The following is a 129,543-nucleotide window of genomic DNA, read 5'->3' on the forward strand; positions in this document are numbered from 1 at the left end:
TAAAAAGCAGCTAGCTACCAAGACACACCACAATGTGGATGAACCCCAAGTGTGTTATGCCAAGAGAAAGAAGCAGAACGCAAAAGACTTATACTCTATGGTTCCATTTATATGACATTCTCGGACAGGCAGAAATTTAGGGACAGATAACGCATCAGTTCTTGCCAGGGGTTGGGGTAGGGGAAGCAGTGACTACGAAGAGCAGGGGGAATTTTTTGCAGTGATGGAAATACTCAGTATCTTTTTTTTTTTCTTTAATGAGATGACGTCTTGCTCTCTTGCCCAGGCTGGAGTGCAGTGGCGTGATCTAAGCTCACTGCAATCTCTGCCTCCCAGGTTCAAGAAATTCTCCAGCCTCAGCCTCCCGAGTAGCTGGAATTACAAGCACGTGCCACCATGCCCAGCTAATTTTTGTATTTTTAGTAGAGACGGGGTTTCGCCATGTTGGCCAGACTGGTATCGAGCTTCTGACCTTAGGTGATCTGCCTACCTCAGCCTCCTAAAGTGCTGGGATTCCAAGCATGGGCCACCATGTCCTGCCATATTCTGTATCTCGATCATGATGGTGGTTCCATGACTATACGTGTTTCTCAAAATTCAGAGAGTTATACAGTAATGAAGGTATTTTTTTTCTTTTCTTTTTTTTTTTTTTTTTTTTTTTTTTTTTTTTTTTTTTGAGTCACTCTTCACCCAGGCTGGAATGCAGTGGCGCCATCTCGGCTCACTGCAAGCTCCACCTCCCAGGTTCACACCATTCTCCTGCCTCAGCCTCCCGAGTAGCTGGGACTACAGGTGCCCACCACCACACCCCGCTAATTTTTTGTGATTTTAGTGGAGACAGGGTTTCACCATGTTAGCCAGGATGGTCTTAATCTCCTGACCTCGTGATCTGCCCTCCTCGGCCTCCCAAAGTGCTGGGATTACAGGCGTGAACCACCGCACCCGGCCTAACAAGGGTACATTTTATTGTCAATAAGTTATACTTTGATTTTTTAAGTTTCTGCAATATCCTAACCAAACCATCAGAGGTCCCATGGTTTTTATGCATGTCGGAAATCCTGAGCAATGGAATGGCGATTCTGAAGTAGGAAACTCGAGGGGGCAAAGGCATTTGCAGCTGTGGCTCTCTGGGAATGGAGCAGTGTTTTTGCCGGATGCTGCAGATGGAATCACTGAGGAAGACCCTGCAGAGATGCCGCTCCCATGGAAAGCAACTGTAAGGCCCTGTGTGGGGGCTCACGCCTGTAATCCCAGCACTTTGGGAGGCTGCTGTGGGCGGATCACTTGAGGTCAGGAGTTCAAGACCAGCCTGGCCAACATGGTGAAACCCTGTCTCAACTAAAAATACAAAAATTAGCCAGGCATGGTGGCATGTGTCTGTAATCCCAGCTACTCAGGAGGCTGAGGCAGGAGAATCGCTTGAACCCAGGAGGCGGAGGCTTTAGTGAGCCTAGATCGTGCCACTGCACTCCAGCCTGGACAACAAAGTGAGACTCTGTCTCAAAAAAAAAAAAAAAAAAAAAAAACTGTAAAGGACCTGTGGATGGGGGAGTGGGGTCTAGGGTGACCGGCAGGACACCCTGGCCTGTTCCAGCTGCCACTCTCTGACCTTGCCCGCCAGCAGAGGCCAGCGCTGCAGGGGCTCCTTGGCCTGCCTTCGCTGAGCTGATTTTAGGCAGAATGGATTGATTGATGTTGACAGGGAGCTATTTACCCGTCTAATTAATTATGCCAACTAATTTCAACTTAATTGCACTTCTCGGGTCATTGGGTAAGGAGACTGTATGATTTTCATGCTGCTGCAGGCCCTGATGAGGAAGTGGCAGGAGAGGGTGGCAGCTGCCCCTGGAGGTCAAACAGGCACCCTGTTCCTCCAGGTCACTGTGCCCTGGCCTGACTCCTGCCCCGTGAACAAGCGCTGGAGTCCTATTTGTGTGCATTCTATCCGCGTGAGCTGGCCTGTGATTCAGGAGCTCTTCGCCGTCTGTTCATCTAACAGGTGCTCATTCGGTGCCTTGGACGTGCCAGCTCCAAACTGGGATAGGCACTTGGAGTTCCAAGAAGCTAAGTCATGTCTGGCCCCACCCCCACCCCAAATTATTCACAGCCTAAAGGAGGAGATTCCCGCTTAAATCAGCAGTTACAGCCAAGCCCAATCCAGGCTCTGTCATGGGGCCCTTAAGGAATTTACTTAACCTCCCTGTGCCTCAGTTTCCTCATCTGGAGAAACATTACTGGTCTGCACCAGAATGCAGAGTGTATGCAACAGGACTATCCGTCCCTGCTGCTGCCCTCTCTACCCACCCTGCCTGTTGTCTGTCGTCTTGTAGATTGTCCCATGTTCTGGATTTTTCTGATTGTTTCCTTTTCGTGGGAGGACCTAAAAAACTTTTTTTTTTGAGACGGAGTCTCGCTCTGTCTCCCAGGCTGGAGTGCGGCGGCGCCATCACGGCTCACTTCAAGCTCTGCCTCCAGGTTCACGCCATTCTCCTGCCCCAGCCTCCTGAGTAGCTGGGACTACAGGCGCCCGCCACCATGCCTGGCTAATTTTTTGTATTTTTAGTAGAGACGGGGTTTCGCCATGTTAGCCAGGATGGTCTCGATCTCCTGACCTCGTGATCTGCCCATCTCAGCCTCCTAAAGTGCTGGGATTACAGGCGTGAGCCACCGCACCCGGCCTAAAAAACTTTTTTAAATCAAAAGCTTATTGAAGCAGTGCAAAACCAGTACAAAGTATTTCCTTTCTCCTCCTCCTCCTCCTCCTCCTCCTCCTCCTCCTCCTCCTCCTCCCGTTACTTCTTTTTCTTCTTCTTCTTCTTTTTGAGACAGGGTCTTGCTTCTTTTTTTTTTTTTTTTGAGATAGGGTCTCACTCTGCAACCCAGGCTGGAGGGTGGTGGTGTGATCATGGCTCTCTGCAGCCTCACCCTCCACAACCCAAGCAATCCTCCCACTTTAGCCTCCCAAGTTGCTGGGACTACAGGTGCATGCACCACCACACCTGGTTAATTAAAAAAAAAAAAATTGTAGATATTGGGGTCTCACTGTATTACTGGGCTGGTCTTGAACTCCTGGCTCAAGCCTCCCAAAGTGTTGGGATTACACGTATGAGCCACTGCGCTCAGCCATTTCCTTTCTTTTGAACTATTGAGAGAATTGCCGACAGAATGCGCCATCATCCCTATTATTTTTTGTGTGTTTCCTACAAGCTAGGATTCTCTCCTACAAACTACAATTGAACCATCAAAATTGGGAAATCAACAGTGATAAATTGCTGCCATTTAATCCTCAGGTCCCCTGCAAGTTCTGCCAACTGTCCCAATATGTCTTTCACAGCAGAAGAATCCAGTGCAGAATCATGTGTTGCATTTAGTTATCGGAACTCTTTAGTCTCCTTCAATATGGAGCAGTTCCCCAGACCTCCCTAAGATACTGCCTTTGATAGTTCTGAGATGAGAGGGCGGTTACTTTGTAGGATGTCCTCGCATTTGGCTTTGTCTGATATTTCCTCCTAATTCGATTCTGATCATGTATCTTTGCCAGGAACATCACAGAAGTGATTCTGTCATCTTATCGCATCCTCTCAGGCGGCTCAAGATTTCAGTTTGTCCCTTTATTGATGAGGGTCACTTTGATCCCTTGATTAGGGTGGTGTATGATAAGTGTCTGTGTTGTAAAGTTTCTTGTTCCCCTTTGTAATTATCAAGTATTTTATGGGGAGTTTATTTTTATTTTATTGTTTTGAGACAGGTGCTCATTCTGTCGCCCAGGCTGGAGTGCCTTGCACGAACATGGCTCACTGCAACCTGGACCTCCTGGGCTCAAGAGATCCTTCTGCCCCAGCTGCCCAAGTAGCTGGGACTACAGGCATGCACCACCACACTAATTTTTTTTTGGTAGAGTCGAGGTCTTGCCCTGTTGCTCAGGCTGGTCTCAAACTCCTGAGCTCAAGCAATCCACGCACCTTGGCCTCCCCAAATTCTGGGATTACAGGTATGAGCCACCACGCCCTGTCGGGAGTTTATTTGAAATTTTATCTCATTCCTTCTCAAACTTTCAAAATATGTGTTTATTTGTATTAGTCTGGTCTTGTGGTTTCCTACGTTATTTCATGCTATATCCTTTATGGCCATGATTTTCATGCTCAGATTGTCCCAGGTAAGCCAGTGGGAACCCCTCCAAGTTGACTTCCACGTCTTTTTGACATGGCCTTATCACTCTTTGAGCTCCTTCCTGCTTTCTGGCGTGAGATGCTCCATGATCACTTTGTATTTCGTCTGCTCTGGACTTGAAATCGGCCATTTCTCCAAGAAGCCCTGGGCACACATTGCAGTCTGAACGTCACTGTCAGCAGACAGAACAGGAGAATATATAATACATATTATAAATGAATAGAATATAAATACAGAAAACAAATTCTAGAAATATTTTATATATTTTTTAATCTATCTAAGTTTATCTATCTCTATTGAAAGCTGGGAGTTCAAATCGGTGCCTCCAATTCGTATCTAACAAGTCCGTTTCAGTTTCCCCCTTTTCTCTGTGTGTGCTCCCTGCTCTGACGGTAAGAAACCTGGTTTCTCTTACCTTTAATCTATTTGTTTATTTGATCAATGCTCCTGTATGTAACCAATCTCCCATCTTCCCCCACCTCCTCCAGCTAGAGCTCTGACACCCCTTTTAGGCAGCTCCCCTGCCCACATGGACACCCTCTTTGACCTGTTTGGGCTCCAACTGGCCCCTGTGAGGACACACCCTCACACCCTATGCAGACATTCCCTCACCCCTCAGTCCCCTGCACCTCCTCACTTGGCCTGGGCTCCAACACATGCTCTGAGCCACCAAGCCCATTCCCACCGCTGACACCCACCTTGCTTTGACCCACCCAATGGCTTTAGGACTGACTTCTTCCAGAAGAAAAGAGAAGGGAAGTGTGGAGCAGGGAAGTGTGCACACTTTTAATGACATGGAAAAGACACTTCTGAGTAATGCTAAGCAAAAAAGGAGGCAAGATATATAAAATTGTATGGAGAGTATAATATCAATGATGTAGAAAACTCAGAAAGAAACATTGGCACTCTCTCCGGCTAAAGAGCCAAGCAGAAACTGGACAAGGTTTGTTCACTGACCACCCAGTGCAGCGCCCTTAGATCTCACACCCTTTAAGGTTACTGCTGTGCCTTATTTCCTTCATGCATGAAACGGAATGGTAATAGCATTTACTCACAGGGTTGTCATGAGGCTGAAGTGAGTTAGCACATGAAAAGGACATAGGACACCACCTCACACACACAGGACGTGCCCCACAAATGTTAGCTGTCACTATAGGGATGAGAAGAGTGAAGTTCAGTGAGGTCCTCTATGATACCTTCCTGAGGTCCCCTATCATAGGCACAGTCTGGACACAGTTGTGCCCAACTCAGAGTTCATGTAAGCCTTTTGCCATTGCACTGCTCAAGGAATTAGAAGCAGTGAGAGATGGGGCAATACACCCATGACCATTTAGACTGCCTGAGACATATCCTACAAACGCCTTGTGGACCAGAGGAGGAGCAGTTACAGCTGCTTCGTAATTCACCAGTGGGGCTTCTTAGCATAGGTCAGATTCAGGATAGACCTTGAATGCTGGGAAAGATTTGAATAAGTTATGATGGTGGAGGGAAGGACTGGGGGAACAGACTGAACAATGGCAGGAGACTGGGATCCCCACATCGGTCACCTGTAAGGGTGTTCCTCAGCACTGCAGGTGTTCTGGGTCAGGCAGCTCTGTACTGTGGGGGACTTTCCAGTGTGTTGTTGGATGTAGCAGACCCCCTGGCTTATTCTCACTAATGCCAGTTAGCAACCCACGCCCCCAGAATGACAACCGAAAATGGCTACCGACGTTACCTGATGTCCCCTGGATGGGGGGTCCAAAATCGCCTCCAGCTGAGTGCCACTGTCCTAGATAAATGGAACTTTCAGGAAGACCCAATATGCCACTCATTTATTAACAAGAGTGTGGCTTCTCATCCTTTCTCTTATTGTTGGATGACCTCATGAAAAGGAGACAACCACACTTCAGATGGCCACAGGAAGGAAGAAGGGAAGTGGAGTCCTCCATAATCCACAGTGCCTGTCACTGAGGGCTCCTTGATAAGGATTTTTCAAGGTATGAACGTGCAGTTCAACAGCTGGCCAGACTTCCTGGTTCGGAAGTGCAATCCTAGGTGGGGAAGTTTGTTATTACAGCGGGCAAGAATGAGGACACTTCACAGGGCTGGGCTGCAGAGGAGAGATGAGAGACTAAGCTGATGAGAATCACCAACCAGTTTGATGACTTTGAGAACAGTCACTTCCTCTTTCTGGGCTACAGTTTTCTCATCAGTAACTGAAGAGCTTGCAGTGCCTTCAGCATTCCTTCAGGTAAGGACTTCTCTGTGGTTCCTGCTATGGTTTGAATGTGCCTCTAAAGTTCATGTGTTGGAGGCTTAATCCCCAGTGCAAAAGTGTTGGGAGGTGGGGCCTAATGAGAAGTAATTAGACCGTGAGTATTCTGCCCTCATGAATATATTAATGTCATTATCTTAGGAGTGGGTTTGTTAAAATGAGATCGGCCCCTTCTTTCTCTCTCTTTTGCCCTGCACTATGGGATGTACAGTGCAGAAGGTCTCACCACATGCTGGCACCATGCTTTTGGACTTCTCAGCCTCCAGAACCATGAGCCAAATAAATTTCTGTTCATTATAAATCACCTAGTCTGTGGCATCCTGTTATAGCAGCATAAAATGGACTAAGATAATCCCTACAAAGAGTGGCAAAAGAACAGTTCCCAGCTCACTGGCAGAATCCTATGATCAACTAGTAATGTCTGCCAGGGATGGAGGATGAGTGATACCAACATGTATTCATCTTGATTCAACTGGAATCTCTGGGTCTGTGTGAGGACCAAGAGCTGGGGACAGAAACAGGACTCTAGAGGGGAAGTTTCATTCAGATTCGGGTTTTTGTTTTGTTTTAAAGAGCTGCTCTTTGAGAGGACGAGGAGAAAATGGTCCCTATAGGTCACAGATACCTCTGTCTCAGGGAGATACTCAAGCATTTATTCAACCAAGAAAGAGAATTAGGTCCAGGTGAAAGGAGAACCCCAGAATACCCACCTACTTTTAAAGTTCTCCCCATGCATATTCAGGAACCAATAAGAGGATTTGTAATGTGCTGTGAACAGAAAGGGAAGGGGAATGGGAAAGAAAAAAGTGAAGCTTGGAATGGTGGAAAGTACATGGGCTCTGCCATTTACCAGCTGTGTGATCTTGGGCAAGTACTCAACCTTTCTGAGCTTTGGTTTCCTCTTTGGTGAAATGAGGACTAATAATCCATTTCTCCCTCAGCACAGAGAGCCAGCAAGCAGTGAGCACTCAGCAATGGGCAAGTACGGGAGAAGCCAGGCTCAAATGAACATACATTCATTTTGTGCAGGGTCTCAGGTAGGCTCAAGACTTGGCACTTAGGCCGGGCGCGGGGGCTCAAGTCTGTAATCCCAGCACTTTGGGAGGCCGAGACGGGCGGATCACGAGGTCAGGAGATCGAGACCATCCTGGCTAACACGGTGAAACCCCGTCTCTACTAAAAAATACAGAAAACTAGCCGGGCGAGGTGGCGGGCGCCTGTAGTCCCAGCTACTCGGGAGGCTGAGGCAGGAGAATGGCGTGAACCCGGGAGGCGGAGCTTGCAGTGAGCTGAGATCCGGCCACTGCACTCCAGCCTGGGCGACAGAGCGAGACTCCGTATCAAAAAAAAAAAAAAAAAAAAAAAAAAAAAAAAAAAAGACTTGGCACTTAGTTTAATAGGCAACAGGGAGCAATTGACAACTTTAAAAAAAATTAACATAAATGGGAACCACTCAGACTGTGTCCTCTTCCTCTTTCAGAGGAAGGTAAGAACCATCTTCAATGGCACATGGCAGTTGCCAAATTGCCATGAAGCAATACCTAAGCAATACCCACCTCATGCTCAGGAGAAAACGCTCACCTCCCCCTCCTGGTTCCCCCAGCTCTACACGTTCAGAGAAACTTCTCTAGTAATGAATTCGGGAGCTGGTCACTGAGAGTATAGTCTATGGACAGCTTCGGAGCCATGGAGTGAAGCTGAGCAAATCCATGGACCGCTGCCCTGCCCTGGGGTCTATCTCGCTAGACTGGGGACAGGACTTGGGTGATGCAGGAACAGAGAATGGCCTGAGGAGGACACAGACCAGACCAGAGAGGAGGGAAGATGGGAAGAGGATGTGGGAAAAGGGCTTGCATCAATCTACAGAAGCAAGAGTTAGCAAAAGGCGGAAGAGAAAGGGCATAGATTCAAAAGGCAATGGGAGACAGTGTTTATTGTGTTTGTCCTCTGTGACCGCCAGAGATTGTAGGGAGTAGATAAAATAGAATAAAGAGAGGATTGCTCAAGATTGTGAATTGGATTCCTTCGATGTTCCAAAAAGAGAGAGAGAGAAGAGATTCCTTTTATTTTATTTTATTTTTTGAGACAGAGTTTTGCTCTGTTGCCCAGGCTGGAGTGCAATGGTGTGATCTTGGCTCATTGCAGCCTCTGCCTCCCGGGTTGAAGCGATTCTCCTGCCTAATCCTCCCGAGTAGCTGGGACTACAGGCCCAAGCCACCAGGCCCGCTAATTTTTGTATTTTTAGTAGAGACAGTGTTTCACCACGTTGGCCAGGCTGGTCTCAAACTCCTGACCTCAAGTGATCCACCTGCCTCGGCCTCCCAAAGTGCTGGGATTACAGGCATGAGCCACTGTGCCCGGCCGCACCGCACTTTAAAAAACACTGTGGTACTGCTGGGCTGAGGCACAAGGACCACAGCTACAGTAGGGTTACAGGTGCTCACGGCTGTTTTTCTCCAAAGAATGGCTATGCCACTGAGAGACATCAAGTTCTTACCATATCCCGGCTCTCTGAAGACCACACAATCCTGATTTCTTGGTGTCGTCCCTGAGCAGATAGCGTCAGGGCCTTGCTTTAATTTCTTCACTCCTCACCACTCCCACAGCACTCTCTGCCTGTAGCACCTGACACTGCCTGAAGACTTTCTCTGGGTTCAGGGCTGTGCTTGGTGAACTGACTCCGGGAGCAGCCCTCAGCCAGTGATAACTAGGACTCCTTAGATAAACTCTGCTGCTTTCTCACCCTTTGGGCAGGAAAACCTTAAGGTGTATTTGCCACCATCACCCAGAGGTTCCCACAGGCTGGAAAGCCCTGATGTCCCCACAGATGTCCATGAACCCAGATGTCCACAACAGTGGCCTGCTCATCACCTTCACATGGCTTGGCTTCCTTCCCTTCTCTCTTCCCCACTCCTCTGTGTGCTTCTCGGAATGACCTTCTGATTAACCACCTGTACTCAAATCCTAGTCTCAGGCCTGTTTCCAGCAAAGCCCAATCAAAGAGAGTCAGGGTTTTAGGCAGTTCATCCCATTGTCAGGCCACGACCTGATCTAGAAAGAACACGTGGTCACTCCCCTCAGAGTTCATAGATTTCAAACCCACGTGCTGCTCCTCCTGCTCCAGCACCAAGACTGACTGGTCCTTTGGGCTCGTGGGCTGCGGGCAGCCTCGGCTCGTTCTCCAGACAGTGTTCCAAGCAGCCTCTTCCAGCAAGGCAGCGTTGGCCTGAGAACTGGAAACTCTTTGCGGGCTCTGCAAACAGGACAATGACAATGACAATGACACTTGAGAAGGCATGGGAGAGAGGAGCTCCTTCATAGGGCAGGGAGGGGTGGGCACTTGGGTGTGACCAAGGAGAGGAGACACACCTGGTCTACAGCTCTCCCTGGCCCGTGTCCAGCTCCCTCCTCACACAGGGCGGGGGGAGGCATCTCAGGGATGGCACCTTTCCCCCCACAGGGAAATTCTCATCTTTGAAACAGCGTGGGAATCGCGGCACCCAGGAGGGGAGCAGAGGCAGGCAGGCCTCCTTCAGGCCCATCCTCCAGCTGGGCTGGTGGTGCTGGGGAGGCTCCCTGCTTGGTAACAAAGGCCTGAGGGAGAGTTGTGAAACCCAGCAGGAAAGCCGGCTCACCTTCACCTCCCCCTGCGGCTGGGAGGAGAGGAAATATCCCATGACTGACTGTGCCAAGGTGGTGTCTGAGCCAGCCCTCCCGGCCCGAGGGCAGGGCAGGTGGCCCTGAGAGATAAAACAATCCCTCGGCTGCAGGTGAGGAGTTCTGAGAAGCATTGCTCAGGACAGCGGTAAATCACTTCTTGGAGGTGCTCTGCACGCCGGTACTGGGATCAGGCTGCCTCCCGGGGGTGTGGGAGCCCCACTCCTCCGTGGTGTGTTCCATTTGCTTCCCACATCTGGAGGAGCTGACGTGCCAGCCTCTCCCAGCACCACCCAGGGACAGGCGGCATGAGCCGGTCAAGGCACCTGGGCAAAATCCGGAAGCGTCTGGAAGATGTCAAGAGCCAGTGGGTCCGGCCAGCTAGGGCTGACTTTAGTGACAACGAGAGTGCCCGGCTGGCCACAGACGCCCTCTTGGATGGGGGTCCTGAAGCCTACTGGCGGGTGCTCAGCCGGGAAGGCGAGGTGGACTTCCTGTCCTCGGTGGAGGCCCAGTACATCCAGGCCCAGGCCTGGGAGCGCCCCTGTCCCCCTGACACCCTGGGAGGGGCAGAGACAGGCCCTAAGGGACTAGACTCCAGCTCCCTACAGTCCGGCACCTACTTCCCCGTGGCCTCAGAGGGCAGCGAGCCGGCCCTACTGCACAGCTGGGCCTCAGCTGAGAAGCCCTACCTGAAGGAAAAATCCAGCGCCACCGTGTACTTCCAGACCGACAAGCACAACAACATCAGAGACCTTGTCCGCCGCTGCATCACCCGGACCAGCCAGGTACCAATGGCAAAACCCTGTCTCCGTGGCTAAGTAGCAGGGAGGATGGGGGGCTGATGGAGCAGGGAGGGGCATGCATTTTGCTCCCAGGGTCAGAGTCCAGATGATTGGGGCTTCAGATGGAGGGGCATTGCTGTCCGCCTTGCCCTGGACCACTGACCTCCTGATCCCACCTGTCACAACCCGGGTCTAGGCCACCACCACTTACCACCGGAACTTCTGCAATCACTTCCTGCCTGGCCCCCTCTTCCATTTTGATCCCCATCCTTGCAGTCTCCATACTGCAGTAGAGTGGCTTTTCCTCTGTTTTTTTCCTTTTTTTTGAGACAGATCTTGCTCTGTCGCCCAAGCTGGAGTGCAGTGGCACTGTCCTGGGTCACTGCAACCTCCACCTCCCAAATTCAAGTGATTCTCCTGCCTCAGCCTCCCGAGTTGCTGGGATTACAGGCGCATGCCACCACGCCCGGCTGGTTTTTGTATTTTTAGTAGAGATGAGGTTTCACCAGGTTGGCCAGGCTGATTTGGAACTCCTGACCTCAGGTGATCTGTCCACCTCGGCCTCTGAAAGTGTTGGGATAATAGGCGTGAGCCACGGTGCCCCGCTAGAGCGAGCTTTTCTATACTACAAATCCAATTTGGTCTTTTCCCTGCTTAGAGCTTTCAGTAGCTCCCAGTTGCCCGCAATGGGAAGAGCAAAGTCCTTAGCATGGCTCCCACCTCCTCCTGCTCCATACCAAGTGCCCTGTAGAGCTTGTCTTTGGGCCTTTGTGTGCTGTTCCCTCTGCCTGGCCCTGCTTGCCTTCCCTGCTTTTCCTTTGATGCACACCTATTTCTGCTTCAGGACCCAGCATGAAAGCCTCTTCCCCAGTAAGCCTTTCCTGAATTCCCCAGGCTGCGTTGGGGTACCCACCTCTGGGCTTCCAAACGTAAGGGGACCACTCCGCTGGGCTCACCTTTGCCCCTTCTCCTCTCAGACTCTGCTAAGACCTCTCTGCCCACAAATGACCTTGTGGCTCTTGAATCCAGCCAGTGGCCAGGCAGAAGATGGGGTAGGCAGCAGAGGGGGTTTCTCTCTCCCCAGAATATTCACACCTTGATAAGTGTCTTTAGAAGAGAAAAAGCCCTTCAAGCCCAGAGCTGGGCTGGTAGGATTTCAGGCACTGTCAGAGCTGGATCAGGAGTTCTCCCAATGCCCTGGAATCTCCAGCCTCAAGTGACATCCTGCTGGCAGCTGGCAATGAGTGGAGGGACTCGAGCCCTGGGGTCCTGTTCTACCCCAGGTGCACAAAATGACTCCAGCACCAGGCTGTGGGTGCCCACCCCTCGCTCCTGATGCTGCAGAGGAGTAGGGGAGAATGACCCCCAAGGAAAAACATTCATCGTCTGTAAAATCCTCTCTGTCTCACTCTCTGCCTCTCTCTCATTAAAATTATTTATTTTGTTACCCTTAGAAGAACTCATAAAAGACCGTGCTGATGTTTAGGTTGGTTTTTTGCTAGGTCCCAGTCTTATAACTGAATTCCCTCCCAAGTTCAATATCGTGTGAAATCTTAAGGTTCCAGAAAAAGCCACCTAGGATGAAGAGGCCGTGCGTGGAGGAGGAGGGAGGGAGCGGAGTTCTGGAAAATTTCGTGGAAGGTAGTAACAGGTGGGGCGTTGGCTTTCAGTGCGGCTGGGCTGCTTGGAGCAGTGCTTGATGTTTCCGTGGCAGGGCGGCATTTGAGGATGCGTCCAGGCAGGCGGCCAGGAGTGCCCACGCTGCCTTGTGGCCCGGCGCTGGCTGCACCCCCTCAGGCAAGTCCCTGGACTCCTCAGGGTTCAGCTTCTATGCTGGACTAAGGTCCCTCCAGGCTCCAAAGGCCTGTTCCTGAGTGTGCCAGTTCTGGTCTTTCTGCATGAAGTACAGTGCTCTCCCGAGGGGTGGGGATCAACACTGTTGGGGGAAATTGTCAATCGCAGCTGCTCGAAGGGCGAGGGAGGATCCCTGGAAGGAAGCCTGGTTAGGGCTTGTGAAACACAGTCCCCTGGCTGAGTCCCTCTCCTCCCCTCTCCACACCCAGTGAGGCTTCTGCATCCACCTCTAGGACCCTGAGACCACTGATGTCCTTTGGACCAGCACAGTGTGTTACGAACTTAGGACAACACTTAAAAATCTGAAGGTTTTACCTGAAAGTAAGAACTTGCAGCTCCTCTTAGCAGGTGGGCTCTGCTGGCATGGGGTTGTGGCTGCTTCGTTGGGTGGGTCCTCTTTGCCACAGTCCCTACCATTCCCTGTTGTCCTGGGACCCTCAGGGGTTCACCCGTTTGGATGTCTGCCAGGCACCCAATAATAATTAATTGGTTATAATTGTTGGTTAACAGGCACTCTATTAATAATAATGAACTATTTCAAACAATTCACAGTTTTAGTTTCTTTTCTTTTTCTTTTCTTTTCTTTTTTTTTTTTTTTTCTGTCCCCCAGGCTGGAGTACAGTGGCTCAATCTTGGCTCACTGCAACCTCCACCCCCTGGGTTCAAACAATTCTCCTGCCTCAGCCTCCTGAGTAGCTGGGATTACAGGCAGCTGCCACTGCGTCAGGCTAATTTTTGTATTTTTAGTAGACACGGGGTTTCGCCATGCTAGCCAGGCTAGTCTTGAACTCCTGACCTCATGATCCACCCACCTCGGCCTCCCAAGTGCTGGGATTACAGGCGTGAGCCACCGTCCCCGGCCAGTTATAGTTTCTAATATGGCAAACATCAGTAGCTATAATCCACATGAACAAAAGCTCTTTGAGATCAATCATTTTTAAAAGTGGAAGGCAGAGTTTGTGATGTCCCTGTCACACACACAGGCACATATGCACACACATACACACGAATGCACACAAATGCACATACACACACCCCCATGTGCAGGGACTCAGGGACAGCCAGTTCCCACAGACACAGCTGGGGAGCTGGAGCCTCAGCCTACGCTGTCCTTGGAAGTAGGTGGTGAGAAGAATAGGAGAGAGTGAGGAAATAGATTTGAATTCTCCCTCTCCTAAGTCTCAGCCCCTGAGTGGAGCCGGAAGGGAACAAACTGAGAGACCCAGCCTGAGAGGTGTTTCCTGCAGCAGTTTCCACCCTAGAAGAAGGAGGAATTCTCCTTCCTTCCCTTCATCCCCAAATTCCTTTATTCCAGGCTGGGCGCGGTGGCTCTCATCTGTAATCTCAACACTTTGGGAGGCCGAGGCAGGCGGATCGTCTGAGGTCAGGAGTTCAAGACCAGCCTGGCCAAGAAGGTGAAACCCCATCCCTACTAAAAACACAAAAATTAGCTCAGTGTGGTGGCGGATGTCTGTAATCCCAGCTACTCGGGAGACTGAATCAGGAGAATCGCTTGAACATGGGAGGCGGAGGCTGCAGTGAGCCAAGATGGTGCCACTGCACTCCAGCCTGGGTAACAGAGCAAGACTACGCTGTCTCAAAAAAACACTTCCTTTATTCCACAAAGCCTAACGTGCCCCGGCACCCAGGATGGCAGAGCGGACCAAGAGGGATCCCTCCCTCTGGGGAGCTCCCTGCCAACCACCTGCTCCTTAGGAGAGAGGAGAAAGAATTAGACGATGGCAGTCCCAGGCTCGGGCAACCCTTGGTGCCTGGAAGTGGACAGAGGAATTAGGGCAGGCTTCACGAAAGAGTTGGTTTCAGAGTTGAGTCTCAAAGGATGCGTAAGCGTTTGCTGCGCAGAGAAGGAAGGGAAAGGAATTCCAGACCTAAGGAGGGCCACAGGTGAAAGCCAGGAGGTGTGAGAGGGCCCATGTGTCTTGGAGGTGATGGGACCAGAGCTTGGGGATGTGATAAAGGGGGAGGACAGGAATAGAGGCTGTCAGGGTCAGAGCCAAAGACTGAGAGCAGTGGTTCCCAAAGCATGGTGTGGGGGATCCCTGAGGTCCCTGGGGCCCTTTCAGCGGCTGTAAGACCCTGCCCTTTTGAACCACTTATCCCATGTAGAGCTGGATTGTTCCCACCCACTTCCTCCCAGACAGCCCTTCGCAGCAGATTCACGCAGAAGCGGCTCTGATGAGGTGAAGGTGCAGACATCAGAGGTTTGCAAAAATGCAAAACAGTGCCGCTCTGCTCACCACGTTTTTGTTATTGTTTTGGAAAATACATTTCTTTTTCATTAAAATTGTCATTTTATGTTAACATACAATGGGTTTATTATTGATATTTTAAAATCACTATTAATAATTAAGAACTATTTCAAAAACTATTCAGTTTTAGTTTCTAATATGGCAAACACCAATAGCTATAACCCACATGAACAAAAGCTCTTTGAGATCAGCAATAATTTTTCAGAGTGGAAGGGGGTCCTGACACCAAATGGACAGGGAGTTTTTCAGGCAAGCCGGGGCCAGTGGAGAAAGTGAAGTGGGGACAAAGTGGGATGATGTTCCTGGCAGGGAAACTCTGGGGGCTGGAATTATTGCTTTTTTATTTTATTGTTATTTTTTATTTATTTATATATTTTTTTCTGAGACTGAGTCGCACTCTGTTGCCCAGGCTGGAGTGCAATGGCACCATCTCAGCTCACTGCAACCTCCGCCTCCCAGGTTCAAGCAATTCTTGTGCCTCAGCCACCAAAGCAGCTGGAATTACAGGCACGTGCCACCATGCCCAGCTAACTTTTTTTTTTTTTTTAAGTAGAGATGGAGTTTCACCATGTTGGCCAGGCTGGTCTCGAACTCCTGACCTCAAGTGATCCGCCCACCTTGGCCTCCCAAAGTCCTGGGATTACAGGCGTGAGCCACTGCACTAGGCCTATTGCTCTTTTTCTAGAATGTCCTCCTTTCTCCCTCCCTCCCTCAGGCTGTATCTGATGAAAACAGACAAATAGGCAGACAGATGGACATCAGTCCTTCTCTTAGTCCTGAAGCAGAAGGTCCGAGGCGTGGACTCTGGTGGGGGTCCGGGCCACCTCTGCATTCTAGCCCAGGGGTGTCGGAAAGTGATCTGCACCTCTGCGCCTCATCTGGAAACCACACCATGGTGTCGTGAAAGGCATCTGAGGGGGACACAGGGCTAATAGAAGGTGCTCAACAGAAAGTTGTTGTTGTTATTACTCATCCCTCAAAAGCAGGCTCAGAAAAATCACCAAAACATAGGAGAGAAAAAGAAAGAGGAAAATAGAATGGAAGTGGGGTGCTGAGTGCCCCAACAACTGTGCCCAACATGGATGGCGGCCCCAACAGGACCCAAATCTCATTTCTCCTGAGGATTTCCAGCCCCTGAGAAACTCACATCCGCCTGGCAAGGAGCAAGGAGTTCTCAGCCAGGATGCGAAGTCCCCACAGATGGCCCTAAGAGTGCTGTGTTCCAGCAGACAGCATTGTCTGGCTGGGCACCTCCCTCTCACTGGAGCTCGGGACTCCTGGGCGTGCCGGGTTCTACTTCTAGACTCTCTTTCTTCAGCCAGGTGTCATGGAAAGTGTATCCTCTGCCTCTCGGCAACCCCTCCCTGCTGTGCTGGTCTCTCTGAGTGGCCTTACAAGACACAGCCTTCTATATCCTGTTTCTTTGGCTTATACCCATAGAGGAGTGGCACTAGGTTTTTTGTTTTTTTTTTTAGATGCTGGGTCTCACTATGTTGCCCAGACTACACTCGAACTCCTGGGCTCAAGCAATTCTCCTGCCTCAGCCTCTTGAGACTACAGACACGTGCCACCACACCCAGCCTGGGCACTAATTTTAACCCTCTTCCATAACCTGGCTTAGAACAACACCCTTGTAGTCTGTTATTCTAACATTACCCACACTTTCTCATGAACAACGCACATAAAACTGAGAGTCATATTTTAAACTCTATATATATACTAACGTACTAAATCTATATATATACTAACTAAACGTGATATACTAACGTAATCACCTTTATTTTATAGTGCTGTAATTCACATTATCTGGGTTTACGGTTAGACCCATCTTTTCTCATAGCTAACGTGCTATTACTGTGTCATATTTTAGAGGTAAAGAAGCTGAGTTCTGGAGAGGTGTTGACTTATTTGAAGGCTAGTTCCCAGCAGCATCAGGATGAGTATCAGAGTTCCCTAACTCCAGACAGATCGCTTTTCCTCTGGGTTATGTTTTACCCTTTGTGTTAGCTTTCTAGGGCTGCCATAACAAATTGCCACACATTTTGTGGCTTAAAACTACAGAAATTTATTCCCTCACAGTTCTGGTGGCCAAAAGTCAGAAATCCAGGCGTCACTGGGCTGAGCCCACTACGAAGGCCTGAGGAGAGCATTCTTCTTTGCCTGTCCCAGCTTCTTGTAGCTCCAGGCACTCCTGGTTCATGGCCGCGTCGCTCCAGTCTCTGCTTTGGGCTTCACACGGCTTTCTCCTCTTCTCCCGGTGCTTCTCTTCTGATATCTCTCATAAGGACACGTATCATCGGATTTAGAGTCCACCAGATAACCCAGGATAATCATCTTGAGATCCTTTACTCAATTACATCTGCAAAGAAGCTTTTCCCAAATGAGGGCATATGTACATTTCTAATGATGAGGGTTGGATGTATCTTTTGAGGAGACACCGTTCAACGCACTACACCTTCTTTTCCTTTCTTTGTTTCTTTTTTTTTTTTTTGAAATAGGGTCTCTTTCTGTCACACAGACTGGAGTGCAGTGGTGTGATGTTGGCTCACTGCAACCTCTGCCTCCCAGGTTCAAGTGATTCTCCTGCCCCAGCCTCCCGAATAGCCGGGATTACAGGCGTGCGCCACCACGCTGAGTTGATTTTGTATTTTTAGTAGAGATGGGGTTTCGCCATGTTGCCCAGGTTGATTTCAAACTCCTGGCCTCAAGCAATGCACCAGCCTCAGCCTCCCAATATGCTAGGATTGCAGGCATAAGCCACCGTGCCTAGCCTTCAACCCACTATACCTTCTAAGGAAGAACAGTGGTCCAAACCAGTTACTGGCTTCAAATTAATCCAGCTGGAAGACAATCCCAACAGGAAGCAAACAAGATAACCCTAGACAGGGTGAGCCTGTATTTCCAAGCATCCTTTAATTCAAGATGCTGGGTTATTTCCAAACCTGCCCCCGTCTCTGTTCAATCACCAGCTCACCCAGCCCTGTCTCAGGAAAATGGTGATTCATTGGCACAGAACTGGAAGTACTTACCTACCTATCAGGGAGGGAGGCAATGGTCTCTTTCGTCAATACCTTGGAAGAGGAGGCATTTATCTTTCAGCAAACAGGGAAAGCCTAAGCTGCTTTCGGTGCCATAAGACTAAATGTGTGCAAGACAATTCATTGTGTGATTACAGGGCCATGGTTCTAATGATCACAGCCTCATTATTAGAACATCTTTTCCGATTTCCTGCCCAGGGTGAGCAATTTCTGAGGAGTTCCCTCCCCTGTCTGGCTATCCGTCCACATCACAGAAGGTTGATTCGAAGTGGATACCAGCTATCAGTTTGGCCTGCCAGCGAGACACCTCTCCTTCCTTTGCCACTTCCCAGATGGCAGTGGTTTAAAAAATATATTGCAATTATTACAAAGAGAGTGGGACATTATTATTGTAGGTAATCTTGAAAAAAGTGAATGGCCATATTCCCTGTGAAAGGAAATTATCTTGGGCCCCCAAAATCACTAAGGGAAACTCAAGCTGGAAACTGCTTAGGGCAAACCTGCCTTCCATTCTATTCAAAGTCACCCCTCTGCTCACTGAGATAGATGCATATCTGATGCCTCCTTTGGAAAGGCTAATCAGAAACTCAAAAGGATGCAACAGTTTGTGTCTCACCTATCGGTGACCTGGAAGCTCCCTCCCGGCTTGAGTCTTCCTGCCTTTGCTTCAAGTTGTCCCGCCTTTCCAGACCGAACCGAAGTACTTCTCACATATATTGATCAATGTCTCAGGTCTCCCTAAAATGTATAAAATCAAGCTGTGCCCCAACCACCATGGGCACATGTCATCAGGACTTCCTCGGGCATGTCCTCAACCTTGGCAAAGTAAACTTTTTAAATGAACTGAGACCTGTCTCATTTTCTGGGTTCACATCCCCCATCCTAAACTGACTGCTAGTTTTTGCTTTGGGCTTATCTACAATCATGCACGGAATAATGACATTTTGGTCAGTAACAGACCACATCTATGACAGTGCTCCCATAAGATTATAATGGACCAGGTGGAGTGGCTCACTCCTGTAATCCCAGCACTTTGGGAGGCTGAGGTTTAAGGATTACTTAAGCCCAAGAGTTTGAGACCAGCCTGGGTAACATAGTGAAACCTCATGTCTACAGAAAAAATAAAAAAAAAAAAGAGAGGTGGCCGGGCGCGGTGGCTCAAGCCTGTAATCCCAGCACTTTGGGAGGCCGAGACGGGCGGATCACGAGGTCAGGAGATCGAGACCATCCTGGCTAACACGGTGAAACCCCATCTCTACTAAAAATACAAAAAACTAGACGGGCGAGGTGGCGGCGCCTGTAGTCCCAGCTACTAGGGAGGCTGAGGCAGGAGAATGGCGTGAACCTGGGAGGTGGAGCTTGCAGTGAGCTGAGATTTGGCCACTGCACTCCAGCCTGGGTGACAGAGCGAGACTCTGTCTCAAAAAAAAAAAAAAAAAAAAGAGGAAAAAAGAGAAGAAAGAAAAGAATGAAAGAAGAAAGAGAGAAAGAAAAGAAAAGAGAAGAAAGAAAGAAAGAAAAAGAAAGAAAGAAGAAAGAAAAAGAAAAGAGAAGAAAGAAAGAAAGAGAAGAAAGAAAAGAAAAGAAAAGAAAGGAAGGAAAGAAGGAAAAGATTATAATGAAGTATACACAGAAACCGGATATGCACTTGACATTGACATTGCAGATGAAATAGGAGAAATGATTAATATTCAGTAATGGTGCTGGGACATTTGGTTTTCCATGTGAAAAAATATATATATATGAACATATATACCATCGAGGTTTGTGTGAATATGCTCTATGATGTTCACACAATGAAGAAGTCACCTAATGACGGATTACTCTGTGTCCATGCCATTGAGTGCCATTGACTGTATCTGCATTCACTCACTGGCAGTCATCATGGACACACTTCTACTTTATGTTGTTTTCTTTCTTCACTTAATTCATTGTTAACACACATTTGTTGAGATTATACAGCAGGTTTAACTTCAGGCTATAAACATTTCACCTTGTCTTATAGCTTCTGCATAACTATTGTAATTAACATTTTTAATTTTTATTTATTATTTACTTATTTTGAGACAGAGTCTCTTTCTGTCACCCAGGCTGGAATGCAGTGGTGTGATCTCCGCTCACTGCAACCTCCACCTCCTGGGTTCAAGCGATTCTCCTGCCTCAGCCTCCCCAGTAGCTGGGACTATAGGCGTGGGCTACCAGCTCAAAAAAAAAATTTTTTTTTTTTTGTATTTTTAGTAGAGACGGGGCTTCACCATGTTGGTCAGGCTGGTCTCGAACTCCAGACCTCAAATGATCCGCCCGCCTCGGCCTCCCAAAGTGTTGGGATTACAGACGTGAGCCACAGTGCCCGGCAGTAATTAACATTTTTAATGACTGCCTAATAAGCTGCTTGTCAATATATCACAAGGTATTAGAAAGGACTCATGATTGGGTGACAGAGAGTAAACCCAAACAAGCTTAGGAAGAAGAGAAACATTCATTGACATCCACAGTGGAAAAGACAAGGGTGGCACTGGTCTCAGGCATGGCTGGAACCAGGTGTCCAAATGACACTGCTGGTACTCTGTTTCTACCTCCTGGATGCTTTCTCCAGGGCTGGCTTCATTGTCAGGCAGGCTCTCTCCAAGAGGTAGCAAAATGGTTGCTAGCAGTCATTGCTTATAAAGCGCCAGCAAAGCAACCTTGTAGAAAGAACACCCCCTTTCCTAGGAGTCCCAGCTAAAGTCCTGGGCTGACTCTCATTAGAATAACTTAGACCATGTGACCTATTCGTGTGACCACCTCTGGACCAATCTCCGTGGCCAACAGGAGATGCAATTCTCCCATTGGTCTAGCCCTGGTCATGTGGTCTCCCCATATCCAGTCAAGGGATGGCAATAGACCCATCCAAACCACATTGATTGTGGAGGAGAGGCAATTCCTTAAATCAGGCTGGGATGCTGTTGGCAGAAGAAGGGGGAATGAATGCTTGGCAGGAGGAACCCAGATGTTTCTCCTGCTCGCTGGATGTCTAGGACTCCCCTCCCCAGTTTCTACTGTGACAGATGATACAGTAGCTGTGGGTAGAGCGTCACTCCCTTCTCCATCTCCCGGGGAGCAGCTTGCTCTAGGCGTTTATATACGACGCCTCTACATGGGATTTTATTTGAGGTGAGGATTCCACCGCTTTATAGCATTTGAAAATCAGTGGCCATAGTGTGCCCTCCAGCTCCAAGTGGCTGAGAATCCATGACCTTAACTTTATTCCTCTCCTGAAACCCGCTGAGATGCTGCTTCTTGTTCTTCTCTGCACTCCTTCTCCGTCTAGCCTTTTCCCTTCCTCCTCAGCACTCCCCACTCCCACAGCGGGCATAGGGGCCCACAGATAGGTGGTGGGGCTGGAGAGGTGGTATCAGTACAGGGGCAGGGGCCTCCACTCCAGCTCTTCCTTTTCCTTCCATTAAATCTGCCCTGTCAGACCCACTCTACCCCTATCCTCTCCCCTCTGGCCCAATGGGAACAGCTCTCCCAGGCCCACTGGGACTCAGGCAGTTTGGGTGAAACCAGTTAGCACCTGGCCCTGACTTTTCTGGTAACTGAGCCCTCTGCTCTGGCCCAGGTCCTGGTCATCCTGATGGATGTGTTCACGGATGTGGAGATCTTCTGTGACATTCTAGAGGCAGCCAACAAGCGTGGGGTGTTCGTTTGTGTGCTCCTGGACCAGGGAGGTGTGATGCTCTTCCAGGAGATGTGTGACAAAGTCCAGATCTCTGACAGTCACCTCAAGGTAGGGGCCCCAATGAGAGTCCTAAGGGTACTCATATTAGTCCAGACAGGATAGTCTATGCAGTAGTAACAAATGTCCCCATCTTGTGCTAACAGCTTAATAAAGGTTCATTTCTTGCTCAAACAGACTCCTATGTAGGTCAGATGGCCCTCCTCCATCTTGTAGCTACATCCTGAGAAATACATAGCCTGTAAGATAGCCATAACAGGGAAAGAGCCATGACAGGGAAAGGCTGGAGGACTCTGCAGGATGTTTCCAGGACCTGACCTGGAAGAGATTTTCATCGCTTTCTCTTATAACCCATTGACCTTACCCAGATGCACGGATGCTAGGAAATGTAAAGGGTCATGGGTATCTAGTGAGCAGCATCTCTGCCATGTACTCCTGTTCTCCTCTCAGCTGGGGAAGCCCAGGGGCTGCATCTCACAGGGCAGGCAACCTCCAGGGTCTGTGGGATATGTTCAGAACTCCCTGGCCCCAACAAGACATTGATCCTCTTGGACTTAACTGAACCCTGTACTTCCCTCTCCTGGCAAAGAGAAAAGAAACCTAGAGATAAGGGTTCAATTCATCACACAAATTTGAGGACAACTAATTCAAATGTGAACACCACCCATAGCTTTCATGAGTAGGCCCGGCTGAGTAGCTGATGGGTGGCCCTCAGAGTTCCTTTGATCAGTCTCCTCTAACTCAGGCAAGAGAGGTTCTGTCCTCTGGGAGAACCTCCCAGATAAGAATGAAGCCTCCTCCCTCCCTCCCTTCTCCTATACATGGATGCAGCTGAGTTCAGTGCTGCCTCCTGCTGCCATAGGCCTTGGGACCTCTGACTTGGGGTCTGTTTGGCTTGACGTGGATCACATCTCCTTGGCACCAGGCCATTGAAACAGGTCAGGAGCGTCAGAACTAGCCTTGCTTTCATGGCCTATGCTGGCCACACCTGACAGTACTCTGCTCACCATAGGACAATGGTGTCACTCCTCTCAAGATCTCACAGAGCTGTGGAGAAGCCCGGGGAAGTGGCTAGAGGCAGGACTGCCCTTCCCAGAGCCTGGCGAGCTACCAGCAGTCTTTTGAGGAATGCAGACAGTACTCCACCTCCCTTAGGCTTAACCTTGAGACTCCCACACTTTACCTGCCTTCCATTTCTCCAGCCTTCCAGCCCTAGGCCGGGAGCAGCAGGTGCTACAGGGAAGACAAGGGATAAACAGAGCCATGGTAGGATTGCAGACTCACCTTTGCTTAAGACAATACAGGGTCTATTGCTACCTCCACAAAACCACCTCCTCTGGCTGCACCCAGCCTTCCCTCTGAACAGCTTGCAGTCAGGGACTCAGGTCAAGCCAGTTACAAGGCAGGGGTAGGCTTGCCTCCAAGTAACTGCCAGGCCACCTGTGGCTCATGGGGCCCTAGACTCAGGGCTCCATAGGCATCAGGCCGTTGCTTTTCTTTTATTTGCTGCCTTATTTGAATTCTACCCCCTTCCTTTTTTTTTGTTTTTGTTTTTGTTTTGTTTTGTTTTTGCCAGCTAATGCCAGGACAATGAAGACAATTTAGACAATTCAGCCCAAGGAAAATACTAACATGGTCCAGAATCCCACCAACCAGAGATAACACATTTTCATCTTGATGAACATTCTACCAGACATTTTCCTACACAAATTGTCTTAGTCCATCACAGCTGCTATAACAGAATTCCATAGACTGGTGGCTTATAACAACAGAAATGTATTCCTATGGTTCTAGAGGCTGGGAACTCCAAGATCAATGTTCTGGCAGATTCGGCATCTGGTGAAGGCCACTTCCTGGCCTATACATGGCTGTCTTCTTGCTGTGTCCTCACGTGGCAGAAGGAGTGAGGGAGCTCTCTAGGCTTCCTTTATAAGGCACTCATCCCATTCATGAGAGCTCCACCTTCAGGATCTAATCTCCTCCCAAAGGCCCCACCTTCTAGTACCATCACCCTGGGGATTAGGTTTCAACATAGAATGGGGGTAAGGGGAACACAAACATCCAGCCTAAAGCCCAAATATATCTCTAGAAACAGAATTAGGAAGTGACACCTTGGCATTCCCTCCAACAGAACATTTCCATCCGGAGTGTAGAAGGAGAGGTGTATTGTGCCAAGTCAGGCAAGAAATTCGCTGGCCAAATCCGGGAGAAGTTCATCATCTCAGACTGGAGATTCGTCCTCTCTGGATCTTACAGGTGAGCCCTGGATTTGTCTCCTGTCAAGGGTCCGTGGAAGACAAGGGCTGGGCGAGGTAGAGCCCAGCTCCCATCGCTCAGACACACACACCCCCAGCAGCTCCCAGAAGGTATCCCTCTGCCTGGAGCTGGAGCTGCATCACCTAGATGCGGGGGGAGAGGCAGGAAATGTGGGCCCTTTCTGGCAAGAATTCCAGGTAGAGAGGCACTTCCAGGTGCCTCAGTTTCCCTTGATATTGCAATAGGACATAGAATCCTCTTCTTTTTCCTCCTCGGATATCTTAGATGTGATTATGAAGTGATGCAATTTGTTTAGTTGTGTGTGTGCACACACCATTACTTTTTTCTTTTTTTTTGAGATGGAGTCTCGCCCTGTCACCTAGGCTGGAGTGCAATGGTGCAATCACAGCTCACTGCAACCTCCACTTCCAGGATTCAAGCGATTCTCCTCCCTCAGCCCCCCACGTAGCTGGGATTGCAGGCACCCGCTACCACACCCGGCGAATTTTTGTATATTTAGTAGAGATGGGGTTTCATCATGTTGGCCAGGCTGGTATCAAACTCCTGACCTCAGGTGATCCACCCATGTGGCCTCCCAAAGTGCTGAGATTACAGGCATGAGCCACTGCACCCCGCCCCATTTTATTTTTTAAATTTTTATTATTTGCTCAAGCAATCCACCAGCCTCAGCCTCCCAAAGTGTTGGGATTATAGACATGAGCCCCTGCGCCCGGCCTCAGTTTGTGTTTAGACCCTCACACATAAGACTCCTACATCCAAATGACTGACCACCCATTTATTCTAACAATGCTACCTTGCCTGGATCTGTCTTTGAAACTTGATTTCAGAGCTTAAAATATATTCTTTGAAATGTTCTTAGTGGCGGCACTAGGGAAGTGGATTTGATGGTGGGTTTTGTGGGAGGGACGAAATGAGAGGGCAATTGAGGAAGGAAGGAATAGCTGAAGGTCATTTGGGAACATTTTGTTTAGGAAGGTGATGAGTGTGACAGAGAGTGCAGAGGGGGCAACTGGTTGCATCTTATCTTACTTCCTCTGCTGCAAACACATAGCAGTGACCAAAGAAATATGAGCACGAACATTGGGAAAAGCTGCGAGTGGAAGGCAGGCTTCCCGGGGCGTTAAGGATGCCGTCTTTCCCCAGGGAGCAGGAGCCCGCAATGCTGTTCCAAAGCCAGGTGAAGCCAACTGCCAAATCTCTAACCAGAGACAAATAAGCATAAAGGGAAAGAGAGAAAGGGAAAAGAAATAAATAAATAAACCTTAAATGTGCTTGAAATAAAGCACATTTAAAATGTGCTATCTTTCTTTAGCCTTATTAGTGCCGTTTAGCTGAAATTCCACTTTTAATGATATTAACATTGCTACCTCCAGTCTTCCTTGGGCTTATACTTGTACAGTGTCTTAGTCCATTTGGGCTGCTATAATAACATCCCATAGACTGGATAGCTTATAAACAACGGAAACCCATTACTCACAGTCCTGAAGGCTGGGAAGTCCTAGGTCGAGGTGTTGGCAGATTCAGTGTCTGGGGAAGGCCCACCTTCGGTCTCATAGACTGCTGTCTTTTCACTGTGTCACAAAGCGGAAGTGTATCTTTATCCCTTCATGGTAAAAAGGTGAGGGAGCTCACTGGGGCCTCTTCTGCAAGGGCACTAACCCCATTCCTGAAGGTTCTACCTTCATGACCTAATCATGACTAATCGCCACATTGGGGATTAGGATTTCAAATATGAATCTGGAGGAGACACAGACATTCAGTCTAGAGCACAGAGCGTAACTTTCTCTCCATCCCATTATTTTCAAACTTGCTGATAGATTTTAAGTGTGTCTTTTGTGAACAACATATCATTAATTTTTGTTTTTCTGAAACGGAGTCTTCCTCTGTCACCCAGGCTGGAGTGCAGTGGTGCGATCCCAGCTCACTGCAACCTCCACCTCCTGGGTTCAAGTGATTCTCCTGCCTCAGCCTCCCGAGTAGCTGGGATTACAGGTGCGTGCCACCACACTTGGCTAATTTTTGTATTTTTAGTAGAGATGGGGTTTCGCTATGATGGCCAAGCTGGTCACGAACTCCTGACCTCAGATGATCCACCCACCTCAGCCAGCCTCCCAAAGTGCAGGCGTGAGCCACTGCTTCCAGCCTCAGTAAAGTTTTTAAAAGTATAATTTTATCATCTGTCTTATAATAGGTATAATCCACTTAGTTACTGTGATTGCTCATCTATTTGGATTAATTTCTAATATTTCTATTTTGACTTCGCTTTGCTTTTCCCCTTTTGTGTTTGCAGTTGAATGGACAGGTTTTCATATTACTTCTCTTTTAGATAGCTCCTTTTTTTTCTCTGCTTGCTACGAAGCTTAAAAATTTATATTTACTCTTTTCTCGTAATGGGACTCCTTCAGTTTTTAAAATATTTACACGTTTTCCAAACAAAGTCCAAAATTGTGTAGTAATTCTCCTCTCCTCCCAAATACAACAAGGACCTTCGTGCACTGTTTTTCGACATTTTGGTTCCTATTAAGTTCGTCAAGGCTGTTTCACTGTAAGGCACAGAAAATCTACTTAAACTGGCTAAGTAAAGGTGGAATGCAGGGGTGTTGTAAGGCTGTGGCAGTTAATCTCAGGCACAGCCAAGGGCAGGACCAGGGGCTGCCAGGCCTCCCTGAGTCTGGGAAAAGCTAGGGTAAAAGCTGCTCACTCTGGCTTTCATGGGTCCACAGGCCTGTTGTTTAGCTTCTTTTTCTGGTTCTCTCTCCTGCCTCATGGATTGTATAAGTTAAATCTGACCTCCTCATCCCTAAGCTTTGGGGCCTCCCAGCCCAGCCCCCACCACCATCACCCCTGGTCCAGCCATTCTGTCAGCCCAGATCACCAACCAGTGGATGAGCTGTCTCTGAGGCTGGTGTCCACCCCTGAGCCAGTAACCTGTGGTTGGGGCAGGGGTGGCAGAAGGGAACTTGGCACGTGGTGAAAACATGGCTGCCCTTCACCCAGGCCTATGGTGGGGCAAGTTTTCAGAGAAGAATCTCTAAAATATGTCATTCTGTCCTCAAACTTTTTAGAACTTGAAGGTAGGAGAACAAGGCTATGGAAAAAAAGAGAATGTGGCTTAGGAGGCACTTCAAGTGCAGTTCACACCTTCCTGCCCAGCTTGCCTTGAGGTCTGGAATGTCCTTCCTAGCACTGAGGGTCCCCATGTAAGTGCCTGTTCTGGGTGTTCCATGTAAATGGAATAATCATTCAATATGCGGCATTTTGTGGCTGGCTTCTTTCACTTAACATTTTCCAGGCTCATCCGAGCTGTAGCGTGTGTCAGTGCTGCCTCCCTTTTCGTGGCTGAGCAATATTTCATGGACCAGACGGACCACAGTTGGTTTATCTGGTCATCAATCCATAGACATTGGGTGGTTTCCCCCTTTCGACGATTGTGAATATGAGCTGAGGAATTCTTGCAGCGCTCTTGACACTCTATTTCAAGGCACACATTCTCCCCTGGGGAATTCAAATTTTGTATCACTAAAGGGAAGAAGGAATTTGAGCTGAGGGCTAGAATAGCTGAGGATTCCCTGAACATGGGGAAGAAATCAAAGAACAGGTGCAGTTTGAAATCAAAGAACAGGTGCAGTTGAGCTGTCTCCTCAGTAGCCCCAAAATATGATACACTTTAAAGTGATCTGGGCCGGGCGTGGTGGCTCACACCTGTAATGCCAGCATTTTGAGAGGCCAAGGCGGGTGGATCACCTGAGGTCAGTAGTTTGAGACCAGCCTGGCCAACATGGTGAAACCCCGTCTCTACTCAAAGTACACAAATTAGTTGGGCGCGGTGACACACACCTGTAATCCCAGCTGCTGGGGAGGCTGAGGCACGAGAATCACTTTGAACCCGGGAGGCAGAGGCTGCAGTGAGCAGAGATCGCACCACTGCACTCCAGCCTGGGTGACAGAGTGAGACTCGCCTTCAAAAAAAATAAAAATAAATAAATAAATAAAGTGATCTGAACTTCAATAGATCAAAGTTTGGATGTTTAAAAAAAAAAAAAAAAAATCTTCTTACCCAGAAGCTGTTATCTATAACATCTGCCCCAAAGTTCAAGATTAGACAATTATTTTTGAGAAATGTTGCACCCTCCCAGGACCCACTAGCTGCATTGCACACAAGCATGGGGCGGTTATCTCTGTGGAAAAAAGGAGAAGGCCTGGGAACACAGTCATTTGGAAACAGAGATGTAAAGATAAAAGGCTGAGAAACAAGTTCTTATTATCTGTGTGTATGACGAAAACTGATGAAGGAGCTTAAACGACTGGGAGGGATTTCGAACATTTCAGGGAGATCAGAACTGTGCTAGGAGTGGGGGCTTCCTCCCTCTACCAAATGGTGTCAAATGCCGGGCAGATTAAGCTGAGACACATTCCCAAGATAAATTTCCCTGTAACACCTTCAGGAAAACAGAGTGTCTATCTTCAGCTTCTCAAAATATGAATTGTTCCACCCTCAAATCCTCCAATCCATATCATTTCACTTTTAAACCAAACAATATCTCATATATTATGCTTTTCCCTAGAAGAACAAGAATTTGAAGGTGTTAGGTCGTACCCCACTCTTTTGTTTCAAGATGCTCTGTTGCCTAGCGTGGTGGTGGCGTGATCTCAGCTCACTGCAGCCTCAGCCTCCTGGTTCAAGCGATACTCCCACCTCAGCCTCCCAGTAGCTGGAATTACAGGTGTGCGCTCCCACACCTGGCTAATTGTCTTGTATATTTAGTAGAGACGGGGGTTTCACCATGTCTCTACTAAATAGAGACATGTTTCACATGTTGGCCAGGCTGGTCTCGAACTCCTGACCTCAAGTGATTCGCCCTCCTCGGCCTCCCAAATTGCTGGGATTACAGGCGTGAACCACTGCTCCCAGCTTCTATACCCAAGTCTTAATAGCTATGTACCTGTCATCTCTCTGGGCCTGTTTCCTCATCAGAACAAAATGGAAAATAATAACACATTCTCTTTGTATTAGAATTGTTGTAGAATTAAGTAAAACCGCAAGTGTAAATACTTAGCTGCTGGACATCTGAGATACACTAAAAAAAAGGTCACTTAAGAGTGTATTGTTGTTTAAAACATTGGTATCACTTAATACTTTCAAATTTATTTTGATATTAATAATTATAGTTCCAAGCAGGGTCTGTTTGAAGAGGATTACTGCGTTTTACCAGGCAGGCCGTGATTATTACTGTTACCAGCATTTTTATGCTTAACTAACATTGGTCTGTTGTATATAGTGGTTTGATTTCACTTTCCAGTGGGTTTCTGTGAATTAGAAAAGAGCTGTCATTGGCCTGGTGCGGTGGCTCATGCCTGTAATCCTAGCACTTTGGGAGGCCAAGGCGGATCACCTGAGGTCGGGAGTTCGAGATCAGCCAGACCAACATGGAGAAACCCCATCTCTACTAAAAATACAAAATTAGCCAGGTGTGGTGGCGGGCGCCTGTAACCCCAGCTACTCAGGAGATTGCGGCAGGAGACCAGCTTGAACCCGGGAGGCAGAGGTTGCGGTGAGCTGAGATGACACTATTGCATGCCAGCCTGGGCAAGAAGAGCAAAATTCTCTCTCAAAAAAAAAAAAAAGAAAGAAAGAAAGAAAAGGACTATTATTATGAAAGTATACTCATTTTTTTATTTATGAAGGTAAGGGGTAATCCTTCTGCAGGGTTTGTTAGAGGGAAAGTGTTGGAGAAACGTGCCTTCCCCCAGCCCCCAACCCCTAACCCCTCTCCGCCCTGCTGCCCAGCCCACTCTCCCAGTAAAGAAGCCAGCAGAGAAGTCTGAAACCATTTCCACAGAAGGCAGACGGGAGTGGAGTTCACCTCTCCCTGTCTTATGGGAGCTACCAAGAAATTAAAATGAAAAACAAAATCTCCTTTCAGAAAACTTCCCTACGAAAGTAGAAGTAAAGGAAAACAATTGTGTTATCAAGTAAGCATTAGACCAGAATATGTGCACATGATGGGCAACTCACTACAGAGACAGCAGGCAGAAAGAAACGTCACTCTTTTATTTCGCGAAGTGGATCCAACCCATGACAGTACGGAGGTTCTGCTTGTGGAGTCGGAGGACAGCTGCAGTCAGGCCCATCTTCTTCCGGAACACTGGAGGATGCAGTGTGATTTGCACACAGCTAAAATTTTTGAAGTAGAAAATGAAGAAGGGGAAGGTCTCTTCCCTTATTTTCAGTGGGAAGAACTAAGCATCTCATTTTTAATTTATACTTGCCCTTCCAGAGTCCATCACACAGCCGAGGGACCCTTGCCCTAGTCAGGGGCAGGAGGAAGCAGAACATTGCTGAAGGATGTCAGGGCGTGGGCCAGGTGTGATCAGAACTTTAATAAGGGCCGGGGTGCGGTGGCTCACGCCTGTAATCCCAACACTTTGGGAGGCTGAGCGGGGTGGGTCACTTGAGGTCAGGAGTTTGAGACCAGCCAAGCCAACATGGTGAAACCCTATCTCTACTAAAAATACAAAAAATTAGGCCGGGCGCTGTGGCTCACGCCTGTAACCCCAGCACTTTGGGAGGCTGAGGCGGGTGGATCACCTGAGGTCAGGAGTTCAAGGCCAGACTGGCCAACAAGGCGAAACTTGTCTTTACTAAAACTACAAAAAATTAGCCAGGCATGTCAGCAGGTGCCTGTAATTCCAGCTACTTGGGAGGCTGAGGCAGGAGAATTGCTTGAACCTGGGAGGCAGAGGTTGCAATGATCCGAGATCCACTCCAGCCTAGGCGACAGAGTGAAACTCTGTCTCAAAAAAAAAATATATATATATATATACACACACACACACAATTAGCTGGTGTGGTGACACACGCCTGTAATCTCAGCTACTAGGGAGGCTGAGGCAGGAGAATTACTTGAACCTGGGAGGTGCAGGTTGCAGTCAGCTGAGATACACTCCAGCCTGGGCGACAGAGCAAGACTGTCTCAACAAAACAAAACAAAACAAAAACGGACTTTAATAAGGATTTAATCCTTATGACAACACTTTGAAGAAGGCATCATCCCATCCTCCTACTCATTGACAGAGGTGGGGCGGGGGATTTAGGCACAGAAAGGGGAGGCAATTGACCCAGGGTCACCAGCTTCCTTGACTAAGGTCACTGGCTCTCCAATCCCTGTGAAGCTGGGGGCTGGGCTGGTTAGCCAGATGTGCAGCCCAGGAGGAAGGTGGCTGTAGCCTGAATACATTGCAGGGCCATTTGTGTTTACTGTCATTCCTGAGGGTTGTGGAGGAGCCAGCTCCTGGAGGGAGCACAGGACACCAACAGTGATTTTGCCCTTGACATTCAAAGGTGATCTGCTTACTAGCCTTTCAGGGGATCATCTTCCCCAGGACCTGTCTCCCCTTAGAGTTGTTTCCAGTAAAAACAAACAAACAAACAAAAAACGGAAGAGGCAGGCCCTTTATCCCTTTCTTTTAGCCCAGCTACCTGGGGCTTCAGATATTTTGGCCCCTCCTTCTGGTTGTATATGGTTCTCCCAAACTGAAGAGCCCTGCTTCCTCCGCTGAGGCTAGAGGGCTGACGTTGTGCATTTCAACACTGAAGGGCTGGTTGAGGGTCTGACCCCAGCATAGGTGCCATGCCAGTGCCATCAAGAAAAATTGCCGAGTGGCCAGAGGGGATTTGTGTGTGTGCTCTGAGATCAGCAGGAGCTAAGGAAGTGCTCTGGGGTCAGCTGAGAGGGAGCCACCACTTCTGCCTGGCAGGTCCAGGAGGTCGGTGCCATTGGCTGCAGTTGGGTCTTGAAGGATGAGAATGATTTCAGGAGGTGGGGAGGAGGCAGGCAAAACTGGGCATTGGGAACGGCACAGAGAACAACAACAGCAGGGCATCATCCTGGCTTCTATCTGGCCTCCTGCCCTGCCCCCACTGCCACCCATGGGTTCTCTCTCCCAGGAACAGAAACACAAACCAGATGAAACCACTTTAAAATCCTTCAATACTCGCCACTCCTCCTAGGAAGAAGAAAACAAAAAAAAAACTACATCCTTACCAGGGCCTCTATCTCAGTAGGATGCCCCCACCCCCCATGGGGTTGGAGCCACACTGGCCGCCTCCTGGGTCTTTCGTGCTCTTTCAAGTCTCAGGGCCTTTGCACTTGCTGTTCATGCCCTCCGTCGGAGAGCTCATTCCTGCTGTCTCTATCTTACTAACTCCTCATCTTGCAGGTGGCAGCTTCCAGATCATTGCCTCAGAGACCTCTGATCACCCCCTCCCGAGCCCTCTTATCCTCCATGGCTTCACTCCCCTCATTATTTGGAATTATTTATTTGTGAACTTGATTAGCCAAGATTATAAACAACATGAGGTCAGGGACTGGACTGGGTATGTTTTCTTCTCTGTTGCTTTCCTGGCATGAAGTATAGTAAATACGGCATCTGATGCATTATACATGGCCACAAATATTTGTTGAATGAATGAATAAAAGCACCTTGGGTTCTGAGCATTCAGTGTCCTGAAAGAATACAGGTTTTCAAATTGTGCCTCACCATCCATTAGTGGGGTGTGAAATCAATTTAGTAGATGATGTCTAGCATTTTTTTTAAATGACACAGAATAGAATAAAAATAATCAGAGCACACTGAGGTAAAGGATGTTCTGGAAATTATTGTGTGGTTATGTACTTGTAGGTCATGATGTAAAATGTGCTTTTCCAAGAATAGCCAAGATAAATCCAAAGAAGAAAAACAAGCAGGGAGAACTTGCCCTACCAGAGTTCAGGACTTGTCATGAAACTGTGGTAATCAAGACAATGTGGCATTGGAAGAGGGACAAATTGACACACAGAACAGAAAGCTCAGGCACAGACTCACACATGACAGAGCATGTCAGAGCAGTGGGGAAAGGAGGAAGTGGAAAAAATAACCCCCCCCATATGTAAAACGGGATTACTACCTACCTCGCATGCATTTGTTTGCAAATCAACTTGCAATTGATGAAAAGAATTTGAATGTTGAAAATAAACTTTAAAACTCTTAGTAGATTTCTTAAAAAAAAAACATAGACACATTAAAAAAAAAAAAAGCATTGACCACAAAAGTTTGTTTAATCTGACTATATTACAATTAAGAATGTTGGTTCATTGACATCTTGGCTGGGCGCAGTGGTTCACCTCTGTAATCCCAGCACTTTGGGAGGCTGAGGCAGGCGGATCACCTGAGGTCAAGAGTTCAAGACCAGCCTAGCCAACATGCTGAAACTCCGTCTCTACTAAAAACACGAAAATTAGCCGGGTGTGGGGGCAGGCGCCTGTAGTCCCAGCTACTCAGGAGGCCAAGGCAGGAGAATCACTTGAACCCGGGAGGCAGAGGATGCAGTGAGCCGAGATTGAGCCACTGCACTCCAGCCTGGGGGACAGAACGAGAAAAGGAAGGAAGGAAGGAGGGAGGGAGGGAGGAGAGGAGGGAGGGAAGGAAAGAAGGAGGGAGGGAGGGAGGAGAGGAGGGAGGGAAGGAAGGAAGGAAGGAAGGAAGGAAGGAAGGAAGGAAGGACGGACATCTTAAAGAAAGTGAAAAGTCAGTTACGAACTGGAAGCAGCTATTGAAGACGCACACGCCTGACAGAGATTAGTGCTGAGACTCACAAGGGCACAAGAGCACAGCAGAAAAGTGGGTGGGAGACGTAAGCAGGCATTTCACCAAGGAGACAACACATGGTTAAAAAACAAAAATAAAAACAAAAACAAAACAAAACAAAACAAAAACGTGTGGAAAGATGTGCAGCATCATGAGAGATCCGGAAAATGTGAGTCGAAGCTAGAATGAGTCCTCATTTCACACCTCTCCAACCAGCACAGAAATGAAAAAGACTGACCATACCAAATGGTGGATTTCAGGGATCTTTCACACACTGTTGATGGGATTGCAAACTGGGACAATGACTGTGGAAAGATCTTGGCCTTTTCTCCAAAAGCTGAATACTCACCTAGTTTAAAACCCACCAACTGTATTCCTAGGTATATTTCCACAAGAAGCTGGTCCACATGTATGGTAGAAGACATATAAGAATGTTCATGGCAGCGCTGTTCACAACAGAACCCAAATGCTTAGCAGGGGGAGGTGATGAATGCACCACAAGACAGCCATCAGTGCCATATTACACAACGATCAAAAATGAAGTACTGCAGGCCAGGCACAGTGGCTCACACCTGTAATCCCAGCGTTTTGGGAGGCCAAGGTGGGTGGATCACTTGAGGTCAGGAGTTCGAGACCAGCCTGGCCAACATGGCGAAACCCCGTCTCTACTAAAAATACAAAAATTAGCCATGGTGGCAGGTGCCTGTAATCCCAGTTACTTGGGAGGCTGAGGCATAAGAAGCGCTTGAACCCAGGAGGCAGAAGTTGCAGTGAGCCAAGATCGTGCCACTGCACTCCAGCCTGGGCAACAAGAGTGAAACTCCATCTCAAAAAAAAAAAAATTTAAAAAACCAAAAGACAAAAAAAATTCTTTAATTATGGAAAAATGAAAGCAAGGGTGCTATAATCACAGGATTCATGACATGCTGAGTTCTAGTTCAGGGGTCCTGGGAAAGGGATGCAAGGACGGACGCTATGGCTAGATGTGGACTATCCTCAAGATGCTACCTTGGCCAGGTGTGGTGGCTCATGCCTGTAATCCCAGCACTTTGGGAGGCCAAGCAGGGAGGATCACTTGAAGCCGGGAGTTCAAGACCAGTCTGGGCAACATAGCAAGACCCCCATCTCTGCCAAAAAAAAATTTTTAAGAGAAAAAAAGTTTTTAAAAAGATGTGACCTTTTCTTTTAGGTAGTGGGTTCATAAGTGCTTACTATATTACTTAAAATCACCAATTAAATAGCTAAATAAGTGAAAATGGGTGATGAATAGACCAATGAGTAGAGTTTGGTCATGAGCCAAAGATGATTAAATGAATGCTATGTACTTATGGGCCAAATAACAATAGAAATAAAATGTATTTCTGCTCATGGGCTGTGATCAAAAGTATAAAAGCTAAAGCATGGCCAGGCACAGTGGCTCACACCTGTAATCCCAGCACTTTGGCAGGCTGAGGCAAGTGGATCATGAGGTCAGGAGTTCAAGGCCAGGCTGGCCAAGATGGTGAAACCCTGTCTCTACTAAAAATACAAAAATTAGCCAGGCATGGTGGTGGGCATCTGTAATCCCAGCTACTCTAGAGGTTGAGGCAGAGAATTGCTTGAACCCGGGAGGCAGAGGTTACAGTGAGCTGAGATCATGCCACTGCACTCCAGCCTGGGCGACAGAGGGAGATTCTGTCTCAAAAACAAAAAAAAAGCAAAAAAAAAAAGCTAAAGTACGAGATGCCCGGGTGTGTAGGTGTGAGGGGGCTCTGGCACCGGACACAGTGCAATCGGGGACACAGGTGCTGGAGACCTGAGGAGTTGCCAGGACGTCTTTGGACTTGTTCTTTGGACTTGTTCTGTTGAGCAAAGCAGCAGCTATGTTGCCCCATGTAGCCTGATTTAGACAACACAAGGCGACTGGCTTCTGAGTGTAGCGCTGCCCTTTGTCCCTGCGCTTGCCTTCTGTCCTGTGGCGGCGCTGGCCCTTGGCTCGGCATCAGCCGCTCACCTCTCTGGGGGTGTGGGTGGTTCCCTGCGTGAGGTGAGATTTAAACAAAGCCTCATTGCTGTTCCCAGGATTATCCGAGCCTTGTGCGGCCCCGCCCTGCCTCACAGAGCAGGCAACTCCCAACCCCAGGCTGAGGCCAGGCCTTTGGGTGGCAAGACAGGTGGGCTAGGGGCTGGGGGCTGCGACCCCATCCTTGGTGGGCCCGTTTCTGCTCAGCTCTGGCGCTGTCCTGGCTCGGCGACCATCGACCATTCCCCCGACCATGCCTCTCCCCTTGCTTCAAGTTCACCTGTGCAGGAGCCCAGGATCCTCTAGCCTGGTGCTCTTGGGAGATCTATGCTGTTACCAGAGTTTCAAGCATTGCGTGGGGTGGGGGTGGGGGGGGACGAAAGGAGTTTTCCATCGGAAACAGAAAAGATTTTGGGTTAAATCTGGGAATCAGGCTGGGCGCGGTGGCTCACGTCTGTAATTTCAGCACTTCGGGAGGCCGAGGCGGGCGGATCACGAGGTCAGGAGTTCGAGACCAACCTAGGCAACATGGTGAACCCCTGCTTCTACCAAAAATACAAAAATTAGCTGGGCGTGGTGGCGGGCACCTGTAATCCCAGCTATTCGGGTGGTTTAGGCGGGATAATCGTTTGAACCCGGGACGCGGAGGTTGCGGTGGGACGAGATCGTGCCATTGCACTCCAGCCTGGGTGACAGAGCGAGACTATCTCAAAAAAAAAAAAAAAAAAAAAACAAATCTGGTATACAAAGTATATACAGAGTAATAACTGCCTTAGGCATTTGGTTTTTCCCTAAAACCTGTAAGTGGTGGCCCCAGGCCTCTCCTTGAGGGTGTCTCCCCACCCCCCCCATCCCCTCCACCCCGTGTCTCCGGGGGACGCACGCGCTCCTCCTCTGCTCATCCCAGCTGGGTCCCTGTGCCGGAAAATGGAGCCGAATCCTCTTTCAGGAATGCTTTAGATTTTCATGAAAACACAGCCCGGCTTCCCAAGAACAGCTGCCCTTTGCAGGGGCTTTCCCGACCCCTGTGTGGTTAAAGGAGCTGGCGCTCCACATTCCACAGGTGGAGACGAGAAGGCCCCGGCTGCTGGGTGACTCCCCTGAGCGCAGAGTCCGGGAGCCTGGGACTCAGCCCCCTTCTGCCTCCTCAGGAAGCCTCTAAGGGGCTGCAATGTGAGCACCAGGAGGGAGCCTTGAGGCCAGGGATTCGCTCTGGCATCTTAATTATTCACCTGCAAACACATTCTGGCCCCTGAGCCTCAGTTTGTCGTCTGTAAGCGTTGCAATGTCTCCCTCCCAGGGTTTCTGCCTGGATGAAACAAGCCTGCCAGGAGGGGAGGGTGGGCATGGGGGTTGGTCCCCTTCCGTCCCTGCCCCGGGGGTCTACTAAACTCCCAGACTGGTCACCCAGGAGGGTCTTGGGGCCTGGGCCTGCGAAGCCTCCTATCTGTCCTCCTCTTCCTCCCCTCCTCTCCTCCTCTTCCTCCTCTTCTCTCTTCACCCCTTCCCCTTCCCCCTCCCCTCCTCCTCCTCCTCTTCCCCTCCCACATCCCTCTCCCTCCTTCTCTTTCCTCCACCTCCTCCCTCCCTTCCCCTCCTCCTCCGTTTCCCCTCCCCTCCTCCCCCTCCTCCTCCCTCACTGTCTCCTCTTCCCCTCCAGCTTCACCTGGCTCTGCGGACACGTGCACCGGAACATCCTCTCCAAGTTCACAGGCCAGGCGGTGGAGCCGTTTGACGAGGAGTTCCGCCACCTCTACGCCTCCTCCAAGCCCGTGATGGGCCTGAAGTCCCCGCGGCTGGTCGCCCCCGTCCCAACCGCAGCAGCCCCCGCCAATGGTCGCCTCAGCAGCAGCAGCGGCTCCGCCAGTGACCGCACGTCCTCCAACCCCTTCAGCGGCCTCTCGGCTGGCAGCCACCCCCGCACCCGAAGTGTGTCAGCGTCTTCGGGGCCCGGCAGCCCCGCGGCCCCACACCCGCCTCCACCGCCCCGGTTCCAGCCCCACCACGGCCCTTGGGGAGCCCCGAGTCCCCAGGCCCACTTCTCCCCGCGGCCCCACGACGGCCTGCCCGCCGCCGTCTACAGCAACCTGGGGGCCTACAGGCCCACTCGGCTGCAGCTGGAGCAGCTGGGCCTGGTGCCGAGGCTGACTCCCACCTGGAGGCCCTTCCTGCAGGCCTCCCCTCACTTCTGAAGGTCCCTTCCCCTGCTGCCCTCCGCAGGCCCAGGGCTGGGCACTCCCTGGGGCCCAAAGACACACCACAAGGCGAGTGGCGTTGAGCCACTTCCCTTTGAAAAGACACTCACAGTCATTGCCATGGTTCAGTGTTCCCAGGCCCCAGGCCATCCACTTGCTGGCCCCCACCAGTCCTTGAGTTCCCTGCTTTAGTTTGACCTGTGCAGCACATTCCAGAAGGTTCCAGGGAGGTTGTGGGGCAGCTAGAGGACAAAATCATGAAAACGGAGCCCCTGTCTTTCAGAGATCATCCAGGGCTTTAATATTAATGGCCCTCTAAACTCTGTAAGAAGCGTGAAATGCAGCCCAAGTTTTACACATGGGTAATCGGAGGCACTGAGAGGTAGATGGTAGGTTGGTACTTCTGGTTCCCAGTGCCTAGGAATGGTCCACTCCCAAGAGATTCAGGAAAGAAAGACTGAGGAGAAGGTGTGGGAACGTTCTGGATGTTTTGGGAAAGTTAGGCGAACTCCTCCTCCTAGGAAAGGCTAATACTAGGGTATCCCTGGGCCTGATGAGTTAGGAGTGAGGCCCCGGAACCCCTGTCTGTGAGCTGTATGGGGGACCATGTGAAGCTGTAGCCACCAGGGATGGAGCTAGTTGAGGAGTCTGGGGGGTCCAGTGGGACAAGACAGTTTAGTAGACTCAGATTCTTGCTTCAAAGAGCCTTGGGCTGGCTTGGAGGTCCCTGGAGTCTAGGCTGGACCTAGGAGCTTGAGTTGTCAGGGGCCAGGACTGGCCCCACCGCAGTGCCCAGGCCAGTCTTGAGCAGCGGGGAGGGCTCAGCTGTCCCCAGATCCAGGTGCCTCTGACCAGCCTGGTCACCTCCTGAGGAATAAATGCTGAACCTCACAAACCCCATCATCCATTCCTTCTCAATTCACAGTGCCCATCTTTGTTCCTGTGGTGGTACTAGGTCCTAAGGGCACAGCCTAGCTGAGTGCAAATAAATATAGGATGCTTAGAAAGCATAAAGGAGGGGCCAGGCCTGGTGGCTCATGCCTGTAATCCCAGAACTTTGGGAGACCAAGATGGATGGATTACCTGAGGTCAGGTGGATTACCTGGTCTCGAGACCAGCCTGAACCAATATAGTGATACCCCATCTCTACTAAAAATACAAAAATTAGCTGGGCATAGTGGCATGCGCCTGTAGTCCCCCCTACTCAGGAGGCTGAGACAGAAGAATTGCTTGAACCCAGGAAGTGGAGGTTGCAATGAGCTGAGATTGTGCCACTGCACTCCAGCCTGGGCAACAAAGCACGACTCCATCACAGGGGGAAAAAAAAAAGAGAGAGCATAGAGGAGGGGTGGCCAGCCCTGTGGTGGGTGGGACATCAGGGACACTTCCCAGAGAAAGTAACAGTTAACCCTGCACCTTAGGTGTGATAGTGGGGTCAGTGGTATGTGATCCAGGCTGGGCAGCCAGAGGGAAGCAGGTGCCAACTCCACATACTTCTCCTGTTTCTAGGCCCTCTCCTTTGTTAGTTTTCGGCTGGGAAGCTCGGCCTTTGCTGTGGAGGGCCGAGAGCGCAGCACTCTTCCCCCTGGTGGCCTCTGACCCCTGATGGCTTGTGGCATCCTCCCCAGTCCCCTCTGCCCATCCATCCCTCTGTTCCAATTCTCCACTGCTCCCAGCACGGTCAGGGGCATCTTGGCTTCCAGTTTCTTTTATTATTATTATTATTATTAATTATTGTATTCCTGTCCTTCACTTTTCTTCTCCTTAGTTCCTGAAAGTAAACAAAACAAAACAAAAACAAAGCAACAGCGCTTTGGTTCCTGGTGGCTTTCTGAACTCCAGCTCTGACCCTGTGGTTTCACAGCTGACGGCTGAGATGACGTTAGAATGGCCGGGCCCAGCTGAGCATTCCAAATTGGATTTCACCATCTGCTGAGAAAGTTTCAGGAAGGCAAAGCTTGCCAGGTCATAGAAGCTCCCAAGCCCAGCTTTCCAAAGGCCTCAGCCTGTGCCTGTGTGGAGCTCAGTCCTGGGAGATAGGGGAGAACCTGCAGGCAGGAACAACCCCCCTACTCCTGACCACCCTCCATCAGCAGTCTCCCCTCCGTGGTTGTCTTTGTTGACAAAGATGCAGTTTCTCCTCTCCTGGGCACCTGTAACGTGTGATGCGCTGCCTGCTGGGAGGTTAGGTCGGGGCTGCCCTGGCGAGTGGAGCATGAGCAGAACGGCTGAGGGTCACTTCCAGGCAGAAGCTTTGAGAGCCTGGGTACAGGTTGCCACATAGAAGCAGCTCTCCAGTTGAAGCCCTCCTCTGCCAGCCTGGGGTCCTAAGCGATGAGCAGAATCCCCACTCCCACCCACTAACCCGCAATGGATATGTAGTGAGCAAGAAATAAACCTTTGTTGTTTAAGCCGCTGAGATTCGGGGGTTGTTTCTTCCTGCACCATGATCTAGCTTTGCCCGAGTGATACAGCCTCTGAGATCCCCCAACTCCAGGCTGGGCCATTGCTCTGGATTCCCGAGACCCCCCACCACACACGCTGTTTCCAACAGAGGATTGGGGTGGTTTTACACACCTGGCAATTGTACATCTGAAAGCCAGAACAAGTCTTTACCCAACTTTCAAATCCTACAAAACCGGGTCACGTTCCATCTTTAATTCTGCTCTGGCTTATAATCACACCTGTACCTCCCTCGCTGGGGCCTGCTTGCTAGAGTGTCACTCTGTGTCTTTAAACATATGGAGTCTCTACTACACTGTGAATTTCAACTACAGTGTGAATTTCAGCAGCCGCAGCTTAGCATCTCCCATGTGCCAGGCACCGTGTCAGCTCCGGGACGCGCATCTATCAGCCTCAAAGAACTCCCAGGGCACAGAGAGGACTGGGAGGGACCTGCATGTGAACAGCCACCATGAAGAACATGAGAGAATGAAAGAAACACTATGATCTTCATGTCCTGGGGTACCTCACCTAGGGTCAAACGCATCCCCCAAACCAGGGACTTAGAATCACAGGACCTGTCTACAGGACTGTCAGCCAGCACGGACTGAGGTGTGAGCTGCTAATGATCAACCCTGCTCCTCAGAGCCCCTCTCTCCTAGGAAAGATCTGTTACCTGCACTTGGTCCTCATCAGATCCTGCTCTCCTGTCTCTCCATCTACATCATAGGAGCCCAGAGACCAAAGGTATCTCTCTGGACCCACAGGATGCCACAACGGTGCCACAGTCCAAGGGCACAGTCCTCCCTGGTTGAACACTGGTGAGGAGCTTTGCTCCCACAGGGGAGATGAATACTCAGATACCCCGAGACCACCTTCACTCTCTGCCCCTCCAGAATGCAGGGGAGGAAGGGCTGCCCCCATTCATTTAGTCTTCCTGCTGGCCCTGCTGGCCTGTCATGAGATGCCAAAGCACCTTCCAAATATTTCACTTATTTCTTTCCTTCTTTCTCTTTCTTTCCTTCCTTCCTTCCTTCCTTCCTTCCTTCCTTCCTTCCTTCCTTCCTTCCTTCTTCTTTCTTTCTTTCTTTCTTTCTTTCTTTTTCTTTCTTTCTTTCTCCTTTCTCTCTTTATTTTCCTTTTCTTTCTTTCTTTCTTTTTTTTTCCGAGACAGTGTTGCTCTGTCACCTAGGCTGGAGTGGCACGATCTCAGCTCACTGCAACCACTGCCTTCCAGGTTCAAGCGATTCTCCTGCCTGAGCCTCCCAAGTAGCTGGGATTACAGGCACCCACCACCACATGGGCTAATTTTTGTATTTTTTGTAGAGACAGGGTTTTGCCGTGTTGGCCAGGCTGGTCTCAAACTCCCGACCTCAGGTGATCCACCCACCTCAGCCTCCCAAGGTGCTGGGGTTACAGGCATGAGCCACCGCGTCCGGCCCAAATACTTCACTTTCTGAACCTGATCCAAGAAGCCGGTGGACACAGAGAAACCGTCACTCACTTTCCTAGCTTCCTCCTGAAGACTGTCTGTGTGTTGGAACAACTGCTATCAGAGGACGTAAATATCGCAGACACACATGCAAACAGAAACACAACCTCCTCTTGCTGCTATTCACTATATTTCGTTGACCCAGGCATTGCTTCCTAGGGCGCTCCATCCTTCTTTCCTCTGTAGTGTGTGGTGAAGGAGAACATGAAACCATGATGCAGCACACGGAGCGGATGGAGAGGCCCCGGCAGACGGCGGCGGCGGCACGCAGGGGAGGCTGAAGTCCACCATAGCTATGCTTGCCAAGGCCCCCTTCCCCTACTGTCCACTCCCTGAGTCAGGCAAGGATGCCCTTCACAAATTCACACGAAGACACTTTCTAGGCTAGTGGCCTTGACTTGAGAACAGAGATTTCCAGATTCTCCCACTGACATGGTGGTGAGTGAAGAATCGCCAAGCTCGTTGAGCCCTATCTTACCAGTCTCCCTGGAAAAATACAAGCAGGACTTTCCCTTGATTTTCAGGAACGTGGAGGAATAAGAAATGCAAACCCTGGAGGTAAGGAAGATGCCACCGACAAAGCACGCAAAGCAGCCCAGAGAAAAGGGAAGAGTAAAAAATTCCTCTGAGGAGTAAGAAAATTCCAACAGGGCCTTCCCTGTTTGTGTTTGGAAGGGCAGTGGGTTCCTAGGGCTGCTGGAACATAAACACCACACAATGGGCAGCTTCAACAACAGAAATGTATTCTCTCACAGTTCTGGAGGCTGGAAGTCCAAGACCAAGGTGTCCATAGAGCTAGATTCCTCTGTGGTCGCTCTCCTTGGCTCACAGTCTTTCTCCTTTCTTTTGCTGCCCCTTCACGTGGCCATCACTCTGTGTGCCTGTGCCCCTGGGGTCTCCCTGTGTCTCCGATTCCTCTTCTTATAAGGACACCAGTCAATTGGATTAAGAGTTTAAGGAGCTGTGCACAGATGCCAGGTGGACCTACGATGGTTAATTTCATGTTTCGACTTGGTTATGGAGCATCCAGATATTTGGACAAACATTCTTCTAGATGTTTCTGTGAGGGTGTTTCTGGATGATACTAACACCTGACTTTGTAGATGGAGTAAAACAGATTATCCTTCCTAATCTGGACGGGACTCATGCAGTGGTTTCCCTGCTGAATATCCTATTCCAAATCCTGGATTTGCAATTAAAAAAGGGGTATAGAGTCCTGGAAGTCTGGGCTTGGGGAGGCCAGCCTTGAGTTCCACTTCAAAGGGACCTGCAGTCATGTATTTCATCACAGTTGTGGCTTACAACGTGCCAGGGGAAAGAGAATAGTGCTGGCACTCAGCTCACATGAAGGTATCTGGAGCCTCACTGCCTCTGGGGTTTGCACTGCCCTGATCTGTGATTTGTTGGACTGAGAGAGAATGATATGGAGCAGCGACAGGGGCCAGGGAAGGTCTGTATGAGGGGAGACATCCGTGCTGAGACCTGGAAGGGAGAAGGAGCCAGCCACACAAAAGGCAGGCAAGGCATGCCAACCAGAGGGCAGAGCCTTGGGGAAGAGCTTGGCTCTGTTCAACATGGAAAGGGAGCTGCCGAGAGTGACGCCCTTTCCACCAGTATGGATCCCCAAGGGCCTCTTCTAGGGTGTCTTGAGTTCACCTCCACCTTCCAGGTGAGCACTTATACCTGGGGCTCTCCCAGAAAACACATATTGCTTGAAGCTTAAAGGTAGTTTAACATTTAGAAAGTAAAATCAGATTTGCCATTTAAAGCATAGCCCAATACCAGCCATTCCCCTGTTCACAAGTTTTCCACCTGACTACAGCCAAGCTGCTCACCAGGGCATCAATGGGGCCTCGTGACTCAGCGCTGGCTCACCTGCCAGCCCCATTCCCTGCCACCTCCCTTCCTGCCACTCACCTGGCCCACCAACCTCCACTTCCTCTCTGCCTTTGCTCTCCTCATCCCTCAGCTGAGGACTCCGACACGGTACCTCTCATTCTCCACTGAGCCTGCTGCAAACCTTCCCCTCTCCAACTGAGGTCCAACTCAGGTGTTACCTCCTTCCTGAAGCTTCTTTGAGAGCCCTAGCCCTTGTCTGCATGCTGCACTATCCAGGCCTCCCTCCCTCCTACCCCCTTTTAAGTTCCACTTCTGGCGGGGCGTGGTGGCTCACACCTATAATCCCAGCATTTTTGGGAGGCCGAGGCAGGCGGATCACCTGAGGTCAGGAGTTCGAGACCAGCCTGGCCAACATGGTGAAACCCCATCTCTACGAAAAATACAAAAATTAGCCCGGCGTGGTGGTAGGTGCCTGTAATCCCAGGTACTTGGGAGTCTGAGGCAGGAGAATTGCTTGAACCTGGGAGACAGAGGTTGCAGTGAGCCGAGACCACACCATTGAACTCCAGCCTGGGCAACAAGAGCAAAACTCCATCTCAAAAACAAAACAAAACAAAAAAACAGTTCCACTTCTGTGGATGTCCTGAACCTCTAGTAGATGGGAGCTGCCTAAAAGCTGGTGTGGCCTCTGATCTTTGATATTGCCTACGATAATGCTAAATCAAGGTTTACCATTAAGGCGATGAGTAAAAGTGTGTCATTTATAAAGAGCCTTCTGAGACACAGTGTTATTCTGAAGCCAAGGTTAAAAGGATTCAAGTGGCCCACATTAGGATTCCTGAGTTGCAAGGATTGGGTTACCTGGTGTGTTGGTTTCCTATTGCTGCTGTAAGAAATGACCACACGCACAGTGGCTTAGAGTAACACAACGTTTTCATCTACAGCTCTCTCATTCTGACTCCCAGATGGGTCTCACTGGGCTCAAATCAAGGTTTCTACAGGGCTGTGCTCTTTCCTGGACACACTATAGGAGAGAATGTTTCCTTGCCTTTTCTACCGAAATTTCTTGGCTCATAGCTCCTTCCTCCATCTTTAAGTTAGTGCCATAGCATCTTTCCGACTCTGATTCTCTCCGCCTCGACCTTCCATTTTTAAGGATCTCAGCGATGACATTGGGCCCACTTGGATAACGCAGGATAATCTCCCTATTTCAGTCAGCTGATTAGCAACCTCAATTCCCCTTTGCCATGTAACCTAATGTATTCATAGGTTCTGGGGATTAGGATGTGGGCACCTTTGGGAAGAGGACCTTCTTCTGCCGACCACACTCCAGGGTTCTCATGGAAGGCCTCAGGCCCTAGAGACCAGGAAGGGCCTGGAATCGGAAGTAGTAAAGCAGGCAGGGGTGGTGGCTCATACCTGTAATCCCAGCACTTTGGGACGCCAAGGCAGGCATATCACCTGAGGTCGGGAGTTCAAGACCAGCCTGACCAATGTGGAGAAACTCTGTCTCTACTAAAAATACACTATTAGCCAGGCATGGTGGTACGTGCTACTTGGGAGGCTGAGACAGGAGAATCACTTGATCCCGGGAGGCTGAGGTTGTGGTGAGCCGAGATCACGCCATTGCACTCCAGCCTGGGCAATAGGAGTGAAACTCTGTCTCAAAAAAGAAAAAGAAAAAAGAAAGTAGCAAAGCAGAGAACTGTCCCTCTGGCCCTTTGGGGCATCTCCTTCGTTTCGCTTCTCTGCAGACCTGCCCTGCCTATTCCTCAGTCACATTGGCAGAGCACAGCCACCCCCTGCTTTGGAGCTTGTTAGGGTCAGACCCATGAGAAGAATCATTTCTGAACCTCTGGGAGAGAATCTGAATGGCCAGGTAGAGCTTGGGTCAGGTACACCCCCCGACTCCCCCATCAGTTAAGGTCGTTAAGTGCAAACACGATTGCTAGGTACTCGCCCAGTGAAGGAGGGGCAGTTCCCAGGGAGGGGCAGGGGTGGTGGTTAGCTCAGAAAGTGGGCAGATGCAACACCAAAGCGCGAGGCGATGAAGCCACTCTGTGCAAAGGGGGGAGAAAAGGACAAGGAGGACAAATGCCTTTCCTCTCTCAACTTCTTTAGCAAAGTCTCCCGATGGACACATTTTGACTGGGAACATGGAACTGGAGCTGTCACTCTTCAGACTGTTCTTCTGCAGGTTGGGGGGCGGGGGGCATTCTCCTCAGCTTCTGACCCTACAGCACAGGGCCAGGCACGGAGAAAGCGAGCGTGCGTGGATGACTGAGTCCGACTTCACTGTGTGTGCAGCCACACTGGCAGAGTTCTGTGCTCTTCTGCACATCCCTCTCTGTTTGCTTGCTCATTGTTTTGTTGTTTTGATTAAGCCCCTGGAAAGCAGGGTGTAGACAGACTACCTAGATTCAAGTTCAAAAGCACTATAAAGCTGCCCTTTAAAACCATCTTTCAGGCTGGGTGCGGTGGCTCACGCCTCTAATCCCAGCACTTTGGGAGGCTGAGGTGGGTGGATCACGAGGTCAGGAGATCGAGACCATCCTGGCTAACATGGTGAAACCCCATCTCTACTAAAAATACAAAAAAATTAGCCGGGCGTGGTGGCGAGTGCCTGTAGTCCCAGCTACTCGGGAAGCTGAGGCAGGAGAATGGCGTGAACCGGGGAGGCGGAGCTTGCAGTGAGCCGAGATTGCGCCGCTGCACTCCAGCCTGGGTGACCAAGATTTTTTACCCAAGGTTTTCCTAAAAGGAAGCACATTTTTTGGAAACATGGTACTGTGCAGGGGACAGGGCCACCTCTGGCACTGGTAGTGGGGCTCGGTGGGACGGGCTGTGTGCTTGTGGCTTGCCATGCCTCAGACTGCCTCTGCAAGGGCCTGAGCTCCAGGAAGGCAGCAATGGCAGAAGCCACCACATGTCCACAGAGCTGAGCTCCACCACAGAAGGCAAACCGGAGACAGCACCCTAGAGCTTGTGATCTGGCCAGGAGGAATTATACAATAAATTAATTACAATTCCAATAAGCCCTTTGTTAAAAAAAAAAAAAAAAAAAAAAGAAAGCACAGGGCATCTGATGACATTTGAAGGGGAACGTGAGCCAGTCTGGGGATCGGGAACATCTTGTCTGAGAGTGACCTTTGGGTGGAGATCCATAGGAAAGGGACATTTAAGGCTGGGCTGGGGGATTGCAGGGGAGAATGTTCAAAGTGGAGGTGACTGGATGGGCAAAGGCTTGAGCAAGGGCAAGCTTGAGGAGTCCAAGAACAAGAGAGGAAACCAGGGTGAGTACAGTACCAAGGGGAGCAGAGCGAGCTGGGCTGGAGTGGGTCAGGGCCAGGCCATGTGGGGCCTCACAGGCCTCATGAAGGACTATGAGAATGATGTGCTGTTTGTTTTTATGAGATGGAGTCTCACTCTGTCACTCAGGCTGGAGTGCAGTGGTGTGATCTTGGCTCACTGCAACCTCCGCCTCCCAGGTTCAAGCAATTCTCTGCCTCAGCCTCCCGAGTAACTGGGATTACAGGCGCCTGCCACCATGCCCAGCTAATTTTTGTGTTTTTTTTTTTTTTTTTTTTTGAGGCGGAGTCTCACTCTGTCGCCCAGGCTGGAGTGCAGTGGCGCAATCTCGGCTCACTGCAAGCTCCGCCTCCCGGGTTCACGCCATTCTCCTGCCTCAGCCTCCCAAGTAGCTGGGACTACAGGCGCCCGCCACCTCGCCCGGCTAGTTTTTTGTATTTTTAGTAGAGACGGGGTTTCACCATGTTAGCCAGGATGGTCTCGATCTCCTGACCTCGTGATCCGCCCGTCTCGGCCTCCCAAAGTGCTGGGATTACAGGCTTGAGCCACCGCGCCCGGCCTTTTGTGTTTTTAGTAGAGACGGGGTTTCACCATCTTGGCTAGGCTGGTCTTGAACTCCTGACCTCGTGATCCACCCGCCTCGGCCTCCCAAAGTGCTGGGATTACAGGCATGAGCCACTGTGCCCAGCCAGGACTGTGAGAATGATCTTTCTAAGATCTCTCTGGCTCCAGTGTGAAGATGGTAGGAGTGTGAGAATATAAAGGACAAAAGATGGCTGGGCGCAGTGGCTCACACCTGTAATCCCAGCACTTTGGGAGACTGGGGCGGGCAGATCACCTGAGTCCAGGAGTTCAAGACCAGCCTGGCCAACATGGTAAAACTCCATCTCTACTAAAACTCAAAAATTAGCTGGGTGGGGTGGCGCAAGCCTGTAATCCCAGCTACTTGGGAGGCTGAGGCACGAGAATCCCTTGAACCCGGGAGGGGCAGGTTGTAGGCCAAGATCGTGCTATTGCACTCCAGCCTGGCTGACAGAGCAAGACTCTACCTCCAAAAAAAAAAAAAAAGAAGACTCTTATCAGCTCAGCTCAGACACCCAGCATAGATTCCTCTTGAGGAGCAAATGTTGAAGACAGGCCTTTTGAGAGTGGAAGAGGCAAGACATTTCCCTTAGGTCCCACCCCATGCACCTGGAGTGCAGTCACATCTGTGGCACACATTTGCTCACCTTCTAAGTGACTCACTCACTGTCGAAGGTAGTGATGTTGGAATTGGCAGGCCTGAAGGTTTTTCTTTAGTGTAATCATTGCTCAATTACCTTCACCATCTGTGCTGGAAATGATTGTGATGACTTTGTGTGATGACACCCCGAGATGCCCAGTATTCCTGGGTGTCCTTTCTCACCCTTTATTACAGCAGAGGCATCAGCGTTCAGGAGGCCAAGTTCTCACTTGCATCAACAGTGTCAACACATTGCTGCCAGGAAGGCGAGGTGGGGCGGAAGTGAGGTGTGAGCAGGATCTGTGAAGACCACTTGGGCATTCAGGATGGCGCAGAGAGCAGGTCTGGGAGGAAAGCCAGAAGATGAAACGCTCAAAGCACGGGCCAGGTTGGCAAGTGGGCTAGGATAGAGACCAGAAGCCGAGAGGGGTTAGGGGAAAAAATGGGGCCTTTCTAGGGAGGTCAGATGGACAGAAGGAAGAGGTTTAGCTACAGACACAAACAGACAGGGTGCTAGGACTGCCTCAGCACCGTATCACATCTGCAGGGTATTAACCTTTTGCACAAATTAAGATGCTGGCCAATTCATTCAGCAATTCTTCCAACAAATATTTAGTGAGATGCCAGATTATTCTGCCTTGGGGACACAAATATAAACAAAACAGTCATTGTCCCTGACTTTAAAAAATTTAGTCTATCGTGGCGAACCATCAGGCAAACATGGAATACAAAACACAAGAATAAGGGTCAGTATAGGAGTGAATGAGCAGTAAGGGAGCACAGAAGCGGGAAACCTGCCACCACTGGCAGGTCAGGAAGACTTCCAGGAAGCTGCACGTAAACCAGCCCTGAAAAATGAATGTGAATTAGCCATTGGATGGTGGGGGGATGGGTTGAGGTGAAGGTCACAGTCCATTTAAAGGTGAGGAGCAGTGAAGGATGGGGCTCCAGGTAGCCAGAGCTATATACCATGAAGGGCTTGGCAAGCCATGCTAGAGTTAATGCCCCATCCCAAGGGCAATCCACAACTAGACCACAAACTCCACGATAACCAGTGTCTCCCCAGCAACCACACAATGCTTGACACATCACAGCTCAATACGTGATAGGTAAAGACCAAATGCATAGAGGGACAGCAATGAGGTGCTGTGGAAGGATCTGCACAATTTTTAATTCCTAAAATTGAAATATCTACTAATTACACAGTCTTTGGCTTCACATTAGAGATTAAAGACTAAACGTGCAATTGCTGGTCATGCTATCAAAGTCACTAAAAGAATTGCTCGGCCGGATGCAGTGGCTCACGCCCGTAATCCCAGCACTTTGGGAAACCAAGGCAGGCGGATCACGAGGTCAGGAGTTCGAGACCAGCCTGGCCAACATGGTGAAACCCCATCTCTACTAAAAATACATAAATTAGCCAGGCATGGCGGTGCACGCCTGTAATCCCAGCTACTCAGGAGGCTGAGGCTGGAGAATTGCTTGAATCTGGGAGGCAGAGGCTGCAGCAGTGAGCCGAGATCGTGCCACTGTACTCCAGCCTGGGCAACAGAGGGAGACTCCATCTCAAAAGGAAAACAAAGAAAAGGAGTTGTTCAAAATGTAAGAGCAGTTCCTTGCCTGTTTCAAGGAGGGTACTAGAAAGGGCGAGCGAGAGGGAGGAGTGTGGAAGGGAAACCCTGATAACTACACCTTTTAGCCCACGGCTGGAATTCTCTTTCTTTGCTGAGAAAGATCAAATAAAAGCTGTGCAGGACAAGAAGACACAAATGAGCCAGGCATGTTGGTGCATGCCTCTAATCCTAGCTACTCAGGAGGCTGAGGTAGGAGGATCGCTTGAACCCAGGAGGCAGAGGTTGCAGTGAGCCGAGCTCACACCACTGCACTCCAGCCTGGCGACAGAGTGAGACTCTGTCTCAAAAACAAAACAAAAGAAAAAGCTGTGCAGGACAACATTTGCTGAAGTTTTTGATTTATTATTAAATTCCTCATCTTCCATCCCAGCTAATTCACTGAGTAAGGTAATGGCCCTTTGTATTGAAGATGATGTTATAGGCTGTGATTAAAATTCATGTGGCTGAAAGAGGACAGGATGATCAACCTAGCAGACAAAGCTCCACAGCTCTCTCGTGTTTCTGTGTGACTTGTGAAAGAGGCACTCAGTGCTGTTTGTTCCAGTCTATCTTCTCCAAGATGTTTGCAGGGCGAACAGCCTTAAAAAGGAGACAGTGTCTACCTCTGGAGCAAAGGGCAAGCATGCTCACTGCCCATTATCAAAGATTAGAGTTTCCCAAACTCAGCACTCCTCTCCTGTGTGCATCACAAGACATGGTAATGCACATTCATCGTATGTGAACGTAGGCATTCCTTCTGTGCCCATTATGTGCCCTTGGGACTTGGAGGCAAGAGAAACTGATGCAAATACACTGAAGTTTATACTGCCTGCTGGGCCATGGGTCATAAAATCCTTTGTCTCTGATCCAGGAGTCTCCTTTCTGCCAGCATCCATGAAAAGTGGGAGAGGCTAACCTGTTAGCTTACAAGTAGGGTAAGATCTCAGACCCTTCACAGGGTAAGATCTCCAACCCTTCACAGTGCTTGGCCCACCCTTCTTAGGAATAGCTTAGTTTCATATCTCAACATTCTTGGTCATTCCCAATGACTTTACCTAAACAACGTGGATTCTTACGGTGCTGGCTATAATATCGTAACTGTTTTTAAAAGACCACAAATCTAAAAGCCTCCTTGATACACTTCCCCAACAGAATACCTTCTAAAGGGGTAGTAGGCCTAAGATACAGTACTTATAACGGGATAGGAAAAATCCAAAAAGAAAACAAAACATAAACTGAATGCAGGAGAAATTATTTGAGACAGAAGCCAGTTTTATAAAACATAAATAATCATTTATACTCCATGATTAGCAATGGATCCTGTCTGAAGTAAACAAGGACAACTAATACAGTACAAGATGTTTGTGGTTTTGTTTTTTATGACCCACTAAGCCAAGATTTGTATCTCTGTATGGAACTGATTTTCAAATGGACAGAAATGGTCTTTGATCTTTCTGAACCACTTGTCTTCAAATTCTTCTGCGGATGTAGTCACCAAGGCAGTCAGGGCTACGGAGCCAACACACTTCACCTCTGGGTGAACTTCATCTTTTATTTTTTCTGGGATATCTTCTCCCATAACCTGTAACAAGAAGGGGGGAAAAAAACTGTTCCAATAAGAGGCAGCAGACATGGACTGCTAGTTATCAACTGTAAAGGCTTTCACTCAAAGGCAGAAAATAGCAGCCAGGGGACATTCCCATCCCATTGAAAAGATGTTTGTTCGGAAGCAGTTATCCGTCTACCACCACACCACCCTGACGTGCCCGATCTCATCTGATCTCAGAAGTAGTTATCCAAGGACAAGTAAAATATCCCATATTTCTACTCTCATTCTCCCCAAGTGAAAGAATCACTTTGGTACTGCTGTGGCAGCAGTATTATTTGGCTTACCAGGAGTACTGAGTTATCCTTTTTGTTTCAAAGAGCATATTCTGTTGGTGAGAATGCAACTGTGGCATGTAGCTGGGCCCACCTTTTCCTGACCCAAAAGGACTCTAATCCCTCTATAACCAAAGCAATCTTACGGATTTAAGGAGCCCGTTACCAATGAAGGTACAATACTGCCCCCTACTGGTCAGAATCAGGCCCAGATGAACACAGGGTCATGTCCCAAGATTCTGGGTTAGTTTCTTTGAGAAGACATCACAAAGTTAGGTGGTAGAAAGCTTGTACCTGAACCCACTAAGTAAGCAGTCTGACCTTGGGTAATGACAATGAACTAAAATTAAGTTCCAAAACATTTCATACTATCTGGCATGAAAGCTTATGTAGGTAGCCATGGAGCAGGGATGTTGTGGAGGGAATTTAAGTTCCACATAGATTTGCATTAGATAATCTCCAAGGTTCCTGCAAACTCGGATATGGAATGTGTTCATGAAAACTCAAACTACAATGAATTAAGAAGCAAGCTCAAAGAATGGTTTTGAGGACTGGGTTTAAATCTTCAAAGATTACATATTGTTTGAGGAAATTGCCAATGAGAGCCAAGTTTCACTAGGCAACAGTCAGTATTTACTAAAGCCTGGTATGTCACCAGTTCTAAGATACCTTTTTGTTTTTGTATTTTAACATCTCTAAAATCAAGATGTAGCTGAGCCAGGTGTGGTGGTTCGTAACCTAACACTTTGGAAGGCCGAGGGCAGGATGGTCGCTAAAGGCCAGGAGTTAGAGAGGGCGGCCAGGGCAACAGAGCAAGATCCTGTCCCTACAAAAAAAAAATTATTACTATCATTTTTTTGAGTCGGAGGCTCGCTCTGTCGCCCAGGGTAGAGTGCAGTGGCACAATCTTGGTTCGCTGCGACCTCTGTCTTCTGGGTTCAAGCAATTCTCCCACCTCAGCCTCCAAAGTAGCTGGGACTACAGGCAAGTGCCACCACACCCAGCTAATTTTTGTATTTTTTGTAGAGACCGGGTTTCATCATGTTGGCCAGGCTGGTCTTGAGCTCCTGATCTCAAGTGATCCACCCACCTTAGCCTCCCAAAGTGCTGGGATTATAGATGTGAATGAACCACTGTGCTCGGCCAAAAAATTTTTTAAAAATTAGCCGGGTATGGTCCCAGCAGCTACTTGGGAGGTTGAGGGTGGGAAGATGCCATGAGTCCAGGAGTTGGAGGCTACAATGAACTATGACTGTGCCATTGTACTTCAGCCTGGGAGATAGAGTAAGACCCCACCTCCAAAAAAAAAAAAACATATTTGATAACCACTGGAGTGAGGCTTTATGTGATACTGTAAATGGCATCTTCTTTTTCTTTTCTTTTTTTTTTTTTGAGACAGTCTCGCTCTGTCGCCCAGGCTGGAGTGCAGTGGCGCGATCTTGGCTCACTGCAACCTCTGCCTCCTGGGTTCAAACTGTTCTGCCTCAGCCTCCCGAGTAGCTGGGATTACAGGCATGTGCCATCAGGCCTAGTCAATTTTTATATTTTTAGTAGAGACAGGGTTTCACCGTGTTAGCCAAGATGGTCTTGATCTCCTGACCTCGTGATCCACCGGCTTCGGCCTCCCAAAGTGTTGGGATTACAGGTGTGAGCCACCGCGCCCAGCCGACATCTTATTTTTCTTTTAGTGACACATCAAATGATATGTCTTAAACTGATGGTTTCCTAGATTCAATGAAATGCAGTATTTTAAAATCTGGGATAAAACACCAAAAATGCCTTTCTTAAAAATAAAAAAAGATAAATGAATAACAGTAAGACCCAAACACACTACTTCCCAAAGAGGGATAGGCAAGCACAATATTTACAGGTGTCCAAAAATCTGCCAAAACAGTCAGCCACATAAACATTTTAAACTTCCATATGCCAAAAAAGAATCATAAACTTCAGAAAATATAGTAACATATAGAAAGATACTTAAGTGTAATATAGACAGAACTCTTAAAATTGCTACGAAAAACAGAAAGAATAATGAAGCAAAAGCAAGACTAGGCATCTGACATGATACAAATGGTCAATAAGCATAGGAAAGAATTGTTCAATTTAATAGTAAATAAATAAACATTAATGCTAAAAATATTACATTTTTACCTACCAAGCTACCAATTTTTAAAGTAATATTAAGTTAAATTATATAAAATAGCTGATTTAAGAAGCCAAAATGATTGATTTCACATGGTTCAATCTAATAGTCAGGATCAGGGTAGAAAAAACAATGCTTTCACATATTGCTGCAGGATATATAAATTGAACTAACCTTTCTAAATGAGAATTTGGAAAGGTGCTTTTTGGAAATGACAATTTGGAAATGTGCTTTAAGTCTTTAAAATGCTCATATATTTAAATCCAGTGATTCTATTTCTAATAATCTGTTCTAAAAGGTACAAATGCACACATTAATTTTCTTGCAAGGATTTATTAAAATAAGTACTGAGTATTTGTTAAATGTTCAACACAGGGAACTAAGTAAATTATAGTTTGTCCAAAAACTGACTACTATCCAGTCATTAAAAATTATGTACTCAAATATAGTATAATATAGTATTTAGGATATAGGGTCATGCCCATGTCATAATGTTAGGTAAATATCACAAAACAGAAAATAAAATGTACAGTTTGGCAGTTCCTAAAAAAGTTAAACAAAGCTAATATATGACCCAGTAATTACCTTCCTAGGTATATACCCAAAATAATTAAAAACAGAGACTTAGCCGGGTGCAGTGGCTCACGCCTGTAATCCCAGCACTTTGGGAGGCCGAGGCAGGCAGACCACTTGAGATCAGGAGTTCGAGACCAGCCTGGCCAATATGGTGAAAGCCTGTCTCTACTAAAAATATAAAAATTAGCTGGGCATGGTGGCACACGTCTGTAGCCCCAGTTACTTGGAAGGTTGAGATAGGAGAATTGCTTGAACCTGGGAAGCGGAGGCTGCAGTGAGCCGAGATAGTGCCACTGCACTCCTGCCTGGGTGACAGAGCAAGACTCCGTCTCAAACAAAACAAACAAACCAACAAACAAAAAACAGAGACTCAAACATCCTTATATGCTAATGTTCACAGCAGCATTATTCACAATATCCAAAAGGTAGAAACAACTCAAGTATCCATCAACAGATGAGTCGATAAATAAAATGAGATATGTACATAAATATGAGTATTCTTTAGCCATAAGAAGGTATGAAGTTTTGATAAATGCTATAATATGGATAAACCTTGAAAACATTATGCTAAGTGAAATAAAGCAGATACAAAAGGACACACATGGTATGATTCCACTTATTTGAAATATCTAGAATAGATAAATTCATAGAGCAAAATAGTAGATTAGAGGATCTAGCAGGTAGAGAGAGAAGGGAATAGGGAGTTATTGCCTAATGGGTAGAGTTTCTGTTTGGGGTGATGAAAATTTTTGGAAATAGTGGTCAAAGTGGCACAACACTGTATATGTACTTAATACCATTGAATTGTACATTTAAAAATGATTAAGATGGCAAATTTAAGTTAAGTATTTTATCAGAGTAAAAAAGAGGGAGAAGAGCAGTTGTTATAGAATAAAAAACACGTATGAGACAAAAGGACCACATATAGTATTTAGACCTTATTTGGATCCTAATTCAAATACAAGAATTATAAACAGGAAAAAAAATAAGCATATGATCAAAGAATATTTAAGGATATGGGGTTATGTTATGTTATCACAAGTCAACTAAAATTAAAAGCACAAAATAAAGGCTCATGCCTGTAATTCTAGCACTTAGGGAGGCCAAGGTGGGACGATCATTTGAGGCCAGGAGTTTGGGACCAGACTGGGCAACATAGTGAGACCCTGCCTCTACAAAAAATTTTAAAACTAGCTGGACATGGTGGTGGGTGCTTGTAATCCTATGAACTTGGGAGGCTGAGGTGAAAGGACCACTTGAGCCCAGGAATTTCAGGCTGTAGTGAGCTAAGATTATGCACTGCAGCCCAGCCTGAGTGACAGAATGAGACCTTATCTTTTAAAAAATAAAAACAAGCACAAAACAAAATGTGCATTATAATCCTAATTACAATCCTAACGAGGGCCCAGACATTTTCCATCTTTTTAAAAAGCTCCACTGGTATATCACATGCATTGTCCATATAGGAAACTACTCTTCCACCCAACCAACAGATTTGTTGAGCATGGTGAAGAATACAAAGATGCTCAAAACATACTATTACTTATAAGGAACCTAACATCTAGATGAAAACATAAGACACATTCTCATGTCTTTTTAGGGCCCAAAGAGCTATCTATTCAAGCAATCACTCTCTGAGCTCAGAGGAAGGAGAAATTACAACAGAACAGAGTATTCCAGAAAAGCTTCCTGGAGGATGTAGAACTTGGGGGAAGTAAAAGACTGACCAGAAGTGTTATTTTTGTGTTTTGTTTTTTGAGACGGAGTCTCCTTCTGTTGCCCAGGCTGGAGTGCAGTGGCACAATCTCAGCTCACTGCAACTTCCACCTCCCGGGTTCAAGCAATTCTTCCGCCTCAGCCTCCCGAGTAGCTGGGATTACAGGTGCCTGCCACCACGCCCAGCTAGTTTTTTGTATTTTTAGTAGAGATGAGGTTTCACCACGTTGACCAGGCTAGTCTTGGGCGCCTGACCTCAAGTGTTCCACCCACCTTGGCCTCCCAAAGTGATGGGATTACAGGAAGTGTTTTCATGAGTAGTTCCATTTTAGACATTTTGCACTTGAAGTGACAGAAGAGTAATCAATAATTATCCCAGGTTAACCACCTATAGGCAATTAATCTGACATGAGACACATGTCCCAGAGATGAGACTAGAGATAAAGACTGGAGAGTAATCAACCCAGAGGTGACAATGGAACCTAGGGGTGTGGTGATGATTTCTGTGAGAGAAAGTAGAAAACAGAGAGGCCCAGGGAATCCTTAGTATGCCATTACTTATGCTACAGAAGAAACCAGCTGAGTCCCAAGAGGCAGAGGAACGTTAAGAAACACAGGAGAAAAACAGACTAGTGTAGCCTCTCAGAAGTAAAAGGAAGAGATGGGGCATGGTGGCCCAGGCCTGTAATCCCAGCACTTTGGGAGGCTGAGGTGGGTAGATTGCTTGAGGCCGGGAGTTCAAGACAGACTGGCCAACATGGTGAACCCTGTCTCTACTAAAAATACAAAAATTAGCAGGGCGTGGTGGCGCACGCCTGTGACCCCAGCTACTTGGGAGGCTGAGACATGAGAATCACTTGAACCCAAGAGGTAGAGGTTGCAGTGAGCTGAGATCGTGCCACTGCATTCCAGCCTGGGTGACAGAGCAAGACTCTTGACTCAAAAAAAAAAAAAAAAAGCCAAGGAAGGTTTAAATGTTAGTTTAAAAAACTGACCTTTGAATTTCTATGCAACCATCAAAGTAGTAACAGGGTGGGGCAGAGATAAAATGGACTTGCAGCTGGCAAACACAAGCTCCAGATCTGCTCTGCCACTGAAAATCTGACCAGAAGGAAAGTCACAAGCTCTCTGAGCCTCAATTCTAGCTCTACTCATCTTCACAAGCTGTTATGATGAATGGAGGAAAAAAAATAGAACTGCTGCACAAATGCAAGCATTCATTCATTCGTTTATTCAGCACTGAAACAATTATTAGGCACTGACGATGTTCAGACAGGCAGGTGCTAACAAGCGCTGACAAGTACATGAAACGCAGCCCCTGCCGTCCCACATGCTGCAGGGGAATGCCGATCAAGAGGCCGCCTTGGTGATTGCTGAGTGATCAAAAGGCACACAAAGGAGGGAGACAAGTCCTTCAGTAGATGAGATTTGGCCCTGCTTTTTAAAAAATGCTATCAGAACCAGGGAAAATATCTATGATGCCTCGTTTCACACAAACCCGAGGGATACACTCACCTCAGCTATCAACAGCAAAGTGTCTTCTTTGAAGCTGAACCCTTTCATTTTATCTTCAATTTCCTGCTGAGTCCTTAAGTTCCTCTCCAAAGCAAATGATGTTTGCTGAGGTTGGGTAAACTGAAGCAGAAGCCTGAAAAACCGAAAAGTCCCAATGCGTGGCGAAAAGTCCCAACGCTTCCAGATAAAGGAAAGCCGCGAGGAAACGTTCAGAGAGCCCAGGTATTGAGTCAGCTGCGAGTCCCACCAGGTTAAAAAGCAGGTACCCACCCTCACTAGAACTATCATTTCAATCCCTAAAGCTTCCGACTCGGAATCAATTGTCCAACTTTACATTGGAGATTCATCTTTTCTAAAAGATAAAGACTAAAACTGCTCAAAGAAATCTTTAGAGAGCAACACGTGAAAAGAGCTTCTGGCCTCAAAAGAGCCTCCTGTGGAAGTCAAGGGATTGAAAGGATGAGTAATTTGGAGTGAAAGGAACGAGCCTCCCAATCAGACTCCTCTCACACAGGCCCTCCGGATTTGCTCCTTTGAAGTCAGTGTTCTGTGACCCTTCCATCTCGCTGACCCCACAGCAACTTGACCGCAAGGACTAATTAGATTCGCTAGCACGCTTCAATTACCCCAAGCAGGGCCAAATCTTTGATGACCCTCTGACAACCACTCTGTGATACCTTACCACTGACTTCCCCGTCATGACCATAGCTGGTCTCCTCTCTCATTTAACTTCCTCCTGTCTTCCTCACTTGGCTCCTTCTGTTTTTTTGTTTTTTGTTTTTTGAATAAATACTCAATATGCAGATCTTCCCCATTTTCTCACTGGTATCTACTGCAGTGCCCAGAAGCACTCGGCTCTCCATACTGTGGAACGTGCCCGACACTATGCTAGGCATTGAGAGATCTTGATGAGCAAAACAGATATGAGGCCTCATGGAATGGAAGGAGGGAGACAGCACATAAGCATTTCAGGTAGTGACAAGTGCTATGCAAAAAACCCAAGGCAGGGTGGACACCGTGTCCTCTTCAGATGCGGTGGTGTACGCAGGAAGGCTTTCCTGAGATACCAGGCAAGCTACGAGCTACCTGACGAGGAACCTAGTGGGAGAACATCTGGGGGCGAGGGCTTGGCCAGGGAGAAGGGGGCTCTGACACAGGAACAAACTTGACATGCTTGAAAATCATTAAGATCACTGTGGCTGGAACACAGTCAGAGAGAAAAATGTGTAGTAAATGAGGTGGGGAAAAAAAGGCAGGGCCAATTCAAATCAGATCTTGCAGGCTGTGGCAAGCAATGTGGAACTGATGTAAGTGCAATGGGAAGCCACCGGGGCGTTTCAGAAAGGAGCCTGACCTGACTCCCAGGTAAAATGATCATCTGTCTGCTTCAGTCTGACCCGTTGACATCACCTACCCGGCCTCGGGAAGCATTCACCTTTGTGATCCCTTTGATGTAACTTGCTTTCCGCCCTCTGGATATCCTCCAAGCACCTAAGTCTCGGTACTTCAAGCCTAAAATCATTGCCTTCCATCCCAATTCGGCTCTGCTCATCTTCCCAGGTGTCCTATGTCGGTGAAAGTCACCGCCATCCACCTGTGCGTCCCCGAGAGACTCTGCCGAGACTCTTCCATTCTCCCACCCTCATCCTTCCCACACACTCCACTGGTCACCAAGTCCTGTCTATTCTCTCATGCAGTGATATCCATTTCTTTTTTTTATTACCACTGCACCAGCCTAGGTCAGGCCCTCATCATCTTCCACTAATTAGTCTACAACCTCTAGTCCTTAGCTCCTCCTTCTAATCCAGCATCGCAGTCACCAGAGCTCTCTAAATCACAGGTTTTGGCCAGGCGTGGTGGCTCACACATGTAATCCCAGCACTTTGGGAGGCCGAGGCCGGTGGATCACCTGAGGTCAGGAGTTTGAGACCAGCCTGACCAACATGGAGAAATCCCATCTCCACTAAAAACACAAAATTAGCCGGGCGTGGTGGTGCATGCCTGTAATCCCAGCTACTCGGGAGGCTGAGGCAGGAGAATCACCTGAACCCAAGAGGCAGAGGTTGCGGTGAGCCGAGATCGCGCCACTGTACTCCAGCCTGGGCAACGAGTGAAACTCCATCTCAAAAAAAAAAAAAAACCAAACACACACACACATACACACACACAGGTCTTATCACATGCTCCCATATTTTAAAAGTGCAAATACTCTTCAGGCCTTCAGCACAAGGACCAAACCCTTGTGACATCGAACATCTTGTGCTAACAATAAAAACAACAAAAATAAAAGTACTAATCTAACGTTTACCGAGCACCTACTACATACAATGCAGGACAATAAGTACTTTAAAGACTTTAATTCTACAACCCCAGGAAGCAGGCATTTTCCCCATTTCTCCATCTGTCAAGATTAAGCAACTAGAGAGCAGAGTTTAAGGAATGTGTGCAAGGTCAGACCGCTGGCAAGAGTCCAGGCTCATCCACTTAGCATCAGCAATTTACTAAGTTCTTCAAAACCAGTTCTGACGCCAAAGTCCTACTTCCTACTTCCTCTGCCACCCTGGCACTGTGGCCACAGCCTACCTCAAGCCCTTACCACTAGTACTGCTCTTACCACCGGACAATGTGACAAACCTGTTCTAGAACGGATCCTCTGCCCTCCGGGTGGTGCTTTCTTTCTTTTTACCTAGCATGCCTCTTTCCACATGGGGAATATTAACGTGGAGTGAGCAAGACAAGCTGGAAGAATACAGGGTGGGGAATCGGAGACCAGCTCCAAATCCTGGCCCTGCACTTCACAGCTGCACTACTTTGGGAATGATTTTAATAGTTTTCTGGTCCATCAAGTGGGATCCCAATAGGTACTCCAGAGTCATGAGGATTAAAATGAAATAATGTATATACAGCATCTAGCACTCAGTGGTCAACTGACAAGGGTTCCTACCGGGCTCATGCAGCAGAGGCATCATCCCCTCTGTAAAGGCTTCCTTCTCTTGGCCACGCCAAGAGCTCCCTGACGTTGGTCCCCCCAGAATTCTGCTCACAGCACTGATACACTATTTAGCACCTGTGCTGGCAGTTACTGGCTAGACATACCATTTCCCTAAGTCAGTGAGTGGCATAAGGAAAGGGACTGCTTTTTAAATGATCTTTGTGATCCTAGCACCAAGCATATGTCTGCTACACAGTTGTCATTCAATGTGCCTCTGAATTAGTGACACGGTCAATGCTAAACAAGCATCCACTGAATACATTTTAAAATTTGCCAAATAGGGATGGAAACGGTGGCTCACTCCTGTAATCCCAGCACTTTGGGAAGCCGAGGCAGGTGGATCACCTAAGGTCAGGAGTTCGAGACCAGCCTGGCCAACATGGTAAAACCCCGTCTCTACTAAAAATACAAAAATTAGCCAGGTGTGGTGGTGCATAGCTGTAATCCCAGCTACTCAGGAGGCTGAGGCAGGAGAGCTGCTTGAACCTGGAGACAGAGGTTGCAGTGAGCTGAGATCGCGCCACTGCACTCCAGCCTGGGCAATAAGAACAAAACTCCATCTCAAAAAAAAATAATAAAATAAAATTTGCCAAATAGATACCACTTCCCAGTAAGCCTGTTAATACTTCTTGAATCCTCCTGAGTTAAAAAATCTGTACATTCTTTGGTGTACATTCTTTGGTACCATTTGAAACATGAGAGAATCTGCTTCTTCTCTCATCATTTATAGAACTGGTCAAGTGTATTCTCCCCACCCTTCCCTCAAACTCTTATACTTTAAGGATGAAAAGTACTTGGTATCCCTAGGCACAAACCATGGGAATTCTCTAGAGAATGAATTAAGCATCATCTACTCCCATTATCAGCAATGCAAACACAAGAGCTGATTTTCTTCTTTAGATTTCTGTGGAACATATAAACAGAAAATTCCTTCTTTAAAATATCTCCTCTCCCTTTTTCAGTGTTTTATACATTTTTATTTTCCTAATTTTTAATGTTTTCTAATCTTAACATTTCATCTTGGGCAATGACACAGGTTATACTGCTTTTTGTTTCTGAGACAGAGTCTCACTCTGTTGCCCAGGCTGGAGTGCTGTGGTGTGATCTCAGCTCACTGCAGCCTTGGCCTCCCAGGCTCGACGGAGTCTTGCCCTTTCGCCAGGCTGGAATGCAATGGTGCAATCTCAGTTCACTGCAACCTCCGCCTCCTGGGTTCAGCGATTCCCCTGCCTCAGCCTCCTGAGTAGCTGGGATTACAGGCAAGCGCCACCACGCCCAGCTAATTTTTTATATTTTAGTAGAGACAGGGTTTCACCATGTTGGCCAGGCTGGTCTTGGTCTCCTGACCTTGTGATCTGCCCACCTCGCCCTCCCAAAGTGCTGGGATTACAGTCGTAAGCCACTGCGCCTAGCCCGCAGTTAACTTTTTAAAAAAATTTTTTTGTAGAAATGGGATTTCACCATGTTGCTCAGGCTGGTCTCAAATTCCTGAGCTCAAATGATCCACCTGCCTCAGCCTCCCAAAATGCTGGGATTACAGGCATGTGCTACCACACCTAGCCACCATAGGTTGTATTCTTAAACAAATGTAGTTTTGTTTCCAAGTATTACATACTAGAATGACAAACGTTCAACACAACCATAGGAAAAATTCAAAAATATATACCAAATATCTAGCCTAGAACTTTTTGAAGCTTAAAATTAGAAAATAAAGCCTTTACTCTGAGCTCACTGCCAAATGTTGCTTAAGTGACTCTCAGCTTACCTGGTTCTTATAAAAGAGGCACATGCTTTCAGCTGAGTCTCTATCAACACTGTTTCTCTCTTTTCTGCCATACAGTTTTGGATATTTGTAATAGCTTTCTCATTTTTCTGGCTATTACTGCTATTTGCTTCCACAGGAAATAAAGAGCTCTCAGGCAAGGTTTCAGGAAAACTCAAAAGACAGTCTTTTCCTGCGTGTGGAAAGGAGGATTTGATAGTTTTGTCACTTGAGGTGAAACTGTGCTGTTTCTGAGATGACGCAAATGCTGCAGAAAGAGCTGGCTCCAGATTCAGGTAAGCCTCGGCCAATTTGCCCCAGTTCCAAGGATTAAAAGGATGCAAAGAAATCAGTTTCTGCAGGCAGAAAATTGTTTTCTCCAAGTTCTGCAAACTTGAAAAAATAGCAAGCTGGAGGCAGAGTACCGTGGTTAAATGGTCTGTGTTGGTTGCTTTATTTTCCTAAGGAGAAAAAAAAAGGTTAAGAAGTTTAAACTTCAAAGCATTTTCCATATAAAATGAGAATGCCTAAAAACCCAAGTTGTATATGTTATAAATCAGAAGTATCTTTCAGTAGCTATACGAGTGACCTAAATATATTCCAATACACCTCATGTTTGAAACCACAAACCTAGAGAGATACATGCTATCTAGAGAAATAGTCGCCAGCCATTCTCAAACATCCTAATGTCATAATAACTTAACAATTCATATGATGGTGGCCTGCCAAAAGTTCGGCATCAAAAACATAAATATCCATTTATGTCCTATTTTTATTATAATCTTTACTGTCTTCAGCCAGATATCTGAAAGACCCAGCCAATTTTCTTAGATCCTGGCCTAATGATTCCATTGTAATATTCAAGGCTTTCTAAAAATTCAAATGGTAATTTCCTTGAGGATTTGAACAAATTCCACTTCCAAATTTTATTTGGCTTAGACATTTTAAAACAGGATAGCCCTCAAGCTCTCCCTGCTTCATGACGCATTCTAATTGAATCCAAATGCCTTCCCTGGTAACCATTACCAAGGTCAATTATTTTTGGCCAAAAGGGGTTGCTTGGTTTCCTTCTGATCAGAAAATCCTTTTCAAATCTCCTTAACCAGCACCACCATCTCTTGCCTAACCTGCCATATGGCAAATGTCCTCTGGGTTAGTAAAACCAGGTCTGCTTTTTTGTAAGTTAAAGTTTGCGGAGAGCAGATGGCAGACTCAAATTACCTTCAAGTTGATGTGAGGTCTAAGGAAAGCCTGGCCTGCGAGCGTCCAGATCAGGCTCCCTCACAGAATCACACTGAGCATGAAACAGGAGCAAAACTACCTGGTGTACGGCCCTGGAAACTATACACCAGCAAGTGAAGGCCTGTGGGCGGCTCTAAATATTCCCACACTGAGTGAAGAGATAGGAGATAAAGCCCCATACAACTGATGTGGTGACACTGTACCTTCCCAAACACAGAACACATCTCGTTTTATTGTTACTACTGTTTAGCATCTGTCCTTCCCAACAGACCATTTAGCTCCATAAGAGCTTTTGTTCAATGTAAATTCCTAGTACAGAGCACAGCTCCTCGGCCATCACAGATGTTAAATCACGTTTGAGTAATGGCTTTTCTAAAGTCAAATCATGTCTTTTATTTATAAGGAAAACAACGTGTATAGACTACAGCTGTAACAAATGCTACCCTTCTTCTGTAATCAGTCTATAGGGCTTTATATTGTTCAGAAACATTTTTTTTTTTTTTTGAGACAGAGTTTCGCTCTCATCGCCCAGGCTGCAGTGCAATGGTGCGATCTCGGCTCACTGCAACCTCTGCCTCCCTGGTTCAAGCAATCCTCCTGCCTCAGTCTCTGGAGTAGCTGGGATGACGGGCAGCTGCCACCACACCGGCTAATTTTTGCATAAAGTAGAGATAGAGTTTTGCCATGTTGGCCAGGCTGGTCTCGAACGCCTAACCTCAAGTGATCCATCCGCCTCGGTCTCTGAAAGTGCTGGGGTTACAGGCATGAACCACTGTGCCCAGCCTCAAACACATTTTGATATTGAGAAAGCAAGCATATGTTAAGGTGGAGGCTGTTACTCACAAACTATGACTCTGATGACAGGGTTTTGTTTGTTTGTTTGTCTGTCTGTTTGAGATGGAGTCTTGTTCTTTTGCCCAGGCTAGAGTGCAGTGGCATGATCTCGACTCACTGCAACCTCCGCCTCCCAGGTTCAAGCGCTCCTCCCACGTCAGCCTCCCAAGTAGCTGGGACTACAGGCGCCCACCACCAGGCCCAGCGAGTTTCTTAAAATTGTCATTAGGGATGGGGTTTTACCATGTTGGCCAGGCTGGTCTCGAACTCTAGACCTCTGCCCACCTCAGCCTCCCAAAGTGCTGGGAATACAGGCGTGAGCCACCATGCCCTGTCAATGGTATGGTTTTGAGAGCTGGATTAGTAAACTCCTTTCTGGAAATTAAATTATATTTAGGCTGGGCATGGTGGCTCACGCCTGTAATCCCAGCACTTTGGGAGGACGAGGCGGGCAGATCACGAGGTCAGGAGATCAAGACCATCCTGGCTAACATGGTGAAACCCCATCTCTACTAAAAATACAAAAAATTAGCCAGGTGAGGTAGCGGGCACCTGTAGTCCCAGCTACTTGGGAAGCTGAGGCAGGAGAATGGCATGAACCCAGGAAGCGGAGCCTGCAGTGAGCTGCGATCGTGCCACTGCATTCCAGCCTTGGTGACAGAGCGAGACTCCATCTCAAAAAAAATATATATATATATATACACACACACACACACACACATACATACATACATACATATATTTAAATGAGTTTGAGTGATTTTCCAGAATACTGCAACTCCTTCTGTAATAATAATATGATGATGACAATTAACATTTACTGAGTGCTTACCCAGTGCCAGGCACTATTCTAAGTGTTTCCCTCATTTAATCCTCCTGACAATTCTTTAAAATAGATTCAATAATTTTCCTGATGTTATAGATAAGGCAACTGGGTCACAGAGAGGTTAGATAACTTGCCTGGCATAATATGGCTGGTAAGCAGGAGAGCTACAGTCAGTTATACTAAAAGTCAAGGAACAAAAGGTACTGAAGAAGAGGTGATATGACTGGGCAAGGTGGCTCACGCCTGTAATCCTAGCACTTTGGGAAGCTGAGGTGGGCAGATCACTTGAGGTCAGGAGTTTGAGACCAGCCTGGCGAACATAGTGAAACCCCGTCTCTATTAAAAATACAAAAAAGGCCGGGCACAGTGGCTCATGCCTATAATCCTAGTACTTTGGGAGGCTGAGGCGGGTGGACTGCCTGAGTTCAGGAGTTCGAGACCAGCCTGGGCAATATGGTGAAACCCCGTCTCTACTAAAATAAAAAAAATTAGCCAGGCATGGTAGCGGGCACCTGTAATCCCAGCTACTTGGGAGGCTGAGACAGGAGAATCGCTTGAATCCAGAAGGCGGAGGTTGCAGTGAGCCGAGATCACGTCATTGCACTCCAGCCTGGCTGACAGTGGGAGACTCCATCTAAAAAAACAACAACAAAAATTAGCTGGGTGTGGTGACACGTGCCTGTAATCCCAGCTACTTGGGAGGCTGAGACAGGAGAATTGCTTGAACCCAGGAGGCGGAGGCTGCAGTGAGCCAAGATCGTACCACTGCGCTCCAGCCTGGGCAACAGAGCAAGACTCCATCTCAGAAAGAAAAAAAAGAGCTGATATATATACGTGCGCTGGTAAACCCAACAGACACTACATGAGCACTGCATGTACACAATGTATTATTTGTCTCCTTAGCATTGAACCCAGAACCAGGAAAACAGGACTGAAATGTCTGTTGAGTGCTGAGCGGATAAATGAAAAGGAGTTATTTACTACCAGAAAGCCGTTTTCTTACCACAGTTACCATGTAAGCATACCAACCACTATAAGAAAATGTTCTAAGTATTTAAGAAATAAGTCCTATTATAAATTTTATCCAAAAATCATGAAAAGAGGTGAATGGGCCGGGCGCAGTGGCTCAAGCCTGTAATCCCAGCACTTTGGGAGGCCGAGACGGGCGGATCACGAGGTCAGGAGATCGAGACCATCCTGGCTAACACGGTGAAACCCCGTCTCTACTAAAAAATACAAAAAACTAGCCAGGCGAGGTGGCGGGCGCTTGTAGTCCCAGCTACTTGGGAGGCTGAGGCAGGAGAATGGCGTAAACCCGGGAGGCGGAGCTTGCAGTGAGCTGAGATCCGGCCACTGCACTCCAGCCTGGGCGACAGAGCGAGACTCCGTCTCAAAAAAAAAAAAAAGAAAAGAGGTGAATGAATTTCAGCAGAAATTGTGAACAGAAAATGTTTGTATCTTGATGGGCACCTTGGGACTATTTTGTTCAATGTTACATACTGTGACAGGTCCCCTACAGAATGGGAAAAGACAGTAACTACTGTCACAAAGAACAGATATGGGTCAGAGCTAATAACAAAAGGCAAGGGTCCTCACGTAGAGAAGAAATTTAAAAAAACAAAACAAAACACAGCTTACCAGGAAATGAGAATGCCATGCAGACAGGCAGGGTCCACTGAGATCATGTGCAAAGCCCACAGAAAGGGGCGAACCCCAGGAGCCCACTTTCCACCTGACAGTCCTGCCAACTAGATTGCTAGGACGCCTGATGCACAGTTCTGAAAGTCCAGGATTCTCTGACTGGTGTTTCTCCTGTCTAGTAACCATCCCCAGCACCGGAGACCTGGCATCGGCTGATTGGCAACAGATCCTTCTCTGAGCCACCAAAACAGATTCCCTAAGCTAGAAGGAACCAGAGATGACTCAACCCCTGCCAGGAATCCAGCTGCCACTACCTTCAACGATCAAGGCAAAGAGAAGGAAGCACAACAGTGACATGCAAGAAAGCGGAGAGAGCAGGACAGTAATGAAGGCTAGAGAAAGGCACCGGGAAGGCCAAGAGCACTGTTAATTTGCAGACTGGGGAGACTAGAAATGAACACAATTAAATCCCATCAAGTTAACTGCTCATGCAAATACTTCCTTAACAAGTGATGTATCTTTCAGCTTAAGCATTAACCCCCAATTAGTAGAGAACAGAAAAGAAAGAACAAAACACAGCTGTTTCCTTTGTTCTTAGAACAATTACTGCCAAAGTTTCCTTGCAAGAGGCTGAGGTCCTATGCTGTGCAGCCCTAAGCAAGCAAAGGTTAGGGATTTCTCTTAGTTAATGAGACGGCAGATGTCAGCTCAATTGTGTGCATATGTTAGGTTGATCGCTGGGTGGTACATCCACAGAGCTCAAAATCAGTGCCACAGTGTCTCCTTAATTCCCTCCGAGGAAGAAAACTAGTCCATTTAGACTAATTCCCATATAAAATTTACACAAAAATCAATACAAATAATGCCTTAACCTAGAAACAAAAGCAATAGAATTGGAAAGAACTGCCTTTATCCCTTAAAAAGAAAATTCCACTTCAGAACGTGTGGAAAAAGGCAATAAAACTTTTTTTAAAGAAAAAAAAATGCCGAGTGCAGTGGCTCACACCTATAATCCCAGCACTTTGGGAGGCCGAGGCGGGCGGATCACAAGATCAGGAGTTCGAGACCAGCCTAACATGATGAAACCCCTTCTCTACTAAAAATACAAAAATTAGCTAGGCGTGGTGGCGGGTGCCTGTAATCCTAGCTACTCAGAAGGCTGAGGCAGGAGAATTGCCTTAATCAGGAGGCGGAGGTTGTGGTGAGCCAAGATCGCGCCACTGCACTCCAGCCTGGGCAACAGAGTGAGGCTCTGCCTCAAAAAAATCAATAAAAAAGAAAGAAAGAGAATTCGCTCTTTTTCTTCAACAAAGCTGCCAAGCTCCAGACGCAGAGATGCAGACCTTTGTGAAGACCCTCACAGGCAAGACCTTTGAGGTCGAGCCCAGTGACACCACTGAGAATGTCAACGCTAAAATTCAAGACAAGGAGGGCATCCCACCTGACCAGCAGCATCTGATACTTGCAGGCAAACAGCTGGAGGATGGCTGCACTCTCTCAGACTACAACATCCAGAAAGAGTCCACTCTGCACCTGGTGCTGCGCCTGCAAGGTGGCATTACTGAGCCTTCCCTCCGCCAGTTCGCCCAGAAATACAACCGCAACAACATGATCTGCCGCAAGTGCTGTGCCCGCCTGCACCCCGCTGTGCTGTTGAAAGAGATCAAATGAAGAGACTAAAAGGCAGAACTGAAGTCCACAGGCAAACAGCCCGGGCGGCGCCCTGACAGCCCAGGCGGCGCCCTGAGCCTAGTTAAAGATCCACCCCGGACCTAACCGATTAGGTTATCTATAGACTCCAGACATTGTAAGGACAAACGTTGTGAAAGTCTCTGTCCTGCTCTGTTCTGTTCTAATTACCGGTGTCTGCCACATATCTTAGTCCTGGGCCCAGTACAAACACATTCCCCCCCCAACACATCTCAGAAACACCACCTAGAGAGCCCCTGATAAGGTCACAACCGTTTGTAGTTTTACTAAATGCGCGGGAACAAATAGAAAACTGTTAATTGTATAACTTAAAATATTAACCAATTACCAGTTGTGATGCTGCAACCAAAAGAATTCCTTTGTACCTCTGTAACCCTACATGTCCTGTATACATCGGACTATAAAAAGCAGGGCATATGCATCATTTGGGGCCCTCTTGTATGTTGTAGAACGGAGGCACCAAGTTCGAACTTGCATTAAAGATCCTTGCCGCTTGGCTTTGACTCTGGACTCTGGTGGTCTTCTTCGGGCAATAAACGGTCTGGGCATAACACTGTCAACTGCCACAAGAAGGGCGGCCAAACCAACAACCTGTGCCCCAATAAGAAGGCCAAAGAAGGCTCTTCTTTCCCCCAAACAGCAGCCTCCTGCCCAGGCCCCATGGCCCTGGGGCCTCAATAAAGTGTCCCTTTTGTTGATTGGGGAAAAGAAAAAAGAAAAAAAAAATTCTGCAAATTCCACTTAAAAATAAAAAGGACTATTAAGTGTGGCTTGGTATGAGTATTTAGTCATTTTTGTAGGGGGGACCTTTTTTGTGCTTAGAAAAATATATGTTAATTGTAGAAATTTTGGAGAACAAAGTCTAAAAACAATCTAATGAAGAAAACAGATCACTCATAGTCCTTCCACACTGAATGTTACTCCTAACAAGAGAAAAACCTCTGCAAAGGAGATTTTCAGGCAATAAAGAATTTTGAGAATGACACAAGAAAAGTATTACAAGAAAATGATTATGCCTAGGTTCCAAGCTGGTCATCATAATAAAACTCTCACACCCCAGACAATTTTCTTCTGCTTATCCAAACCCATAGATTTTGCTACTAGCAAGAAGTTTGTTTTGTTTTCAAAAAATACACCATTCGACCACCCTTATAGAAATACGTGTGAAAATCAGCAATAAAATCACTCACCAAGTTTGCAGCAATCTCCAGCGCTTCCATATGCCTACCCAGGTGAGCCAGACACCGAGCCTGACCTTCCTGGACATCCCTTTTCATGGCAAAATTGGTTGGTGACAATTTTTCAGAGATACTGGAATACTCCTGCAGTGCTTTCTGGAAATTATTTGTTAAATAAAGGAATGAAAGGAGGAAAACACAACAGAAAAAAGGATTCAGAATAGGAGTGATTTTTTTTTCGTAGGTGGAAAGTAATGTTATAACTGACCAATGAATTAAATGAATATTTCAATGAATGAAAGAAGATTTCAGCATTCTAGTGATATGGTTTGGCTGTGTCCCCACCCAAATCTCATCTTAAATTGCAGCTCCCATAACCCCCACATGTCATGGGAGGGACCTGGTAGGAGGTAACTGAATCATGGGGTGGGTTTTTCCCATGCTGTTCTCATGGTAGTTAGTAAGTCTCAAGAGATCTGATGGTTTTCTGCAAGGCAGTTCCCCTGCACATGCTCTCTTTGCCTGCGGCCATGTAAGACATGCCTTTGCTCCTCCTTCACCTTCTGCCATGATTGTGAGGCCTCCTCAGCCATGTGGAACTGTGAGTGCATTAAACCTCTTTTTTTTTTTTTTTAAAATAAATTATCTAGTCTTGGGTATTTCTTCACAGCAGAATGAAAATGGACTAGGCCAGGGGCAGTGGCTCAAGCCTGTAATCCCAGCACTTTGGGAGGCCGAGATGGGCGGATCACGAGGTCAGGAGATCGAGACCATCCTGGCTAACGCAGTGAAACCCCGTCTCTACTAAAAAATACAAAAAACTAGCCGGGCGAGGTGGCGGGCGCCTGTAATCCGAGCTACTCGGGAGGCTGAGGCAGGAGAATGGCATAAACCCAGGAGGCGGAGCTTGCAGTGAGCTGAGATCCAGCCACTGCACTCCAGCCTGGGCGACAGAGCGAGACTCTGTCTCAAAAAAAAAAAAAAAAAGAAAATGGACTAATACATCTAGTCAATCCTATTTTCCTAAAAGGTAGAGAAGGAATGGCTAGAGAAAATAATCACTACTACTATGGAAAGAATCATGACATCGTGGAAAGAACATTCTGAGACCAAATATACCAGGCTTTGAATTCTGGTTTTGCCACTAACTTACTTTATAACCTTTTCATGAGCAAAATAAAAACAGGATTCTCATGAAGATGAAATGAGATACATGTGTAATGCAATCTAACATCTAGTTGTTAGTTCTTCCTTTTTCCTACACATCTTGGGGTGATTTGCTCCTGTAGCACTGTGAGAGCAAATATCTGTGCTAGAGGGTCCTAAGTAATGAGGAGATACAAAACCTTGGGGAATAAACCTACAAGGACCCCAAATAGATCCTTTTGTTGGAGTTACAGGAAACAAATCATACAGAGCCAAGCAGAAAAGGACAGAAACTTGGGCACCTCAGATTACAAACACACATCACAAAAGGTTAAATTCATCTTCATAAACACCACACTAACTTGGCACACTGTTATTTGCATATGCCATAATCGATAAAACAAGAGCCCACTTCAAGCACCGCCATCTTCTATATGTTGAATTCTACCTGATACTCTTGTCGTCTGTAGGCCAGGTCTCCTTTGAATTTCTTGAGAGTCAGCACTTCAACATCATCACTACTTTCTGTTTCTTCATAAAACCACTTGAAATCATGAAAACAGTCTATTAGAGAGTGAAGCTATGCTTTTCCACCTCATATCAGAAGCAATTTCCCATAATATAATTGATTAAACCTCAAAGACTTCTTCAAGATGAGACTCAGGAGAAACACACTGACAAAGAATGAACATTTTAATTAGGGCTCCATTTTTATTAAAACGATCACAAGCTGCTCAGGTGCAGTGGCTTACACCTGCAATCCTAGCACTTTGGGAGGCCCAGGTGGGTAGGCTGCTTGATGCCAGGAGTCTGACACCAGTCTGGGCAACATAGCAAGAGAAAGACCCTATCTCTACAAAATATTTAAAAATTAGCTGGGTAGGCCAGGCACAGTGGCTCACACCTATAATCCTAGTGCTTTTGGAGGGCGAGGCTGGTGGATAGCTTAAGCCCAGGAGTTCAAGACCAGCATGGACGTGGCAAAACCCTGTCTCTACTGCAAATACAAAAATTAGCTAGGTGTGGTGGCATGCACCTGTAATCCCAGCTACTTGGGAGGCTGAGGCAGGAGAATTGCTTGAACCCGGGAGGTGGAGGTTGCGGTGAGCAGAGATCATCCCACTGCACCCCAGCTTAGGCGACAGAGCAAGACTGTCTCAAAAAAAAAAAAAAAAAAAAAAATTAGCTGGGCATGGTGGCATGCACCTGTAGTCCCAGCTGCTCAGGAAGCTGAGGTGGGAGGACTGCTTGAGTCCAGGAGTCTAAGACCAGCCTGGGCAATAGAGGGAGACCTCATTTCTACAAAAAAAAAAAAAAAAAAAAGAAGCAGCCGGATGTGGGATGTGGTTGCTTAGGAGGCTGAGGTGGGAGAACTGCTTGGGAGTCTGGGACTCGGAGACTACGGTAAGCTGTGTTCAGGTCACAGCACTCCAGCCAGGGCAACAGAATGAGACCCTGTCTCAATTAAAAATATATTTAATAAGTAAAAAAAAAAAAAAATATCACAGGTAATAAGCGCAACAGTAATATGATACCTCTCTAGAAAAGCAGCACACAACTGTATGGTTTTATCTACAGCATTTTCAATACATAGGGCTGTGGTGCCTGGGAACCTACATTTATCTAGCATAGTTCACACTAGTTCTTTACTTTATTTATGTATTTATTTTTTTGAGAGAGTCTCACCCTGTTGCCCAGGCTGGAGTGCAGTGGTACGATCTCAGCTCAACTTCTACTTCCTGGGTTCAAGCAATTCTCATGCCTGGGCCTCCCAAGTAGCTGGTATTACAGGTGCGTGCCACCACACCCAGTTAATTTTTGTATTTTTTTTTTTGTAGAGATAGGGTTTCACCATGTTGGCCAGGTTGGTCTCGAACTCGTAAGCACAAGTGATCCTCCTGCCTCAGCCCACCTTGGCCTTCCAAAGTGTGTGAGCCACCGCATCCAGGCCACATTGGTTCTTTAAAATGAGACATGCTTTCTTGTAGAGAAATTTTAGTGTGACTGGAATAGGGATTGACAATTCTTTACTGAAAGGACATAGGAAAGAAGAATTATAGATATGGTGCAATTATGAAAACGTCATAATGGCCAAAAACTAGAATGTCAGCAAAGGAGACAGAAATTAAGGCTAGACGGAGGCTCCAATGCAACGAAATACCAAAAACCTGTAGGAGAGAAGTCTGAGGAAATGCCCATCTGGGATACTTTATTTGCTTTTCTTTTTTTTTTTTTCTTTTTGAGACAGAGTCTCGCTCTGTCGCCCAGGTTGGAGTGCAGTGGCTCGATCTCAGCTCACTGCAAGCTCCCGGGTTTACGGCATTCTCCTGCCTCAGCCTCCCAAGTAGCTGGGACTACAGGCACCCGCCACCTCGCCCGGCTAGTTTTTTGTATTTTTTAGTAGAGACGGGGTTTCACCGTGTTAGCCAGGATGGTCTCGATCTCCTGACCTCGTGATCCGCCCATCTCGGCCTCCCAAAGTGCTGGGATTACAGGCTTGAGCCACCGTGCCCGGCCTTTATTTGCTTTTCTACTGATTGATTTAAATCAGTATGGATTTAAATCAATGGATAAAAAGGAAAGTGAGACTGAGATTGACTACTGAATAAATAATATACGTAAAGGCAGTGGCTTACACCTATAATCCCAGCACTCTGGGAGGCCGAGGCGGGCAGATCACTTGAGGTTAGGAGTTCAAGACCAGCCTGGCTAACAACAGTAGAGAAACCCTGTCTCTACTAAAAATACAAAATTAGGCCAGCATGGTGGCACACATCTGTAATCCCAGCTAGTTCTGAGGCTGAGGCAGGAGAATCGCTTGAACCCGGGAGGCAGAGATTGCGGTGAGCCGAGATCGCGCCATTGCACTCCAGCCTGGGCGACAAATTCCGCCTCAAAAAAAAAAAAAAATCACTTGACTTTAGAATTTGTGTTAAATTCTATGCACCTGTACAGCACATCAGACCTGACAAAAGTATTTTCATATACATCGTCTCATTTCACTCTCACAATAACTCTGTGAGGCAGCATGTATTATTTTTCTGAAGGGACAAATAAGGAGCTGACACCTTCAAGGCAAGTGATAAGGCCAATACTGGAATTCAAGAGTCCTATCTCATAACCAGTTTTTTAATGTTCTGCCACGTGATTTCCAAGCCCATTCCCTGTTTTGAGTCTACATGATCCAGGGCTGAAGGTAACTTTGAAAGAACGTATGTGATAAGGAGAAAATGTAACTGAAATAACCAAAAAGATAATTCGGTAATTATCGAGGGCCTGGCATCTTGTCAGTACAACTGTGAGGAACGAATGAGACAATATATGCGAAGGAACCCACCACTGTGCCCGGAACACTTCCGTATTTTCCATAAACATTAGTTTTGACTGATGAGCTATTTACACTCATGAAATAATAGGAAGTAATACTCTACTAATTCAAAAATATTCGCGGAGTCCCTATTATGAATAAAAACTGTTAGGCACTGCCAAGGGCATCAAGAACCCATGCTGGTGCGATCATTTAGCACTCCGGGTCTCAGGACTGTATGAGAATACTGACAAGTGCTTTAAGTAGAAGCTAAATAGAGGGAAGGGAGCCAAAGACAAAAATATTTGGCTGCAAGACGAAATCGGAAAAGAGTTTCTGGAGGAGGTGACATTTAAGATGTGCCTTGAAAAACGAATGTAACAGCGCGGGGTTGGTATGGGCAGGGGGAGCTCGCTGAAGAGGGAGGGGCGAGTGGGTCTGCCGGACGTCACCGTTTTGGGGAGCCTGACCGCCCGGCTGTAGGAGTAGTGATGGCAAATGGAAGGTACAGGAGATTTCAGGGCAGGGGCGTGAGTCCAGCCGGCAGCAGCCAGGCCGGCCAAATGCCAGGTGGGAGTCAAGCTGCTGACAACGCGGGGATTCTCGCCCATGGACCCGGAATGGGGCCTGGGAAGTCCGCTTCCCCGTGGAGGGTGAGGGACGGCGGGGGAGGCGGCGGGCGCTGGAGCCGGCCAGGGTTTGCGTTCGCGCGGGCGGAGGGGCCGGGGCCCCCCGGAGGGCGAGGCCTGGGGTGCGGGATGAGTCAAAGAGGCCCCAGCTTCTCACCTGCGGCTCGCAGAGCTTGGCGCAGTAGGACGCGGGCGGTCCTGACCGCCGCTCCCGCCTCTCCTCGAACACCGAGTCCTCGAACTGGCCGCCGAACAACCAGCACCCGGCATCCATCGCGCTCCCGCGGCCGGGGCCGGGGCAACGAGGATGCGGGGCCCGCCGGAAAAGGCGGGGCTTCCATGGCCCAGAGCGCGGCAGGCTGGGACTTGTAGTCTTTGAGGGCGACGCGGGGACGTGGCCGCTGCTGGCTGGGAGTAGTGGTTGAGCTGAGATGATTATCTGACCCACTAACTGACCGAACCCCAGGACGGAGGTTTTGACTTCTTGTCAGGAGATGGACAGAACGATCCTTACCGGCACGCCTCAAAAAGCACGCTGGCCCCAGAGTAGCTGTTTAAAACTCGCAGGTACCTTTTTAAAAATTAAAATAAAAGGCCGGGCGCAGTGGCTCACGCCTGTAATCCCAGCACTTTGGGAGGCCAAGGTGGGCGGATCACCTGACGTCGGGAGTTCGAGACCAGCCTGACCAACATGGAGTAACCCAGTCTCTACTGAAAATACAAAAAGTAGCCGGGCATGGTGGCGCGTGCCTGTAATCCCAGCTACTTGGGAGGCTGAGGCAAGAGAATCGCTTGAACCCGGGAGGCGGAGATTGCGGTGGGCCGAGATTGCATCATTGCACTCCAGCCTGGGCAACAAGAGTGAAACTCTGTCTCAAAATAAAAAATAAAATAAAATAAAACAATTTTGAGACAGGGTCTCACTCTGTCACCCAGGTTGGAGTGCAATGGCGAGATCATGGCTCACTGCAGCCTCGAACTCCCGGGCTCAACCGATCATCCAGCCTCAGTACCCTAAGTAGCTGGGGCTACAGGCGCGTGCCACCACGCCTGGCTAACTTTTGTATTTTTTGTGGAGACTGGGTTTCATTACATTGCTCAGGCTGGTCTTGAACTCCTGATCTAAAGCGATCCGCCCACCTCGTCCTCCCAAAGTGCTGGGATTACAGGAGAGAGCCACTGCGCCGGGTGCAAGTACCAATTTTTAACTACTGTGCATTCCTGGCACTGTGTTAAGCACATTTTCTCTTTTCGGCTAACGACCACCTTACGAAAGCCGCAGTGATTCCCATTTTGCAAATCCTATTTTGAAGATATTGGAGTTTGGAGAGGTTAAGTAACTTGTTAAGTTTCAGTCATTACGTGGCTGAAAGTTGGGAAATACAGAAATGAGTTCGTACTCTCCGTGCTTCCGGACAAGCGACACTACCACCAATAACAAAGACCGGAGTCATTCATGCATTTATGAAAGAAACACAGAAATATACCGTGGGAGGCTAGATCAGGGAGCATTCATTCGACCCTGGAGAACACCAAATCTCAAAATTCTAAGACTAACATTTACGACAATTTACTACAATTCTTATACTTTTGACTCTAGAAAGCAGAGATTGTTGACAAAATACTGGCCAGTATCGTACAGCACAATATTGTACCATATTACACGGTAGGTAATAAACACACAGGTTTTCCCCTATTTTTTTCCTATTCCTTTTCACTCTCACCAGTTTCTCTTCCACCATTTATCTGTCTTTCAGGGTTCTTTTTTAAAATTTTATTTTATTTTGTTTATTTATTTCTGAGGTAGGGCCTCGTTCTGTCGCCCACGCTGGAGTGCAGAAGCGCAATTTCGGCTCACTACATCCTCAACCTCCTGGGCTCAAGCCATCCTCCCACCTCAGCCTCCCACGGGCCACCACACCCGGCTACTTTTTTGTATTTTCAGTAGAGAGAGGTTCTTTCATGTTGACCAGGTTCATCCTTCTTTCTTCAACCCAACTTTTTCCTCCACAAACTCACCTAATCCACTCCCCCAGGTGTCAGAATCCATCTCTCTGCTAATTATTGCCAAAACCTAAAACCAGCTCATTTATCCAGCAGCCTGGGGTGGGAGGCTCCACCTGAACAGCCTCCAGGCATTAGCTACTGATGAATTAATTCATCAAGATCCATTTAAAAATTTTTTCTGGCCGGGAGTGATGGCTCACGCCTGTAATCCCAGCACTTTGGGAGGCTGAGGCTTGCAGATCACCTGAGGTCGGGAGTTCGAGACCAGCCTGGCCAACATGGAGAAACCCCTTCTCTACTAAAAATACAAAATTAGCAGGGTGTGGTGGCGCATGCCTGTAATCCCAGCTACTTGGAAGGCTGAGGCAGGAGAATCCCTTGAACTCGGGGGGTGGAGATTGCGGTGAGCCAAGATCACACCATTGCACTCCAGCCTGGGCAACCAGAGCGAAACTCTGTCTCAAATAAAAAGAAAAAACAAAACAAAACAAAACATATTTCTGCTGAAACAGGAAGTGTTAGGGTGCTTACGGATAAAAGGTAGTTCTTTGTCCTTCAGACTCAGGATTCCTGGGCTCGGGTGTTTCCAGCCTTTTTACCACTAATGACCCTTTTCAGTTTCTCCCTGAAAGTTGTGGAGGACTTCTGTATAAAACTGCATTTATTAACTAATAATTGTTTTATTTTTCCTTTAAAAAATAGAATCCAGATCCTATATAACAGCCAATCCAAACTTCTATCCGGCCTAAGTCTACCAGCATTGCCTCATTGTACATTAGAATTCCACTTGAAAGCAAAGCAGCAGCTGTTGGGGCCCTGGTAAGCCTCAAGAAAGGTAAAATATGATTAGCATCGGACCTCTGGCAATAATGAAAACACTTCAAAGACTCCTATCACTACTGAGGACCCGGGGTCTGGGACCCCAAGTTACACAACACTGCCTCATTTGATAGAGAGGCACTAGGGTAATGTCATTTTAAAAAAGTAAACCAATAAAATAGAAGGGCATTATATGCTCTGTAACTGTTAAATCCACCTTATACACTAAGGAAATGCCAAGTGTTAGGCAGTGTTAGGAAACTAGAATTCTGCAAGTATCTAAAATTGTGTGGTTGTGATTAAAACCTGTTTCTGTAGACTTTTATCTATAAAAATCTGATTTTTTATTGAGGTGACTGAGTTCCCTATCACAAGGTAACCACCACCTCCTCCAGGCAGCCATCCTTCTTTCCTGTAATTCTTCCATGCTTCTATCTATCCACGGTGGCATTTAGCACTCTGTGGACTGTTGGAGGTTAGAGGTGGTATCTTTTTCAATCTTGTCAACTCAGCCCCCAGTCAGGGATTAGCTCAGACCACTGCAATAAATGTGTTTGATTTATGGAGATCCAAATCCTGTTGAATGGATGGGTGAATGGGTAAATAAAAGGAGCTGGGAAAGGTGGCTCATGCCTGTAATGCCAGCACTTTTTGGGAGGCTGAGGCGGGCGAATCACCTGAGATAGGGAGTTCAAGACCAGTGTGACCAACATGGAGAAACCTTGTCTCTACTAAAAATACAAAATTAGCCAGGTGTGGTGGCGCATGCCTGTAATCCCAGCTTCTTGGGAGGCTTAGGCAGATAATCGCTTGAACCCGGGAGGTGGAGGTTGTGGTGAGCTGAGATCGCACCATTGCACTCCAGCCTAGGCAACAAGAGCGAAATTATGTCTCAAAAAAAGAGAGAGTGAGAACCAGGAAATGGCAAAAGGAGCAGAGGAGCACTTCTCAGTTCTAAGTCAGCTGTTCATGTCCTATCTACAAGTAGGGGAGGGAAAGAACCAACATTTATTGAGCATCTATAATGAGGTCATGCTATGGGCACCCTATTATTTTTATTTATTCTCATAATCTCTCTGAGTTTAGATGTTATTATTCCCATTTTTACAGATAAGGAAATATTAATAGGATCTGAGCAGTAACTTGTCCAAAGTCCCAGGTAGTGAGTAGATCAGTTCAAAGTCAACTTTATTTGACATGTTGTTAAATATCCCCTGAAAACAAAATGGCAGAGCTTCATGAAGACGTGGAAAACCATGTCTGTCACTGGCTGGTTCTGCCTGCCCCATATTCTAGCGCCTTAGGTACTCTCATTTCTTCTGTGTGTCTAGGCAGAGTGACTTTCTCTGCCTTGTTTGTACATGTCCCAAACACGGCCTCTTCAGCTTGGGCTTACCACAGAGCTACATTAATTAAAACAATGTGGTACTGGCATAAGGATAGAAATATCAACCAATGGAACAGAACTAAGAGTTCAGAGGTAAACCTTCACACATTTATAGCCAATTGGTTTTTGACAAGGGTCCCAAGTCCATTCAATGGGGGAAAGAATAATTGCTTCAACAGATGATGCTGGGACGACTGGATTACCACATGCGGAAGAATGAAGTTGGACCCCTGCCTCACACCGTATTAAGAAATTAACTCAAAATGGATTAATGACCTAAATATAAGAGCTAAAATCATAAAACCCTTAGAAGAAAATTATTCATGACCTTGAATTTGGTAATAGACTTTTTTTAATTTTTTTATTTTTTTCTGAGACAGAGTCTCGGTTTATCACCCAGGCTGGAGTGCAGTGGTGATCTCAGCTCACTGCAACCTCCACCTCCTGGGTTCAAGTGATTCTCCTGCCTTAGCCTACTGAGTAGCTGGGATTACAGGAGTGTGCCATCACACCCAGCTAATTTTTTTATATTTGTAGAGATGGGGTTTTGCCATGTTGGCCAGGCTGGTCTTGAACTCCTGACCTCAGGTGATCCACCTACCTTGGCCTCCCAAAGCGTTGGGACTATAAGTGTGAGCCACCGCGCCCAGCCTGGTAATAGATTCTTAGATAGGACACCAAAAGCACAAGCAACTACAACAAAAATAGATAAATGGGCTCCAGAAAACTTAAAACTTTTTGTGTATCAAAGGACATTATCAAGAAAATGAAAATGCAGCCTACAGAATGGGAAAAATACAGTTAATTCTCATTATTCAGTTATTACATTCTATAAAGTCACACTGAATTAGCAAATCCTGAATACATGCTCCAAGGGTTAGGGTCCTGCAAGCCTCTGGTCACAATATATTTATCAAACAATCAAAACATCACCATGTTTTGTATTTTTCTGTTTAAAGACATCTTTTATTTTTTTTGAGACAGAGTCTCGCTCTGTTGCCCAAGCTGGAGTGCAGTCGCTCGATCTTGGCTCACTGACAGCTCTGTCTCCCGGTTTCTTGCCACTCTCCTGCCTCAGCCTCCCCAGTAGCTGGGACTACAGGTGCCCACCACCACGCCCAGCTAATTTTTTTGTAACTTTTTAGTAGAGACGGGGTTTCACCGTGTTAGCCAGGATGGTCTCGATCTCCTGACCTTGTGATCCACCTGCCTCAGCCTCCCAAAGTGCTGGGATTACAGGCATAAGCCACCACGCCCAGCCTAAAGACACCTTATTTAATACTGTTGATTCATTAACACTGAACTCATGACCAACAGCACTGTAACTCATGTCTGAATGAAGCTTATCTAACACATATTTTCTCCATAGGGCACATGACAGCCTTCTAATATTTAGAAACACTGACAGCACTTCAGCACTACACTTGGGACCATTTTAAACTGCAGAAAGCAGAAAAATATGGAAAACACAGCAATAAATAGACTACAAAAAGGATGCTTTTTCATTCCTCTGTACACACACACACACACTGAGGTCTCTACAGTATGAGACCTGAAACGAGGCAAAGCATCTCTTTGGTTGACCTTTGCTGGGAACATGTGCACTGAGCAACACAATTTTTTTTTTCCATTCTGTATATGTGCAGGAATGACCAAGAAAGTACTATGAGTACTGATTTGGGGGTTACAAATACATTTTAATGTGTAGGCAAATTTGCATATACAGAATCCATAATGCGGATCAACTTATTTGCAAATCATAATACAGACAGTCCCCAAATGATGATGAACTTAAGATGGATTTACTAACACATAATCCCATGGTAACCTAACCCCATGGTAAACTGAGGAACACGTGAATTTATAATTTATGATTATGACTGGGTGCAGTGGCTCATGCCTGTAATCCCAGCACTTTGGGAGGCCAAGGTGCGTGGATTACCTGAGGTCAGGAGTTTGAGATCAGTCTGGCCAACATGGTGAAACCCCGTCACTACTGAAAATATAAAAATTAGCTGGGCATGGTGGCAGGCACCTGTAATCCCAGATACTTGGGAGGCTGAGGCATGAGAATCGCTTGAAACCAGGAGGCAGAGGTTGCACTCCAGCCTGGGTGACACAGTGAGACTCCGTCTCAAAAAATAATAATTTATGACAGTTCAAGTTTATGGTGAGTTCATCAGGGTATTAAATGCATTTTCAACTTACAAAAATTTTAACTTACAATGGGTTTATCAGGACGAACTCCATTCTAAGTCAAGAAGCATCTGTATCTGATAAAGCTGTAATATCCACAACATATAAAGAGCTAAAACTGAACGACAAAAAGGCAACCCAATTAAAAACTGGGCAAAGGATTGAACAGACTTTCAATATATTCAAAGGAAGATATATAAATAATTATGTGAAAAGATGTGGTTTTGATTTGCATTTTCCTAATGACATTATCACTCATCATTAGGGAAATGCAAATCAAAACCACAATGAGACACTACTTCATACTTACTAGGATGGCTATAATTTTTATTTTTTTATTTTTAGAAATGGGGTCTCACTAGCTCTCACTGGCCTCAAACACCTAGGCTCAAGTGATCCTCCCACCTCAGCCTCCCTGGTAGCTGGGACTACAGACACAGACCGTCACACTGGGCTTATAATGACTTTTTAAAACTGAAAATGAAAGGTGTTGGCAAAAATGTGGAGAAACTGGAATGCTTGTATATTGCTAGTGGAATGTAAAATGGTACAGACGCTTCAGAGAACATTCTGGCACTGTGGAAGAGTTTGGTGGTTCCTCAACAAATTAAACACAGAATACCACATGATTCAGGAATACTACTCCTTGATACACTCAAAAGAACTGAAAACGGGTACTCAGATCCTTGTATGCCAATGTTCACTGCAGCATTATTCACAAACAAAATGTGTGTGGGGGGAAGTGCACATGTGTATAGACACACACACACACACACACACACACACACAATAAAACATAATTCAGCCATGAAAAGAAACAAAGTCTTGATATATGCTACAACATGGATGAACCTTGAAAACACTGTAAGTGAAATAAGCCAGACACAAAAGGGCAAATATTGTAGGATTCTACTTCTTTGAAATATCAAGAGTACACAAATTCAGAGAGACAAAAAGTAGATTAGAGGTTACCAGGGGCTGGGAGGAATGGCGAGTTATTGCTTAATGGTTCCGAGTTTCTGTTTGGAGTGATGAAAAGCTTTTGGAAATAGTGGTGAAGGTGGTACAGCATTGTGAATATAATTAATGCCATTGAATTTATACTTAAAAACTGGTATAATGGCAAATAGTATGTGATATATGCTTTACCACAATGTTTTAAAAATTGACTTCGTTAATAAAATGAAAAAAAGGTCACTGTAAACTACTAATCACTACTAACTTTTATTTTGTATTCAAGGTCACAATCAACCAGAAGAGGGTTCTTTTGCTCTGTCAAATAAATATATTTAAAAGCTAGCAAATGTCAGAGAAGACTTTTATCAGGCCTATAAAAGAGATGAGGGAAATTTATTAATAGTTATTTACAGCTACACGGAGTTAACATATTGCAAGGGAAACAAATATATTCAAAGGCTTCATTTCTAATACTTGACATTTCAAATTTTGAGAACATTAAAATTATTGTCAAACAAAACTCAGACCACATTAGCAATGGTTTATAAAAGGGAGCAATTTAATCATTATATTACAGAGTGCTTTAAGAAGTCTTAAACGTGTAAAAGAAAAAAAAGCTTAGTGCATTACAGTCTTTACATTGCTTCTTTTTTAAAAAAGTTAACAATAGTATGAAAAAAGCCACCCACAAAGCCAGCTGTCTGAGTGAGGAAATCAGCTACATTGCAGCATTTTGGAATTACTAATAAAGCTATAGTTAAAAAATAAAAAGTTTATAAAAATGAAAGCAGCATGCATATTCAAGGCTTTTTCATAACATTTTCAATGGCTGAAAAACATTTAACCAAGAGCTTAATATTTATTATTCATTAAATTAGAGAAAATAAACTGGCCAAGCCTACATCTGGTCATTCAGAAAAACATGTTAAAATCCAAAGCTAATTTAAACTGAACATTTCTTCTACGAAGAAAGCGCGTTTTGAAAAATGGTCCTATGGTCACAAAAGAAAGGGTTCTTCCCAACATGAATGAACAGCACCAGTCTTTACAAAGTTTGTAAGTTAGTATGAACTTTCAGTCTCCTGATACAGCAAGAGTTAACAGTTAACACTCCCATGATTCGTAAGTGAAAAGCTAACTTTTAACTCATTATGATCAGTTCAGAATTTTTTCTCTATTCACTGAAATTGTTATAAAAGTAGAATTTCACTGAAAGATAACTCTTAAAAATTCTGATCTGACACCTGTATAAACATTTCTGATTTCCACGATTGTAAGAAAACACTAAGTATATATTTACTACATGATTATTTTTCACATTTTTTGGTGCAGTATTTATTTCAAAGTTTCTCCCTATCCAAATTATCATGCCAGTTTCTTTTCCTTCTTCAGAATTAATTACCTTCAGTTTAAGAAAAGCAAATCAGTTTCTAATGGAACAAGTAACAGTAGAAACAGTGGTATCCATGAATGTGTTTAATGAAGGATCCAATTATTAAGGGCCAGTGAAGCCATAAAATCTTATTGTTTCAACATATATAAATAGGCTGTTTTTACATTTGAAATTGTATAAGCCCATGCACAACTTTTAATCTTAGTGCAGGGTCTGATAAATAAGACATAGTAATAAATCAGGGTTTGGTTTTTTTACCCATTCCTAACAATTTTTACTGTAAAATTTTTGGTCAAAGTTCTACGCTTAATCACATCTCAAAGAATAGAGGCAACATAGCCCATCTTACCAGACACACAGTATTAAGCTGGACTGAATATGAGGACAAGCTCTAGTGGTCATTAAATCCCCTCAGAAAGTCTAAGATTCAGAATGTCTCCATCATATTAGAATAAAAATGTACTGTATTAAAATTTAAATTGAATGTTTACAAGTTGTTTTTTAATTAGTGTTCTATTTACATAGCAGAACTTCCACCAACTGCAGTAGTTTAACTTTGGCACAACATTAAGTTCCATTTCTTTTGGGTATTGGATCCTGTGTTTTGAGTGTGTATGACCCAAAACGTTTTCAATGTCATCAAAGATTGGGCCAATTCACAGTAAATCAGACATCTTGAGTTGAAGAATTGATTCTCCTTCAACGTTTTAGGCAGCTATAAAAGAAAAACATCATAAAAAACTGAAAATTTAAAGAAAACCGTATTTTAATTTTTACTACTTTTAGAAATAAAAGTATCAATTATTCATGAAAATACATCTTTTGTATTCTCTTGAAATCACCTGCCACGTCTCACACAATGCACTAGACTTTGTGTGCAACTCATCTATGTATATGTTCTTCATATGCTAGATTTGCTTATAAACATTTATCACCTTTATGTAATAATTAATTTAAAATTGTATTAGCAGGGAGTATATATTTCATTGTCAGTATCTGTAATAAGCAGACTATGAAATCTAAAGACTTGTACTTTTTTCTATTTCTATATAAGGTACAAAAGATATATATGTACCTCACTTCCTGTAATACCTATTATGGGAAGGTTTTAGTAACTTTTTTGGTAAATTGAAGAATATTTAAATGAAGAAATAACTGTTTCGAGAAGGCTATGGTGAATCCTCTTATAACTGAAAAATTATTTTACTAAGCCAATGATAACTTGATGTTTTATAAATTTAGACTTTTGCGTTATTTAAAAAGCAAGGCATGCTTCTATGCCACCACAAACGTATATAATATAGTTTGGCTCGGGGTCCCCACCCAAATCTTACCTTGAATTGTAATTATTAAGGGACAGTGATACCACAAAATCTTATTGTTTCAACATATGTAAACAGGCTGTTTTTACATTTGAAATTGTATAAGCCCATACATAACTTTTAATCAGGGAGTGTCGGGGGAGGGAGCCTGGTGGGAGGTGACTGAATCCTGGGGGCGGACTTCCCCTCTGGCTGTTCTCATGATAGTGAGTGAGTTCTCATGAGATCTGGCTGTTTGAAAGTTGTATGGAACATCCCCTTTTGCTCTCTCTCCTGTTCGGTCATGGTGAGATGTGCTTGCTTACCCTTCTTCCCCTTCGCCTTCTGCCATGACTGTAAGTTTCCTGGGGCCTCCCAGTCACGCTTCTTGTTAAGCCGGCAGAACTGTGAGTCAACTAAACCTCTTTTCTTCATAAATTACCCAGTCTCAGGTAGTTCTTTATAGCAGTGTGAAAATGGACTAATACAGTGCATGTATAGCATACATCATATAATTTTTTTGAAAACTGTAGCTTTAGGTGAATTTTCTGACCAGAATTAGTATCCATTACAGTGTTAATATATAACGTAAGAATTATCTATACAAACTTAAAGTCAAACTAAATTGTACTAAAAAATTTGCATTATTTTTGAAAGACTGCAAGTCCCCAAAAAAATCATTGCAGAGGTTACAACAACAACATTTACTGCAGCAACAAATTTGTTGATTTAATCTTGGCTGAGTGCACATTCTTGTGTTTAGCAATAAAAAAAAAAAGGCCGTTAAAAATATTTTATGTATCTAGGTCAGAAGAAAGCCTGCTCTGAAGATTTCTGACATTAGGAAATGGAGGGCTGCACTTCAGGATAAAGCTGTACGAAACTGTTTAGATTCTTATAACTTAAAATGATTACATTATACCCCTATAACCTGGAATGATATTTATACTGCTTATTAAAATAGGTATATTTTTAGTTTCATCTGTTATCTCTTAAAAAATATTAACAAGGAGAAAACCTGAGAAAGGATTGCCAGACAGTAAGAATAGTGCCTGGCACACATTAAGCTCTCTATAAATAATTGTTAAAATAAATAAAACCAGAGAGAAGATATAAGGGAATTAAGGAAAAACTGCACAGAATAAGAGAGCATAGAAGTAGGGGATGGGATACCGATGCAAAAAGCCAATGAAATAAGCAAGCATGCTCACGTGTAAAATAATAATGAGGGTCAACGTCTCATTTCCTTTCTTACTGTTTGAGAACACTGCAGTCATTTCTGATAGCAAGATGCTATTTGGACTACTGACAGACATACACAAACATTTCATGACAACTGCATTGTTTTCAAAACAGTGTACTTTTACCCTGGAACACTCCAAAACAAAGAATAGCAAATAATAAAACTATGTTATTAAATTCCAGAAGTATTAAGAATTCAATTCCTAACTCCAAAGCAGGTATCTGATTTGCAACTACAGTACAACTTTAATTAATCCAATTTATAAAATAACTAAGATTTAAGGAACATGCCAAAACCTTTCAAATTTAAGCCATATTTATTTGCATTTTTAAGACTACAGAGATATACTTTAAATCAAATACAATGTTAGTGCTGGTAGCAGGTTTGTTTTATACCAAAGAATGAAAAGATATTTTAAGCAACTGGGTTAATATCAAATCTGTTATTTGCCTTTTGATTTCTAAAACAGAAATAATTTATACCACAGTTTTCAAAGACAGATGCTACCTAAGCAAACATGAATTTATATATGGCCTAAAACAGACCTTTGACTTTTAACAGAAAAAGATATTGAGTAATTTTATAAATTACTAAAAAGATGCCGAGTAATTTCATAAATACATAAAACATTTTAAACTCTAGTTAAAAATCTAATAAAGTTTTGAGAGCAATGCAATGAAGAAAAAAAGATACCCATTTTCACCTAGTTTCCTAAAACTGTGCAATCCTCAACCCTGTGGTAAGTCTTTCCTTTGGTGTACTTTTCCCCTTCCTTTTAGTTTTCATTTTTGAATTCTTTCCTTAAATAGGCAAAAAATGAAGCTTTAGTGAAGGGGGCGTTGCAATAAATACATTTTAGTTATCTTTAGTATTTGTTTGTGAATCCCCTCAACCCGCCCGCCAGTCTCCCTTCATAGAGACTGGGTAACTTTCCTTCAAAATAAAGTTAAAAAACCCCAATTCATATGAAAACTAATAATTAAGACATTAAACTCTACATAATAATAAAACTACACATGATAATCATTTATCTCTTGGCTATACTAGTGGTACCTAGACTTATTAGGGAAAAGAAAAACTACTTCAGAAAAAACTATCAAAAATGAAGATGACTGATACAACAAGGTGACTGTTCAAAATGTATGTGGCTGATGAACATATACACAGATTAAAAATTTACATAACTTACATTTCATTCATCTGATTTAGAAAGCTTCCGTTTCACATGTCGTGGAGGTTCCCAAGTGTCACTATCATCTGTTTCTTCTTCATCCTCTTCCTGGTCATCAATAACTTCATCTTCCTCCTCATTTTCCTCAAATAATTCTATACCTAATTCTGATCTTCTCTGTCTTTCTGCAAACCACTCTCTGACCTGCTCATAGCCCATATGTGATTTGTTAACAAGTTCATCAAGGTCTTGCTCATTAAGAAACTTGTGCTTCAGGTAATAATCCTTAAGTATTGCAGTTCCAGTTTTAAATTTTATGAGTGATGGTCCCCTGTCCCAGTTGTTAATTCTTTTGCTTCCTCTAGGCCGCCCACGCGGTCTTCCTCTTCCCCGTCCTTTGGGTCTCCCTCTCCCTCTTTTCCTAAGGGAAGACAGACCATTCATACTACTTGAATTGGCGCTCTGATAGTAGTAGTACCATTTCAAGTTTCCATTCTTCCAAGCATAACGGGTGTCCCCAAACCAACTAACTATGTCTGTTCTAGCAAGCCCGCTTTCTTTGGCCAACTTGTCATATTCTTCTGGTGATGGCCACTGTGTCCGGACAAATGCACTCTTAAGCATGTGCAGCTGCTCAGGTGTTTTTTTACATATCTTGCCTGTACTCCCTGACTTAGGTGCACCAGATTCATCTCCAGGAGAAGTTTCTCCAGCTTCTTCTTTGGAACTACCTGCATTACTTTCATCTATCTCCATTTTCTCTTCCTTTAAAGCTTTTGATTTCTTCTTCTCTGTAAACCAAGCATCAATTTCTCTTCTGGTAAGTTTGGTTTGTGCCCTTAACCTATTTAATTCTTCATCTGTAAGTACAGAGCTGTTGAGAAAACTTGCCTGAAGGACACGAAGCTGCTCTGCAGTTTTCTCTTTAAATTTTTGGGGCGTAAAGTCAGGAAAAGGATTCCAGGATTGCTTAGGCTGTGCAGTACCAACAGATGGGGATTCCGTGGTTTCATCACTGGAGTCTATAATAATGGTGGTAGAGGAATCATTGTTGAGATGTAAGCACTGATTACTCTTTGAATTTCTCTGGTTGTACCTTGTGTCACTAAACCATTTTTTAATCTCTCCTTTTGTCAGGCCTGTTATTTTCATAAGTCTGATAATTTCTGAATCATGGGGAAACTGATTTTTAAGGTAGCTAACTTTTAATTCTGCCAGTTGCTCTTTTGTCTTTTTCGCCCGAATGCCAAATGAATCAGGGTTTACCAATGCAGTTTCATGTTTGACACTTTGAGAAGTTGGAACTGCTGCTGTTGCTGGCTTTGTTTCTGCAGTAGGCTGAGCAGCAGGTACCTGACTTTTCTGTACATTATTTTGACTTGGAACGCCTGCCACTGTCAAGGCTATAGGTGCTGTAACTGGCAAGCTGTTTGTTCCAGCCACTTGAGTAAGGACCAGACCAGGCTGACCAACGATTTGGCATGTCTGTAAAATAGATGGTAAACCATTACTCCCTGTGGAAATGTGTGTAGGAATAACAGTTATGGTCTGAGGTACAGTATGCACTGTTCCATTGAATTGTTTCCTTCTTGCCTCCTCTACTTCCTCAGGAGTCCAACTAACACCATGTTTTAAACGTTGGGCTGAAAACCATATCTTGATCTGTTCCTCTGTATATTTTGCTTGAGCAGAAAGAACTGTAATTTCTGACATTGTTGGATAAGGGAATTTGTTGTAGGTGTTCAGTAAAAGAGGATTGTTATCCAATGCAGCATTGTAGGTGGGAATGCTATTAACAGGGATTAAGACTTTGGGAATCAAATTAGAATTCTGCTGAGCAGACACAGCAGTTATCACCTGTGCCAATCCAGGAAGAACTGCTGCCGGTGTCACTACTGTGCTGGCAGTACTTGGATGTATTCTGTTTACAATGGAAGTACTTGTATTAGATTCAGAAGCTGAAGAACTTGGGTTTTCTACAATTTCTTCACGGTCTGGTTTGATTTCATTCTCTTTCTCTTCAGGAACGTCCTCAACTGAGTTATGATGAACTGCAATCCGTTTGTTTTCCACTTTATTTTTCATCATTTTCATGATAGGAGTTTTACTGATAGATATTCCTGAGGAAGAAACTTCTGTAGGTTCTGCTTGCTCTAAATTCTCCTCTTTAACAAAACTACCATCAAAAGTCAGATCATTTATTGTTTGTTCAAAGATTGTCTGGTTATTACGTTTCACCATAGTCAACTTAAAATTCTCTTCTCCTGGGTGATATTTCAGATTATGCTCAGAAAGTGCATCATACCTTTTGGTAAGAAAATTGCATTCAACACAAACATAGGATGAATTTAGCACTACATTGGGATGTTCTGAATCCACATGAAAAGTAAACATATTTAGATCTGGAGTTTGAAAAGTACAATATTTACATTCATATCCACCTTCAACTTTTTTATTTTGCTGATTGTCTGAATCCACAGATTCATTAACTTCTTCATCACTTGAGATACTCTCTGCTCTGGTGTTTTCTACAGGTGTAAGTACAGGAGGACCTTCATCCAAATCTGATATCAACTCAAGGTCTGGATCTTGTTCACTGGCAAGGACCATGCAAGGTGTTGTTGATTTTCGCCTGCTTGCCATTCTGATGTTATGAGGAAAAGCTCAGTGGTGATTAAAAAGCATCGAGGCTTAAAACTGTTCAGTGTTCTTCATTTGAAAACAATGGCTTTTCGTTCTTCAAGTCCATTTTTGCGCTCAACAAGTCTCATTAGCAGCTTTCTCATGGTGCAATCAAGTAAAGAGCTTATTGTTGGCAGATAAAATACTGTTGAATTTCTGAAATTTTTGAAGCACAACTCCAATCACCTACATTAAAATAAATTTAAACATGTTTTAAAACAAGTAACTATGATCTTTTAAACAAATTATAGTTATAGTTCACTTATATGAAGTGGCTGGATAGCTCAGTTATAAAGATCTAGAATAAGATAAGAATCAGAAAAAATGTCCTCTGAAGATCAAAATAAATGTCTCCAAGCCAACTAACTTACTGAACGTTAAGTACTTTACCTTGGGTCAGACACAAGCTTATTCATTTGAATTTTTTAGCCAGCTATATATTAGAAGACAAGGGGGAAAGGGCCTGCTTTGGCAAGCACACTATTATTAATGTGAAATGGCAATGTTAACAAGGGAGGAACTTTAACACTATAAAAAACATTCACAGCTACTAAAATATTATGGCCATTAAGTGTGTAAGAAATTCAGCCTGGCCAACATAGTGAAACTCCATCTCTACTAAAAATACAAAAATTAGCCAGTTGCAGTGGCAGGTGCCTGTAGTCCCAGCTTGTCCGGAGGCTGAGATAGGAGAATCACTTGAACCCAGGAGGCAGAGATTGCTGTAAGCCAAGATCACGCCACTACATTCCAGCCTGGGCAACAGAGTGAGACTCCGTCTCAAAAAAAAAAAAGACAAGAAATTTAATCCATTAGTTCATTAGTTATGTCCTCTTCTTCCTACTGGTCTAACTCATCAGCCAAAAGCATGCTTCAAGTATGGCAAAAATAGCAAAGATGGAGGATGAATAATCAAAGTTTCAGAAACATTATTCTTTTTCTTTTTTTTTTTTTTAAGACAGAGTCTCACTCTGCCACCCAGGCTGGAGTGCAGTGGCGCAATCTCGGCTCACTGCAACCTCTACCTCCTGGGTTCAAACGATTCTCTTACCTCAGCCTCCCGAGTAGCTGGGATTACAGGTGCTTGCCACCACACCTGGCTAATTTTTGTAGTTTGAGTAGAGACAGGGTTTCACCACGTTGGCCAGGCTGGACTCGAACTCCTGACCTCAGGTAATCTGTCCACTTTGGCCTCCAAAAGTGCTAGGATTACAGGCATGAGCCACCGTGCCTGGTCTACCAGAAACATTATTCTTAGCACTTGCCACCATGCTACCAAAAGTTATAAAGCATATCCAATCACATCAGTCTCCTGATACAGGTCCCCAATGTTGAAAGAATAAAGTTCAAACTCCTTATGGGACATATAATCCCTTTCACAACCTAGTCTAACCTCGCTTTCCTTCCTCCTATTTCCTTATGCTTTAGGTACACTAGAAATGACTGACAATTCACAGACATTCAATGCACTTTCAGACCCTTGCTCAGGTGCTTCCTTAGGTTAGGACACTGGATGCACTGATCTCTCTCTGTGCCCTCCAGGACAGCAGTCCCCAACCTTTTTGGCACCAGGGACCGGTTTCATGGAAGACCATTTTTCCACATACCGCACTGCCGGGGGATGAGATGGTTTTGGGATGAAACTGTTCCACCTCAGATCAGGCATTAGATTCTCACAGGGAGTGTGCAACCTAGAGCCCTCGCATGTGCAGTCACAATAGGGTTGTGCTTCTATGAGAATCTAATGCCGCCACTCATCTAACAGAAGGCAGAGTTCAGGCAGTAATGCTTGCTTGCCTACCTCTCACTTTCTGCTGTGCGGCCCAGTTCCTAACAGGTCATGGATTGGTACTGGTTCGTGGTACAGGGGTTGGGGAGCCCTACTAGAGACCACCTTCTCCCTTTCACTTGGTCTCATTTCCTCCCCTGTTTACTTTCTAGTCTAGTACTTACCATACTGTACATGGCAGAGTAATATTACATTTCTGTCCCTGCACCCCCATCCCTATCTGTGGTCTCCTTACTATCGATATTGAGTCTCTCTCTTTTTTTTAATAACAGCTTGCTATAATTTGGATGTTTGATCCCTCCAAATCTCATGTTGAAATTCGATCCCCGATATTGGAGGTAGAGCCTAACAGAAGGTGTCTGGGTCATGGGGTCAGATCCCTCGTGAACAGTTTGGTGCTGTCCATGTGGTTCTCACTTTATCAGTTCCTACAAGAGCTGATTGTTAGGAAAAGCCTAGCACCTCTCCCCTGTCTCTCTTGCTTCCTTTCTTGCCATGTGATCTCTGCACACATGGATTCCCCATCATCTTCTGTCATGAGTGGAAGCTGCCTGAGGCCATCACCAGAAGCAGATGCTGGAGCCATGTTTCTTGTACAGTCTGCAGAACTGTGAAACAAATAAACCCTTCATCTTTCTAAAGTACCTAGCTCTGGGTATTCTTTTATAGGAACACGAAGAGACTGAGACACAACTTTTTTGAGATAAAACACAGTTCCCAAAACTCTGGATTGAGCCAAGAAACTTTGTATCTTCAACCTAATGCTCCAGCTGAGCTATTTTGGCTGACCTCTCATTAATGTTGCATTCCCAAGTGCATACAAGAAGCCTGAATTCAGGGAGGTAATCACTCAATGTTTATTAAATTCACTAGAATGAACAGGAAAATAGTCCTACAAAACTCAACAAGACCTGCAGGAGGCATCACCATAGAGAACAGTATCTGAAATTCACAACAACTAAATCATCAAGAAAACATGAATTAGGATCATACAAATATATTTAAATAAATTTTATACCTAAAATTTCTAAAATAAAAAGTTTAATGCTAAAGTTTGTGTTTCTGAAGTCTAATCCAAATGAAAATGAATAAAATGGGTAAGTAATTTCATTTATTCTCCACCACAAATTAGAGCTATTTTTAATTTACTGGCACACTAGCTAAATGGAAGAGAAGAGAGTGCTTCAAAAATTATAAAGCAAAACCAGGTCCCCATGAAACAATACATCTAGTCAGTAAATGGAGAGACATTTTTAGGAAAGAGAGCAGTCCCAAGAGAGAATACCCTGATTTTGAAGGATGGTAAAAATCCTCCTCATTGGAATTATTCAAATACAGACTACACGTCCAAGCAGCAGAAGGAAAGTTGGACTAAATGTCCTTTGTTCCCTAATTTCCCATATTACCAAATAAAGAGCATCAGTTTAAAAATAATAGTGGTATTAATAATCCAGATCCCTACTCTCAAAGGTGTCATTCTTTTCTTCTTTAAAACATTCTTGATTTCTAAGATATTATAAAGAAATCACTAATATTTACAACTATTTCTTAACCAAATGTTATAAACTAAGCCAATGTTATCTTTTAATCAAATAGGGGTTGCCATTATTATTTTTCAAGTACCAACACAGATGTTTGATCACTTTTTCTCATTAGAAACAGGGAATTCCTTAAATGGCTCTAAATAAGTGGTCCAGACATGGTGGTACACATCTGTAATCCAGCTATTCAAGAAGCCAAGGCAGGAAGATATCCTTGAGTCTACGAGTTCAAGACTGGGCAACATGGGAAGATACTGTTTCTACAAAAATTGTAAGTGGAAGAGTAATAAATGAGCAGCACTCGTATTTTGAACAGTAAAGAGAATTGTTGAAAGGCAGAGGAGTAAGCTATTTTGTGACTGTTACTTTCCTGGAATCTGAGAGAGACTATATTTAATTGGGATATAATAATAGTTGGAAGGCAAGAGGGTTTCTTTCTGAAACTTTTTCCTCAAAGTGGTGGTTTTCAAACTTTTTGTTTTAAGCAAGGGAGCCCTTTCTTCAAACAAAATGCTATGAGAAATCCCAGGTCAAAACAGATAAAAGAGGAGCCACCAGCCAGGTGCGGTGGCTCACTTCTGCAATCCCAGCACTTTGGGAGGCTGAGGCCTGCGGATCACAGGGTCAGAAGATCAATCATCCTAGCCAACACTGAAACCCTGTCTCTACTAAAAATACAGAAATTAGCCAGGCGTGGTGGCGTGCACCTGTAATATCCCAGCTACTCAGGAGGCTGAGGCAGGAGAATCACTTGAACTCGGGAGGTGGAGGTTGCAGTAAGCCGAGATTGCGCCACTGCACTCCAGCCTGGGTGACAGAGCGAGACTCTGTCTCAAAAAAAAGAAAAGAAAAAAGAGGAGCTATCTGGTTGGAGGAGGCAGAGGTTAAACTACTCTCTGACCAAATTCCATGAATCTTACAATCCCCACTTCCACCTTTCAGGGATCCTGAGATGTGTTTAAAAGCCTTTGGCTTGGCCGGGAACGGTGTCTCACTTCCATAGTCCCAGCACTTTGGAAGGCCGACGCGGGTGGAACTCGAGGGCAGGAGATCGAGACCATCCTGGCTAACATGGTGAAACCCTGTCTCTACTAAAAATACAAAAAACTAGCCGGGCGTGGTGGCAGGCGCCTGTAGTCCCAGCTACTTGGGAGGCTGAGGCAGGAGAATTGCGTGAACTTGGGAGGCGGAGCTTGCAGTGAGCTGAGATCACACAACTGCACTCCAGCCTGGGCAACAGAGCAAGACTCCGTCTCAAAAAATAAATAAATTAATTAATTAATTAATTAAAATAAATAAAAGCCTTTGGCTTAAAACTTAAAACATACTGGCTGGGTGCGCCTGTAATCCCAGCACTTTGGGAGGCTGAGGAGGACGGATCACTTGAGGTCAGGAGTTCTAGACCAGCCTGGCCAACATGGTGAAACCCCATCTCTACTGAAAATATAAAAGTTAGCTGGGTGTGGTGGTGTACACCTGTAATCCTGCTACTTGGGAGGCTGAGGCAGGAGAATCACTTGAACTCAGGAGGTGGAGGTTGCAGTGAGCCAAGATCCAGACATTGCACTCCAGCCTGGGCGATAGAGCCACACTCCATCTCAAAAAAAAAAAAATATATATATATATATATATATATGTGTGTGTGTGTGTGTATGTATGTATACATATATATATATCAAGACAATATATCAGTTTCATCAAAAATCCTCCTCTCGTTGAGCCATTGCTCAGTCATGAAATTCAAAAACTCATCTAAAGAGGCCAGGTGCAGTGGCTCATGCCTGTAACCCCAGCACTTAGGGAGGCTGGGGGCGGGGGAGGGGGGCTGGGTCACTTGAGGTCAGGGGTTCCAGACTAGCCTGGCCAACATGGTGAAACCCCATCTCTACTAAAAATACAAAAATTAGCTGGGCGTGGTAGTGGGCGCCTGTAATCCCAGCTACTTGGGAGGCTGAGGCACAAGAATCACTTGAATCTGCCAGGTGGAGGATGCAGTGAGCCAAGATCGCACCACTGCATTCCAGCCTGGGCGTCAGAGAGAGACTCTATCTCAAAACAAAAAAAAGAAAAAAAAGACTATTTCCTTGCTATAATCTACTGTCAGAACCCCCATGATTTTGCTAACAAAAGTAAGGTCAATGTATTATTTAACGTATTTCTAAAAAGAGACTGAGAAGTCCCAAAAGAGTTTCAAGATTTGGTCCAAAAGCTCAGTTCTGCATAATGTGTTATAGTCTAAAAATAGACCAAAGGGCAAACAAAGGTATCCTTGGAATTCTTATTATAAAGTCATAAGTTTGGAGGAAACAAGGATCTTAGTACAACTGCCCCATTTTTATGGAAGAAGAATCCCAAGCCCAGAGTAATTAATCCATAAAGGCATTGTGGATAGGGTAAAACCACAGGTTTTGCAGTCACATTTGTCAATTAGCAGTTAGGTGCCTGGAAAAACTATTCAATTCAACCTCAATTTTCTCACGTATAAAACCAAGATTCTTCAATTCAACAAATTCTATTCAACAACTATTTGTTGAATGTCAACCATGTGAAAGGTACTGTGTTAGGCAGTAATGATGCAATGGTGACCAAGACAGGCAGTCTCTGGTTTTTCAGGTACTAGCAGTGAAGCAAGGAAAGCAAGCAGTAAACAATTACTTAGAATAACTATGATTAGTGCAGTAAGACAGGAAGTATCGGGAACTATATGAGCACACTGCAGGAGGCTTCTAGAAAAGAAGCAGAGAAGGCCTTCCTGGGGGAAACAGAAATAGTAGTATCCACATCAGAGGAAGTAAAAATGCTTCCTTCACTTACTTTGACACAAAGTAGGTGCCTAATTGTTGCTATTTTCAGTCCCTGAAAAATTATTTCCGGAAAAAAAAGAAACACCATTTATTTAATGTTACAAGTTCTCTCACCTTTTTTTAAAGCAACCTAATCAGCTGAAAATGCACAAAAATTGGATGAAAAAGTAGGAGTAAAAATACAGAATAAGAATTTCTAGGATGTTGTTCCTATTCATCTCCCTTTATCATTAAAGTGCAATGGAACTGGGACAGGAAAATTGCTGTATAGAAATCACTATTAGCTGAAGGCATCACATTCTCTATTTGAAGGTCAACTAAAAACAGGGCTCAAAATCAATCTGGGGAAGCTTGCACTATTTACCTATAAAAAGAGGTTACAGGTCAGTTGCACAACTCAGTAGCTAGGTGACTCTGCAATTAAAACACAATTAAAATTAAGTCTGCCAATAAAAAAAAGTATGCTGTAAATGCATCCAGCACTGTGAATGTAATTACTTTACAAAACTGCTTTCAGTTAACTTTTTAGTAGGGGAAGTGTTTTTAGAAAATTGATCAAATTAATTAATTGCTATACTGCCACTATAATCGATAATCTTAAGAGTAAGGAATATGGAAAAAATTACCCATTTACTATTAAATTTTTTAAAACTCAGAAAATTTGCATATTAATTATAATAACTGTGAGGAAATATGTATGCAGGTGAACAAAGATGAGATGAGAATATTTAAAAAATGAAAATTTCACATGAGATTATGGGTGACAATTTTATGTGTGATATTCACATGCTTTCTTTTTCTTTTGTGTTTTTTTCCTTTTTGTGGAGAACAGACTCCTGTTATGTTGCCCAGGCTGGTCTTGAACTCTTGGGTTCAAGTAATCCTCCCACCTCTGCCTCCCTGTGTTGGGATTACAGGCATGAGCTACCCTGCCTAGCCTACAGATTTTCTTTAATATTGTTATCACATTGCTTTATTATAAAGTACCACAAACAATACTTTCAAGACCCTAAAACTGCAAATAGACTAAAAGATTTCTATGGCCAATGTATGACCAATATTTCTATAGTCAAGCTGGAAAGAAAGTTTCTTTTCTATTATTAAGGCAAAAAACATGGCTACATAAAGGATTTTCCAGTGCTGGCTTCCACAGCACAAATACTAAAATTGGAACCATGCAGAGATTAGCATGGCCCTTGGGCAAGGATGACAGAAAATTTGTTTAAAAAAAAAAAAAAAAAGAAAAGGGAGGGAGGGAGGGAGGAAGAGAGGCAAGAAGGGAGGAAGGAAGAAAGGAAGAAAGAAAGACAAGGAAGAGAAGGGAAGGACAGGGGAGGGGAGGTGAGAGGAGGGGAAGGGAAGGGAGGGGAAGGGAGGGGAAGAGAGGGGAAGGGAGGGGAGGAAGGAAGGAAACAACAACCAAAAAAAAAAAAAAAGAAAAAAAAAAAAAAGATTTTCCAGGGAAGCAGGAATCCCTCAGTATGTAGCATTCAGGTATAGTTTTTGGAGCTCTGAGAAGTCAGACTGGCTCTAAGAGCCCTCAAGACCACCCAAACACAATCTCCAGGGTGTAGATCTAGACTAGCCAATTACCATATATCTATCTGTATACTGGATCTTCTCCTGAGGGTAGGATACCCTTCAATCAACTTATGATTCTGAACTCATCAAAACAATTAAAATTTTTACAATTTTACAATTAATATTTCTCTACAGAAAAGCATTTTAGTAAAGCAAAATGTGTTTCATCACAATCTAAAAAGTTTGAGAGTTCTTATCCAAGTTCTTCTTTTAGATCAGAAAGAATATCTATTTAGCTACCCACTATATTTCCAGGGCCCAACAAAATACTTACTAGGACCCCAATAATGTTTGCTAAAAAAATATATTTAGGCCGGGCGTGGTGGCTCACCTCTGTAATCCCAGCACTTGGGGAGGCCAAAGTGGGCAGATCAATTGAGGTCAGGAGTTCGAGACCAACTTGGTCAACATGGTGAAACCCCGTCTCTACTAAAAAAAAATACAAAAATTAGCAGAGTGTGGTGATGGGTGCCTGTAGTCCCAGCTACTTGGGAGGCTGAGGCAGGAGAATCACTTGAACCCAGGAGGCAGAGGTTACAGTGAGCCGAGATCGCTCCACTGCACTCCAGTCTGGGTGACAGAGTGAGACTCCATCTCAAAAAAAAAAAAAAAAATTTAAATATAGCTATACTATGTATTATTACATACATTTTACTTCATTAAACACTCATTTATAGAAGAGCTATAAAAACAATTGTGTTTGATTTACCATAGATTACTTCCGATGGTAAAATTCTTAATAAAAATTACCTTAGTCAAGAATATTAAAACATCCTTGAATCTAAAACATTCTATTAAAGTACAGCAATGAACATTTAATAAACATTTACTAACATCTAAAATGTTATTGTAATACATCAGTTTTATATACGAATTGAGTATATTTAAATTTGTGGATTACTTAAGAGTAAAACAAGGGAGAGCAAATATTCAAAGAATGATTTTGGCAGTGAAATTCAGGAGAAAAGGGTATAGTTACTATAAAGACAGCAAATGCAAATTTGTACTTAGAATCATTACTTCTCTGTTTTATGAGAAAACTATACTTTAATAGTCTTCTACTACATTTTTAAAAAACTTAAAAAGTCCTCAATGTAATACACTAAGAAGTTAGTGGACTGTTTCAAATTCTATGCTTACTACTATTAAAAAAAGTCTAAAATATTTTATAATTAAGCAGAGCCACAACTGCACTGAATTTGCAAGCTTCTGGTTTTTCTGGCTGTCTTGGACTTCAAATTAAATGATTAACAGATAACAGTATGTTGGCCTAGTTAGCCACAAAAGCATGTTATTTGGTAAGATTTTATGCGAATAAAAACAAACTTTTTTTTTTTTTTCTTGAGACGGAGTCTCACTCTGTTGCCCAGGCTGGAGTGCAGTGTTGCAATCTTGGCTCACTGCAACCTCTGCCTCCCAGGTTCAAGCAATTCTCTGCCTCAGACTCCCAAGTAGTTGGGATTACAGGTGACTGCCACCACGCCTGGCTAATTTTTGTATTTTTTTAGTAGAGACGGGGTTTCACCATCTTGGCCACGCTGGTCTTGAACTCCTGACATCGTAATCCGCCGGCCTCGGCCTTCCAAAGTGCTGGAATTGCAGGCATGAGCCACTGTGCCTGGCCACTAACTTTGTTTTTTATACCAATTCTGGGTCAAATAAGAGCATTCAGAGCTGGGCGAGGTGGCTCACGTATGTAATCCCAGCACTTTGGGAGGCCGAGGCGGGTGGATCACCTGAGGTCAGGAGTTCAAGACCAGCCTGGCCAACATGGTGAAACCCTGTCTCTACTAAAAATACAAAAATCAGCCAGGCATCGTGGCATGCACTTGTAATCCCAGCTACTCGGGAGGTTGAGGCAGGAGAATCACTTGAACCTGGGAGAAGAAGGTTGCAGTGAGCCGAGATCATGCCATTGCACTCCATCCTGGGTGACAAGAGCAAAACTCTGTCTCAAAAAAAAAAAAAGAGCATTTAGAAGATACTATAGTTTTTAGGGATCATGTTAATTTTGATGTAGCATCAAAACTAAAACTGTTCTTAGGTAGCAAAAATATGCACATGGAGAATCCCTCGGAATCTGCATTTGTATATATACTGAGAATGTTTAGGACTCTGTATTCTATTTAGTGTCACTTCTCTCTCTCTGAATCAAAAGTTCTGTTTAGCCAGTTGAAAATACTTTAACACATTTGTTTTAAACTAAAAGTTACAAATACACAAAAATCACAGAATGCCTAAACAGTATGAACAAAGAATGAGTCAGATTAAAACAAAAGGTACCCACTGTGTTAAAAAAAATAAAGGTTACTTTTACACAATTAAGGTATTTTCAAAGTTAAAATGTAAAAATAAAAATAAAATGTTAAAATATTTAGAAACATCAAGTTCTTAAAAAATTAAATTAGGAATTTGACAACACAAATTTATATCCACAGCAGATGTTCTTAACGATTGCTGGTAACCTAGAATCACTACCTGAGAGATAAATCTCAAGAAAACTGCCAAAAAATAGTCTCAAGACAACAGAAAATCAAGTATTAAAGTGAATATATAAACAGGAATAAAAATAATAAAAGTGAAAGCATCTAAGAAATTGTGGTCAAAGATAACCAAATGTCAGAGGATACCTCTGCTAATGCTAATCAAGGCTGAAAGGTAGGAAACCCTATCCTCTCTACCTGTTTTTTTCCATCTGAGAAAGCAGACCTTAATGACACTAAAGATTAAAAGAAGAATCCAAACTGGACAGATTTTTTCTGGCAAACTCCAACCACAGATTGGAGGAGTGAAATGTCTTTCTGAAAGGTCTCTCCCTAGGACACTAACATCCTAGTTTTCTCTGCACAGCTGGCAGGTAGGTAGGTAGGTATGTAATACATTGAAAGTGATATATAAACTAACAGTATCATGAAATATCTTATCTTGTGAAGAGTTTGTGAATGTGATCAAAAAGTAATTTTCTGCCGAAAACAATTTTTCCCTACTTCTCTCAAGAAGGTGTGTTAAGTCTTTTACAGTCAGTCTAACACAAGAATGCTATTCTCAGTTCCAAGTGAGATTATCTCTGAAGACTGAAAAACCATTCATCTGGTCATTATCTTCTCTATTTATAAAGGTAAGGTAACTGTTACCCACTTCACTGAGGACATAATAATTAGATTTTTCTTTTTTTTTTTTTTTTTTTTTTTTTTGAGACGGAGTCTGGCTCTATCGCCCAGGCTGGAGTGCGGTGGCCGGATCTCAGCTCACTGCAAGCTCCGCCTCCCGGGTTTACGCCATTCTCCTGCCTCCGCCTCCCAAGTAGCTGGGACTACAGGCGCCCGCCTCGTCGCCCGGCTAGTTTTTTGTATTCTTTAGTAGAGACGGGGTTTCACCGTATTAGCCAGGGTGGTCTCGATCTCCTGACCTTGTGATCCGCCCGTCTCGGCCTCCCAAAGTGCTGGGATTACAGGCTTGAGCCACCGCGCCCGGCCTAGATTTTTCAAAATACTTTGAAAGATAATAGTAATCAGTATTGGTAATATCAACTTAAAAGAACTCTGTTATCAATTTTTTAAAAATGAAAACTACCACATTAATGTTTATCAAATCTTTCCTCGTATTTTCTGGAATCATCTAAAATAACAATTGGATAAATGCTTCTTATAAAAGCCAATTAATTAATCAGATAAAATATAAAAGCAATTACATACAAATATATTCGAATATATATATATATATACTTTTAACGTCACACAAGTAATGTGCCAGTGTCGTAACAAGGTTTGAGAAAGGCACATTTCACACATGAGCATGAAACCCAATCATCACACTTATGAACTACAAAAGGATCAATATTCAAATATTTAAGTTTTGGTATGGTTAATATAAGTAAGAGTATTTAATATTCTAACTCTTATAATTAACTATTATTAGTAGCCTACGTTTTGAAAATATAGTTTCAGGATTTGTTCTTGAACATCCTGAAGCATTTTTCTGGATATAGGTAAAAGCATAGCAAAATTTCTAGATCAATTTCCCCACACCAAAGGTACATTTTGTCTTGTTTACCTCTGTTATCACAGCACTTGGTATAGTGCTTGACACAGCAGATTTCATCAAATACTAATTTTAAAATCAATTATATCATATAAGCTTTATTATGAAGTGTGATGCTGTCTCTTTTGAAATTAAAGCAGTCCTATAGTTATAGCTCTTAAAATTTGAAAGTATATTAAAAAAAGTGTTAACATATGCCTGCTGCTTTTTAAGGAAAGCTTTTAAAAACTTTAGCCAAATATAGTATCACGGAATCTAAAGTGAGTACATTCAGTATCTGAGTTTTACCATACCAAAATACTGAAACACATACTTGCCACAGCTTCCTTAGCATTCTGTTCTTGAAATGGAAGGGTATCCCTTCTAGTTAGATGTTTAGCTCAGGCCATCATCACCAACAGGTCAAAAGTAGCTGTCTGTCTTCTCCTACAAAAAATTCATATTTTATTATTCTAGATATAATTTAGCCTTAGTCAGGAAATTTCTACAATTTATGGCTTAGTTTTTAATAAATAAGTGTAATTTTGAAAAAAAAAAGTTTATTCCCTCATCAAAACTTTAAAAGAACAATTTAAATACCAATCCTAATATTGGTAGGAAACACAAAAACTACATATTAAAAAATTCTATTTGTATTATACAGAACAACCAAATAACCACTACACCATTTTCAATAAAATTTCAAAATGTGAATATATGCCATCTGTAAAGTGAAAATTGAGATGTAGAAACTGGGAATTCTTTAAAATGAGTATATAGGCCGGCGCAGTGGCTCATGCCTGTAATCCCAGCACTCTGGGAGGCCAAGGCAGGCAGATCACCTGAGGTTGGGAGTTCGAGACCAGCTTGACCAACAAGGAGAAACCCCGTCTCTACTAAAAATACAAAATTGGCCAGGCATGGTAGCGCATGCCTGTAATCCCAGCTACTCAGGAGGCTGAGGCAGGAGAATCGCTTGAACTGGGGAGGCAGAGGTTGCAGTGAGCCGAGATCGCACCATTGCACCCCGGTCTGGGCAACAAGAGTGAAACTCTGACTCAAAATAAATAAATAAGTATACAAAGGTTATGAAGACAATTTAGTTAAACTAAGAAATGGAAGTAGTTGTATACGTTTATGTGTTTGTACATAAACCTAGTGACATTTGTATCCTAATTTATTACGTTAATCAGAATGGAGAGGATTATTAATGCTGACAACACAAGCCAAAATAAGTTAAACAAACTAGTAGTACTTGATCTCTAAACAAGGAGTTATCTAACAGAATGACTGGGGTTTAGCCATGTCGTTTTTGCCTGAAAGCTACTACTAAATGGCTTTACAATCAGTGCACTGTGAAGCATTAATATCACGCAATCAAATAAATAGAAAATAATTCTCTGAAAATTCAATTACTGTACAAATATGTTGTAGTATATAACCTAGAGCAGTTAAACCAATCAGAAAAGTTTAATAAAGCTACAATTGCTTATCTTACCAGAACAGTCATAAATAACACTTTTGAAGGGTTAAAGCATTTTGGTTGTATTCTTTTTTTTTTTTTTTGAGACGGAGTCTCGTTGTGTCGCCAGGCTGGAGTGCAGTGGCATAATCTCGGCTCACTGCAACCTCCGACTCCCTGGTTCAAGCGATTCTCCTGCCTCAGCCTCCTGAGTAGCTGGGTTTACAGGCACGCACCACCACGCCCAACTAATTTTTGTATTTTTAGTAGAGACAGGGTTTCACCATGTTGGCGAGGATGGTCTCGATCTCCTGAGCTCAAGTGATCTACCCGCCTTGGCCTCCCAAAGTGCTAGGATTACAGGCGTGATCCCTAACTGGCCTTTTGTTGTGTTCTTTAAGCACTATTCTCTGTAAACTATAATGAATAAATATTAAGGATGATTATTTTCCCAATTAACCTTATTTTTTGATTCCTTCTACTACTACAGGTTTATGAAGAAACTTCTCACATCAAGAAATAATGTAAATACACCAGTCCCCTAGTAAAATACCTCTAGATTAAGTTAAAACTTAGGTTGAATAAGTACACTATTTTCATGAAAAGCAAAAGAGCATCTTCCTGGTAGGCCCAGTGAAGCATCTTGTTATCTCTGTAGCCTGGGACTCTACAATTTCATTTCCTGGTATCTCCTTGTTCTGCCACTCGTTAGCTATCAATCTACAGGATGTGGACTAGAAGAGAAGATAGGAAACAGCTGCCAAAGAGGGAAGGTTATTTTCCAAAATGAATTATTAATACCGTAGGAAACTGGTAACCTATTTCAATCCATTCTTAAAATCACACAGTAATTGCAAGATATTTTACCGAATGAGTCTCTTAAGAAGAGCTGCCAAGACATGTAAAGGCACAAGGTTACCAGAGGAGCAAAAATGAGCTCATCAGTGCTTTTGAATGAAAATCCTAGTTGCTTGATGTTAAGTTCCTGATACTGGGATTACTTCAGAACATTTCTATCTAATTCAAAGTATTTTTCTTAATTTAGTATGAGTGAATTCCATAAATTAAAGAGCTCATCTCAGCTATATACATTATATAATAAAACAGAACAAGCTGTTCTGGTAGTAGATGGATTACAAAAAAAGACCAAGAGCTTGAAAAATTTGGAACAGACTGGGTTCAAATCCAGCACTGCCACTTACTAGCTGTGTGACTTTAGACAAATGGCTTAGCCTTTTTGTGCCTCAGCCCTGTCATCTACAAATGGGGCTAGTAATATTAATAGGATACTACTTACTTAATAGGGTTGTTGGCCGGGCGCGGTGGCTCAAGCCTGTAATCCCAGCACTTTGGGAGGCCGAGACGGGCGGATCACGAGGTCAGGAGATCCAGACCATCCTGGCTAACACGGTGAAACCCCGTCTCTACTAAAAAATACAAAAAACTAGCCGGGCGTGGTGGCGGGCGCCTATAGTCCCAGCTACTCGGGAGGCTGAGGCAGGAGAATGGCGTAAACCCGGGAGGCGGAGCTTGCAGTGAGCTGAGATCCGGCCACTGCACTCCAGCCTGGGCGACACAGCGAGACTCCGTCTCAAAAAAAAAAAAAAAAAATAGGGTTGTTGTGAGGATTGAAATAGGTAACACATGTAAAGTTTCTGGAATACTTCTTCGTACTTAGAACACAATGAATGTTAGCAAAGAAATCTTTGTTTAAAATTTGCTCACTGTTGACAAGTGATAAAATACTTTAAGAATCTGGGTAACAACCAACCAGCAAAATGTATTTGCCATTTCGTACCTTTGAGCATATTAAATCATGCTGGAACAAGTTGGCTTCAATAGGCAGGTATTAATCAATCAAATTTAACCTCTCCCCCACAAACATTTTCTGACCTTAGCTTCAAAATGAATCATTACTGTATGACACATTTAAGGGGTATTTCATAGAACTAGCAAACATCTGATATAAGTAATTTTATCATAGTAACGAGCAGAAATTGTTCTCATGATCCTCCCCACTCCCAAGTACAGCCCATGTCTAGCAAAGTTTTAACACACTTATTTTTAAGAATATTGGATTGTAAAAGAGAATAAACTTAGGATAGAAGAAAAACATAATTATGAGTTAAGTGCTTAGAAATATCAGAACCTCCTATCTTCTTTCATTTCTCACTAAAAAACAAAAAAGGAAAAGAAAGACTTTTAAGAAGGGGAAAAAGGATTAGAAATCTTGAGAAATAGGAAATCGCCGAAATTTAATGAAAGAGTTATTTTATTTACAATAATATATATGGCTATGACTTCAATATTTTAATTTTGTTAAGATAAATTCTGACATTATTTTTTAAAATCTAAAACTAAGAACTGAAAATTAAAATCTTGCATTAAAAATTATTTATTTAGCTGAGTGCAGTGGCTCACGCCTGTAATCCCAGTATTTTGGGAGGCCAAGGCAGAGGACTGCTTGAGGCCAGGAGTTTGAGACCAGCTGGGGCAACACAGCAAGACCTTATCTCTACAAAAAAAAAAATTAAAAATTAGCCGGGAATGGGTGACACATGACTGTAATCCTAGCTACTCGAGAGGCTGAGGAAAGAGGATTGCTTGAGCACAGGACATTGAGGGTGCAGTGAGCCATGATTATGCCACTGCCTTCCAGCCCGGGCCACAGAATGAGACCCTGTCTCAAAAAAAAAAAAAAAAAAAAAAGGACTCAATTGGCTCCCTTGACTAAACATCATTCTTAAACTGCTCATGTATACTTTACTTTTATTTTTTTTATTTTATTTTTTTTCTGAGACGGAGTCTCGCTCTGTCTCCCTGGCTGGAGCGCAGTGGCGCGATCTTGGCTCACTGCAAGCTCCGCCTCCCGGGTTCACACCATTCTCCTGCCTCAGCCTCCCAAGTAGCTGGGACTACAGGCGCCCACCACCGCGCCGGGCTAATTTTTTGTATTTTTAGTAGAGACGGGGTTTCACCGTGGTCTCGATCTCCTGACCTTGTGATCCGCCCGCCTCGGCCTCCCAAAATGCTGGGATTACAGGCGTGAGCCACGGCGCCCGGCCACTGCTCATGTATACTTATTTTCCAAAGTATATCATCATATTTGTTTAGACCAAAGGTATACAGTCTTACCTCTTAAATTGGAAACCAATTGTATAAAATGCCAAGATTAAGTATCTTTTAAGATCAAAACCTGGCAACTACATAAAAATTTACATATGGTCGGGCGCGGTGGCTGTAATCCCAGCACTTTGGGAGGCCGAGACGGGCGGATCACGAGGTCAGGAGATGGACACCATCCTGGCTAACACGGTGAAACCCCGTCTCTACTAAAAATACAAAAACTAGCCGGGCGAGGTGGCAGGCGCCTGTAGTCCCAGCTACTCGGGAGGCTGAGGCAGGAGAATGGCGTAAACCCGGGAGGCGGAGCTTGCAGTGAGCTGAGATCTGGCCACTGCACTCCAGTCCCGGCGACAGAGCGAGACTCCGCCTCAAAAAAAAAAAAAAAAAAAAATTTACATATTACTATTTACTTTAAGAATATCCTGTATAAAATGCAGATCTCCAGAATGTAAACTCAATGTATATTCTGATTAATAATCTAAGTCAGCAACTTCAGTCATGCAAATCTGGTTATTCATGACTACAAATATATCAGAGCAACAAGGATACAATAAAATTCATCAGCAGTAGTAAAGAAACATTGACTCTTATTCTAAAGACAGTAGCAGTTTCAAAAAGAAATATAACTTACTTTTGAAAATACGTATGATTATTTAAAAGGATTTTAAGTTCAAAAAATTTAGTCTTAACAGTAAATGTGCTTATCACAACATAAATAAATACTTACAATGGTTTAAAAAATGTGTATTACTGGCTAGCACCATAAACAGTACAATAGATAATTCTAAAAATCTCTCTGAATAATTGCATTGGCTATGATATTAGATTAAAAACTAGGTGCTGAACTTTCAACACTGTTAATTTAAGTCTTTTGGGCCCAAATTCACAAACTGCAAACACAACTAAAAGGGTTATTTCCTCAGCTATGTTTGTGATCATTTTAATAATTTTAAAAGCATTTTCATTTAAGTATTGTTATAATTTACAGCAAACTAAGTCTCAAATATCACATTTTATGCTTAATTAGCATAAGAAATATAACACATCATAATATAACCTTTCCATCTTAATATAAAATAATAGAAAAGGAAGAAAAATCCTCAAAATTAACCACCTCTCCTATGCTATTAATTTCGCTAATAACTGTAAAACTTTGTCCCCATTTATTGAAAAAAAAAAAAGAACTTACAATTATCATTAAAGGTGAAATAATTGCTACATCATGCATGAACTACCTCCCAAATCCAGTGAAATAATAAGCTTAGCTATAAAGGAAAGAAATGTACTAATGAGTGCTCACTAGCACAGACACATTTATGTTTTCGGCTTTAGCATATTTTCAAACCATCTGGCATTAATGCCTCTCTGGTTCACCCAGCCTAATCTGTTCAGAATTGAATATAAAACTAGAGCTACATGCACACTGAGGAAACCAAAGAACAGCACACATGCATACAATGTTCCAAATGTGAAGTTCTAAACTAGTTTATACTTGAACTCTATCTTTAAAACATTTCCACTGAAGATGTTAAAGCTCTTTTGAAATTATAAGAATGGTTCAAGAAATCTCTATGAATCATCACTATCATCAGTTACCCAAGTATTATTCTTTATTTCTCATTTTAATCCTGATTGTTAAATAAGGAATCTGAAGAGGTACTTCAACAAAAAAGATTCACTGGTAACTGAAATGCTATCATTTTGTATCGAAAAGGTCCTCGTACGATTATACATTTTACTTTGTATAAAATTAGTCTGCTTAGCCCTCAAATGCTTTGAGAAAGGAGAGAAAAACTAAAAGGAAAAAAAATATTCATGAAAGCCCTTTTTCTTTTACGTCCTGTTACCGCATTATTGTCAATGGCAGCACTCACATTTCTTTTGCTTAAAATCAGGAGTCAGAATTGCTACTTCAGAAATTAAAATAATCGATGGGTATACTAGGGCCAATTTCCCTGTTAAAACCAACTCCTGCTCACCTTCACTCCCAACAAAAAAAGAATGACTTTTTCAGAATAATTTTTCATAAACAAAGATAATTAATGTAGCACCATATAACACAATTTAAAGCTTTCAGACAAAGACTGAGAAACAATGACCAATACCAACAACTCTAAAGTGCTCTCATATATGTATACACACAACACACACACACCTCCCAAACCAAATATTAACTGTTCCTGGGGGAAAACTGCTTCTTCCTCCCTAACCGTGAACCGCTGTATATTTTCCAATTTTGTTATTTTCCTTTTTCTGCTGTCACATTAACCTCCAAGAGAATTGCTTAAGTTACATGGAATCCCAGCCTAATCACATCACAACTTCTCTCTCAGCCTTTTCTTACATTTTTCTCTCAAAGATTATCTCTTCGCATGTTTTTTTTTTTCTTCTAATAGCTGGGTTGAGTTGACAGAAAGGGCTGTGGAATTTCTGCTGTCCGATATCTTCCCTGTATTTCTCTTTTCTCATCCCTAGTCCCTGTTCTAATTCCCCTGCCTGCTGTTTCTCATTGACGCCTTCCCAGCTGCTGGATCCTTCACTAACCTAAGCTAAGGATATCAAATGGAATCTTTTCCTTCTCAGGGGCTATGCTCTTTCCTTACAGTTACCCACGGAGGAAAGAGGACAGGAAAGGTACTAAAACAAAGAATTGCCAAGTCCTTTTACCTCCAACTTTGGTGTAAATATATAAGGAAAGGGCATCTGCCAGGGCTCTTCTTTCCTGCCCTTAGACCTTGTTCCTCTTAAACCTCCCCTTCCCAGCCTTTTATTTCCCTTGAGGAATTAGTAGATTGCTCCCTGTGGGCCCTAAGGCTTGGAGGATTCCCATGGGTCAGCCCCCACACCCCCACGCCCCTACCATCCTCTTTAATTAACTTCTCCCTAAATCCCAGGGCTTCCTCACAATCGTAATACGGTGCTTAAGGACTCAACTCCCAGTCTTTCTCAAAGTTGAGACATGGCCTGGCCCCGAAACGGGTGCGCACAGCCTTCCTTGAACTGGAGGTAAGGACTTCTCCCGAACGGTTTGCTTGGGCTCCAACCTTAGTCAGTGCGCTCAGCTCCAGCAAGAGAATCTCTCCTTACCCTCAGGGAGACTAAGTCCCCATGAAGTAGCCACACGCCCCCGGAGGACAGCGCTCCCGACCTCCTCTAGGACTCCCAACATCACTGGGGTGCTCCCTCCGGCGGCGCCCTCCGCTGGGAATACGCAGTCTTCACTCCCCTCAACAATCCTAAGTTGCTCAGTCCTCACCAAGACAGGGAGCTGAGATTTTCCCTCCAGAGAGCCCCCCGCCCCCAAGCTCCTTCGGTGGCGGAGACACCCAAAAAGAGCGAGGGAGGCTGTGGGTCTGTCTGTCCCTCTGCGGCGACTGCCCAGCCGCGAGGCAGGCCCCGTCCGTCCCCCTCGGACGCCCCGCGCCGGGTCCACCACGCCACCCGCCGCCGCGAGCGGGCTCAGCCCCAGGGGTCTCTGCTGTGAGGCCACCCTCCTCCCGCCGGGCCCTGCGCCACTCGCCTTTCCCGTGCCGGCCGCGGACTCTGCGCTCCGGTTCCCACCCGCAGCCCAGAGTCTCCAGGCCCGCTGGTCGCGGGGCCGGCTCACGCCACTACCTGCAGGGGCCGCCGCGCCTCTCAGCGCCACGCCGCCGCCATCTTGCATTTCAAACCGGCTGCACTTTTCAGGGAGTCAACTCTGACCTGTGAACCCTAAACCCGGAACCGCTCGGCGGGCCCGCAAAGGGGCCTCAGCAGCTCGGTGGCCCCGCAGAGCTTAGGGACCCAGGGTGGGGGTGCGAGGAGAGGCGCGCGCCCCAGCGGCCGTCGGGGGCGGAGGGGGAGGGGAGAGAGCCGGTCAAGGAGGGGCGCTCCCGCGCGCGCGTCCTCCGCGCGCCCCCACCCCGTGCGGCGCCGGGCTCTCCACGCCCAGACCCTGCTACTCCACTGGGGTCCTACCCCTTCCCCTAGTCCGGGGATTGGCGCACCGCGGGAGGTAGGGAGCCGCCCCGCCCCCCTGTCAACAGAAGCCCCGCCCCAGGCTGCGGAAGCTCCGCCCCCTGTCAGGAGAAGCCCGGCCTTCCTAGGGCTCGAAATGGCCCCGCCCTTTGCCGGCGACCGCTCCGCCCACTGTCGACGGAAGCCTAGTCTTCTCTCGGGTCAGCACAGAAGGCAGACCTGCCTTCCTTGCGCTCCGCCTTCCTAATGTCACTGCTGGATCGTGAGAGGTAAGCATGCTGGCTTCTATTGAAACGCCCCTTGTCATCACACGCCCATCCTCAGGGGAGACACGACCCAGGCTCCGCCCCTTTGGGCGGAAGCCCCGCCCCTCGGAGACCGCTGCGAGTCCAGCTGGGAGCCCTGTGCCCTGACAGATGTCGCCGCGCCCCTTGTCAGCGGTAGCTCCACCTCTCGTCGCTCCTCGGCGGGCCGCAGCTCCACCCGCTGACACCGAAAGTTCAGTTCAGCCGTACTTGGAACCGCCGGGCAAGGCGGAGCCGCCCTCTGTCCCTCAGCCGCCCTCCTCCCCTCGAACAGCCACTCTCTCTTCCCGAGACTTCTTTCGAGTCGAGGGCTTCACATCCCGACGGCTTCCAGGGAACCAGCCCTGCAGCGGGGTCAGCGAGTGCCTGGGCTTTCGGGAACACCGCCCAGCGTCGCCGCCCCTCTCCACTCACTTTCCCTTTCCCCTGCACCGCCGTCAGAACGAGGAGGAACAGAACCAAAGCGGAGAGCGGCAACTCACCCTCCAGCCGCTCCACACGCCGGGCCCTGGACGCTCGAGCGCTCCTGGGCCCCTTGACGTTCACTCCCCACCCCCATCCCAGTCGCGGACTCTTTGTGCAGAGCTCCGCTGAGCCACATTAATCCTAAAAGCACAGTAGAGCTCCGCTGAGCCACATTAATCCTAAAAGATGCAGTTGTTTCAAGTGGAAATATGATTTTTTTTTTTTTTTTTGAGACGGAGTCTCGCGCTGTCGCTCAGGCTGGAGTGCAATGGCGCGATCTCGGCTCACTGCAACCTCCGCCTCCCAGGTTCAAGCGTTTCTTCTGCCTCAGCCTCCCGAGTAGCTGGGATTACAGGCGCCCATCACCTGATGCCGGGCTAATTTTTGTATTTTTAGTAGAGACGGTTTCACCATGTTGGCCAGGCTGGTCTCGAACTCCTAACCTCAAGTGATCCTCCTGCCTCGGCCTCCCAAAGTGTTGGGATTACAGGAGTGAGACACCGCGCCTGCCCGTGGAATCTGTTGAAATCAGTGTTCTACAATGTTCTTTTTATTTATAGGTTTCATCTTAGAATCCTAAAACTTGTGTAGGATGAGGCTTAATCTTATAAGCAAAGGTATTCAACCCTGCCACATTCCACGCCCTGTATTTACAACAAAAAATATAACACTGCTTTACTCCTCTGGAATTAAATTCCTAATGCATACTATCTCTACAAATGATTTCGAGAAACCAATGTAATGTTCTAATAAAGATGAAAAAATAGAAAGTAGTTTATAATAAAATATGTACTAATATCAAGAAAAATTTTAAAATAACAGAGTTTTCACAATGCGAATACTCTGCCACCAATACAATGCAAAACAAAAACTGCCCCCGCAAAATTTCAGTACGCCCCCAAGGGGCAGTACTGCCCTCACTGGGAACCTCTTTAGACCAAGGAAGGGTCTGGAAATGCTTCAAATAGAGAAATTCATTCTTTTGTCTACACATTTAATGACAGGTTTTCTTTTGTTCGTTTGTTTTTGTTGGTTGGTTTGTTTGAGACGGAGTCTTGCTCTGTCTCTCAGGCTGGAGTGCAATGGCTCGATTTCGGCTCACTGCAACCTCTGCCTCCGGGGTTCAAGCCATTCTTCTGCCTCAGCCTCTTGAGTAGCTGGGATTACAGGCACGCGCCACCACGCCCGGCTAATTTTTGTATTTTTAGTACAAACGGGGTTTCACCATGTTGGTCAGGCTGGTCTCGAACTCCTGACCTCGTGATCTGCCCTCAGCCTCCCAAAGTGCTGGGATTATAGGCGTGAGCCACTGCACCCGGCCGGTGACTCGTTTTTGTGTGTGCCAGTGTATGCCAGGCACTGTGGGAGATGTACGGCTGAGTTAGGCAACATTCCTGTCTTCCAGGAATGTACAGCCTAGTAGCCAAGCAAAAACAGGAGCATAAAGATGTCTCAAGTGAAAGGTAAGAAGAGACCCCTTTAGGGATGTGGAGCTCTTGACTGCAGCTTCACATTTTACCCCCACTTCCTCCCTTGCTTTCTTCTTCCTCCTCCTCTTCTTTAGCACTAGTTTATAGAGTCACTCCTCCTCCCTATAAGCTGTCTCCCTGGTTCACTGCCCAATGCCAGCAGCCCAGAATTCTCCCAGTTTAGGGTCATGCCCACAGGGCAATTCTGTCCAAGAAAACACAGTGCTGAGAACAATATCCTTAGCTGAATTGCTGCCAATTACTTGGTATCCTTCTACAAAGCAAGACTGTTATCATCACCACTCAAAAAAAAAAAACTGGTTGCAGACTTAAGCAATATGAATATATGTTTAGCATAGCAGATTGTGCCAGCCCACATAAATCTGCTTAGAGATCAGCCTCACAGAGTAACTTGTTTTTATTAAAATAAATTCATTTATAAAAATTGTAAATATGATGGATTTTAACAGCTGCGTGGCTCCAGAAGTTTTTTTTTTTTTTTTTTAACCATGGATTGGCACAATTAGAATAGTCTAGATTTTTTTATGCATATGTTTTGCAGTTTGTCATACTCAAACTGGTATGGCAAAACTTCAGTACTCTTAGAGATAGAAGTTGTTCAGCAGGTTTTAAAAAGCACAGTACTTTTGCTATTCAGAGCCTCTTCCACCTTTGGAACAGTGAAAAAAAATATTGGTAGGAAATGAAGAGCTTTGGATAAAAAGTTCTAAGCTCTGGTGTCATCTCAAGAGGAATCGGCTTCCAACAGCACTTTTTGTAGTAGCTCCCTTCTGTTATTATTTTTCCTTTTTCTACTTTTTGTGAAAAAGTCTTTTTAAAAACATGATACCATGAAATAGAACAGTCAAAAAAGACATCAAACTAAGACACTTTAAACTTTTGACTATAGTTAGGCGGACTTAAGAATTTAGCCCTAGTGAAGTGCTCCCACCATTTTCTCTAATGGCTACATTAGAAGGTGAACAAAAATGTTCCTACTAAAACTAATTCAGGCTGAACAAACTTTCTAAGTCAGTTTGGGGGTCAAGCCATTTCCTGTTTCTCTTAGTGCTTGCTCTGTGAAAATAATAATGTTACTGGTAATAACAACAGTAAAAACAAGTCAATATTCTTGGTACTTGTGAAATTCCTTCCCTCCACTCTTTCCCTTTACTTCTAGCATAGGACCATATATAGGACTACAGGACTATAGATGCAAAACAAGGAAAACAGAGAGGAAAACTGATTTTCCAGTATTCATTCAAAGAGTAACACATTGATACACTTTATATTTTAATCATAGTGTCATCTGGGTTGATTCATTCATTGGCGTGTAACTCTATATCCACCAAAACTTAGTGTCTTGGCCCAGGCAGGGTGCCTCATGCCTTAATCCCAGCATTTTGGGAGGCTGAGGCAGGTGGATCACAAGATTAGGAGATCGAGACCATCCTGGCCAACATGGTGAAACCCTGTCTCTACTAAAAATACAAAAATTAGCTGAGCGTGGTGGCGTGCGCCTATAGTCCCAGCTACTCAGGAGGCTGAGGCAGGAGAATCGCTTGAACCCAGGAGGCGGAGATTGCAGTGAGCCAAGAAGATTGCACCACTGCACTCCAGCCCGGGTGAGAGAGTGAGACTCCATCTCAAAACAAATAATCCAAAAAACCTTGGTGGCTATATCAGCATGACTTCTAAGGAAAAAGTGGCAGTATATATTTTTTAACCTAAAAACTTAGCATACGAATAACCCTAGGGAACACCCTACCAGAAAACAACACTAGAGTGAGAAAATGCAATAATTCACTGTGTTTCAGTCTTTGCAGAGAAGTCTAAGTAGCAGTCTTTAAATTTTAACGTTCATGAAAATTATGGAGAACTTTCTTTAAAAATAGATTCTCAGACCCCACTCCTGGGAGAGTCTAATTCAGTGGGTCTTGGATGAGGTCATGAATCTACATTTGACATGAAGCTGCAGACTTTGAGAAATACTCGTCTAAACAAATGCTTATAATTAAGGAAAAATTTCTTGTAGAAATAACTAAGGGTTACAAACTACAAAAACTCTGAGAAGAGATACTGTTCCTAAAATTGTCAGTTGCGTAGACATCAACACTGGGAAGGAAATGCCTTCAGTCATTAAGAACTTTCGGACCCATTGCAGACTTTCCATATTCTAGGAAAGGTCATCAAACTCAGAGCACTTTAGATATGTTATCCCATTATATCCTCCTGGTATCTCTGTGAGATAGTGGGTATTGTTTGCAGTTAACATATGAGGAAGCTAAAGTTTGGAGACATTAAGCTACCCAGGATAAGTAAGCTGGATTTTGAATCCATCCTGACCAGTCCTAAATCCTCATAAAGATGTTACATACACTGCTTCTAAGAAAGAAGGCATTGCATTAGCCAAGCTACAGTGTGCACTGGATTTGAGACCTTTCACTGTCATTGAAGTCAGATGGTCACTGTCAAATCCCAGGTTCTCTGCCACTTGCTAACTGTATCAGGAAGTACAAACCCACCAAAATTTAGTGACTTAAAAAATGAAGCAATTATTTACCTCAGATATCTGTGGGTCATCTGAGTGAGTCTGCTAATCTGGATGGTTCTGAACTGGAGCGGGTTTGGCTGACCTCAGCTGGACTTGCTCAGGCATCTGTGGTTAGCAGGTGGGCTGTCTGGGGGCTGCCTGGTCTAGGACAGCTGCATTCGTATGTCCAGGGGCTGGCTTATGCAGGACGGCTTCAGCCACACCTTCAGTGGATGGCTGGCTGTTGATCACAGCGGGAACTGGGCCACATGTCTCATCTTCCAGTAGAATAGCCTGGACTCATTCATAAGCAACCACAGGATTCCAAGAAAGCCAGAAGCAGCCTTTAAGGTCTCTTGAAGCCTAGGCTCAGAGCTGACATAACTCGTTTCTGCCACATTTTGCTGACCAAGGCTAATCACAGAGCAAGCCCTGATTCCACCTCCTTTTTTTTTTTTTAAGAGAGACACAGGGTCTTGCTGTCGCCCAGGCTGAAGTGCAGTGGCGCAATCACAGCTCACTGCAGCCTTGAACTCCTAGGTTCAAGGCATCCTACCGCCTCATCCTCCCGAGTAGCTAGGACTACTGCCATTTTTGGCTTGATCCCACCTCTTGAAAGCAGCTGCAAAGTCACATCGCAAAGGATGAGGTTACAGGAACGGCAAACAATTGTGGCTATTTCTGTCATTGAGTTACCACACTATGTGACTGAAGGCAGGTTTCTTAACCTGTCTATGTTTTCACTCATCTGTAAAATGAAGATAACATTACAATTGTTGTGTCCTAGCTCAAAGGGTTAATAGTTCACAAAAAGCACCTGGCTTACCTTAACTGCCCAGAAAATATCAGCCTGGTGATGCTCTCTACGGTCTTTCCAGCCTGAAAGTCTTATGAATTTGCATGGAAGAGAGACCAGACTGATTTATGTGGCTCCTCAGGGAAGGACGTTGGCCCTGATTTTCTCACTCTTGATTTCATACTGTTCCAGTCAACACAGTTCTGGTTGTGAGGTACAGAAACTCTCGTAAGCTAGCTCAATCCAGGAACGAAAGCTACTCTTTGACCCTGCAGATCTACTCCATCCTCTCCCCTCTTGACTCCCTTTTAAACAGATTTTTTTTTTGAGACAGAGTTTCGCTCCTGTTGCCCAGGCTGGAGTGCAATGGCGCAATCTCGGCTCACCGCAACCTCTGCCTCCCAGGTTCAAGTGATTCTCCTGCCTCAGCCTCCTGAGTAGCTGGGATTACAGGCATTGGCCAGCACGCCCTGCTAATTTTGTAATTTTAGTAGAGCTGGGGTTTCTCCATGTTGGTCAGGCTGGTTTCGATCTCCCGACCTCATGTGATCTGCCCGCCTCGGCCTCCCAAAGTGCTGGGATTACAGGCATGAGCTGCCGCGCCTGGCCTTTTGACTCCTTTTAAGTTTCCTCGAGAACATGGCCTGGCCAAGTAGCCTCAACCAAGGAGTCCAATATGACTGTTGAGCTCTGTTCATTAGAGCTAATGCACCAATTCCCAAATCTAAAGAGAGAACCTGATTGGTCCAGCACGTTTCTTCTTAAAAGGTCAGCTTAGTGCAATCTGCCAGGTTAGGAGGGAAGCCAGTCTTGTGGGGAAAGAGCAGCTTTACTTGGACAGGAGAGGCTGCAAGCAAGGACAGTTCCTTCAGAAGATGGCTGTGAGCCAGCAAAGACAATGCTTTACATCTCCTGGACATATGTCGCCTTCTCTACGATTGGAATTTACCTTTCCATCAAATAGTGAAAGGACTCAACTTCAAGGACCTTATAAAATCCATCTCCTCTCTCTACATTTCTTAATAAAGTGGATGCAGGGGGCTATTTCTCCCACCCACTCACCAAATAGCTACCTCATGCTTTAGCTGTAACATAGGCATATTATGCTAGGACTGCATATTATGGTCTGTCATTTTCTTTTTTTTTTTTTTTTTTTTTTTTTTTTTTTTTTTTTTTTTGAGGAGGAGGAGTCTCGCTCTGTCGCCCGGACTGGAGTGCAGTGGCCGGATCTCAGCTCACTGCAAGCTCCGCCTCCTGGGTTTACGCCATTCTCCTGCCTCAGCCTCCCTAGTAGCTGGGACTACAGGCGCCTGCCACCTCGCCCGGCTAGTTTTTTTTTGTATTTTTAGTAGAGACGGGGTTTCACCATGTTAGCCAGGATGGTCTCGATCTCCTGACCTCGTGATCCGCCCGTCTCGGCCTCCCAAAGTGCTGGGATTACAGGCTTGAGCCACCGCGCCCGGCCGGTCTGTCATTTTCATGCCTTAGCTCTAACATAGGCATATTATGCTAGGACTGCTGTCAAAAAAAGTGCCACAGACTGGGTGGCTTAAACAACAGAAATTTATTTTTCTCGCAGTTCTGGAAACTAAGTATCTGAAATCAAGGTGTTGGCAGAGTTGGTTCCTTTTTTTATTTTTTTTATTTTTATTTTTTAAGTTTTTGTAGACACAGAGGTCTCACTCCGTTACCCAGGTTGGTCTCCAACTCCTGGCCTCAAGGAATCCTCCCGCTTGGCCTCCCAAAATTCTGGGAATACATGCGTGAGCCACTGCGTCTAGCCAGGGCTGGGGTTTTTTCTGAGGGCTGTCAGGGAAGGATCTTTTCCATGCCTATCTTCTTGACTTACAGATGGCCATCTTCTCCCTGCGTCTCCACATCATCTTCCCTCTGTATATGCTGGTGTTCAAATTTGCTTTTCTTATAAGAACACCAGTACATACAATTAGGATCTACCCTCCTGACCTCACTTTAAATGACCTCTGCAAAGACCCTATGTCCAACCTTGGTCACGTTCTAAGGCACTGGGGGTTAGGGCTTTAACATATGAATTCTGAGGGAGTCACAATTCAGCCCGTAGCAGGAGGAAAACAGTCATCACTATAAACTACAAAATGCAAGTAGTATCTCAACCTGTTCTTTCCTGGGCTTATCCATAGTTCTGCATTTCGGAATGTCTTTCAGTCCCTAAGAATATTCAGTAACTACTTAACTGACTCTCTGTGGTCTGTAATTTTTTAAAGTTCCAAGTCTATGAAAAGGGTGGTCATCCTGGATACTTTTTGAAAGCTTTTTATATTGTGGCGAGTTTATCTTATGTTTAATCAAATAGCATTTTGTTTACACATTGCCGAAGGCCATGGTTTTCAGCTAGACAATAGAATCACCTCGTGTTTTCTAAAAACATCTAGTTTTTATTGGTCTGTTCAAAGAAAGAAAAAAAATCTATGCCCCCAGCTCTACCCCCGAAGATTCTGATTTATTCAGTTTATGGTGAGCTACAGGCACTGTTCTGTTTTTAAAAAGCTTCCCAAATGATTCCAAAATGCAGTCAGTTTTGAGAACCACTGGCCTCAGGCAAGGGGGAAAGGAGGTAACCAACTCTTATGAAGAACCTCTACCTGCCAGGTCCTGAGGTCAATACTTTTCTATATAATCTAATGTAATTTTCAGAGCAATCCTATGAGTATTAATACTACATCCCCCATTTTGTAGATAAGAAAATTGGGGCGTAAGATTTATTTGCTCAAGTTTCACAAGTTGTGGAGGCAGAAGTTCAAATAATGGGTTGCAGGACCCTGGTAGGGCTGGAGATTTTTCCATCAGAAGGTCGACAACCATCATGTGAATACATTATCTCTCTTTGTCTGAACAGACTAGGCTATGCTGCTGTAACAAACCCCCAATACCCAGTCTTAACATAACTTGTCAGCCATTGAGGCTTCTTTGGGCCCTCAGTGATTCTCTAGGGCAATTCGCCTCTAAGTGGTGACTCAGGGACCCAGGATGCTTCCTCTTTTTGGCCATATACAAGAAATGTGGCTAGGTACAGGAAATGTGGTAGAGTAAATAGGTATTTTGGTGAGCAGTAAATGTTTCTTCCATGTTACCTTACCAAAAGGCATCTTTTTTGGAGAACCTATTCAAGAAGATTGGAATGCACGTTTGACTCCACAGGCCCTCCTTTTCCACCACACGGTAAAGCTTACGGTCCATCCTTCTGTGCCTTGGATTATTAAAAAAGTCAAGGCAGGTCGGGCGTGGTGGCAGACACCTGTAATCCTAGCACTTTGGGAGGCCGAAGCAGGCAGATCACCTGAGGTCAGGAGTTCGAGACCAGCCTGGCCAACATGGCAAAACCCCATCTCTACAAAAAATACAAAAATTAGCCGGGCGTGGTGATGTCAAGGCTGCAGTGAGCAGTGATCACGCCATTGCATTCCAGCCTGGGTGACAGACCAAGACCCTGTCTCAAAAAAAAAAAAAATTGTAATATGTTTTAGCTACCTTGATCTAATTTTAGTTATGAATGTTAAAAATTGAAAATATAGACCTAGGTGTTACTACATACGCTTTTGGAATATTAAAAAAAATTTTTTTAAAATATAGACTGATTAGCTTGGACTTCTCACTAAGTTAATTTCTTAATTTGTAGTCTACTCACACATTTATTTCCCTCCTGTTTCATAGCTTATGCATCCAGCTATGAAACTGCAAGTATGCAATTTACAGCCAACAAGATAAAGATAATATATTGCTGTGCTTATGTTACACATATACCCAAAGGTTAAACACCTTTCTGATCATACAGATAGATTTGCAGACTTTTAACAACTTTCTTGAAAAATACTCGCCCAAAGACACTTGAGGAACAACTTAAAAATATAATAATTTTTTATATTTTATATTTAAATTTTATTATTTATACTTTTTATATTTACATTTATTTTATATTTTTAAATTTTTCAGTTTACAAACACAAGGATTTTTTTTCTGATCTTTTTCGGCCCACCTTTAAGATATTTCAGGTTTTATAACAAAGAATTTTTGCTTAAAAGCAATTTTTAAATTTTTATAAAACATTTGTATGAACGAAGGAATATCTTCACTATAGAAACATTAAAAAATAGAGATGAGAATCCATCTATGTTTCTCCCTTCCTAGCCACTATTAGCATTTTAGTGTATTTCCAAACTGGCTATTTTTAGATGAAAGAAAATGTGTAGTTGTCTCTGACTATTCTCCTGCAAGGTTATTTGGTCTAAGAGTATTTTTTAAATGTCTTTTTGGATAGACATTTTCATTTAGCTAGTATTTTAGTGATTATATTTCATGCAACAGCTGTGAGGTGAAGGTTCAGAAGAAACCAGGGAATTCGTTTGGTTGATGGTAATTTACATTTTCTCCCTAGTGGGATGGGAAAAAAGACTTAAGAAAAATTTAAGGAAGAAACAGAAAAGAGACATATGTAGTGGTCCTAAATATAAAACATGTAAACTCAATGAAAAAAAAAATTACAGAACATAAAATTGGAGGTAACTTATTTTTATTCCTAAATAATTAAAGCAAAAGCTTGCGTCTTTTTTTAAGATCCTGATTTTCCTAAATATTCACCACAGTAAATAGCTATAATTAGGATTCATCACACGTAATCAGTTTCCAAATTATTTCATGAATACATTATCTCTTGCATTGAGCTCCCCTTTTTTCCTCACAAGTCAATCTTCGAGCCAGTTGAGGTTTCACAATGGTCCTTTAAATCAATACTTGTAGCTCACAATGTCTGTATGTCCCGGGTACGCATGTCTGGCTCCCTTTGATCTATTAAATGTTTTAGTTCCATATCTTTTGGGCATTTAAATCATTTTGATTCAGCATGTGCTCTGAAGGTAGAAGTATTTCAGGAGCCCTCTCGCTGCATGTTAAGTGCTGTTCTCTGACTCCCAGCCAGAGCTTGGATGCTGGCAGGGTTGATGGCTCAAATGTAGTGATTTCATTTCCAACCTTTGCACACTAAAAGTACATAGCCTAAACACAAAAGTTCCAGATTTTTCCTCTTAGAAGCACAACTTAACATGGCCACAAATAAAACAATCTTTAAAATGGGAAGAAATTTGAAAATAAAATTGCAATGCTGTCACAATAAAATATTGGGGATATTAATGCTGGTTTGTGAGGTTTGGTCGCTGAGAAACTGTTAAAAAGTTGTTGTTGGAGTATTTCATTTTTTTCTATTTTTATTTTTTAAAGAGAATGGATGTCTTAGGTTGGGCTGCCCCTAAAACAGACCCTGAGTAAAGGATATGAGGGCAGGTGGTTCATTTGGGAGGTGAAGCCAAGAAGAATGAGTAGGGGAGTGGGGATATAAGAAAGGGAAGGGAAGGAAGCTAGCAACGGTACAGTTTCAAGCAGGTTGCTGCTGTGGGACCTAGTGCTCAACTCTAATGGAGAACCTAGAGATAAGGTATAGAACACACCTCAGAGGTATCCCACCAAAGGGCCGAGGGAACAGGGGTATTATTCACCAACTCCCATCTATGTCTAGCCAGAAACTATTCACAGGGGTGTTAACTATTTGTCACTTCCAGACCACCTCCAGCGTGAGTCATGAGAAAACCCTCAGGTGGAGGGTTACAAACATTCGCAGGAAATTGCCATTGGCACGTACTGGAATGCTGAGTGCCAAAGCCATACAGTGTTTGTTCAAGGAAGGTGGTTAAGAACATGGGTTTCGAGTCACAGAGACCTCATTTAAGTCCTGCTTCTGCCACTTATGTGTGATAGTGAGTAAATGACTTAATTAGTCTCAGCGTCCATTTCTTTATTTGTAAAATAAAAATAATATTAGAACCTACCTACTAGGCCTTTTATGGCATTGTAAGTATAAGTGAGATACTGTCTATAATCTGCACACAAGGTGAGTGTTCACCATATGTATCAAATAATTGGCTCAAATGGACATGAGAGAGTAAGTCAGCAAATTTTGTCTGTTAAACTTTTGTGGCAGACAACTCCCGGGTTGCCTGCGAGGGTCACACTTTCTTATAATATAGGTTTCCCCTAATAATGTCTAAATTATGTGCTGTCGGTCTCTGGAAGGAACTAGGGTGGACATCAGGACCAATCCAATTCTTTGGAGCCGAGAGGGTACTATGAAGTCTAGAACAGAGAATCACTGAGGCTTGGTGGCTTTGTCTTTGTCGAATCACATTAATGGCAACTATTTTAGGAACTTCAGCCAAGGGCTTGGAGCAGGACTAGTTCCCTCTCATTGACGTTTGGTTGTTCTAAACATCCATGAGGTAATTTACATCCTTTCAAAAATGTGCCTTTTTGCTGAAGTTAGAAAGAGGATTTCTGTTACTTACAACCAAAGAATCTTAACCAATAAAACCCATCTGTTTTTTATTTGTGTTATTTTTCAGAGCTGTATTTTAGGCTGAAGCGTGGTAGGGCAATCATGACTCACTGTAGCCTCAAACTCCTGGGCTCAAGTGATCCCCCTGCCTCAGCCTCCCGAGTAGCTGGGACTACAGGCATGCGCCGCTACACCTGGCGAATTATTAGTATTATTATTATTATTTTTATAGAGATGGGGTCTTGCTATGTTGCCCAAGCTGGTCTCAAAATCATGGCCTCAAGCGATCCTACCACCTCAGCCTCCCAAAAAGCTAGGATTACAGGCATGAGCCACTGTGTCCAGCAAAAATCCATCTGTTTTTATTTTATTTTATCTATTTATTTGAGACAGAGTCTCACCCTGTTGCCCAGGCTGGAGTGCAGTGGTGCGATCTCGGCTCACCGAAACTTCCACCTCCCAGGTGCAAACTCCTGAGTAGCTGGAATTACAGGCATGTGCCACCATGTCTAGCTAATTTTTGTATTTTTAGTGGAGATGGGGTTTCATCATGTTGGCCAGGCTGGTCTTGAACTCCTGACCTCAGGTGATCTGCCTGCTTCAGCCTCCCAACATGCTGGGATTACAGGTGTGAGTCACTGCACCTGGCCCCATCTGTTTTTAACCTAATTAATTAACTGCTGAATGCTCTCTTCTTTTATCAATATTTATATATAAATATAATATTTCTTGGTATTTTATACTTGTTCCCAGAGCTAGTAGAAAACAAAACAAAACTCCCACAACCTTTCAGTCCTTTCTGCAGTTATTTTGCTGACTGACTATGCAAAGCTTAGAATATATAGTCATAACTAAATGGATTTCAATCTCATGAAGGTGCCCAATATGTAAACAATTAACTGAGAAAATCAAACTGAAAATTTGTTCTTTCATGGCCTTGGAATGAGATAAATCTAACAGAAGCAGCTTCTAAAAATATAATCAAGATGATCTTGTATCTTTTTAAGAATAAGCCATTATGAGCAAGATCCTTCTCTTTTTTCTGAAGCCTGGGCTTCCCGTCACTGTAGCCATATGTGCCTCCATCTCTTGTTACACTCATGTCTTTCTATTCTACTTTCTTGATCTTCTTCTTATCTATTTATCCAGCAATTAAGTCAACTGATACTTATTTAGTGACAACTGTGAACTGATTGTGGTAGGTGCTAGATCTATAATCATAAAACAAAAGAAAACAAAACAAAACATCGTTCCTAACCTTAAAGAGCCTATGATCTCTTAGTGAGACCAATATTAAATAAATAAGCATTAAAAAATACCTAGTCGCCGGGCACAGTGGCTCACGCCTGTAATCCCAGCACGTTGGGAGGCTGAGGCAGGTGGATCACCTGAGGTCAGGTGTTCGAGACCAGCCTGGCCAACATGTGAAACACTGTCTCTACTAAAAATACAAAAATTAGCCAGGCGTGGTGGTAGGCACCTGTAATCCCAGCTACTTGGGAGGCTGAGGCAGAAGAATCACTTGAACCCAGGAGGCAGAGGTTGCAGTGAGCTGACAGCATGCCATTGCACTCCAGCCTGGGAAACAAGAATGAGACTTCGTCTCAAAAAAAAAACAAAAACAAAAACAAAAAACCCTAGTCAAGGTATGTGTCACTGCATAGGCATGGGCGCAGTCCTCCCCTACACCAGTGATCAGTATCACCAGCTGTTGAAACTCAGTGGTGAGACCATGAGTGCAGCCTCCTGCCCTGGCTTTTGTAGAAAAAGGAGCACTAGCTGTTGTGAATTATTTAAGAGGGAGTTTGTAAAGGCTCCTTAGTTGCTGATAAGGTTGTTGAAGAAATAATAAACAAAGGTGGAAAAGTGGTGGCCAACTATGATTCAGTGAAAACAGGAGAGAAGATTGTAAAGACAGCACTGGATGCTTTTAGAGTAGATGTTGTGGTCAACAGTGCTGGAATTCTGAGGGACCATTCTTTTGCTAGGATAAGTGATGAAGACTGAGATATCATCCACAGAGTTCAATTGTGGGGCTCATTCCAAGTGACCCTGGGAAGTGTGGGATCACATGAAGACGCAGAAATATGGAAGGATCATTATCACTTCATCAGCTTCAGGAATATATGGCAGCTTTGGCCAGGCAAATTATAGTGCTGCAAAGTTGGGTCTTCTGGTCCTTGCAAATTCTATTGCAGTTGAAGGCAGGAAAAGCAACATTCACTGTAAAACTACTTCTCCTAATGCTGAATCAGGGTGGACTCAATTATGCCTGAAGATTTTGTGGAAGCCCCAAAGCCAGATTATGTAGCATCGCTGGTCCTATTCTGGGACCAGACCCTTGTAGTGGTTGTAAGACAAAATCAGCCAGTGACTCCTGAAGCAGTGAAGGCTAACTGGAAGAAGACATGTGACTTCGAGAATGCCAGCAAGCCTTGGAGTATCCAAAAATCAACTGGCAGTGTCATTGTAGTTCTAAGTAAAATAGATTCAGAAGGAGGAGTTTCAACAAATCATATCTGCCATGCAACATCTACAGGAACATCAGGATTTGCTGGAGCTATTGGCCATACACTCCCTCCATTTTCTTCTGCTTATACAGAACTGGAAGCTATTATGTATGCCCTGGGAGTGGGAGCATCAATCAAGGATCCAAAAGATTTTAAATTTGTTCATGGAGGAAGCTCTGAGTTCTTCTGTTTGCCTGCCTTTGGAGTTATCATAAGTCAGAAATCTATAATGGGTGGAGAATTAGCAGAAGTTCCTGGACTTTCAAGGAACTTTGCAAAGGTTCTTTATGGGGAGCAATACATGCAGTTATAGAAACCACTTCCTAGAGCAGGAAAATGAAAATGTGAAACAGTTGTTGCTGATGTCCTAGATAAAGGATCTGGTGTAGTAATTCTTATGGATGTCTATTCTTATTCTGAGAAGGAATTTATGTACTATGATCAGTTCTCTCTCTTTCTCGTTGGCTCTGGAGGCTTTGGTGGAAATTGGACCTGAAAGTCAAGGTAACTGTGGCCATACCTAATAGACCACCTGACGCTGTACTTACAGATACCACCACTCTTAATCAGGCTGCTTTGTACTGCCTCAGCAGAGACTGGAATCTGTTACACGTTGATCCTAACTTTGCTAGCCTAGCATGTTTTGACATGTGTACATGGATTATATACATTTAGACTTTTTGCCAGGCATGTTTTATAATGTGTCAAAGATTCAAGATGATTAAGACTTGTTTTGCAAAACCAGTATATCCAGGGCAAACTCTACAAACTGAGATGTGGAAGGAAGGAAACAGAATTAACTTACAAACCAAGGTCCAAGGAACTAGAGACACTGTCATTTCAAATGCATATGTGACTCTTATGCCAACATCTGATATTTCAGCTAAGACACCCTCTGAAGGCGAGGAACTTCAGAATACTCTTGTATTTGAGGAAAAAGTTCACGGCCTTAAGGATGTTGGGTGTGAGATGGCAAAGAAAGTAAAATGCTGTATTTGAGTGACATATTAATAAAAGTGGAAATATTGCAGCTAAGTGACCTGAAAAGTGGTTCTGGAAAAGTGTATCAAGAACCTGGAAAAGGTTTTGCTGATGCAATCATCATACTTTCAGATGGAGATTTCATGGAGGTAGTTCTAGGCAAGCTTGAACCTCAGAAGGCATCTGTTACTGGCAGACTGAAGGCCAGAGGGAACATTGTGCTGAGCCAGAAACTTCAGATGATTCTTAAAGACTATACCAGGTTCTGGCTGGGTGCGGGTGGCTCATGCCTGTAATCCCAGCACTTTGGGAGGTCGAGGTAGGTGGATCACGAGGTCAGGAGTTCGAGACCAGCCTGACCAACATGGTGAAACCCCGTCTCCACTAAAAATACAAACATTAGCTGGACATGGGGGCGGATGCCTGTAATCCCAGCTACTCAGGAGGCTGAGGCAGGAGAATTGCTTGAACCCGGGAGGCGGAGGTTGCGGTGAGCTGAGATTGCACCACTGCACTCCACTCTGGGTGACAGAGTGAGACTCAGTCTCAAAAAAAGAAAAAAAAAAGACTACACCAAGTTCTGAAGGGCACACTATATTATTAATAAAAATAGAATAATTACTCTCTTCACCCAAATATGCTTGATTCTTCTGCAGAAGTGATCAGAACTAAGATGCAGAGGAAGTTACTTACCATTTTCAGATGTCGATAACTTTTCAGATTTTTTTTTTTTTTTTTTTTTTTTTTTTTTGAGACAGAATTTCGCTCTTGTTGCCTAGGCTAGAGTGCAATGGCACAATCTGGGCTCACTACAACCTCCACCTCCTGGGTTCAAGCGATTCTCCTGCCTCAGCCTCCTGAGTAGCAGGGATTATAGGCATGCACCACCACACCCAGCTAATTTTCATATTTTTAGTAGAGATGTGGTTTCTCCATGTTGATCAGGCTGGTCTTGAACTCCCAACCTCAGGGTGATCCACCTGCCTTGGCCTTCCAAAGTGTTGGGATTACAGGCGTCAGCCACTGTGCCCAGCCCAGATTTTTATTTTCTACTATTTTTTTAATGTATCATTATTTTTGCAAGGAACTATATATAAGCTAGCATATAGTTATCCTTCTGTTCTTAGATCTGCATCTTCATAATAAAAAATTTTCACTCATCTAGATTCTTTAGAATTTGTGATAGCATTTATAAAAGTTAAAAGGAAAATTAAATGAATAAAGGCCACTTTGATACCTTTAAAAAATAAAAAATACCTAGTTGGAAATCATGAAATATGTAATGCAGGAATATTGTACATTAAATGAGCGGTTAAAATATGAAGTCTTGTTTAGATTCCAGAGGTAAGAAAAACTTCTCTAAGACAGTGACTTCTATGCTGATGAATGAAGGATAAGGAATAGAGGTTAAATAGGTATAGGAGAAGGAAAGAGCATTCTAGACAAAAGGAACAGTGTATCAAAGAGCCCAGAGGTAAGAAAAATAACTAAAAAGGCCAAATGTAGGCCGGATGCGGTGGCTCACGCGTGTAATCCGCGCACTTTGGGAGGCCGAGGTGGGTGGATCACCTGAGGTCAGGAGTTCGAGACCAGCCTGGCTAACATAGTGAAACCCCGTTTCTATTAAAAATACAAAAAAATTAGTCGGGCATGGTGGCAGGCACCTGTAATCCTAGCTACTCTGAAGGCTGAGGCGGGAGAATTGCTTGAAACTGGGAGGCGGAGGTTGCAGTGAGCTGAGATTGTGCCATTGCACTCCAGCTTGGGCAACAAGAGTGAAACTCCATCTCCAAAAAAAAACAAAAAGAAAAAAAGAAAAAAAGAAGAGGGAAGCTGTTTCTGGTTTCAGTATTTAGATGGATGGTAGTGGAATTTATTGATACAAGGAACTTTGGAGGAGCAGCAAGTTTCAGGGGAAGATCAAGATACATGGGCTTGTAGTTCAGAAAAATGATATGACCTAGAGATAGAAATTTGGGAGCAGTTGTATACAGATGGTATTTAAAGCCTTGCGAGTAGAAAACACCACCTTGGAAAACAGTGTTGACTGGTAAGAGAACAGAACCCCACACCAAATGTACAGAACAGCATGAAGCTAAAGGGAGAGGACGATGCCATCCAAAAGGCAGAAAGGCTGGGCGTGGTGGCTTATGCCTGTAATCCCAGCACTTTGAGAGGCTGAGGCGGGCAGATTCCCTGAGGCCAGGAGTTCAAGACCAGCCTGGTCAACATGGTGAAACCCCGTCTCTACTAAAAATACAAAAATTAGCCGAGTGTGGTGGCAGGCACCTGTAATCCCAGCTATTCGAGAGGCTGAGGCAGGAGAATTGCTTGAATCCGGGAGGCGGAGGTTGCAGTGAGCCAAGATCGTGCCACTGCACTCCAGCCTGGGTCACAGAGGGAGACTCCACCTCAATCAAAAAAAAAAAGACAAAATGTTTAAGAACAAAAGAACAGCCATAGAATCTGGAGGAAAAACCACATGAGTGTACAGTAGGCATAAGAAAGCAGGCAGAAGAAAAAATTTATTTCAAGAAAGCTGTATGCTGTATTTCGTGGAATGATGCTAAATTTCATGGAATGATGCTAAATGGCAGAATATAAAAAAAGACTAAAAAAGTGCACATTGATCCAGCCACATGGCTGTCACTGATCCCCTTAGACTAATTTGAAGAAGTGTTCTTGCAACTTGCTATGCCCTATTCCAATCATGCTCTTCTTCCTGACCAAAAATTTTAAAAAGCAAAAACCATTCTCCTACATTTTACTTTGAAATTTGTAGCACTCCTACTCCAAGGTGAGAAATTCTCCTTCATATAAAATCAATTCAAAACCTCTTTCATTTCCTTCCTGACCTTATTCTCACATGAAAACCTCCCCATCTTCTGAGGAAGATCCACTTCAAGGGGAGGAACTTAAAATGCCTGTTCTTTCTTTCCATCATTACTTCCAGGCATTCACAACTCCACCAGTTTTCTGTTGAGTGAAACGTTGGTTCTAGCATTTGCCTCTAGCATTAATTCAATTATTTAACAAGTATTTATTGTGTACTTTTATCACTAGACATACAAAGACACAGTATTTATTCTTAAGGAGCTTATAGATTCCTAGAATAAACAGAGATAGTGGTATGATATAGATATAAACAAGTATTTTACTGAGAGGAATTACTTACGGACTGTAAACATGTATAAAATCATTGATGACTGGGCCAGTGGAAACAAAGCCACAGTAAGATGCCATTTTACACCATTTAATAGATAAATGTTACAAAGTTTGACATTTTCAAATTTTGGAGGCGGAGACATGCATTCACAAAGTCTCTTGTACACTACAAGTGGAGTGGAAGTTCTGTGGCCATTTTGAAAACCGTTTGACGTCACCTCCTAAAGGTGGACATGCACATGCCTTATGACTCTAGGTATATACAGCAGTGTTAGATACTTTCTGTTTGTCCCTCCAGATCTGCTTTCGGCCCTTCTTCATCCTGCTCTCCACTAAGGTGTCTGACTTATATGGACTGCATCAACGGGATCCTATACGCCATTGCTTCTGGTTGGGTTAGCTACTGGGGAGCAACAGCAGGAAAAGAGTGAGAGTGAGGTTAGGGCATTTATTCCAGTTCCCTCTGTGAGGTTGCTGTGGGGTGCCCATATCCCTCATCTGATGATTACTGCTTCCCTTAAGGTAGCAGAATCTACATGACTCTTTCTCTTTCCAGGTTTCAGTTACTATTCCCCACCCTTGTTCCTTTGGGCTTAGGCGTAGTAACTAGCACCATGCACCTACACATTTGTAAATAAATGCTCTTCGCAGGTACTATTG

The 129,543-nt window shown here is 44.8% G+C and overlaps 4 protein-coding genes, 1 long non-coding RNA gene, 3 other non-coding genes and 1 pseudogene across 16 annotated transcripts; 5 read left to right on the forward strand and 4 right to left on the reverse strand.

Annotated features, from left to right (window-relative positions):
• Window positions 1–6,312: 6,312 nt before the first annotated feature.
• On the forward strand, window positions 6,313–40,264 carry FAM83A (family with sequence similarity 83 member A). 2 transcript variants are annotated; one of them, XM_033202915.1, is made up of 6 exons: window positions 6,313–7,464; window positions 9,552–10,872; window positions 21,633–21,800; window positions 23,881–24,005; window positions 37,316–37,575; window positions 39,619–40,264. In XM_033202915.1, exons 2-6 carry the CDS (start codon window positions 10,393–10,395, stop codon window positions 39,696–39,698), a joined length of 1,113 nt encoding a protein of 370 aa, XP_033058806.1. In that variant the 5' UTR covers window positions 6,313–7,464; window positions 9,552–10,392; the 3' UTR covers window positions 39,699–40,264. The 2 variants fall into 2 exon arrangements, with proteins under 2 accessions (XP_033058806.1, XP_033058805.1); XM_033202914.1 differs by lacking the exons at window positions 6,313–7,464; window positions 39,619–40,264 and having other exon boundaries at window positions 9,895–10,872; window positions 37,316–39,003.
• LOC117079734 lies at window positions 7,876–8,096 on the reverse strand. Its single transcript, XR_004435579.1, has one exon. It is a non-coding gene; the product is annotated as a small nucleolar RNA U3 (small nucleolar RNA).
• Window positions 40,265–51,020: 10,756 nt separating the features above from the next.
• On the reverse strand, window positions 51,021–75,328 carry CUNH8orf76 (chromosome unknown C8orf76 homolog). 5 transcript variants are annotated; one of them, XR_004435529.1, is made up of 7 exons: window positions 75,023–75,191; window positions 71,378–71,473; window positions 69,796–69,939; window positions 62,356–62,813; window positions 57,599–57,731; window positions 53,249–53,373; window positions 51,231–51,349 (listed from the first exon to the last, which is right to left on the reverse strand). XR_004435529.1 is itself a non-coding variant. In XM_033203689.1 (6 exons), the coding sequence occupies exons 1-6, from the start codon at window positions 75,137–75,139 to the stop codon at window positions 51,155–51,157; spliced, it is 1,143 nt and encodes a 380-aa protein (XP_033059580.1). In that variant the 5' UTR covers window positions 75,140–75,328; the 3' UTR covers window positions 51,021–51,154. The 5 variants fall into 5 exon arrangements, 4 of the variants coding, with proteins under 4 accessions (XP_033059580.1, XP_033059581.1, XP_033059582.1 ...); XM_033203689.1 differs by lacking the exon at window positions 53,249–53,373 and having other exon boundaries at window positions 51,021–51,349; window positions 75,023–75,328; XM_033203691.1 differs by lacking the exons at window positions 51,231–51,349; window positions 53,249–53,373 and adding an exon at window positions 57,295–57,456.
• Window positions 68,198–68,566, forward strand: LOC117079590 (ubiquitin-like). The gene has a single exon (XM_033203614.1). The coding sequence runs from the start codon at window positions 68,231–68,233 to the stop codon at window positions 68,564–68,566; it is 336 nt and encodes a 111-aa protein (XP_033059505.1). The 5' UTR covers window positions 68,198–68,230.
• On the forward strand, window positions 75,328–77,726 carry LOC117079656. Its single transcript, XR_004435530.1, has 3 exons — window positions 75,328–75,432; window positions 76,466–76,531; window positions 77,575–77,726. It is a non-coding gene; the product is annotated as an uncharacterized LOC117079656 (long non-coding RNA).
• A 4,742-nt stretch (window positions 77,727–82,468) lies between these two features.
• Window positions 82,469–110,868, reverse strand: ZHX1 (zinc fingers and homeoboxes 1). 4 transcript variants are annotated; one of them, XM_033203694.1, is made up of 4 exons: window positions 109,865–110,868; window positions 102,091–102,203; window positions 87,358–90,207; window positions 82,469–84,339 (listed from the first exon to the last, which is right to left on the reverse strand). In XM_033203694.1, the coding sequence occupies exon 3, from the start codon at window positions 89,980–89,982 to the stop codon at window positions 87,361–87,363; it is 2,622 nt and encodes an 873-aa protein (XP_033059585.1). In that variant the 5' UTR covers window positions 89,983–90,207; window positions 102,091–102,203; window positions 109,865–110,868; the 3' UTR covers window positions 82,469–84,339; window positions 87,358–87,360. The 4 variants fall into 4 exon arrangements, with proteins under 4 accessions (XP_033059585.1, XP_033059584.1, XP_033059586.1 ...); XM_033203693.1 differs by having other exon boundaries at window positions 82,475–84,339; window positions 109,960–110,868; XM_033203695.1 differs by lacking the exon at window positions 109,865–110,868 and adding an exon at window positions 109,432–109,747 and having other exon boundaries at window positions 82,475–84,339.
• On the forward strand, window positions 97,293–97,396 carry LOC117079676. Its single transcript, XR_004435535.1, has one exon. It is a non-coding gene; the product is annotated as a U6 spliceosomal RNA (small nuclear RNA).
• LOC117079712 lies at window positions 101,468–101,570 on the reverse strand. Its single transcript, XR_004435566.1, has one exon. It is a non-coding gene; the product is annotated as a small nucleolar RNA U13 (small nucleolar RNA).
• Window positions 110,869–124,058: 13,190 nt separating the features above from the next.
• On the forward strand, window positions 124,059–126,067 carry LOC117078882 (annotated as a pseudogene).
• The last annotated feature ends 3,476 nt before the right edge of the window (window positions 126,068–129,543 follow it).

Source organism: Trachypithecus francoisi, unplaced genomic scaffold (genome assembly GCF_009764315.1).
Source record: "Trachypithecus francoisi isolate TF-2019V2 unplaced genomic scaffold, Tfra_2.0 Lachesis_group7, whole genome shotgun sequence".
NCBI classification, from domain to species: domain Eukaryota; kingdom Metazoa; phylum Chordata; class Mammalia; order Primates; family Cercopithecidae; genus Trachypithecus; species Trachypithecus francoisi.

Bases quoted from the DNA above. Each gene is read 5' to 3' on its own strand.
- FAM83A (XM_033202914.1), top strand. From the start codon at position 10,393: ATGAGCCGGTCAAGGCACCTGGGCAAAATCCGGAAGCGTCTGGAAGAT. The intron at 21,801-23,880 runs GTAGGGGCCCCA...TCCCTCCAACAG, and splicing joins TCTCTGACAGTCACCTCAAG to AACATTTCCATCCGGAGTGT. The intron at 24,006-37,315 runs GTGAGCCCTGGA...CTTCCCCTCCAG, and splicing joins GTCCTCTCTGGATCTTACAG to CTTCACCTGGCTCTGCGGAC.
- LOC117079590 (XM_033203614.1), top strand. From the start codon at position 68,231: ATGCAGACCTTTGTGAAGACCCTCACAGGCAAGACCTTTGAGGTCGAG.
- CUNH8orf76 (XM_033203689.1), bottom strand. From the start codon at position 75,139: ATGGATGCCGGGTGCTGGTTGTTCGGCGGCCAGTTCGAGGACTCGGTG. The intron at 62,814-69,795 runs GTGAGTGATTTT...TTTTCTCCTTAG, and splicing joins TGGAGATTGCTGCAAACTTG to GAAAATAAAGCAACCAACAC. The intron at 51,350-57,598 runs GTGAGTGTATCC...TTCTTGTTACAG, and splicing joins CTTTGCTGTTGATAGCTGAG to GTTATGGGAGAAGATATCCC.
- ZHX1 (XM_033203694.1), bottom strand. From the start codon at position 89,982: ATGGCAAGCAGGCGAAAATCAACAACACCTTGCATGGTCCTTGCCAGT.